Consider the following 144,179-nt stretch of genomic DNA (forward strand, 5'->3'; position numbering starts at 1 on the left):
AGAGTAAATAAATGGAGCTACAGATTTTTTTTTATATTCTTGAATAAATACATATTTTGTGTTATAAGTTTTTTTTTACTTCAAAACAAACATTATTTTTCCTCTGTAACTGATTCGTTATCAGTAATTGAGAAAACAAAATCTACGGGACCCTTGCTTGTGTTTGTGAATAAAATAACAGAATGTATCCCAATGAGCAGGCAATGTCTATTAACCTCCTGCTTCTATTGTGGAGCCTTAATGTGGCTATAAGTAGAACAGAGGATCAAATTCCTACTTAAGCCTGCACAAAACAACAAATCACTTCTGCAATGGAACCTTTAGTGGCAGAAAAGTGATAAATATATCTTTTATACAGTTCCGTTAAAAAGTCTATAATTAGAGTCTTTATGCAGTTCTAACGCGTACATCAGCGGCAATATAAACTTTTTAGCAGCTTTAACCTTTAACATAATTGTTTGAACTCTCTTTTAAAGATGTAGGCTGCAAATGGGTTGTAGAATGATCTCTTGTAAAACCTAGAGTGACATTTGGTTCAGTTTCTGCTGCCTTAAGTGATATTTTCAGCTATGAGCAGCTACGGAAGCAATAGTAGAACTTAAAGTTACTTTCGGAACCCCTAAAGCACTACTGTACAGCTAACAGTTGCAAAATAGGCTGCTATTTCCACCAGTGTGCTAGTTGGGAGGTCTTTGGGTGCTTAAAAATAACAACTTCAGGTAGGAAAATAAATAGAAACAAAGCACATTAGAACACATAATGTTTATTTACACTAAGTAATATTCACATAGTTATCGAAGCACTGATTGTGCCTAATGTAAAAACGTTACATTAAGTAGCTGTAAGTTATAGTAGTAGGAACGAGAAAAAACTATCAGACCAATTCCATAGACTTCTAGAAAGTAATCCACCATTTTGAAAATCAAATAGTGATACTGATGTCGCCTAACACAATCACGACACTAGTCGATTAATTTGAAATCGATTAAAGATCGCATAAAAATGTTTTTCGATTTGTAGAATTGATCTCAATAGTTTTAATAAACTAACGATTAAAGAGAATTGTTCCAAAGATAAACAAGGATTGTAATATATAGAAGATAATTACAAAAGAGTGTCGTCAGTTATTCAATACAAAATTATTCAAGTTTACAATGATGACATGAAAATATTAATCTGGCAAGAATACTTTATTAATTTTAGGTAAGTACTAAAAGAGTATACAGACTGATTTCTATTTAATTTGACTCCAAGTTCCAGTCAAACGATAAGACTTATTTTGTAATATTTTTCTATTATTTATTGAAAAGTTACAAATGTTGCCAATTCATTCAATTAGTGATTTAACATACTAATAATGAGTTATTTACACAATGCGTATAAAATTGTAAAACTTTAAAATAATTAGCTACATCGCTTGCGTTTTAAAATCATAATAATTTTTACGAGCGCCGTCATTATTTTGCACGTAATGATGTTAAAATCATATGAAATTACTTAGTCATTACCATTAATATTCTTTCACTATTGCCGGTAGTTAATTAGTAGAAATCCACAATTTAAACTAATTTAAAATTAGTAATTACACTTACTAATTAAAAATTAGATAAGATAGGTAGGTACTATACACTTCATTAACTCCGCACTTTCATTAAGATAAAACTACCGTTTAAGTTTTAATTACTAAACAAACTACCTTTACATTAATATGTACAATAGTAACGTAGGCTAGACGTTATAACTGGCTCATAGATGATGTAATTTTATTATAATTATTGCACATTTAATGGAAAGTTCACATTTCAGTATCGACATGCTCGAAAAACTATTCACTGGATCGCTACTCTACACAATAAAATTGTTGTTCTACAAGCCAGTTAATAGTCCAACAAAAATAAATAATTTAGCAATATCTCTATAAAATATTAAGTACTTAAATAATAAAATCAACTATCACATTTATTTCGAACGAAGCTTCATAAGTTTGTACAACAATACACTACGGTCGACTAATACTATTTACAGACGTATTAAATAGTGATGTACTTTACGAAATACTATTAATAGTGGAGATAAAAACATTTAAAAGTCATTTGAAAAGTTCGTGTTGAATTCGATTTTAACACAGAGTCACTTTAGTCGATTCGACTATTCGATTCAATAGTCGATCACGCGCCGATCGTAAGTGACATCACTTTGGATCGCGCGCGAGGCCTCGTTTCATTTAGACGCGTTCACTACAAGGTTGGTCGCCGCCTCCTCGCTGGCTCCTATGCTCATAGCCTTCTTCTTCAGAATGCCCAGATCAGTCACGTTTTCCAGAAAACTTTTGTGAGCTGATAACACTTTAGCACTTTCCACATCTTTTTTTAGTTCCTCCATATCTCGTTTGAGCTTTGCTCGTCTGTTTTGGAACCAAGTGATCACTTGTGCGTTGGAGAGTCCTAGAGAGCTGGCGATCTCATCTCTGTCTGCGGGCGAGAGGTACTTCTGATAGAGAAACCGTTTCTCCAGCTCGAAAATCTGGTGGTTGGTGAAAGCTGTTCGGGATTTTCGTTTCTTCTTGGGCTGCGGCCGTGAGTTGAACAGATTGAGGTGATTCGACTGACCATCTATAACAAAAAATCAACGAATTAGTTACGGTTATTAAGTTATTAACTATGTGTAAAAAAGAATTTAGTAAGTGGCCAATTGACAAGGTATTAAAAGGAAAAAAAGTTGCGTTCGTCGAAATATTCAAACTCGTTTGTTGATTAGTTAAATTTCCATACGTTTTTTAACGAAGTGCCCTTCTCTGGCCGGTGTTATTCGACTAAATGCAGTCTAGAAGTTATAAAATGGCTGCCACATAAACAGTTTCAAGAAATGCTTATTGTAACGCTAATCCTTATTAGAATTGCATATCTATCCAATTGAGAGGTTGAATATCGCTTCTACGTTAATGTTTTATTCAGATTTATTTGCCATTACTATTCATACGATTTAATTCTAATAATTTTTCCCTTATGCACTTTACATAAAGCCTTCATTCTTTATCTGCGGAATAAAATAATCGATCGTTGTTTTTCGATTAGAGATTCAAAGACAAAAGTATATGAAAATAATGTCAAAATTTAATCTCCAATCGCAAAACCAAGGATCGATCGGTTATTGCAATCCGTGGTAAGTGTGACAGGAATCAGGTTCTAAAAAAGCTTAGAAGTAAAAGTTGTGTCGTTCACAGATAACCCTCGACTCGTTATCAGGCACTAAAACTCTAGAGTCTATGACAGAGCCATAAAAGGCCCGCAGCGCTAAAATGTTAGTGGGCCGTCGTAAAAACACTATAAAACACACCCAGGTATCGTTACAATTTAACGAGCAGACAATCATATACGGGCCCAGTAATACCGCTTTATAATGATGAAAAAACAATCAAATGGAACTATTCTGCAAATGTATATTAGTATCATAATACAACATGGTTATACTATTAGTCTTAGATGTCTCAGTATTAATGCATTGGTAATCGGTGCAGGATATAATGGTCGAATGAATTGATATTGCTGTATCAATAATAGGTGGATTTAACAAATGAAGACCGCCACAGACTACATTCAATTATTTTATGTTCGTTGTGTGAGATGGACTTATTTATTTGATTTCTTTGGAACCCTATAATGTGTAAGAAGGTTAAGTACATCTTTTCCTGACAAACTGATCATAAAAGTTTTTCCAATTCATAATGCCAAATTTTTGAAAATTGCTTACCGTAATTAAAAAGGTAAATTAACGGGAAAACTAATTTCCGAGGGCAACATTTTGTGTCAATATGTACCTATATGAGAACCCATTGCTAAGTTCAATCAGTCATAGTGTTGTAAACATATTCCACGGCTGTTACAATACAATTTTCTATTTATTGCTCTGGCAATAACCGTAAAGGAAATGAAGACACAACAATCGCGCTATCTTTACATCCGGCACATTTTGTAGTATCTGTGCTCAAATTGCACACTGCGTAATTAGTTTTTTGAAATTGACTTGTTAATGTTTTTAGTTTTGCTCCGGTTTATGATTATGTGTTCTATTTTAGAAACAATAGGTACTATGTGTGAAATGCCAAAATAATAGGAACCTTCGCTCCAAAGTTAAAACCATGCCGGTTCTTATTGTATGAAAATCTACTCTAGCGATACCTATGCCACCATCAAGAGAAATCAATCAGTGATACTAAACGCGCGACAAAACGAATTAGATTGTTTATGGTCATTAAAAAGTATGAATGCCAAACGCGACCTCCTCGGAGTTTTGCGCGGGCTTTTACGCGGTTTACCACAGATATTAATAAAAATCGCCAATAACCTTTACATAATATGTGCGTCGTTAAGTAAAACTGCCTATGCATTGTCGGATTTATTGAGATCCCCTACATTCAAGTTAATGCCCAATTATATTGACCACATGCTAAAAGAAAATTTTATGAATATTTTTAACGTTAAGTAAAGTTGGTTTGGCGGTAAAGCTTGAGGTATTCGTCATTTTTACTCAATTTGATGACTAATCTTTCAGTGTTGAAGGATGTGGAAATGAGTCATGTAACATTGCTAAAATATTTAAATTATGTCCGTCTTAAACTGGCAAATTACGCTTTTTTTATAAAACAGCTACTTGTTTTTTCCACGAAGTTTCTTTTGATAACATCTTTATAATTTTCTCTTTGTGTGTCTTGTCAATTTGAATTAAAATCTCACATTAATTAGCAACTCCAAGATTGCATTCAATTTAGCAAAAATCTCTTTTAATTTACCGAAGTATCAATACTCGGGTCATTTAACAAGTTTTTATGAAATGTTTAATTAAAATAAGCTCAAAACAAGTTGTCAAATACCTACCACCAGGAAATTAATTATATGCGATTTATAACTTATGTTTAATAAGACCTTTTTTATCTACGTACAAAACATGATCAGTGTTCTTTTATGCCATAAATATTTATTCAGAAAAAAAAAAGAGTTCGGCAAGACTTTTTGAAAATAGAACGCGATACATCAAAGGAATCAATTAGTATGGAGAGAACAGGACTTGAGATGCATGGAGTCGCAGATAACTAAATAATTAAATGAATCCCTCGCATTTATCAAACGTCAGTTGCATTCAGTCACCGTCACGTGTCATTAGCCAATATTACAAAGAGCTTTATTTTTATGACGCAAAACTTGCGGTTGTCATTTGTTTTGTGGATGATTTGTTGCAAACTGTTAATAGACTTAAATAGAAAAAAAACCTTGTATAGGTGAGGCGAGTACCTACCTAATCCCTGACTATACTAAGCTGGCTTTATTTTTTTGCAAATCTAAACGCATCCGAATGTTTACAATGTCAGTAATTTGCGCACCCACTCCTAATGAACTAATAAAATCATCAAATTTTGTACCCTTGCTAATGAGTAAATGCACCATCAAGGTTCCATACTACCATATTCCTACAGGAACACTAAATACTTCTCAAAAACGTAAAATCCGCCAGTTTAACATCCGTGGTTACCTCACTAAAGATCGCCGGCTATATTAATCATCGCCTAATCGTATCCTTAGCGAATTCGGACCCCAATTACATGAGAATCAAACGGACAAAGTGCGAAAAAACAGCCGACCCCGAGACATCGTTAAAGAGTGCACAAAAAACTGAAAATCAGTCACGGGAGAAACACCTGACTGTTGTGTCACTCGGTCTAATGGATTATAAGATTTACGAAATTCTGGCTTTTTGAAGATTTATTCAGATATTCATAAAAAGGACACATTTCAGAATTATATGCATCTATTGGAGTTTTTCATCGCTTAGTAGGTACTGTTTTATTAGAAGCTTCGTAGGTACTTAATTATTTCATAGTAAAAGCCCCATGAATTGAAATATGTATGTATTAAACAACCTAAAGCGATAGTGAATAAGGAAAGAAATGAGAGATGGCAGGCATGTGACCTACTGCTGTGCATCAAAACATAGTAAGTAAGCAAAAATAGTATGTGTTCTAAAGGAGTGATACATCAATTTTGTTATTAAAATTAACATAGTTATATGATTTATTATGACAAGCTTATCAAACGATAAACGGATCAAACAAGAACCAATTAAGACGAATTCGTTTAAAAATATCGCAACAAAAACTGCAATAAAAATAATTAGTTGCAGGTCTTTTAATTCTAAAACTGTTCATAAAAACATGAAAAGGAATAAAGCTCTTGAAATCGCAAGGTCGAAAGACAATCCGACCGCATCATTTATCAGAATTAAGTTGAATCTTAATTCCGACGCAGCATCAAAAGCTGGAGAGAATCGAGACTTCCTCCATCGTTTTATTTTGTCATGGATGTTGCTTTACGTACTTAATTAATTCCTCAATAACATCACGTAGGGTCTTGTGTGTGAGGGGCAACAATCTGACCCTTTTCTCTTTATAAAACACTTCAACAGTTTTAAAATAACTGACACAAACATTCACGTAACATCCATTGCTTCTTATAAAAAGGGTATTCCACAAAAAAGTTGAATGAGCGTTCAATGTATAGCATAGCTTCTGAAGAATCTATATCTTATAGTATCGTAATAGTCAATGGAGTTGCGAGTTCTGAGCGGATCAATACGCACGTAATACCGTATTTAAAGGTATCTTTTGTTTTGCAGAGAGCTAGGGTTAAGTAGCAACGGTTTGGGTGCAACTAGCCGGAGAATGGCGTAGTTATCGACTCGTTACGATAGATCAATGGTTTTTACGCCAATTAATTGGCTACCGTCATATTACGTCAGTAAGAATCGTCACACTTGGTACGTTGAACTTAAATGAGCTGTGAGTTTTCTTGGTATTCGATTTCCTTAAGAAATATTCTGGACCTTGCTTGGTGAGTCCACTTGAAAGACAAGACTAACTATAAGTTTTTTTTGTTCGATAATTTTTCAATCAGTGCTCGTGGCACTTGCTCGGCGTAAACAATGTCAGTCTTCAACGCGTACAAATCGTGATATTTGAACAATAGCATTGGACAGCTCCTTAACGATCACAAATTGAATGTCCTGTTTAGTTTTTTCCGTCGTACACCTTGTTATTCGGCATCTGAGACACAAAAGAGGCTCTTTTTCTTAGATCGCACGCTCATTCCGAGTTACATGCGAAAAAAGCGTAGCGAAATAAGGTTCTATGTGTGCTGCATCGATTTTTTCTATCGATTGATTAAAGGATCGTCCTTTTTATCGATTTATTTTTAAAACGATTGTTAAAATTATTGAAAACAATTACCGATTAGGTAACAGTTTAGTATTATGTTAATAATATAAATGGATATTTATTAATTGAATTTGCTTATTATGATGAAATCTCTGCGAAATGAGCCACTTATGATTTAATTAAATAATTTCTATGTCAGGGGATTAAATTTGTGGTTTTTACAAGTAACGTTTGGAAAAGGTCAAGACAGTAATAAGATTTTCAATGTCTATTTTACACAATTGCCAATAATGTAGTTCCTACGTGCTATTTTATTTTGCTTTTTGACAACCACAGGTTGCGCACTGAGAAAAGTGATTTTGCAAAACCTGTTACCAGCAAGAGTTATAATACATTGTTAAAACAAACATGTCGGAGTAGTAAATTATTAACGTTTTAATTATTTTCTAGAACTTTTCATTAGTTCGTTGGTTTATATTTTGAACTGAGGAATAGAAAACAATCATCTCTTGCACTCTTTACAATCATGGTGCCTACTGAGGGAAATAGAAATATAGGTACGTCTGGGAAATATAATTATTTATAATCGATAATAACTTTTACAAATCAAGATAATTTCCCCAAAATAACATAAAAGATAGATTACCCGATAATATCCTTTTACCCGATTAATATGCAAAATGCATTCGAAAATGTAATTACGGGAACTATGCATAATCACCGGGTATCAAGCTACCAAAAAATAGAAATAAAGAAAAATTATGAAGTTGTTTGATTGCATGAATACGAATGAACGTGCTCGCTTTAATGACTGTTATTTTATATTGTTTTATAAAAACATTTTTTTCGGTTACCATGTTTTTGTTTTGAACAATCATGTTAATTTGAAAATGCTGTGACTTCAACGTGATTAGAGTTGGCTAACAAATTGTTATATGATAATAATGTTATGTGTTGCTAATATGCGTGAACAAAAAGTTTAAATCACTACCGTATTTAGAAGTTTCAAAACAATTACGTATGTTATCAAATGTCTTGTCGCGTGTAGCTTAAAGTTTTTGTCATCACTTATAAATAATTGTTATTTAATTAAGTGCCATTCGATTCCTTCAATTATTATTTAATTGCTGTGATATAATCATTGTTTTCTATTAACCAATTAAATGCGTATATTGAGCGATTCACTCTGTAAAATTATTGTGAATTTTGAAGTTATGACTAACAGGTATACAGATGTTGTTATGAACTGCTAAGCGCTGTCAACATGACTAACAACGTCTTTCAAAATTCTAACTATAGTTCCAACATGTGTCACTTAGTTTCAGTCTTAAAAAACGTCAGAACACGGTCATTATCAAAACATGGCACAAAGGGGATCCAGCTTAACGGGTGAGTTCTTACCACGGCCTATTTCAGCTGACTGCTGAAACTTGTAACGTAAACTACTTTAGTGTTGCCGCCACAAAATGGCGCGTGACATATAAACGATGTTTTTGTTTCTTAATTAGGGATAAGTATCCGGTTAAGACGATTTTTTTGGATTCAAAATTAGTTGTGTTTGAATGAGTAAAGCGGTGATACGTAGTGGTAATAGCTTCATATTAATCTTAATGATGAGAGTGAAGATCAAAGAAGATGGTTGAAGTTTTTGAAGATCTTGCAAATCATGTGAATTAGCAGTGTCAAAAAGTTTTCTTTCATATCAGACAAAATTGTGAGGCAAAAATAAAAAAGCGGCAACTGCCAATTTGACAAACGAGTGAGCTGCGGTCGAATCGAATCGAAACGATCACAGACGATTCGGTTTGTTGCGGTTGCTTCTCGGAATCCATGTCAAAATAATATTCGAATTCTTTCCATGATTGAGTTTTTTGCGTATTTGGCGACCAGAATTGAATGTAAAAATAAGAAAAATAACATTTTTCGGATGATTTCATTCGTTTTAATTGAACAGTCTTCGTGGTCGTGGGATGATGCGTAAATGTAAATCTGGCACGACTTCAATGCGCATGCATTATGATATCGATACGCGAATCGATGTAATAAATAGCCATTAGAAACCAGGGTTGCATCATAGTTATAACTTCAATGAGATTCTGTATTGCCTTTATGTGTTTATACAATTTATTTTAACTATACATTCTGGTAGTTTAAAAGGCAGATAAATCTAAATGAAAGGATTGGAAATAAACCACTTCTTTTTTTAACCAAAATATTGGTAGTCAACATTGTTGGAGGAAATTGGTAAATATTGAAGGATTGAAGATGGGGCTTAATCTAATAAAACAATTGGACTTCGACCACATTCTCACGGGTGCTTTTCACACGGCCTGAACATTTGGGTGCTGGCCGCGGCACGAAACACCTGGTTTCACGGCCCGTTGGTCACCAGATTACTATGAAAAAATCAAATCGGTTTTTACAATAAAAATCGTGTTCAAATTACAACTCTGTTTGCAGTCATAGTTTATTTTGTAAGATATCGGTAAGCTTCGGTAAACCGCTGGGAAATGGTCAACAGAAGTCACTCACTTTGAGTCCGCATGATTTTTTGTTGCAACGGGATTTCTAAATTTAGAAATCGTTTTGCCAATTTCATTTCGAATTGAACATAACTGCAGTAGCTGGAACTGCATGAAAGCCCAAAAGCAGAAATTATATTAACAAAGTATTTTGTTACGAATAATATTCTTTTTCACAAAAAATAAAAACGTCAGTAAAATAAAATTGCCAGTTACTTACTTCGTTCTGCTTTACAACAAACAAAACGAGTCATAAAGACGTGCACATTTGCACAGAGTAATCGAGCCGATATATCTACTCGATCATTACCGACCATTAAATTATCTACTTTAATTAATTAATGGTTAATATCGTCGTGTGACAAACGCTCCGGACTTAAAGGTTGTCTGGCCCACGCCACAATGCCACAATGTCTCATTAGTAGCAATTAGTATGGCATAAATTACAAGACATTGTCTTTGGCGCGTTGGCGGTGTTCACAGCTATTACTGTCTATGATACTTAGGAATTTACAGAAATTAATCTATGGATCATAGGTAATAACCTCTTTGCTTTATTAACATGCTTATTGTCTTACTCTTAACTGTAATTGATTGGTATGTTTTCAATAAAATATTCTAGAAACAGCTATCCTTTTTCCATTTTCCTAAGCGTCAAATTAAATGGCCATAAAATTCAAAATATTTTCATAAACTCTTGCAAATTATTGCAATTATCAGATTCATTTCACGGCAATTTTATATAGAAAACAAATATTGATAAAAGAATAAAAAATAAACAGACTGAAAACCGTTAGCGGTCTATCAAAGATGGCGCCAAAATGCCAACGCAAAGACAAAATCAATTATCGAATGTTTTCAGTCACATATATCATAGGCGCTTATTAATTGTCCGTGTTACGCATACCAGCACGGATTCTAATTTCGAATTTGAAAGAAAGCCCTGTGGTACAAAAAGGCGGCGTTGTGGACAAAAACGTTGCACGCGTGGTGTATTCCGGCAGTTAGTGCATACTCCGTGACTGCGTAACGACCGATGTTTATCGGATCGGCGTCTTTAGCCAAGAAGCGGCTTGCCAGCAACATTACTAAAATGAATCTATGTGCTTTATATAAATACTCTCTCGTTATTCATGCTTCCGTCTACATAATAGAGATGTGCTTAGTAATTAAGTTGTCTGTGCTAAACAAAAAATACAAGACGCATTTTTTCGGACAGTCGGCAACGTTTGAAAACTTATGACTTGACTGCAAAAAACATTAATAAATACGTAATTACGGATTGAATCGTGATGTGTGCTGCACTTATGTTCGCCCTTGTCACATTAATTTGTTACTCAGATTGGCAGTACGGAGCAGTCGTTTAGCATTTAACGCGAGCGACGGGTTTCGAGGCCACGTTGCGTACCTAATCAAAAATAAATAAATACATGCGTGGTTAAATGTACATTGCAGTTTATGTACCATTAAGATTCCTATCTTCACGCTGTTGTGTTGCATTTACAATACTTTGAATCTTCGTACAATAGACGATAATATGTGTACTTAAATGATTATTTAAATTGAAGCTGTTGACTATATTTTGCATGGAAATTGTGGCAAAACCCTGGGACCTGCGATATACTGTATGGTATTATGTTCTGTGACTCACAGACAGTTATATTCCTTAGGGTTAAACGACTATTAAAGAGGCATAACTTAAATAAAATTACTGGTTAAACTTGATAGATTTGTGGATTATTAATAATGAATTCTTAGACATTAATTTTAAGCTACACAATATAAAATGCCATTCACTAGGAATCCTAACAGCGGTATTTTAATTGATTTTGCAAGTATTAAATACTTATCGATATTTTATTACAAAACGAAATGTTATCATAAATAGAAATCAATTGAACAAATCTGAAATCGTCTCTAATATACTTGAGTGACTCGGTCGCAGGACTTTGAAGTTTCAGTAGACTGATAACATTTTTTAATACCTCTTCAGAGTAGTCAAAACAAACCGTTTGAATCCCATTGAGAAGCCACTTGAGTTTATTGCCGTCCTTTATTTTATATTTACTGTTTTTATTTTTTGTCCGAAAGATGGTTGTGTCTAACCACTGTGCATCAAGTATTTTGAAGTGTTTTGGTGCACGTGACAGTACTAATTGAATTTGTTTTTGTAAAATGTAAATATTAAGTTTCGGTTAATTTTCAGCACACACTGTGGAGTTTGATAACCGATACATGCGTTGTTTCTTGTAAAGAGATTGTGTTTTGACATTATCATCATTTAAATTATGTAACTTCACAAAAAGGAACCAGGTAATTTCCTTCATAAATCACTTCAATAATTAAATGATTGACAACAACAAGAATACAAAGCAAAAATAAATACTACAATTTTATTTAGGCATCGACTTTTATAGCCTAAAATTAACAGGTCAATAATACACAATGCATTTAATTATGCATAATTAACAGCTAGTCTTTGTTTTATTTCAACTAACTAACAGTTTATATTAATTGTCAAATCAATTAGCTAAAATATTTGCTATTAAGTCTGTGTAAATATTGTTAATTAGTCTTTGTCTTTAACTTAGCAGTTAGATAATAACTTATGTTTTAATTATGATTAATATCTATGTCATAAAATATTCAAAACTCGTGTTGTATTTAGAATTTATTTGCACTAAATTATTTTTTAAATCTTTCGAGAAGTCTCTAACATTTTTCGTGTTCTGTCTACAACTTCAGTGCTTAAACTAGGATGTTGCTTATCTACAAGACATTAACTAAAAATTTGCTAAACGCCATCTTACTTCTAACAAAGGAGATACGCTTTCATCTCTTCACTAGAAATTTTAACGCCATTATAATATCAAAGTGCTACTATTTTGTACGCAACAAACGTTCGCATTAGGTTCACTGGATACAATCTTAGACATTTGTCTTTCCCACAGCGCATAGTGGGCGCGCCGCGGTCGCAGTCGGACATAAATCGAGTTTAACAACAATTTGTAAGTTGCGCGACACCGCTTTGTTCGGGGCACACTTTAAGACTTGCGATCCGGAAAAATAATCGCAATCACCTAAAGCTGTAATCTGTTACGTAAGATGTACTATTGGGTTTTCTATTTGTTTGTCCCAATGGGTAATCGGATTGCGTTTGAATTTATTTTGTTTTATTGCGTGGCTATGCAATGGCGATTATGGGAAAAAGTGTCATAATTGTATCTGCTTAAACATGCTGGATAAAAAAATCAAGTTTGACAAAGTACTTTTTTAAACATAATTGATTTTATAACAATACATAACATAACTGTTACCGTTAATGATATCTTCCAACATGACCATAATACTGTAATCAGCAGAATTCAATTACCGGCCATACAAACGCGCGAATTCACTTCATAAAAAGAAAGAAAAAAAAGAGGTTACCAAAAACCGGTAGCGTATTGCGTATAAATCACGGCGAGGCAATAATGCGGTGCCCCCCGGGAACTTCGCCCTCCGAGAGAAATGCCTTCGACGAAAACACTTCCTTTTGTCACATAATTGCCTAAATTGTTATTAGACGGAATAAAGACATATTGCTGTGGGAGCTCCAACAACACGATATTTATAGACTGTAAGAGATGATCTTTTAATAGTGCGATACGGATGAATCGTTGTGTGCTGGTAATCATTTTTGGGGCGTTGCAAGGGAGATCTAGTTTGATAAATGATGTGATTTGGAGCTATTAAGACCGTTATTTGTCAGGTTTTTTTCTTGTTCTGTAGACACTGAAGACTTTGTATCTGTTGCAATTAATTTGTTTGACATAGAGCGCCTTCGGTGCCACTCTTCATAATTTTCAGTGGATATTTTACGACGATATTTAATATGGAATAATAAAGTAAATCAAATTATACTAGTGCCATCTATCATTTTAATGAGCCCTAACATCAATCGTTTAAAACAACATTGAGTACATTTCCTGGCAGCTCTCGCCACAGTGCAATTCATAACGACCGGAATGTTGACAATGAAATCTCCTCCTAATAGTTTTACGAGTTTCAAATGAAGTGACACTTTAAAAATGTATTACAAACATTTCGGCGGCCAATAACAATAATAAAACAGAATATTTGTGTGCGGTCCAAACAAATCACTGCCATGTGTTCGACACTAAAACCTACAACAAAACACCCCACTGACAGATATATTAGCGGCATTGCATTCACACAAAACCACGGAAGAGCTACACGTCACAACTAACTGCCACACGAATTTCAACTTTACACCCTTGGCTTACGGACACAAATAAATTCCGACGACCGCAAAGCTCATACATCTTAATTCACGACACTAAATCCAGCAGAGGGTAGACAGAATCTGGATATTTCATCAGTTAAAACTCGAAATATCCACTGTAATACGTCTGTTTGACGTATTTATGGAAATGCCATTTCTTTTCGTAAAAATCGAGCCATTTTTGTACTTGACGTTGTCTAAAAATAGAAAAAAGATGCGATTTCACATATTCTGTGTGGCATCTTGTGGCGTCAATGATCGATGTTCAAGTGGTTAATGCGATCTTGGCATTTGACATTTGGTTGACATTTTTCCTAACGTCTGACGACACCAACAAAAAACAAATATAAAACTTCATTTACTATTTATTTAGTATTTTGGCACAATTTTCATAATTGACCTAAACCAATTTGAGCGTGGTTCATTAACCTTTAAAACATACAGTATGAGGTATAAGCAAGATTTTTTTGATGGCATCAATTTTGTCCCCCCGCGAGCACATTTGTCGCAGTGTGCGTCACTAATTGAGACATATTGCGACGTGTGCAGTGCATCGCCACATTAAACATAGCTGAAGTCACGTTTGTTCAAGTAATGGGGAAACAAATAACTTCTGTTTTACTAATAACGTCAAGAAACGGAATACAGCTATTAATTTTTCATGTTGAAAAATGTAGTAGACATTCTGACTAGGTATGGTTATTAAATTACCTACTTAAATACAATTTGTTGAGTATTGTCGCTCAAGCGAAATCAGACTGGAAATATGAAACATATTTTAATGTATTCGCAAAAAGCTTGGGCCTGTTATTTCTGAAAAGCTTTCAGGCTATAACTGATATTTCATAAGCTAATGAATCAGCCAGTAGACTTCAGTAGAGTCAGTTAGTTCGCACGTAGAAGGTTACGTAGGTACTTACTTTCACACACTAACTTTTCTTATAAACCAGTATACATAAATCGTAACTACCTGAATCCTTAATTTAAATTTGTCCAAATTCCACCGCAAATAAATAATCCCTCAAATAACGCTTTGGCGAATGAAATAAACGGCGCCTATTGGTTTCCGCACCGACACGGGAACAACGGGAAACCGGGAACAATTGTTGGCCGACAATTTAAACGTCGACGCCGAATTAGATTTATTTCCTCCCGGGATTTATTGCCGAGTCCCGGATGGCGCAACACTAGGGAGTACCGATATAAGTCAGATTTTCTTTAGAGTCGAATTGTTTTTGTGGCTGGTCCCTTACTGTTTTGACTTTGAATGAATGTCATGTAAACTTATGTATGAATTCTGAATATCTCCGCAAATTACTCTTCAGCTTTCAGAATAAAAGCACTCGTAAAACGACAAGGCATATTACAACATCTTTAAGTTTCTATAGCCGCAATGAAATGAAATTGAATCTGAATAACAATATTAATCCCAAATTACATAATTTAGAAGAAATAACTTCGAAGTTTGTTGACCAAAACCTCATTTACGATCAATTCCGAAACGTCAAGTCTTGAAAACTCAATGGGACTCCACACAATATGTAGTTATAAAGTCCATACATTATCTCGTTCTAAAACAAGCATTTAAAGCGACAACACGCGACCCTTTACAATCATTTGTCAAGCTAGCGATTCCGAGTCCAGTTACTGGGCTGTTCCAATCGGGTTGCAATCGATTTGTGTCAGGCTATTGACAAATTGATCGATTGTCACTAAGCAACGACGGATCAATGCAAAATAGGTGAGTGTGTTTTGTTTTCGAATGAGTTCGAACTAGACTTCACGTGTCACTGAGTTCGGAATGTCAAGAATAAATTGGCTCTGTACTTGTTTTAGATATTGTAGCGTCAAGATGTAAAGCTAGCGTGTATAAGCTTTTAATCAAACTGTAAAAATCGGCTACAAACATACAAATATCTCGTGTGAAACCGTTTGAAAGATAACTCCATTTATTTGAGCGTCCGTGGCCACGTGATTACATGTAAGTCACGTTCCGTCCGCGCTGCCCGGGATCCCTTTAGCAAACAAATAGTGCGAATCCCGGGATTAGGGTGACAATTTGAGCGGATAACACGGGATCGAGTTGAGAGCCGCGGCCCACGCTGGTAATTTGTTACAATTACTTGCCAGCCCCGTGAAGAGAATTGTTGTAAATTGCGTTTGTTTTATCCGTGTTTTTTCAACATTAGCTGCTGTTTATGTTTTCTTTGCATTTGATTTGTTTCCTTGCTGTAATAGATATTTATGTGGCTTTGTCCATAAGAACCTAAGTATAGTCAGTAAGTCCCATAGTTTATAATATCTTTTACTTAAAATTTTTGTTTAGATTTTTTTTACTTAAGATGACTTAAGAATTTGTAATCTTGTAATACGTAGTTTACAATAACAAAAGTTCAATTCTACTATCTACCTACTAAATGAAGACTACAGATAGGCAACAAAATCTAGTTTTAATTAGATGTTCATATAAGTTTCTAGATATAACAGCGTAAGGTAACGATCGACTCCCCCAGACCGCCATTACTCGACTCTATTTGCTGAAACTAAAACTAAAGTAATCAACAGTTAACTTTGGCTCGCCTATTTGAACATATCAAGCGCATAGTGGATCGACCGACGGGTTTAAGCGGACAAAATTCACGCCAAAGTGAAAATTCGTTAGCGCGCGTTAAGGGCAATAGAGGGGGTAGCAAGGGGGTGGGTTGTCACTACAGGGGCGTTTTCCATTTCACGCTCCGTTCGCCGTTGATGACACCGCATTCCGGTGAGCAAATGGCTCGACAAATGAAGAGAGGGCGCAGTCGCGGACACGCCCTGCCACGTCATAATTGTCACTTCGGCTAAAGGGAGACTTTGCTCCCATTTGTACTGCAGCCTTTGTACTGAGTTACTGACAAATTGATTCGATTTAGACCCTGTTGCCCTTGTCTCATAGACGGTGTCGAGCACCCCTTTAATTAATGTCGATACAGTTTAGTGTGTGTTCACTCTACACACTACGAATTACGTCCCGCGGATGTTTGCTTTCATAACCGATTGTGGTCATAAACAATGGAAAGTCAAGTCAAGGAGCGCTGTCATTGTTGAACATCAAAATGACGTAGAATTATTCCTCCGAGTCAATTATTCTTTTCGCTCTTAATTGCTGGCCGTAAGTTTTTGTAACGCAAAAAGCCGACTATCTAATAATGGGTAATTACAAGAAAGAAAGGAAATATAATTTTATTTACAAATCGTGCATTCGTAGTATTAATGTGGCTGTTATTTGAGTTAAGCGTCGTTCATTATATTCATTTGTTTAATCGACAACCACTACATAAGTATAGAACCTGGAAAAGTACCTGAAAAATTCGATACGGTTTTCCGTAACCGATAATTAAACTTCACCGATAATTGGTTTCCTATAACTTTCATAAAGTCGTCTATAAAAAAACCATTAGAACCAAGTAGTGGACGCGTCGTTATAACAAGAATGTCTAATAAAACATCCATTAGCCGTCGGTATTTGTTACAATTGTTCCGTAACTGAGTATCGTAGGTATTTTCTTGTTCCACGATTGTTAAGCGTCGCTCGTGACAACTGTCGACACCTTGCAACCGGTTGGGATAAAAACTATTCTTTTTGTCCACCTGACGGCGATGTGTTACACTGTGCGCGTGTTCGAAGTACACGTAGATACTAACAGACTGTAGTGCATCCTTATTGTTGTACCCAATAATACGATGAGTAATGTTTTGTTAGCTAACTAAAGAGATAATCGATGTGCGTTTCCCGATTAACTTGAACAGTCCATTCTTTGAAGTATGTAGGTAATTATTGATAGGTTGTTAAACTTTAAAACACAATATGGTAATAAATAAATGTAGTCATAGACACGTTATTTTAATTAAACGAATAAATATCTACTTGATGTAACGTAAAATTCTGGAAACTATTCGTATTTGAATTTAGAATTGCCCCTAAATCATAGGAACTCACTTTCATCAAACTATGAAACAGTTGAAAGCGACAGTCGAATCCAGAAACATCATTTTGAATTTCGAACTGTCATTGAGTCTTCACACAATACATAGGTAAATGTCATTGATCAGCCAATAGGTAAGTTTTTCCGTTCGTGGAACAGGTGCTGCGATTGCTCTCGTTCCGTTTACTTCACAGTATTATGTAAAACCGCATTCCAGTAGTTGGTTGACTTGTATTTTATTATGTGCGTCATTGACAAGCGTCGTTCTATCTGGTACACTGCGGGGAGTATGGCCGCTCCTTCTACAGGTGCTTTGAAACAGGCGGCATCTGAGCTCGTGGAACGTAGAGATATCATCTGTCATTTTACGTGATTAGTAACGCCGGTGTTTTATACTCTGTGCTCTGGATTCCGCGCTTATTTTATGTACTGTGGCTTTATATAGATCGGTTCGGGGAACTGGGGGTATATAGTTTGTCTTTTTGCTTTGAACAGTTTTTGGATGTGTCGCTACTGGTTATGTAGTTCGTGGTCTGACACCAGGATTCAAAGAAATAGATAATTCAATTTTAATAAACGTCACTTTCATTTTAAATTAAGAACTTCATACTTCGGTCACTTTCATTTAAATATCTAAAACAATTAACTCCTTGTCACAATCGTTACCGTATTTTTCAAAAATGCATAAACACCTTTTTATTTTCCTTAACAGCCAATAAACAAGCACCCACTATTTATACCAGCAAACATAAAGAAACAAAGAAACGAAAACAGTCTAAAATGTAATTACACTTGAGTCGCGACTTGCTGAAAAATGTCCCTTCACTGACATTAGTGACATTTGTTATTGCTGAACCAAGTGACAGCTCGTAAGTGGCGGGAATAACGCTCCGTTTGCTTGATTGGTGGACTTTTGGACAAAAAACGTTATTTCTTTGAAAGAAGCTTTAGGTTATTAGGGTTATGCAGAGTTAATTTTGATCATTTATTATGAATCCTGAAAGAGAAACGTAGGCACAGTTTACCAATTATAGCCGTTTTCCTCGCGTCCCGGGGGAAATTCTTTTCCCTTTAAAATATAGCTTAAGTATCTTACTTAGCTTTAGAACAGTAGAAAAATTCTCCGTTACATGGATTTGACATTTGATAGCCCTGTAACTAGGGGTTGTAAGGTGATCAAAACTTCTGCACAAAGATTAGAAATAATTACAAATAAACAATCTCTACTTTGAACATGAGTAATGAACGAGAATAACGTTATATCGCGAAAATCTCATCGTTCACAGTGATGCGTTTGGATGTTATTTAAATATAGATTGACGCTAATTAAATGGGCTCTTTGGAGACGCAGCAATGTGCCAGAGATCGGAGATCAGCAGGGCTGTATACACGCTGAATATTATGTACAAAATATTATCTTACATAATAAGTAACGGTAGCGGATCGTGTCTATAAAACCACTATTTTATAAGGAAACGGATACATGATCTAACTAATTTTTCTTTTGACCTGAGAATTAAAAAATGTAGAAACAATTTCTCATACAGAGAAGAAATGAGCTCTTATCACCACGCTTGCTCATGGTAGATGGGCGATTTAAACATGAAAGTCCAGATTTCCTCAAGATGTTCTCCTTCACCTTTAGTTAGTCATTGGTGTCCAAGATATACTTACTTAGAAATCATTTAAGAAAAGTTTTTGCCAGACCTAGACCCGAACTTGTACTCTTTAAACTATGTAGTGCTTTAACCACTAGACCACAACGACTGAGAGGAAATGAATGTGTCTAACTTCGCCTTACTTCGTAATTGACGAGTCAACCCTATAGTTAGCTAAAGATCGTTTCAGTGAGATAGAACTGATCCAAGATTTAGATCACAGATACGTTTCCGAACAATCTGTTAACGTGCTATATTTTGAGATCAACCGTTTTGAATGCACGAATAAATTACTTGAGCAAAACGATTAACGACTGTGGGTAGAGAGAAAATAATTGGACATTAAACTGACTGTATAAATAAATATATAGAAAGTGACATTATGGTTATCTGTGTAAATATAATATGTATTTTTCATTCAGCTTTATGAATTTTGTTTTGAAGTCACTAGATGTCTACGTTTTGAGTAGATAAAAGATTAACTGTACCTAATATTTTATAATTATTAAATAATTAGATAAAAAAATTAGATATAATATCAAACTAACATTAGATCTTAAGCACAATGAAGTAAGTACTAACAACATTTGAAATGTAAAATAAGGGTTATGAAATAAACGGCTTTTTATTATTTATTTTATAATATTTTATAATGTACGTGTAATGTATGTATGTAGTGAGTACTTAAACATATGGGTAAGTTTAAGCTCTATTTTCCTCCATATATAACTTTAATAATAACATTATACTAAGTTAGGTACCATCATCAGAATGACCGCCATATTTGAAAAAATAAAACCTTTTTTTTATGGCAAGCATACAATAAAATAATCGAGTATCATTGTTGGCTGTATAAACTGTCCCCTTTGCCATGTGGGCGAAACAAATATTATTTTTTACAGAACATTGACTCCAAGTGCTATATTACACAGTTGAAGAGCAAATCAGAAAGTGATTTTTATTGCTGGTCATCGACACTTGATGGAATTTAATGAGGATATATTGAGGGTATCCTTAGCATTACTAATTGTTTGTGACAACTCAACTGTATGAAAAAGAGGACAGAGTTATCGACCAATGGCCGTTCCCATTATTCTATCTGTGGACAGCGATAGGAATTTGACATTATAGCCTCACACAAGTCATGTCAACATCAACGATCGCTTCTTGTTTTACATAAATGGTGCAAGGAAAGGCATGCTCTAATTATATAAATAAGTAGGTAAGTACATGTTTCGCCTCACTTTATCCATCAATATCCTTATGATTTCACTTGAAACGATTCTAATAAATTCAATACGAGACCAAATGACCGCATAACGCGAACGCTAAAACTAACCGAACATCAAAAAGTCCCACCCACACATTTTATAGGCTCAATAAATTTCCCATTCACGGAGTTTTCGCAATGAATTCCCGCGGGATCATAAAGCGGGGCGCACACTGAACGCGACATTGGTACACAATGCCCCGTCATTTTCCAAACCACTACGTTGTAGGAAGGTATTGTACGCACTTTTGTTAAGAATGGCGCGGTATTCGGCCTTTGTTGTGGGTAATAGTTTTATGTTTGTTTTAGTAGCTTTGTGGTTCTTTTTTTTGGGGTAAATTGTATTTTTTTTGGGGTCGAATAAAATGTTTAGTGGAGCGAAAGGATTGGTAAAATTAGATTAGTTTTTTTTATTACAATTTAGTAACGGAGATTTATTCATTGTGTAGACGCGACAATGCGTGATGATGTCAGATGAGATTTTTGAATAGAAAAAAGTTTAGTAACACCCTTCATCCAATTAAAATCTTCTACAATTATTATTGGTCACCAATATTGGTTCCAACCTTGGCTATGCGTCCACATGCATGCCAGATAAGATCTGTCACAACATTGTGACTTGCCACACGCAACAGATGTCATATCTGATATCACTATAACTGAGCATGTACGCCATCATAATTGAATGAGCATGTTTCGAATCCATTTTGTTTTATCTGTTTAGACATAATTATTGCTTATATAATGTACAGCGATTGAAATTAATGCCTATGTAGTATTGAAATATCACGGTTTGCATGATGTCCGACTATTTGCGATGGCGAATGGTAACACAGTATGTAGTAGGTATATGGTATGCCTATTGTTTATGCAACTTTGATATCTAATTGAGCACTACTGTCATACCTACACGTGACTGTGTAAACATGTTTATAGCTCTATGCCTAACATATTATGAGCAATGATGACGGAAATAAAAGATCAAACTCTGAAAACACGTTCAACCCCTATTTGAACCGAACCATCAAAGCACAGTTTATAAACATTAATTACAATAAAAAATATGCCAGTTAAATCAACCAAAAAACAGCAAAAAATCACATTACAACTGGTCCCCGGGCTCAAATTTAACAAAATGCGCAATCGAGTCGAAGCGTAGCAAATCACCCTTCCCTTACATTAGCAGAGATTAGGGGCTCCTACCAATGTTGTCTTTAGCTTAATGAGTTCTTTCTTAACACCCCACACATTGCGTGGTACCCTTTACATCTTTGCATGTTTGTTCAAGCATTAGCAGCATTGAAAAGCTTCGCAATCGTAAAGCTCGCTAAGTGTGAATGATATTGTGAAATAATTCGATGCTTTGTTCAGAGGTGCATAAAATTGAATTCTGTTCAATAAAAGTAGTGACGCAAGTGTTAGGGCTTGCTGTTAATTAATTCTCACACTGTTTGTGTTTATTATTGAAGCTGCTGTGAACGTTTTAAGATTACTGCACATCGTATGTCACTGAGGACGGTAAGTTACATTTTCTGAGTTAGAAACTCTAATATTTGCAACTACCTAGCGTAGATAACGACCAAAGAAAATACAGTAAAAAAAACACTTAAAATGCACGCTTAGAATATAACAACCATAATTGAATTCGATCTACAACTTACACAGAAACGTTCAAGAAACTTGCTGCTTTCCTTATCAGCACTTTCCGACGTCGGTAACTTATTCTTAGCGAAAATCAAATAAGAATTAGTTCCATGCGCAATCAGAGCTGGGGGTACAATTAGGGTAGTTACGTCGCGTTTCGCCGTCGACGGTCGCGTGCCGCGGTATCGCGCGTCCGATCGCGCGTCAATCCGCAGTGCCGCACGACACCGCGACAAATCACTGGAATTACGAACTAGCCCTCATTAGCAGCTATATTTCAGAGAGAAACAACGAAACGAGGACAAACTGCTGCCCTGTCGTGCGTTCCTTTCATCAAAATTTATATTGGTGGGTTGGTTATAAATAATGTGACTAGTGACTACTCATGAGAAATGGGCTAGTTAATTGAAAAAATGTAGTTCTACAAGCTTAGAGTATTAGCGACTCCCACTTTATTTTTGCTATTCTTTGAGTTCAGTTGCAATAATAATGGTTAGCTGAGTGAAATAAACACTAAAACATTATGGGTCTTGTACTCCTATGAAGATGCCGACCAACCAATGCGTATGGTGTCTGATTAACGCGGCAGCGGCATGCGGCATAGCGGCAATAAACGGAACAACAACACATTGTGCACCTCCCACTGTACACAAAACGACTTTTTCAACGTCCTACTCAAATATTAGGCCGGACACACACCGCCCGAAAGAAAAAACAGATAACGAGTTGCACTGCTACCGGTCAAAGCAGCCGCCCGTGCCGCCGACCAAGTAGGGGCGGGGCGCGTCACGCATAAAACAAACTGAAGCGACGCGCGCGACCGGGACAGCGCGATGCCGCATCCGCGCGCCGCACGAGACGACAACAGCCCGGTGCTACACACACCTAATTTAAAACTCGAAAATAAATTGATGGTGAGTTCAAAACAAACAGATATGGCTGACAAAAAAGGACGGCCGCATACGAAATCTTCATTAGCGAGTGAGCTAGAACAAGGGCGCCGGCGAACGTTCCTAATTTAAAAATATCGAAGGCAATCGCGACCGTGATTCGACAAAAGATTCGACATTAATACGGGTTTTGTAAAATTCTCATTTCTTATTCATTCACCGGTGATGATTTTTCATAAAAGGGAAACAAAACAGTATGACGCTGCTGAATTGCGATCGTAATGAATGAGCTCTGGTTATTAGCAAATTGAGGCCGTTAAAATGAAATTATCTCTTAGTAGCTTCGTTTCAAACGTAATTAATGACGCAATAAATCTGTGGAAATCTAGTGGAGGATTAAATTAGCCTGTATTGTAGAGCTTACTAATTATTTTTTACTCCTGTTTTAATTTTCATAAAACACTGTTCTGACAGGCATGTAACTGTGCGAATGCCAAACAGAAAATTTTAATTTTATTTCATTTTATTTTATTTTATTTTATTTCATTTTATTTCATTTTATTTTAATTTTGTAATTGTGATGTATAATTGATTTATTAATATTGTTTGATTGTATGTATAATTTAATTATTAATATTGTTTTCTTTTGATTTTTCTTAATGAATAATAGTAATTTGTTTGTGTGAATTTCTGATATGGGTGAATTTGCCTGAAATAAATGACATTTTATTTATTTATTTATTTTATTTAATTACTCGGTCGGATTAAGATTACCGTTATGCAGATATCGCTTGAATGAAACTGTGTAAGAACCCACTATGTACTTATTTATAACTTAGAATATTTTACGCTGGTGAAGTTGTACATAAGAGGAAAACTTGAAGCTTAAATTCTATTGAAACTCAAAAAATCCTAATCGCACATAATTTTGACTAATTTTTAAAAGTTAAAGCCCATCAAAATATTGTCGTCTCCATCATCACCAAAAAAATCCCAAGAAGAAACTTCATAAAACTTTTTGCATTGCACTTCAACCGTAAAAAGTTGCAGATAACTTTTTCCCGCTCTTTTTTGCCGTGGGTTGGCGCCAATATTTTGACAGACGCGCAACGAGGCAACACTAAACAGACGCCGGTGTTGCCATCATGTTATGAAATATTACTAAGTGGTAGTTTTGATAAGCGGCCTTTTTGCTGCACCGCCTGTGTGTACTCCCTTGATCTTTATGTAATGGCCTTATTTGATTTATTGAAGTCTTATTGTGTAATGTAAGTTGATTTATGTGGAGCAAAGTGGGGATTGTATGTAACTAAATATACCTATGTACAAAAAAGATGTATACCTACATGACTGTGTATTTAAACCTAACTACGTCTTGGGATAACAGAGAAAATTGGCAATCAATAATTGAATTTAAAATATTTTACCAATGCATACTTGATCCTAAAAGCTGGTCAAATTAAAAGTACCTAATTGGTGTTGGTATAACCCAAATTTACGGTTTAAAAAAAATACTGGGAATGTCACACTAGTTTCCTAAAACAGCTAACAGAATTAATGTGCTTACAAACATACCACCCACAGCAGCTGGCAAAAAGTGCGGAAACAATATCTCAGGATGCTTCACAATAGACGTTATTGCACAAGTGTGTTGACTTTCAATAAAAACAAAGGCTTCGGGTCACGACCACACGTATGAGTTACTGAGAACTTTGGCTAAATAGGACGTTTTTGTTGGTACTAGCTTGGATTGTGTTTTATTTAGTGTGATTTATTCCTTTTTTGTGGATAGAGAAAGTTTGAGGGGCCATTAAACCATTTTATACAAGCGAGATAAAAATTCTAGAACACATTAAAAACACAGCATTAAAAAGAAATTACAAAAAAATAAACACGACTTTAAAATTACTCCTCCAATCTTCTTCTAAATCTGACAAACACTATGCTGAAAGTCGCCTCAAAATCGGTTTTACTAAATGTAAGAAAATCGCTCACAAACATACATACAATACAGATCAAACTAAGAACATCCTTTTCATGTCGGTTTTAAAAACCAACCGTATTAAATTAATATTACAATAATATAAAATACAGACCAAGCCGCGGCCTTAACCAAAGCACTTCAATAATAAAGAGCTATTTGTTGCGTTTAATGACGAAACATCTTGTTCTACCGGCAAATTGGTAACCCGACCCCGTGACCCCGTGTGTGGCCGACCGCGGGGGGTGCAGATCTTAGTGTGCCCACTGCCTTATGTTATGCTATCATTGTGAATAGGGAGCTTTCGATTTTTGAATTCCGAATATGGTTCTATTTTTTTTTGTGTTTTAAGACTGGACGTTAAAATAAAATGTAAATAGGTTTGCTGAGTTATTAAAAATCTGGTGAACACACGAGTTTAAAGGAAATAACTAAGTAACCCTTCTTTGTAATTGGAAAAAAATACACAGACCCTGTACCCAATATGTAAATTGGAGTTTATATTGTCTATTTAGAATTGATTGCTCCATATTTAAGACATTGTTTTGCCATATTCTACTCTTTATTTTTCTTAGATTTTCTTTTCTACGGGTAGAAGGAGTCTTGCTCTTTAAATATTAACAACAACGTCGATTAATTTCAAGCCCATCCTCACAAAAATATCCATAGCCAAAACAAAAATTAACAACAAATTGCGCCAACAATTATTCGTCTTCACAAAACAAAACAACGGGGCCACATTACTCGTACAAAACACGAGGATTATGAGGCAAGGTAAGAAAACTCGGAGTATCAATTAGAGCATGTGTAATGAAGCAACTGTTCGTAATGAGATATAACTTGATACTGTATGAGTATCAACCCTTGTGTGTGTTGCCAGTTGTGAGAGTAAGCGATTTGTAGAGCGAGGTGGAGCAAGGAGGTTTTGTTAACAGATTTTATAAATGTCTGTACAATATTCAGATATTTACTTGATAAACATAGTTGTAAGACGTGCGATAGTTTGGAATAGAGCTTTTTAAATAGTGCAAGACAGTAAAAGCGGAAATATTCTACAAAGTAATTGCAAAAATTTAAATCGTTTGTATGTGATTAATCAGTCATAAAAAAATGCAGGTTTAATTATCAATACTGTATTCTAAACTTCATTCGAGATTATTAATTTAGTTTACGAATTGAAAAAAAAAAATGATTATTTCAGTCTATAAAAGTAAAAGCTTATTGAAGTTTTCATTCACTAACCGCTATATGCCTATAAACTATGCTCTTTACTGCTGGTATCTCAAGCACATGTAATTTATGCAAAACTAGGTAACCTTTACAAACGGGGTGCATCGTTAACTCACATCTTTGCTAACGATTATTACATCTACTATTGCCAGTAATTGGGATTAAGAGGGTTACCATAGTTACAGGCCCATAAATAATTTCAAATTGAAAATGGAATAACCTTATTCCAAGAACAAAATGAATAGATTGTTACGTTCGTTTTTCAAAAACAAAAGAACGATTAAAAAATATGTGTTTATTTTTTTATGACATAAAGTTTAAAACTCATAAGGTTGAATGTAAATAAGCTGTCATTACCGTCACAGTTAACAAGTTGCAATAAAAACAACAATAATAAACACTGTGAAAATAAACTTTGTACATTGTTTTTGTTGAAAATGGAGGGAATAAAAAAATCTAGTTCACGACAGTCCTTATTATCGGAGCTTGCGTGACAAAGTCAGCCATCTTTACGACCGACTTATGTGACGTTGCCACGCGAAGTAAACCACATTAGTACTCATGGGTGCCTAACATACATTGCTCCTTCACTTCTACACAAAACTTGTCACTTAACAAAAACCCTTCAATGTATTAAATAATAAAATTCTATTGATTACCACAGCCTATATTTTAGCTTTTATTCCGACAAGACTTGGGTAGCTACATAATTATACTTTTAAAAGTCTCCTTTCAGATATTAAAATTACCGTAAAAGTGGTATAGAGCACCTTTTCATCATTGTAAAATGACTACATTATGCATAGATATGTATCGAAGCTTTATGCCTTTAATATGTTGTAATTAAATGAATAATGGAGCAATTATCGATTGGACGTTAATTTTGGATAATTTTGTAACATGCGTTTTAATGATCGATGCGTGTCTTTGGAATGGTGTTATTCATGAAAACCTGGTAGATATTACTTTTTAGTTGGATGCGGATTGCTGAAGATCGAGCAAAGTGGCGAACCTTGGGGGAGGCCATTGTCCAGCAGTGGACGTCTTTCGACTGACAAGACTACGATGACTTTTTGGTAAGTACAGTCAACTTCAGGTCAGTGGTAACAGTTTTATAGGAAAATCGGTTTATTACTATTGAGTTAAGGTGCATGACAGTTACCACCGATGTGCGGTCTACTGTACCTATGCGTTCAAATTATTGTTTTCAAAAGATAGTCGAACTAAATAAAATTATTCTCGAATAAAATAATCCGTTAAAAAATAGATATCGTCATAGATATTTTAAATTTTACCCATAGCGTGGGTGGGCTCTAAAGAATTATAAAAAAAATAAGTTGTTATAAAATAACATGGTTATTGCTGACTCAAACAAACCGTCGCGTCGACAATTATCGAGACAGTATAAATTGCATTTATTTATAAAAAACAAAACACGGGTGTGCTAAATGCTAAATATGAGCAGTTTTTGTGTCATTTAAGGATATTACGTCATGTTGTTACTGTTGTATGTAAGAAATGAGTAAGTAGCAATAAGTCATTGTACCTACTTAAAATAATACTGTGTTTTTTTTTGTAATTTTGTGTTAAGACTACCTAGTTAAAAGATTTTATTTTGGGGAACTATTTGAACGGATATATTTTTGAAAAGAAAAATAACTCCTTTGCCGTTTATGTTTTCATGTATCTAAGTGTGGGTATAGATTGAAGAAAGAGAGCTAAAGATTTTAGTTGGAAGATACCTTTTTTTTTTTTTTTTTTTGTTGTCGCTGGGCTAAAAATGCTATTACGCATCCCCTTCCCGTCGGGGGACGGGAGAGGGGTATGTGGGACTCCCCGGTAAAAACGTTCCCGGTATACCCACTAAAAAGGCCCAGCGGCACTCCGACCTCGCCTGAGTGGAGGGGGTCTGGGAATCTATGGCATCCAGTCCCCCACCGGCGATTGCCCGCCTTACGGCAGGCCCCTCATTCCTCCCCCTAGTGGGGATGGATCCTTATAATGGCCGGAGCGCAGGGGTTGATCCTTGTGATGCAGGCGGTGGCGCCCCCGCGCCTGTCGCCCGCTGATCACCCCCTAGTTAGAAGATACCTAGCTTGTTATGGGAGAGATCTGTAGGTACCCAGTAGTGTAGTGACATAAATAAAAGCTTATAAAATAAGAGCAAGTTCCTAATTACGCTCATTTTATTCCTTTCATACACACTAAGTAGGCATTCTATCCTCATAATATCGCTAAGTGACCACCGCTTAACCTTCAACTATATGCGACGCTAATAACATAGTGATCATGGGAGCTTAACATTTAAGTATAAGTTATTTAAGTATACTACAGGCTCTTAACTTAACTATACATTAAATAGTACTATATGGCTACTTGTAGCGACAATATAAGTCTATAATTGAACTCGTCTAGACTTTTTATTACCTAGGTTGTAAAATGGTCAATTAGAAATATTGAGGGTGATTTTTTTTGTTTTATCCATTAATGTTCTTTTTCTTGGTTTTCTAATACTAATTCTACTCAATTTTATACGTTACAATTGCTTTTGAGTATATATTTTTATTCATTATTATTTCTAACTGTAATAATTGTGAAAAAAGGTATAAAGCAAGACATCTACTAGGTAGAACCGACGATAAAAAAATTATTACTCTATGCTACTTAGAGATTAGAAATTCTACTTCGAGCATTTTTTAATTTCCTGCTTAAGTCGCAAAATTAAAACCTTTTAATACTTATAAAAGTATTTTACAGGTGAAATTCTTTAGTTTACCGGCAACTAGCTGGAAGTTCTTAAGGCCATATTACATGCGACAAGTAAATTATCTTCATTACACGCTCCACAAGCCGTAATTGGATAAAGAGAAGGTATTTTTTTATTGAGCCTCGGCGTAAGCAGGCAATTAATATGACCTCTTTGGTAAAATATTATATTTTAAAACTTATTACGTTAATGTGCCGTGTTATTTTTTTTTTAATTATGAGGGGGTTTTGGTTCCTTATATATAAAAATAATTTGATTTAATATAGTTATTTATGCATTTTACTAGATATTTGAAGAAAATTTTAGTACCTATTGTTGAAAATCAAAACGTGGTAACCCAAAGTAATTGACAGATATATAACTACTTACATGTTTATGTTTGTTTTGTATTGACGTCGTTATGACGAAACAAATTCAATGAATACATGCTTTAATTTGTTTACCTTTGTCTTAACATGCGTAAGCAATTTACCCTTTGTTATTTACTGCAGTACAACGCACTACCAATCTAGTTTCTGCACTTTTAACCTCATAAAGTGCATCCACTTAGCAATATTGTGTTATGTTAATATATTTGACTTCTGACTCCGTTCAAGCTAACATATTAACTGTATATACTGACACTAGTATTAGGTAGACTTAACGATACAAAATTACCGTTTAAATAACATACTGGCATGTCCTAACAAATCAAATTATGCATTTGTATTGAACGTTTAGGTTAAGTATTGTTTGTGAGGTTAAATATACGCAAATAGCACGTTTTAGTGCTCAAAGTTTAGTTAAAATTGAACCTTAGTAAAACAAGACCAATTCTTAATGATAAGTAATCTTTTCCCGTAAGTGGTTATAATAGTATGGCAGCCATTTTAATTTCAATGTCGCGGGCAAACACTAAATTGCGGAATCTTAGAAAAATTCTAAAGTTAATGCGTAGGTAAGCTTGCAAAAGGCTAATGATGATGCACTCAAACACTAAATTAGGGTACCTAAGTAGATTTCAGATTAAGAAAACCACATAATCGACGCACGGTGGGGCATTTATTCAAATTAGGTGGCCAAAATTGTTTATTTTGCTTTATGTATTCTAAATAGTTTATTATTATTTTATATCAATTATAAAAGCTTTTGGTGAACACATATTCAAGTAAAACACAATTGTTGATGAGAAAATTACGGTTTATTGAAATAAAAAAAAAATACAACTTTTTATTTTTCAATTAAGAGTCTCGCGTCTCTTCCAGATTTTTCATCTATTCGCATTTTAATCTATTTCATTATCAGTCTCTTCTGCGGCCGTTTCCTCATCCGAGGAATTCTCTTCAACCGTGTGGGCCTCAGCAGGCATAAGCATTTGTATTGCTTCTTCACTATGTGGCGTAGACCTCTTTTTAGGTTTTGGTCTGATGCTAGATATCAAGGGATCTGAGCTGAGCAATAATCTGTTCATTACATCTAAATTGCATTGCTGTCTAGAAAATTTTCTAGCGTAATTTTGTCGGTACAGTCGAATATGCTTGTTACGCGCCTCTGCTGCTTCTTCTGACAGTAAACCAATAGGCAAAAGTGCATTTTCCATGACAGTTGCGCCATGTATTAGTATTTTATGCATTGTGGGAGTCACCGGATGCCAGGGATATAAATCAATGTACATCTTCGCAGTCTCATACCCATATAGAGCAAACTTTTTTAAATCAACTTTATGGGAGCTGGATATGACTTCCAAAATCACTTTCAGGCGTTTTATTAGATTTAAATCCACACCGGTGATTCCAGCAGCAATTTCTGGATTGGCAAAAAATCTTCTACTAGTATTTCCATCATTGGTATTGCCAAAACCAGCTTTCGGCACATCAACTAGTAGACCCATTTGCTCTCTAAATTTTGTTTGTATTTCTACCTTTTTCTGTTTAACAATACCTTTGTCATTTTCAGATCTTAACTGCCATTTTTGTACAGGAATCTTGTATGCCAAGTGAAGGATGGTTTCGAAAAACCGAATCCTAGCATGCAACACAGATAGGCCAAATTGTATTGCGTCAATATCGACAGTTTTCTTGATGTTGAGGTCATTAAATTCTTTTGATGTCGCACCACAGATGTAGCATCTCATGGTTGAAATCGTCGAAGTTGCAGCGTTACACACTTTTGCATCAACCATAGTCAGAGTCATAACGTGTTTTATACTTAAGAAAATTTCGCTCATTGCGAATTCACTGGGTTTCAAAGCATTTATAGCCTCTTCGACATTTGCGATTTCAAGCTTAGTGATATCCACTGTTTCTTTGATAAATTGGATCCTTATTGGTCGACAGAATCGTGGTGAAGAAGGAGTTGGATTTTGCCAAACCACTTTTTTGTTTGACCTGCATACTAACTGTAGCGGAACAAAGCAGCTTTGGAAAATGTTACTGTCACTTGCGTCCAAATCTTGCATTTTTTGTTTGAATTGTGATTGTTGAGACCCGTCACATCCCCATTTTGAAATAAGGGTCAACGATTGACGCTCTTCTGGACTTAAGTGTTTTAAAACGTCCTCTAAATATGTTGCCAAGCGTTTAGCTGTATGGTCCATTAGATCCTGCAGGTTAATTTCAGCACATGTTTCAGTTATCCGATAGGCATCTTTCGCCGGATAACAAGTCTGTTTAGCTTGCTGTAACAATTTGTAGCTCGGATAAAACTTCTTGTTGCTATTTCTTATTATTTCATATTGTCGCCGTGAAAGATCAGCTTCCACAAACATTGAAAGGACGGTTGTTGGATCTTGTTGTGATGGTTTTTCACACTGCTTGGTTATTTTGTATGCTTTTTGATATGCTTGAGCTGTTTGTGGAGAGTTGGTAATGTCTTTTAGAATATTGGATGCAATTCTCTCTCCCGAACTTTGAAGGCATGTCTGAGCAGCATGTATTAACAATTCTTTATCAACAGCACTGCGTACTTCCTGTGTTTTTCTGCGTTTACTCCTTTCACTTGATTCCAAAAATGACTTTGTTGGTCGACCAGAAGAACGCCCTTTAACTCTCTGTATTTCGAATGTTCCTTGTAACCACTTATCATTCTTTTGAAGGAAAAGCTGTGATTTTTTATGAGCTTCCATCCACTTTTTCTTAAATTGAGACTTCAAATAGGATAATTTATGCTTTACTTCCTTCTTTTCTTCCTCACAATACTCATCTTGTGATAAAACAAATCTCTCGAGATAATTCAACTTTTCGTCAAAACTATGCAAGTTTTGTTCCTGCATTTTGTTAAAAAGGTATCTACGCGTTACTACTCGCATCCCTGAAGTACCCCCAGCTTCTGGAACAAAAGGAGAACTCACTTAAACAAAAATTATAATAAATTGCAAATTCGATGAATTTGTACTATATCATTCATTGATGTTGCACCCTTTGTTTTCACGGGAGATCACGGCTAAAGTTATCGTTTTCAATTAGCTTAAATACCCTTTTTTATACTACAATTGACAAAACCGATGGGACAGACCCTGAAGTACAACAAAAACGTTTTAACTACAAAAAATAGGAATTTAATACAACAAACACTAGCATGTTTTTGTAATCTGCCTGTGCGCAATATTTTCTTTTACCCTTGGCTTAAAACCTATTAATATGTATGAACTCTTACCCGTTATACTTGAATCCATCACAATTTTCTTCACAACACACTCCAAAATAAAAATATTCACTTTTAAAATAACAGTTTTGCACGAAATGTCTAAAAGCAATACGAACACTTAGAGCGACGATCAAGTTTAGACTGGCACACCTTGGCGCGCGCTCCGAGTGGGGAAGCGGGTTGGGTCGCCCATTGTTCTACGGTTATTTATCAGTCGCAGGTAGTCGTTTTTTTTTACCTGAGACAAATTTTATGAATTGTATTTTTGGCCGCCTAATTGGTTGAATTGCCCGTCCGTGCGACGTATAATTCGTTCTGAAAGATCAAAGCTTAAAAATAATGTTCCGATGCAAAAGAATTTCCACTAATCCGTGAGAGCGGAAACTTTTGAACTTGCATGACCAACTAAAATCCTCTTTAAGCAATTTACAATAAGAACTAGAATTATCTTCAACTGCTAATATTCTTTGTTACCACTTTATTACCTCAGCTGTGGTACGCAAAAAGCGGCTGCATGACGTTGATATAAGGTTGTTTTGGAATGCATAATGTTAAGTGTGTGTTGTTAAGTGATCTAGTACAGAGGAGATCATGATCGGGCGCCCGAGGCCGCCTCATTAAAGTGAACTAACGATGTAATTGGCACACAGTTGGAGTAACTGCTAAACTAAGAAATTGGATGATTGTGAAAGGTTCAAGTACCGACAGTGCCTAGAGAGAGCTTGAACATGTCTAACAATAAAATTGAAAAAAAAACTTACAACATCTTACAAAATGTTATGTGAAAAATATTGTCATTTATTTAATTATTATACTTAATAAACAATTCACAAATGAATGGAAAAAATAAATTAAAAGAAAAAAAATAAAAGCAGTTACTTTAGTTCTTTCCTTATTTCACACTTGCTCGGCAACGGCGACTAAGTAAGCTACTCTAAGCAAATTAATGGCAGCCTTAGGTACTAGATAATGTGCCTATGTCGCCAGGAGCTCGTTTCATATAATATCACTTAAATACATAGTTGTAGGCAGGAACGGCTATATTAACTACCCTAGGTATTTTCCAAGCACATAATTTCTTAATATTTTATGATCACTTATATTTTCCAAGTACATAATTTCTTATATTTTATGATCATCATACTTACAAAAGTGTTATTTTAAATCAACTCTTATCTGTCAAATAGAAAAAAACCCTTACATATTTATTTTTTAAACCCAGTGATTTTACCATCATACCAATTTTATCCTTCCCCCGTAACAGTAACAACTGGCAGTCACGCTAAACGGCCCCGACTGTGCACACTGTCGTGTTGCCAGTGGCGCGCCCTGTTGGCTGGTAACTTGTCCGTTATACCAAATTGCGTATATGTCATGTCACATAGCCAATGTGAACTGATTATGGCCTAATTTTTGAGCAATTGCGTTAAGAGTGAGAAATTCCAGTTAACTTCAGTTTAAAGGGAGGACTAAAAGCGATTCCATCAATAAATTCGATGAATTTACTCTCTGAAGAGATGTATTCAAACAAAATCGATAACTGACTGACTGTTGTGGCTATGATGTTAAGTTAGTTAAAAAAGTGAAGTTAAAAAAAGCAAACTATGTATGTATTACCACAGACACTACAAATGATACAGAGAAAGTTAAAAAAATGTAACAAACTTCCCCATCTATTAATACATAGACACTACAAATAATACAGAACGTCTGTAGCTTCACATATGTAAAATATGCTCTCATCTTCAACCACCCGCCAAAAAACCCACACACAGCAAAAATATGAAGGCATTAATTACATTTAACACTACACCCGCAAATTGGCAATAACTTATCAATTAGCTGAGCGCCAAACGAACACTCTATCACCATAATTAACATATTAGTCTACAAGCATAGCATGTCCACTATCCAACTATCTGATGTTCAGAGCACACTGCAAACTTTTAGTCGGCCGATAGTTTGTTGGAGGTCATAAATCAGTATGAAGATGGACCTTCATACTCGCGCAATACAAGGGTATTTAGCCGGTGTCAGACAGACTGAAAACTTTGATTGGAATCAAGATTTTCTTTAAACAGTTAGTTACAATCACAAGGGAAGCTAATACAAGAGTGTTAAAAATATTTTTTGCTAACCATCGGGGCAACTATCGGCCCACTGTTTTGTCTGCGGTGTACTCTAGAACAATGCAATTATTGATAAAAACTGCGAACAACTCGTTAAGTTAAACTATAGCGAGATTTATCCGAGTTAACGAAGATGGCGTGCTAAATTGTGAAAGGTAAGTAACGATATAATAAAGGTTTATTAACTTTCTTTCTTTTTAAGACAAGCGATCTGATGGCTAATTTGTAAAACGTAAGTGTAGTAATAGAAAGGATTTATGATGATAACTAAAGTATTTATTACTAACGCAATTTCAACATTAGTACTGGACAAAATTAAATCAGATTTTTATGATATCACAATGCTTCTTCTCTCTAAATACCGGCTTAAAAAAAATGTTATGTCATGTAGCAAAAATGCAGTCCAAAACTAAAAAGTGTACCTAGGTTTTATTTTCAACTATAAAATAAAAAGACTTCAATTACAAATCCGCTATAAAAGTTAATCAAACTCGTTAAATGAAGTTTAACCAATTAAAAAATGTATGGAACCCAACTAGTTGATTGGATTTAGAAAGTCTAGACGTTAGATGTTTTTACAGGAAAATACTAAATTAAAATTGATATATTCAAACTACTTACATATTTTTGCAGTTTACAATTGAATGCATGTTTAAAATGATACAGAGTTGCATTAGATTGATCAACAGTAAAAAATGGTGATTTAGTTTTATCGTTAGAAATTTTGATATAAACCTGATTTTCTAATTTCCTTGCGACATTTTGATTAACTTCACCTTTTAGGAAAAATCGGTGCTTGCAATTTTTCACTAGGTAAGATTAATACATATAATACTAATGTTTCTATCTTGCAATGTATCCTCAAGAATTCTTCAACGACTTTTAAACCATATTGGAAGAAGTAGAAAAAGTTTTTTAGAAATAAACATTAAATATATTTAATTCGGCCTCCTATAAAAGTTTCTGAACCCTCTGTAGCAGGCCCTAACAGGCACATTATCGTTTTTAAACTAGCCCAATCATGAGATAATAGCATTTTAATATGACGGACTTAACACCGCGGTTGCTTTGATTTAGTAGAGCTCACATAGTTTGAATATTTCTTTAATTTTGATAGCTAACTTTATGAAAGGAAAAAACCCGCTAAAATTAAGGCACTATTCTTGGTTATTTATCTCATTTACATACATAAAAAATATGAAAAGAGTTGTTTATAAATTTTTTACAAAAAAAATAAAATAATAAAAGTTGTATTTTCTCTTAAACTAAAAATTATTCTTGGTATTTTTACTTCCGACGGACTTTTAGGAATTCCAAATAATTGCAAACTTGATTGATCAGTTCTACCTCATGCTCGAAAATAACAGCTATTTCTAATCAACCAATTAACAAGTCTAACTAATCAGTAATTAATTTATTCATCAGTCGTATCGATACGTTATTTATAATATTTTCGAAATTAAGAAACATCTCGTTTGGAATTCACAATTAATTTGCTTATTAGAAAAGGTCGTCAATCAAAGATCATTATGGGTTTATTATAAAAACCAATAGTGAAGTATAATTAGAAGTTGGACTCTTATTTATCAACCAAAAGGGAGACCAAATTAGAAAAGTTTTATAGAAAAACAAATAAGTTAAAATGAAAATGCAGTCAAAAGGTAAGCTTTTGCCGAAACCGTAATGTTATTATTTATTAAAATTTAAGGTCTCCAAGAGAAAACTACGAACGTCTAGTAATTACACATCATAACTGAACATAAAACCAAAGGCTTAAACTCAAAATTAAAACAACTAAAAAAAACTCCAACTTTTTATCATGACCGCAGCACTAATAAGTTTTTTCAACAAAAAACCAATTTTGATGTCGGTTCTAGTTAATATAATCTTAGTAAGTAGCCACTATATGCTACAAAATGACGTCATAAATAGTCGTATTAAACTTAAAGTTAATGAGACTGGCGGCACTTTGAAGTTACTTGCAAAAGCGTCGAGATTCATATAAGTATGCTAATTTCATTAAATTAATGCCTGCGATCCGATTTGACAGGCAAGATTATTGACAGCACGTTTTATATCATAATATGTAGATATAATACTACATTAATGTGATTATCGTAAATATTATATCGTTTAGACTTCGGAGCTTGTTCGTTTGATTTGATTGTTGTTTTCGATATAAATGGAGCCTTCGCGTTTAATTCTTCCTTAGCGACTCAGTACAACATATTTTAGAAAAGAGAGGTTTGTAAAAATACACAGCGAAAATTTTGCGATAAATAAATTGCAAAAATAAATGTAATCAAAGTAAAAATATCAATCAAAGTAGCAAAAAACAAAGCTGTTTTGTTTTACCACTGTTAATTAATTAATGACATAATCATAGATTAACCTGCCGTGTCGATAAACACTGGCAATTCATCGAAATCACCAGGTCATTAGTTACACTAATATTATATGATAAATGCATTACCACGGTAACTAATATTTCGAAGAATCTTTCAGAGAGAAACCAATTTCGGAGAACTCTTAATGCACCGATATCTACGTCACTTACGCTAAATGCTAAGAGAAACTTTGTTTTCTGGTTATTTGACAAATAAATTACATAAATCAAGATACAAAATGACTACTTACAAATAAAAAAATATTTTACATCAGAAAACAACTTCTGCATTCGAGATTAAAAGATTAATCCATAACCAGAAATCGATTAACAAGATAAAACGATATTCATACAAAGTCATCTTTGCGACTAACAGGACGAGATTGCGGGCACGCAATTTAAACCTCCGAAAATCAGTCCTCTGTCTTTATTATCGCGTTAAGAGTATCCCGACACTTTAATACAAGGCGTATTCATTTCCGTGTCAACGTTGATTACGGCACAATCAGGTGGGGTTCGATTTTAGACAGTTGTAAAATCGAAAGTGGGAGCCAGATAGTCTCGGCGCGCCCGACGGCCGGGCTTAATCGTTCTTTAATAGCCGCGGCGTTTCACAAAGACTCGGGCGCTTGGCCACTGCCTTACGGAAGGAGCAGGAATGCGTTTTGAAATATTCTAATTGCTTAATACCGCCCTTGTGCTGCTCATGTTTTAGGTGTTAGTCATAATCAAGAGGTGGTCCAGTTTATTAATCTTGTCGTTGTTTAATTGACATGATTTTTAAGGATAGCCTTGGCTTTTCTTACGTATCAGACACTTCATCATCCTTCCCCATTATTTGAGTAAATGCAATGTGGGCTATTTGTACAGCAAATAATGCTAGACTGACAAAAAAAACCTGTGTCGACTCTACATATTTAACGTAATATTAAGTTTTTTTTTCTTGTAATTTCTATCAATCCTTAGATTCACAAAATATGTACGCGCAAGTGTTACTTACATAAGGAAGATTTACAAAATAGACGACCAACATCATGTGTTCCATTATCCTCGACACAGAACTCTGTGTCGGCATCAATGGAAAACCGCATGTGAGTGGGTGTCATGAATGGGTCGACACAATGGTGCTATGGAAGCCGCCGGCTCCGACGCCTGGCCGATGTCTCAACTCAGATCACGACAACCTTTAATGGATAGACTCCACTTTATAGGGATGATAAACCTGATGAGTTTTTGACAAGCGATTGTAGGAACTATTTCAGTATATTAATTAAGATTCGATTCGATGACAAATCTTTACAACATGTCATCAAAACCAAAACCATTATATTCTATTACTAAATACATTTGAACAATATTGGTACGAGACAAAATACAATATTGTCGCCTTTGACATGTATTAATTGCGTCGTATAACATTAATTGCATTATATTGCTGTAATTGCGTATAATTTGTGTCGATGACAATGGACAACTGGTATATGAATCAGTACTGTGAATGGTCCCGCATTGTAAGCCCCGACGAGTATGACCTGCGTGTCAGGCTTAACGCGTATTAGTAAAATCGAAAGTTCAATGTATTAAAATCGATTCACAATTACCAACAGTCTTACCACAAAAACCAGGGATATATGGAAATATTTCAACCGGTTTTCCAATGTTGTAAATTAGACTTACTTTAATAAAATCGAGACTGCATCTTTATTAGAAAAATTATGTTCAATCTCCGCCAGCCAATTCCAGTAGCCGTGAGTTGTGAGACATTTATTACGTTGCTTATAAATTTTTATTGTTAATAGGTTAATGGGACACGCAACTAATACTCGTAAATTACTTAACGCAATAAGGATTAATGTACAGTTCAAAACTACCGCAGACGGACTAAGATTAGCGAATTCGTTCTACTTTTTTATAGAATTGAAATCTCGTAAATCTATTCGATTTCATTCGGATTTTAATCGAGCAGTTTTTTTTTAATTTCTCGCCAGGCAGAGGCAAGTAACACCCGCTGTTCGTCATAACGCTCTACGTGACCGCGGCTCTGCTTTGATATACATCCTTTTTTCTCTTAACATTTACAGGTTTTTTTACTTTTTATTTTTGTTATTGGTTACAATATTATCTGGCGGCTACTGGGCGAAGCAAAGGGCTGTTATAATTTAGTTTTATTTATGCAAAATAAAAGTGATACTGGTATGATTTATAGAGGCGCGGGTGGGCCCTTTAGCTGCCAGTTTTCATATTATGTCCGTTTGTCATTTGTTTTTAGCATTTAACTTTTATTATTTTATTTACAAGCATCTATGCCGGTTATGGAGAATAGATTAAGGATTTTAGATTTTGTATTTCTTTGAAATTCATTGTCACTTTATTTTAAAATCGCTGTAGAAAGAAATACAGTTTGCCGACGGCATACAAAGCGTAATTGTAACTTAATTTCTCAACAGGTCAAAGGTTTTAGAATACAAGTAACTGTAGCATAATAAACACCTAAGTATATAGGTATATTTACCAAGTTTTACCGAACTAATAATTGGAAGTAAGATAATTATACTAAGCATAAGAGCATTTCCCCAGTGGACTGATTTAGGCGAAGGCATGGAAAAAAGTTTTGTCTATTTATTTCCTAAAAATACATATCTCTAAAATAGCATATTCATTTATTGTTCCGTGTAGCAAATGAGTTTTGTACAACATTTGCAAGTATACAGGCTGGTTTAGAAATCTTGAGTTTTTGAGCAATACAGGTGTCTTAATATCCCTATTTGCCGTAAAATTATACAGTAAAAATTATTCTTACGAACGCGAGTGTGCTAACTAATAACCTAACCTACCTACATCGATCATAAACTAAACATCAAAACGACTTTTAAAACGTTTTCTAAATCTCAAAGCGATTTCGTTCAGGTACGGTATTAGAAGGTCCCGTCACTAATCGCCACACACGTATGTGATTCGTCGTGGTGCGGTAAAACAAGACGATTGCATCGCACGGGAATCGAACCTGCGGCCCGCAGACCCGTCGCCGAAGGCCCATTCATAAAACTGAGTATTAGTTTTCCGTTATTACCTTTTATGAGTTTGTAATCGAAGAAATTGTTCGTTTCCGGGGTTGGAGGTGTATTTTTTCGTAATTTTAAAGATATATAAAATAGAGATAATGAGGCTAAAGATTCAGATGGTAGAAAAGTCGAAGAGGTTAACTTAAATTAATGTGACAACTCAGTAAAAAAATTAATTAAATTACTTTAGTAGGTTTTTAATTTGCTCCAAAGTTATTTATGTACGGACGATTTCGCAAATAACATAACTGGAATGGGCATAAACAGCGGAGTTGAAACGCATCTCGCTAACTCACAGTAATCCTCGGTCACCTCAAAACCTTACACCTCGAACCCGAGGGCTTTTAAAACAAGTAAAACGAAATGGCAGCGGCTGACGGGTGGGGCGAGCGAGCGAGAGCGGCGAGAGCGAGACGCGAGAGCGGCGAGAGCGAGACGCGCGAGCGCGGCCGGCTCAAAGCAGGCGGCGAACGCCAAAGGCGGCGGTGAACGCTAATTGGAGAGCGCGCGACTTCAAAGTGAGCCGCCCGCGAAGTTTATATTAGGCAGGTACACAGCGAGCTACGATTGATTAATTTCACCGCGAGATCGCGAGGCAATTAGTAAGCCTTTGTTAGGGTCACTCGATACGGTGTTTGGCTCTGCTGGAATCTTATTGGACCTGTGTGGGCGGGGGACAGGTCACACAAGATATAGGACCACATATGAAGGACAAAAAGGCTAGTGCAACTATAGAAGACCTCCATTACTTACTAGGAACATGACAATACTGGAAGATGTAAGGAAAAGGAGTTGATGTTGATACTTAATGTCAAAGCCAATATATCTACCATAGATTTAACTAGTTAATACCTAGAAACAACTCAAAAGCAGACATCGACAGATTTGTGACAGTCTGTAACAAGACTTCAAACGCAAACAAAGCGACAGCGAGAGCAACAACAAACAATATCAAGGATGACACCGAAGCTACGCGAACAACTCTTACCGTGAACGCCCCGGTCAATTCTTTAGCGTTTACTAGAAAATGCGTGTAACTCCACTGTGAAGAACAAAGACTTTACTTCCATTGTACCACCCTGGCTAGAACCATTTACCAGGATCCCCGTTAACTGTTGACACTAAGCCCGATTTCCTACCAATTCGACACAGCTTCTCTCATCTACTCCACCAACTCATCATTACATCCCGTCAAATCTTATTGCCCAAAGAATAAAGTTTCAATTCGCTTGATTCGGGGTTTTCGCGCGTTGGTGCGGGTTTCCTTTCGGATCTTTTTGATAAGGCTTAAAGGGCTCAGATTGGTAACAGACAGACGATTGAAGGTATAAATCATGACGATAGGTGTATGTAGGTTAATCAGATGGGATTGCGTTGGCTTTTGTTGCTGCGAAAATGACGGGCTTAATGTATCTGTTTCTTTTTGCCGCTCGTGTTTCTAAAGAGACGACTTTAAGTCCCGATTGAAAGGATTGATCTTAGGGTTCAAGGTTAGCCTGTAAACAAGATTATAGCCTGTTAAATGTTCTTTAGCTTCAATTGATTCATCAGAGCTTGGTACTTTAGGAGTTCTATGTTGCACCGCACTCTACTAGAAGGGTTATTTTATCTGGCTTTTTTTTACTGCAGTATGCTAATCCAAAACGAATTTTGACCCCTACATGAACTATTAATATATTATAAATAAAACTAGATAACCTACCTAATACTCCAAAGTACGAGTCACCTCAAAAATCCCACAATTACGAAAGAATGTGCTCAAACGCGGGGCAGCTCTAATCCATAATGAAAGGCTGTATCAAAATAAGTGAACAACAGGATGCTACAGATAGCATCGGACCTCGGGCGTCGATGAAATGGCTCAATCTAACGCTCGCAGTGGACTGAGGCACGTGATTTACTAACACAACTGATACTCTTTGCTTTTCTTAAGTAACCTTTTTTAACGCGCAAGGGGGTATATTTTTGTTTCAGTTGACTGTATGAAATCTTTACTATAGTGACATCTATTTCTGAAGGAGTCATAGCTGATACTTTCAGATTAAATTATTCCTTTCCTCTTTAGTAGAGTCTTTAAAGTGGTATAGGATTTGTAGAAGTGATGTGTTGACTTTCTAACTATGTATAAATCTGACTTTAGATCATCTACATAGAATGAATGTGATGGAGTGATTAATTTAAATAAAGCAAAAATAAGGAAGGAAAATGTCTTACTGGACCACAAAAAATTGATGATCTTAATTTGCAGAATCACAAAATATCTTCAACAATAACTAATGTTGGCTGATATAAATGAAACGGTTACCAAAAATAAAAATATATTCTAGAGCGTCGAGATTATTCGAGATCCCAGATTTGAGATTCTTGCCCGTGGCCAAATGGTAATTATAATCGATTCGGCAGAAACACGCGTTTCTATTACGATGTATCGGACATCGGGCTTCTGTGTTACGGCACTTCAGGTGATATTGATTAGAATATTACGATTTTGTGTCTGCATCGATTTATAGAAATATATCTAAAGGTTAATGTTTTGTTTATTTATGCAAGAAATAGTAAGCAGTTTAAGCACTAAAGCTGTAATAATTTTAAATAGGTTCACATTGTACAGCAAATAAACTTCGTCGGTCTATATCTAGCCAACGACAAAATTAGTAAAGGATTCCACGAACCTATTAACACTGTCTAACGTTTTATTTGTTGGAACAGTGAAATTGAACTCACCTGTACTAATCCGCAATTTTCCAGCCATAACTGCGTCTAGGCAAGACATTTCAGTAACAGAGTTGTAACCTTTACAACTAAATACCTATTTATGACGTCATTAAGTCCTAAGCGACGGCTTTTGACAACAAATATTTATAAAGGTTTTCAAACCATTTCAGAACCCATGAATTTGAAAGACCATGTGTTTTAAACGTTAAAACAATGTGTACCGAACAGCCCGTGCTAGCTAGGGTCTTAGTTAATCAATTATTCATTATGGAAGTGTATAACGTCTCTATTTCTGTATTTAATGTTCAAGTGTACATTTCAACGGGTGTACGTCAATGGTGCTTTATAAATATCTGTATGGCCTGCCTCCATATACCTGTTGTATTTTCAACACATTGGTTAACTATGGAGCTTTGTTCCTAACGATGTGGATTGTGCCGTAGGAACTTGCAGTTTCTGGGCTAATTGGGCGTTATGACCGTTTTGTGGTCGTCCAAATCACATCATATTTACTTTATGGTTACTAACTTGGTCTAGTTTTAGGTTAAGTACTCTTTACGAAGCTTTTAAGATCTAACATTCCAAAGTTGTTCTTTATATTGGCATTTGTTTCAGCATTTTCCAACTCAGAATTTTATGGAACTTGTTCAGTGATAGATAAACGCGCTCTTTACTTAAGGCGCTTATGCTGTTTTTTATGAATGCAATGGTTTTACCTAAATTATTTGTTGGCTTATCAGCAGCTAACTACATTTTAGTCTTCTCTCTAGTGACTAATTCGGTTCCTAATTTTTTTTTAACATTCCTCAGCAGCATTAATTACTTAAAGATCTACCTATTTCCTCTAAATTCATACCAGAGTCGCCATTTACAAAATCGCTCACATTTCACAAAGGCCTATCCTTAAACCGGTCTGCACGCGTGGCGCCGCCGGTGGCCGATATCCGAACTAATAGTCAGGTATTACCATCATTACATCGGTTCTTCCAAACGATAAGTATTTAAATTGTAACTCAGAACACATCAATAAAATTAGCTATCATTACTTTGTTTTGCGAGCCAAATGGTGCTTAAATTGAGCCCGTATTGGCTCTAAATAAGGTGTCTTGAATAGATCTTTTTGTAATTTTGAGTTGGTGGTCAAAAAGGTTAATGGTAGGCGGTAATGCAATTGGAAATATAGGTATTCCTGATGTAGGTAATTATATGCATCCTTTGAGGCAGGGAAAAAATGGCTTCATCGAAATTTCTGCAAGATGTGCCAATGCAGTTAAGTAGAGGTACCTCTGTCATTTTGGGACTCATTTTGTGATGGCATTAAATCTACTCCAAATACTTGGTAGATTGAGGTAGTACCTCATATATCTCACATTCTTCAACTGGTCTTAACACAAATTCGCAGAATCACTAACTATTTCTTACCTATAACAACTGGTTATAACTAACCGGCATTAAAGCCGAACTCAAACTCAAACTCAAACTCAAAATCGTTTATTCAAATTAGGCTGATAAATCAGCACTTTTCGAACGTCAAAAACAAAAGACAGCCCCCAAAAACGCCCGCCCTTCACCACTTCCTATGTGTTTTTGCTGGGAAGAAGAAGTGGCGCAACAAACTCCCCAGCAACACATGTCTGTCTGTAAGGTTTGAAGAACCAGAATGTATACAAAACAAGTCAAAAAGTCATAAAAATATCATTATCACATGATAACTATTATATAAAATTAAAAAAGGAAAAAAAAAAAAACAAACTGAACACAAGTAGGCTAGCACACAGATTTACACCTATAAAGACTAAGTACTCAAGCATTTCTTATAGTCCATTAAGTGTATCTAAAGCCTCCTGTTAATAAAATAAAAATGTATTTTAATATAAGCATAGAATCAGCGTGCCCACCTACATGCGCATAGATGTTTACGTTGTAGCTGTACAACACAAACAAGGTGTACCTGCTAGGACTACAGTATTATTATTTTCTTCAAAAAAAAAAAAAGCTAATAGAAAATCATACTAAAATTGATAAAGTGTCAATAGCCATCAACACGACCTGGTACCGCCAGCAGCACCCGTTCACGAGTATAACGCGAGGATCAGCCATCGCCCCCTTCGCACATTTTTGAGGGAAGGGGACAACCCGACCCCCAACGCTACCGCTGGCCATACCGTCTAAGGGAGCATGACGTGCTTGCTGCTATTCAACAAAAGTAGAACATGTAAGAAATGCTGCAGTCACTAGCAAGCCATAAAGAAACAATGGTAAGCAAAGTTTAACAAAACTTCCCTAAGTAAATAAAAATAAACTCAATTATAATTCAGAATTAATGTCCGAAGTAATGTCAATTAATGTAAACAATAATAATAAGTTAATAATTTAGTTAAAGTGATAACAAGAATGAGCTGCCTCGCGTTCAACTTAGCGACCAACTATTCTTATCATTTAAATAGTCATTAATGCTATAGTAAGCCTTCTTTGAAAGAATTGACTTTACTTGTAATTTAAATGCGTTAAACGGTAATTGTAGTAAAGTTAGAGGTAGTTTATTATAAAAGCGAATACCGAGCCCCAAAAATGATCCATGAACCTTATGAAGTCTGTGAGTGGGTACACACAGTTTGTGCTTGTTTCTAGTGTTAATACTGTGAACATCGCTTTTTTTGGTGTACAAATGAATATTTTGCCTAATGTAAAGTATATTGGCAAAGATAAATTGTGATGCCACAGTAAGAATGCCTATTTCTTTAAAGAGCTCTCTTAGCGAGTGTCTACTACCTAACCGGTATATCGCACGAACAGCTCGTTTTTGTAATACAAATATGTTTTGAATATCAGCAGCTTTGCCCCACAGAAGAATACCGTAGGACATAACGCTGTGAAAGTAGCTAAAATAGACTACTCGAGCTGTTTCTACGTCAGTGAATTGTCTTACTTTTCTGACGGCGTACGCAGCTGAGCTAAGCCTTCCCGCGAGGCCAGCTATATGCGAGCCCCACTGAAGTCTGCTATCGACTGATATACCAAGAAATACTGTGGATTTGACAGTTTCTAGAACCTCGTTACTTAATATAATATTCGGGCCTAGGTTTTTCACGTTCGGTAGAGTAAATTTAAGGCATTTTGTTTTCTTCGCATTTAAGACCAAGTTATTAGTACTAAACCAGTGTGTAACCAACGAAAGTGCACTGTTTACGTCGTTAAAGTGATCCCTATTTCTGTCGACTTTAAAAATAAGTGAAGTGTCATCTGCAAACAGTACAACGTCACAGATATTCTTCAGATGGTATGGTAGATCATTAATATATACCAGGAATAAGAACGGACCTAATATTGAGCCCTGTGGCACACCTAATTGGACTGATAAACCTGATGATTTGACGCCATTGACATCTACGCATTGCACTCTGTTATTTAAATAGGATTCTATTACGCTAAGAGCTTCATTTTGGACTCCGTAGTAACGTAATTTACGTAGAAGCGTATCGTGGTGCACACAATCGAATGCTTTGGAGAGATCACAGAATACTCCAATGGCATTCTGAGAGTTTTCCCACGCATTAAAAATGTGTTTTAAAAGAGCTACACCAGCATCTGTTGTCGAACGACCTTTTGTAAAGCCATATTGTTCACTATGAAGGAGGCTATTAACATTGAAATATCTTTGTAACTGCTTGAGTACTAATTTTTCGAATATTTTACTAAAAGCGGGTAAGATGGATATGGGTCTAAAATTATTTACATCCTTCTTATCGCCTGATTTAAATAAAGGAATGACTTTACTTAGTTTCATTAGGTCGGGAAAAACTCCGGTTTCAATACATTTATTAAATGTGATAGCAAGATAGGGGGCAACAATGTCGATAATATTCTTTAATAGTTTAATGGAAATACCCCAATAGTCACCACTGTATTTTAAGCTCAGCGAATTAAAAACATTAATAACATCAATTGGCGTTATTTGCTCAAAACTAAAAATAGCGTCACACTTAGGGACACTATTATGCAGGAGATTCTCAGCGTCCGTAGCAGAAGAACTCAAGGAGCGAGTCGTAGTTAAAGGTATGCTAGCAAAGAACTCATTAAATGCCATGGCTACGTCAGCCGCATTACTAATACGTTTATTATCAGCGAATATTTCTAATTTATTCTCAATATTTGTCGATTTTCCAGTTTCCTGATTAATAATTTTCCAAGTAGTCTTTACTTTATTGGAAGAATTTTTTATTGTATTACTTATATATTTTGCTTTAGCAACATTACAAATTTGTTTAAATAATTTTGAATATTTTCTAACATAATCTAAGAATGGAGTATCAAACCTGTACATTTTCATACCGTATAACTCGTAAAGCCTCGCTCGACTTTTGTAAATACCTTCAGTAGCCCATTTATTAAAGTTGGCAGAGGTAGCATTGACAGTCATGGTTTTAGTCTTAAACGTGGAATTGAATTCCTTTTCTACAACATCAAAGAGTGATCCATACATGACATTAGGATCTTCATTTGCAAGAATAGAAGGTTTAAGTTTTTTGTTTATATTACTTTTAAATCTACTACATCGACTAGCTGTAACAGGCCTGCATTCAATTTTCAATGGCTTTTTGTGGATTACCATGGGAAAACAAGCACTTTGTCCGCAATGGTCAGACGTCAGGTTATTAAGAAGCATACAACTTGAGGCTGCACAATCACAAAAAATATTATCAAGGCAAGTTGAAGAAGTGGCCGTGATTCTTGTAGGTTCAAAAAACAAATTGACTAAGTTATAAGATTTAAATAGGTTTACGAGTCTAATACTTAATGGAGAATCTACCTCTAATATATTTACGTTAAAATCTCCGCATATTATTTTACGTTTATTATTAGATTTCAATTTATTAAACAAGTCTTCTATAACTGACTCGAATATGTTGAAATCACCTGTGGGGGGGCGGTATACGCAAATTATAACATATCGCTCAAGTTCTACACAAGACAACTCGATAGTGCGCTCGACAGAAAGTTTAACCAGATCCTGTCGTTGTTTACATTTTAACTCGTTAGAAACTAATATTAAAGATCCACCTCGTATGGCATTCTTCCTTACAAACGCACTTTGTACAGTATATTTGCTATCGTTTAAAAACAATATTTCGGGTTCTTTTAACCAATGTTCAGTCAAACATAAGACATGAACATTAAAACCTTCCAAAAACAAACTTAACTCTAACTCCTTGCCAGATAAGCCCTGCATGTTTTGATGTACAAGATTCAAAACATTTGACTCACCTGTTGTCGTGCCTAATAGTTTAAACTAGTAGGCGTATCAATAGTAATGTTAGTAGTATTACTAACAATATTCGAAGATACATGACAAGTACCTGTGTCTATATGTATATTATATGCTAAAAGATTAGCAATGTGTCGTCTACAGCTAGGTGGCAAATACATAGAATATTCAGTTAATTGAAATCTATTATCAAACTGATTAACATCAAAAATTGAAATAGAGTCAAGACGGTTAGTCCTATTGTACATTAACATATTAAGATTGAAAATGTGCCTATTCTGTTCCTCAGTCAAACTGTAAGAGTAAGGTAAGGCACCTATTATGAATTTACATTTATTTATTTCACTTAAATGTAGAACAAGACTAATGCAATCTATAATATCTTTTTTTGTAACATTAAAGCTATCTCCATAAAGCAATATTATAGTAGAGTATGGGATTAGCTTTGTCAATTTAATAGTGTTTATTAAGTGGCTAAAACTGGCACCAGGTAAACAATTATTAATGACATATTGTTGCGAACACTGATTAAATATACTACCTAATCCTTGACCAAATTTGTCAGAAAAAATGTATGTAACACTTTTATTTATAACTGTAATAGAATCAGAATCATGGGTGACAGCCACTTGAGTCACCTGTGGTGCCGGGGTAACAGACTGGGGCTCAGGTGTCGGGGAGCAAGTACAACTACAGGAAAGGTTATTTGTCAATGACTCATACCTCTCTGCATTGCACCTCACTATGTCTGCCAGCTCACAGGCCTCTTGCATGCGCTTACTCAAATCCTGTTGTGAAGCTTCATATTTGTGGAAAATATCCCTAAGACAAATTTCTTTAATATGAAGTTCCTCCTGTAAGCGCTGAATTTCTGTGTCATGAAACGACCTACATACGTCTAATTCTGATTGACAAAGTTCTAAATCACTTATTAAACTAATGTTCTTTTTCCTAAGGAAATTGTTTGATTTTTGATACACTTTTTGTTTTTTTAATGATTTTCTAATTTTACCTATTATTCTATTTAATTTTAAATACTTTTTAATTTTATTGTGTGATGTAAATGTTTTACTTTCCTGCGCTAAAGTATCATTGGTCAAGTCAATTGTTATCATTGGCTGATTACTACAAGAATCGGATGCACTACCAACAAGCTCATCGTACAGGCTGCAGGTGTTCGCAGACCGTTCACTGGACTTTGCAGACTCCAACTGTGTGATGGTGTTGTGGGCTCTGCTTAGCTCATGTTCCAGCTCAGAGATCCTAGTTAAAGCCAGTTCATGTGTGTCGCTGCACTCTTGCATGTTTGACACTAGTCGATTAAGATGTTGATTTTGGTCGAGTATATCCATATGTTCTATATGCAATTCAGCTAACTGGTTCTTAAGTTCAGTGTTCTTGTCAACAATGACCTTAACTTCTACCTCGCTGTCATCCCGTTCTTGTAACAGCTGTTTGCACAGATCTTTGCTGGTTTCCAAGTCTTTCAGTGTAGCCCTCAACTTTTCCTCAAAGAATGCAGCTCTACGGGTTAACATGATGAAAAGTTAACCCTGAGGCACCCTGGAATGTGAGAAGAGATAGCTAAGTGAAAGAAGGAAGAGAGGTTAAAAGTAAAGTTAAGTTTAGAAACAAAAGACTGGAGGATTATTGTTTAATGAATTAATTCTTAATACAGAGTTAAAGATGCTGAAGCTAATTATAAGGAAAAGAGTACTCTGTATTGCTGGATTGTGAGCAAGTTAATTATGTTTTATGAAAAGAGAAAATAAAAATTAAAAAGTTGTTGAGGGTATTTTTTTTTTCTAAATATCAGTTGAAAATGAATGTGTTTGTTAGTTGTTCAATAAATTCTATTTGAAATAAATTTCTGAAAATAAACTTTCACTGGATATGAAATATAGTCTTACAATGACCACAAGAAAACAGCTGATCTTGTTTAGTATCGGCAGTTAAACTTATAGGGCATATTTAGATAGCAGCTTGTATAAGATTTGGTCATTTAACGATGTGCAGGGTATACAAAATTGATAAATGAGGGGCCTGGGTATCTAATACATAATAAATAAGCAAATACTCCCCGGGTTTTATGTTTGTCTCGAACACTTTCAAAATCCGTTCGTTGGGATGACAGCCAGTTTCTTTCAGATTGATTTCTATCGCTATTTTGCACCGAAATCACTCACAAACATTTATCCTTATATCTTATCACTAAATCTACTGAATCTAAGGTCAATTACAATAATTAAAGCACTAAAACTATTTAATTTTAAATAAAATCTAAGACATATGTTTTTGACAACCGGCCACCAGTGTTGCCCTCATCCACTCACTCAATGCAAACATACCACCAAGATTAAGTCTAGCTGAACTAAATCTGGCAACACAATGCCTTCACTAGTTAGTGCAATTCGCTCGACTATTAATAGTCTAAAGTCTTAGAGTCTATACGCACGGGCACTGCCACCATGTTTAATTAAAACACTCGCTATTATTACCGCTGATTACCAGTAAGCCTGCTTTAATGGCAGGCATTCGATTAGTCAACGCAGGATTAGAACAACAATAGCGTATTTATAGCCAGAGTTTGTACTGAGCGGTTATTGTATCGAGCAAATCGACTGGTTATTGTGATTTGTGTGACTGTACCTAGGTAGATATGAAACCTCTATGGAGTTTCTTTTCAGTGCATTCGATTTTCATTTGTTATTTTTCTATTTGTATTTATAAGTAACTAGCTATCGCCCGCGGTTTCACATGGGTACCAAAATCGAATGGTGACAATGTCCATGTCCTTACATAGGTATGTCTTTCTCCCGGGTATAAGCTACCTCCCCTCTCTTTGTCAGCTTTATGGATCCAGCTCTGCACGTGGGATGGCGTGACCAAGGCATAAAGGGATTCGTTTTTATATATGTAATATATGTAGATTCAAAAAATTGATAGAACTTGGACGGCACATAGTGTCACCAATCTAATAGTCAGGTATATTATTTTACTTTGGCATAAGCGGCAAGAGCGGGTTGGTATCAGAATGACTATTTGACGTGATAACCATTTTAAATGGTGTGAGAAACGTGTTAAGTCCCTGAGCTATCTAAAGCCTGCACCATAAAATCAGTTGAAGGCACTAAAACCTAATGAATCACTATTTAAATGACAGTTTCCTCTCAACATTGCAGACTATAAATCATGAAATACCTGCACAGAAAAGCAGACTTATCCTTAAGTGATTTAGCTAAATTAAATTGTACTCTAAACGAAATTACTAATGAGATCTTAGGCAAGTTGAATGTTCAACTAATTCACAAACTAATGGGCTGTCAAATATTTAAATTGCAAAGCGGCTTCCTCCTCTAAGATTGCATGCGGTTTCTGTTATGAAACGCAATAGCCCTACAGCTCTGTGTTCCAACTACGAACATTACTAACAATTTCTTAACACTGTGCTTCAAATTCTTCGTACTCCGAACACAATGCGACACAGTGTGCTAAAGTGTCGGATTTAGAAACGGGTTACGACTGAGCTTTGATTTCGCAAAACATTTTTGTTGTTATTTGAAAGTAGCACATTCATCTGAGTTTCAAATGGACCATTAAGGCATGGGTCGAGTAACATTAATGTATTTTCAATAGTATCTAATATGATTTGATAAAATCTTCTACCTAATTTGATTACTGACAGATATGATTTTGAACAAAGAGGTTGGCATTTACAAAAGTCTACTAAAGCTTAGGGATTTTGATATCTGATGTGAACGTTTTAAATAATTAAACTCCATCAACGATAAAAAATAGTAAACCTCATTTTAATTAAAAATACAAACAAGAAAATCCTTATCAATCCTCGTGTTCTCATTAACAACTTTGTTATGTTAAACCGTACCGCTAATAATCGTTGCATGTCCGCCATTGTTCTAATTCGAACTGACCAATGGCAGGCGAGAACCGTAGTGACGTCACACGGCACATGTAAACATAATTCAATTAAGTGGATTGCGAACGTTCGCTTATCGATATTATCGTGTGTGAAAAATTGGCGCTAATAGATTGCTTTATCAGTAACATGAACGTTGGAAATAGTGTAAACTTACACCGCTTTGGATGTAAATTAAATTGTTATGGGCGTTGATTTTTCTGTTGCAATTCATTTCCATAGAAGGAAACTGGCCCTTTGGGGCTTTTTAATGTTGAGTGAGAAATAAAAAACAACGAGCAGAGATACGTTTCGTTTTATATGTTTTCGGGAAGCGGCAAAAATAAAACATGTCGGTTCTGAAAATAAACAACATACTTTCAGCTTTTGCCATTATAATAAATAGCCAATGATTAAAAAAATCGAGCCACAACCAAAACACAATAGACTTCAATAAACGGATTGTGCCTACACAACCTCGCACGCACGGAGTCAAATTATTCTATTGCGAAATAATAATTTTGACTTTCACACGATACATTTTCCGAAAAAATCCATACACTGAAGATATCAATAAACGAATAAACTAATTAAATAAGATCGTGACTCTGATATTAAATAATTAAAAGAGCAAAAATCACGCAAAAGAATTAAAAAAAGAACTAATAAGTGTCGATATTCACACAATCGATTCACCTTTTGTTCGATAAAGCCTTTTATCGTCCATTTTTAAATGCTGTCAATAAAGTCTGAGACGATATACCAATGAAGGCATTTAATTTGCTCGTTTTTTTGAATAAAATGGCTTGCGTGTTATAATAATGATGACGGCAAGTCGTGACTGTCTCGTGCATACAAAAGTTTTGGAAAGTCAAGTCTTCGATTATAATGGTCTTTTGATCAGCTCCAGGGTTCTGAAAGTCCTTGCAATATTAATAATGGGAGCACACTTACCTACTGTATAGAGCTGTGGCTCAATTATTCAATGAAAAGCAATTTTATACAATTTTTGAATTAAAAGAGGTGGACGCTTTTGTGTTTCGTTTTAATTGGTATTGTGTTTTTAATAATTGTTTCGCAATTCGGGAAGCATATGACTGTAGTATTATGCAAAATGTAATATTTATAGCGTAATACATAATATCAACCTCTTGATTCGAATTAGGGGTAAATAATTGCCTAGAAAATTATAGTCGATAAGTTAAGCAAGTTTATTGCAGTGTGGTTTATTTACCAGGAGTATCAACCTACATAATGTATTAACGGTACTAGACAATTTGTAATTTACTTGACTTATTTCATCTGATAAAAGGACTATTAAATACTTCATAACACAAGCGAGGATGTGTCACAAATACAATTTATAGTCTCAATAAAATTACCATATTGCAAAGTAAGCAGCTTCGTAAGGAACTCACACGATTATAAAACTCAACAACTTAATTTCTCTTTCTTAACTCTATCGCAACGGTCTAGGCATTAAACCGAGATAAACTTAAGTAGCCATTCATCCTGTGAACAATAAAAAACGCGTGTTTTTTCACATACAATTAGACGTGCACATTTCATGAAAATAGGCACAATACATGCGCTTACCCACGTATATTCTACCTGTTTGTACATCTATCTCTGTTGATCTTGGAGTCAACGATTTAGAACGGAAGCCTGTGTAATAAATCTTGAGAAATGCGTACTCTTGTATATATTATGTATATATTAATTATAATTAAGTATATAAGGTATAGCCCTCGTTGTGAGTAAGTGATGATGGTATGAAATTACCCTTTATATCTGTTGCATATTATATTTTATGACGGACTCATTGTTTTAAAATTATCTATTTTATCGTAGCTGTCATAAGTGGGAAAATATTCATACACTCTTGAACTAAGATCGTTTATCTATATGAAAACCTTTTTACAGAATAGAGCCTCAAACAGAATCTCAATACAAATTACTATTTTACCGTTTATTTACAGGAGATAAGTTTTCAAAATGTAACTGACGATTTCTGAAACTGTTTTGATTTCAGTAATTTTCCCAAATGAAAACTTTTACTTTGACTTGGTATACCTATTAGATAAACTATAAATAGGTGCGATTTAATTGAAACTTGTCGCAGGTACGTTCTAAAATTCAAACTATTTTCTTTTTACATAGGTAGGTAACATGGTCATATACCCATGTGCCTAAAATAACACATACCAATTCAAAAAGGGCTCCACCCTTCGATGGGCCCACATAATGGTAAAAAACCAAACACCTTTTATATAAACATGGGCCAATTAAAAATGGCCCACCTGACTCCACGCACCCTAATAGAAAATAGATACATAATTATTTAAGTCCGTTAAAGGTAAAAAAAAAACAAATTCAATTGATTTTCAAGTCGATAAAGTTATCTAAATCAATATCTGTAAAAAAAGGTGCAACGTTTTCCATAGACTATAGAATTTGATGAATGACTCATGATGACTTTAGTCTATGGAAAGTGGCGCGAAAACATATTTTTAAGGCAGCTGCAATCCTTGCTATTTAAATGTAAATTGAGTCAAAGTTAAGCAAAATTATGTTATTGTTGTGTTATTGTTGCAATAATAAAATATGCTTTCACTTTTTCCATACAATAAAATTCTATAAGTGCGAATGTATTTTTAAAATACTCGTTCAAGTAAAAATTGCAGATACTCCGCAGAGAAGGATTATTCCATATTTAAAATGACACAGTATTTTTTTATTTAGCTAATTCTATATCCTATCCTATCCACCCTTTTATTTCCTTCCTGTATTTTTTTTCAGTACCACTTTGTAAAAGAGTTTTTCCATCCTCCTAGCAGTTTTATCACAATTTCACCGTTCCACAATTGAAGTTCTAAGCTTGCCGCCGTTTTTATGGGAGCTTAAACCGGCGTCAGTTAAAACTTTGAAGGCTGTCTAGGCGTTAGCCAAAAATAGCCTGTTAGAGGCCGACAAAGAAAATTGGCTTAAGAGTTCCCGGACACTGCAAACTTGTAGTCGGCCGATAGCTTGTTTGGGCTTGTAAATTAGTATGAAGATGAGTATTAGTAAACACATGACAACGATTCGATATTTGACCAATAACAGACCGACTAAAAACTTTTATTGAATTCACGATTTACTCAAAAACATATTTTTTAGTATCGGGCCAACTGACGGTCGACCGACTTTTCTGCAGTGTGCAAGCTTAGGCTGAAAAGATAACAAGGTTTTCCCATGCCATGGTTACCTATACAGATTTAAATAGGTACCATTCCTAAAAGCTTATTCATACGTAGTACCCAATATTGCATTTAGGTAACTGGTTAGGTATCTGAAAATGAAAATAATATGTTTTGCATATTTTCTTCATGAAAAAAATAAGTTAAAAAAATCATCTTCTGTAACCATTGAATTCTTATAGTACTTACGCATCTCTTTTTCTAATTTTATTGTTTTCAGTCCCATTCGCTAACCCTAAACTGCACTAGTCCGGTCTCGACGACCAGTTTTCTTCATAATAACCCCGCAGCCGGCGGTTTATTTACAAAAAGAGGCCTATAATTCGGCACTCGGGGTGTCCGGGACCCGTCAAATGTGGGGTTATTAAATAATGACCCGCTGCCGATCACGGGTTGAACAGACTATGCTTTTGTTATAATCGGAAATGTTTATATGATGAACTTGCGGTCTTGTAAGGGAAGACTTCATTTATTTTTATGAAAGGTTTTTGTAATATTTTAATTAACCCGTTACAGGAGTCTATAGGGAAACTCCTTTGTTGAAATGAATTAAAGAGAAACTACTTTTAAGAGCTACCATTTATTCCCACTGAAATGTATGATTGTAACCAAATAATTCATGACCCGTCAACTTGAAAGCGCAAATGAAAATTTCTTACTAACACAAATACATAATTGACAAGACAATAACACACACACACACACACACATATACATACAAAGTCCTTTCAGAGATGGCGCTCATATAGTATAATTAAATTAACTGACTGATCTCACCTGTCCCCCTTTATTCTTATAAGTGTGAAAGAGATGAAGGTATGCACCTTGCCGTCAGAATTAGAGGGTTAATTTAAAGGATCTTATACTGAAGTGGTACATTAATGTTTTAGCGTAATTGTATGAACATTTGTGAAAATTGGTTGAGCGGGTGGGCTCGCAGGCCTTCATTTTCAAAAAATGTGGCAAAATTATGACGTTTTATTTGTCATACTTTAAGAAAATAATTGGAACAGGACTACATTTGAAACTTTCAGTATTTTCTGACAAGGTTAGACTTTACATAATTAAAATTGACAAGCGAGGTCCAATATGAGTCTAAGCACCATTTCAGTGTTCACAATTTCAAAAAAAGGAATTATTCATTTGTTTCCCCCCTTCTGTTAGAAGATATACCTAATGAATTTCCCAACCTAGCGAATTTATCGAATTATTGACACCCCATTGGTTTCCAATTTAATAAAGCGCTTTACAATCAATTAGTCAGCGATTTTGTATTGAAACTGCCATTATTCGTGTAAAAGCTTACTGTGCGCGCCCTTCGGCGTCGGGTGCCTTTTGAGCTTATTTTTTTACCCATTTTTTTCATAATAGGGGTAATATAAACGTGACGGGCCCAACACCTTTGGACCCCACAGGCCGCGGGATAATTTGTGGGATAATAAAATATGATAATTCTTTTCGGTGAGTGTCGACGGAGTTTCGATGACGTTTTTTGTGTTGTCTATGCTATCTAATGATTCGAGTTTGTATTTATGTTTTAATTTGAAGTGTGTTGTGACCATAGATATAATATTACTAAACAAGATTGCGCACGCTCAAAATATATATTTACGAAAATGAACTCTATTCTAACGCAATAAGGTACTAAATTGGTTGCATAATACACAGAGGCAAATCCGAGCCGAGAGGGATAGTTCGAACGGAGGCTGTTTGTCTCTTTCTAACACCTTGCCAGCATAAAAAAATGTTGTGATCAAAAGTTTTGTCTTCCCAAAAACAATTGAATCACTTATATTTTTATCTTATTTTAACAATTGTAAGTCAACAAATTAATAACAATCGCATTAATTTATTCGTATTTATTATTAAAACATAAACAACATAAATTTTTATTTTGCTTTTTTTATTTTCTAGCGGTAACCCTGAACATTCTTGGCGCGTAATCAGCATTTAAAATTTTGTTTATTTTTTTTTTGTATTAAATCAATTTAAACTATTAAAATGGTGAAAAAGTGTTGCGTTTCTACTTGCAAAAGTGAATCCTATGGTGGTTGCAATATATCGTTCCACAGGTTAGCTAATAATAACATTTTCGTAAACCAAACAACTAGGGTGCCCATGAATTCTTGTAACGAGTCAAAATATGGGTGATGGATTTTAAAACTGTTGTACTATTGTTATAGCTTCCCAAAAAATGAAGAAAGGCGACATAAATGGCTCAGCAGTCTATATATGAAGTAGAAATACAAAAAAAAACAGTCTTCACTTCGAATCTTCCTGCTTTTATACTGCTAATTTCCGCTAATTATTAAAAGCCTATATTAGTATCTTAAGGTCACAAACTGCGTAAGTTAAAACTTCAATACTAATCTGTGTTTAATAATCTTAGCAAATTCGGATTTGTCTCACATAGCTTAATCTCATAGTCACCCTATTAGAAAGGGACAGACAGCCTCCGTACTAACTGTTTCACTCGGCTCGTTTTTTGGGTTTATATGCGCAGTCCTGTTTACTAATATTATGTCTATGGTTGTGACGGAAATGAGGAGCGGTGAGATTTGAATTAAGAATGTGAAGGGTTGAAGAGCTTTTTTTCTTTTCAATTACTGGTACGTAATAATTCAGAAAGAAGTTTTTATAGCACCTTTGGTTGCAGTTTTATCCAAGCTCTCTTTATTGTAAATAGGGTGAATTTAATTACTAGGCGTCGCTAAAGGGGGCTTCGATTAAGTATAATTTTTATACAGGCTGATTTCAATTTTCATTTGTTTTTTCCCACTTTTACATAACTGAAAGGTCTCTAAATTCAAACGATGATAAGTAGACATAATACGACCATGGTCCACACTAACCTCGAAGCCACGCTTGAGTTCATCCCATCACGGTCTAAAAGCTATATCTATTCAGTACATAATTACAAGTACATACATATCATTATAGTTCGGCCATTCAGAGAATGCGTTCCTGACACGTCGCGATTGAACTGACGACGTAATTTTGCAATGGCGTTGCAGTTACGATAAAAATATTTTTGCTGGTTGTTTACCGTTTTAACAATTGAGGAGCATTAAAACAACATTATTATATCAATAATCAATGAATGTAGTTACGTCGTCAGTTCAATCGCGACGTGTCAGGAACGTATTCTCTGAATGGCCGAACTATAGTAGGTACAATCGTAAATATAGCAATCAGTAGCAGTTTAGATTGCATCGGAGTAATAACTTTAATGTTACAAATATATAAGTATGGCCACATTTATGTTTGTATGAACCTGGGTATTATCACGGTAAATCTGCGCATTATCATTAGTATGACCTTGTGGGGATGGTCCATTTTAAGAACAATAGGTCTAATCATCGTTCTAGCCTATTGTCATATTTTACGCTATTTAAAATATAGAAATTCAACATAAAATATGTTTATGGAGTTAGTATAGAGAGAATGTTATTAATTTTCTATTCCATTGCCATTTTTCTTTTAGTTAGTTTAGAAGGTAAAAAGCCAGTTACATTCTAAAGGAAACTAGATAGAATAAAAGTGGAATCCCTACTTAATAAAAACTCTTTATTCCATCCTCAGCAATCGACACTTACACATCCTCATAATTATGGAGTATCTCGTACGCCACGCATTTATATAACTCTCTAATAATCATACAGGCATTACCCAAGTCTTCTAATGTCGTACCAACCAGGGGATGTATAAAAAATATTATTTCCGTTCATTCACAAGAAATGGCTTCCTCAATCAAGCGCTGAGCTGCCAATGACAAATGACCATTTGTTACATGTTAATCTCGTAACATATGGAGCATAGACAATTCCCGCCTTTTCTACTTTAACTTTTTTTTCCTATGTTAATAGTGATGTCTTCTTTTGTGCCAGCACAATAGATTTTTTGCAAGTCCGTGTAAATTAGTCTATGGTGGAGTTTTTCAAAAAGGTTGCGCTCAGTTGAATGGTGTTTGATACTTTGGGGGTCTTTAAGAGCTCATTGATTTGTTCTGTTGCTGCATTAAGTGGTTAATTCGAATAAATGGCTTCGTTATTAGTGAATGGGCGGTAATTTCTAATACATTTGGGGTAAATTAGATTATGAGGGGCTGTGCTGGAAGTGTGAACGTCTTTCTGATTTTTTTCCTTGTTATGTTGCGTTTGCATCTGTGCCTTAAAATCTTTGCAAAGATTTACTTTCTAATGTTTGCCAGTTTATATTGGCATTACACGATTGTTGTGTCGCATATTAATGCTTCTCATTAATTAAATCATCACACAATGACACAAATGTCAGCCCACACAAATTGACAGAGCTTTCTCTACACATTGTTACTGTTTAAAATAAAAACAATAACAATTACTTCTACACTTAAACCATTACAAAACCCAAATCCATTGTAACACCAAACCATAGACACATTTCGTAACAACCATCCTTCGCAGATTTACCAAAGACAAATTAAAAAACAAAAGCTCACTTGTCTAATGACAGAGCGGGCGCGTTCGGTTCAGAGATCGTTCAATTACAAACGCCGCTCTGTAATCATAATATAATCATCTATTTCGGCATAACACTTGTGTTTGTCGATGGCGGACGTCTCCATCGATAACGATCGACCAATTGATATTCAATTGTTTTTTTTTGTAATGTAGGTAAAGGCTTAAGTTAAGGTTTTGCAAGATGCAGTGTTGTGGGAAAAAAGCGTTTTGTTTCTCTGCGGAAATTTAAAATACACATTTAGTAAGTTTCTTTTCTGCTTTTGAAGGAACTAAATGTAAGATTAGGTATATTGACTTTATTTTCAAATTCAATTAGTGTTACCTACGTAACTTCTACTTTAATAGATTACTTATAATATTGAAAAAAAAAATCGAAACGACCATGTTATTCTTTTTCAGGCTAAGTTACAGAATTATACACAGTATTTTACACAATAAAAAATATTGGTACTTCTTGAGTTATCGGTTTAGGTAAAGCTTTAGGTAATTAATTATTAAGACTGTGATCATAAAAATCATTTAAAGATGATTATTGAAACAATACCTTAAACTGGCATTTACCTTGTTAGAATATTAAAAATATATTTTTCTATGCTACATTTGCATATGAAAGAATTAAATAATTAAATCTTAATTATCTTTTATTTCTGAACGAACAATTAAGTTATTATCGCCATAACTAAATACATTTAAAAGCGTTGAAACAATAGTGTCACAATAACAGATATTTTGAATAATAAATATCCAATCTTGATATTGTATAAAACTGTATTTTAATTAATATCTAGCGTTTTTGAAAAAAATATTTGACTAACTGACATAGTTTCGTACAATACATATTTTTTTAATTAATTTATTATTGTTTAACTGAAGTGTAGGAACAAATACTGCCAAAAGTTTCGGATACTTAGTTACTGAAAATATTGCTTTTTAGTCATTATTTTTATTACATTAATATAATCCTAGCGTCAAAGATAATATCATATTATTTAACCGATACTTATCCAATAGATATAAAAATGTTGTAGGTACATCAATGTACACTGTACATAAGTAGGTATAACACAAATGGCAAGGTTTTCTATTTAACTTAAACTGCGTAGTGAAGAAAGTCAAAATAAGAAACAACAAATTACAATAAAATAATGAAACATAGGTACAACACAAATATAAAATAATGATCTTCAAATGTCAATAACTATATACAATTCCCCGCAGTTGTCAATTGTAAATAACATGACATTTGACATGTACTGCCAACATAATAACTACATATAAGGTACACACAGACGAACATACATTTATATGTATGTAGATGTTTCACTGTTTACCCCAATGGCGTTCGAGTATTTTACAATCATCAAATACGTATTAACTGCAATAGGATTTGCTCATAGCTAATGACATTTCAATCAAAAACGAATAAATAAAACATTATTTAACCAGAGGCTATGGTTGGTATTGTTTATGGTTAGGTATGAATTCATAATCTATGGTCCTACCTACGTACTTGGAAATTACAAATAGGAACAGTTAAATCATTTTAATAACATTTTTGTCAAGCAAACTAAAAATATTTCAGTTTTATGCTTAAGGGATTAATTTTTGGGCCCACTGTGCATTTTCGCGATCTGCAATACCAATTACATATTACATAGAATAGATCGAAAAGTAAAAAAGTCTAGGAGTATTTGACATCTAAGTAGGAGTAGCTAAGCTGCAAAATAATTTAAAAAATGTATCCAGGAATCTATCAAATAGGAACGTTTTGGCCAACTTCCAGGCTAAACAATTGAATAATATGTTACAGCTTTCTTATACATATAACTACGCAACTGAAGTATATTACTACTATTTTTTCAGCTAAATATTGTAAAAACGCTGTAGTTTCTTTTGCATATGTTTTCTTTCAGTTTTCCCAGGGGTTTCCCGAGTGGTAACAGTGCCTAGGTATGTAAAGTTTGCAATAAATAGAATTTACTTATATTTCTGATTGGAGGTTGGTAATGGCTTATGGTTACAGTTGAATATTATTAAGTGCATCATAAATCATCTATTTTGAAAGAGATTTCGCAAGGATCTCAAGTGGCTCCCTATTCGTCTTCGCAGGAACACTCGCATTTTGTGTCTTCTATTTAATATCCTCTTCAATCCTAAATCTCCTTCGTACCTGCGGGAACGTTTCTCCTTTCTCCGCTCACCTGATGCGTCCTGCAGGACTCATCTCAAATCCCTACTTAAAATCCCTTCCCACTCCGCTGATTTCTACTCCTACTCCTTCACCGTGCACGCTGTACGGCTGTGGAATAAGTTGCCGCCTGAGCTGCCAGACTGTTGCATTATTTAAACGTAAGTTGAAGGAACACTATCTTTCCTTGTCATCATAGATGCTTATAGTATTTAGTGTATTTATATATTTGTATACATATATTATATATTGATATATATTTTATATATACATATTTAGGTTAAGTTCGTGATTATGTTATTTTAGTTATAGCTTCTTTTCTTTCTACGCACTCTATCTGCAACTCTTTCTATTCTAACTCTCTCATAACGGGCCAGCTGGAAGAGATTTCTAATGAAATAAGCTGTGCCTTTGTACTATCTGTTCTATTTTTCTTCTTCTCTGTATTCTGTGTGTGTACATAAACTGTTAAATAAATAAATAAATAAACATTTCACGGGTTCTTTTATCCAATTATCTTTCTTGAGGGTTTCTTTCAACTCCAACAGAAATTACGATCTAGATTCCCATGTGTTAAAACTTGGCTCTTAGAAACATCCTCGGCCAATTGGTCTCCAATGGCTCCTAATTAGAGTCATTAATTGTTGGACAATACATCATTGCAACGGACCGGCTATTCGAGTCAAAGAGGTGTTTTAATAGATACAGACTAAAATAGATGGAGGAAGATTCAGTTAATACAAGGTGATACAAAATAAAGCTGCCCTAAAATGTACGAGTTAGCTGTGTCAGTAAAAAAAAGTCGTGGTGGTCTAGTGGGTGAAGAACCAACCTCTCAAGTTTGAGTGCGGGGGTTCGATTCCAGGTCAGCCAAGTACCAATGCCACTTTTCTAACTTTTTATGTACTTTCTAAGTATATCTTAGACATCAATGACTGTGTTTCGGAGGGCACGTTAAACTGTAGGGCCCGGCTGTCATTAGACATCCTTGGCAGCCGTTACGGGTACAGAAGCCAGTAAGTCTGACAACCAGTCTAACCAAGAGATATTAGGTTGCCTGGGTAACTCGACTGAGGTGGTCAGATATGCAGTCGCTCCTTGTAAAACACTGGTACTCAGCCGCATCCGGTTAGAGTGGTAAGTAGGCGACCCCAACATAGTTGGGAAAAGGCTCGGAAGATGGGAATTGTTGGACAATACATCAGCATTCATTGCAAAAGACCGACTATTCGAGTCCCTGTGGTGCTTTAATAGATAGGTACAAAACCAAAACAAATGGAGGAAGATTCTGTTTATACAAGGTGCTACAAAATAAAACTGCCCTAAATTGTATGAGCGAGGCAGTGTTTGATTCTGATTGGTGTTCCGGGGAAATTGGCGAAAATGTATGAACTTGCTACGATGTTAACATTTTCCGTTAACTGAAATAGGTTTTGCACATTTTTGTTTTTTAGTGTTTGCGATTGATACTTAATATATGTAGTTTATAGGTTTTTATTTAACTGTTGTTAGTAAGTAGGTATATGTAAATGTATTTTTTTTATTGAGGAACTAATTAAGTGCCTAACTGTCTTAAGAGGATTTATGTAGTATATTCAAAAGATTTATGTCCATTAGGATAAATATAAATTGTATGTATTAGGTAGAGTTTGTTTGATTACCTTGTTTTATGAATAAAATCGGCAAATCTTGAAATAATCGGCCGATGGATAATTTTTAAATTAGTAATTATTTAAGTAAGTAGGTACTATGAGCGAAATGGTCCTCATCGCATTTTTTTCTGCATAGTAAGTATATAATTACTTACCAACCTCTAAATATTATAGGTATCAAGCAACAATTTATAAATAATAACGAGGGCTCCAGATGTTTCTTTTTTTTACCAAAACATAAGCTGAAAAAAAACAAAACATTGACCACTGTGCATTGATAAAAAACTGAATGTTTCTTACTGTGCCCTACTGCGTCTGAATTTTCAGTTTAGCATCGCTTTTGTTACGAAAAGCAGCACTTTTTAGATTTGTCTGCGAAACTGACACTAAGGAACCTTGCACTCTTATGCTTAGATTTTTCTTATTGGACGAAAAGTTAAACATAACCGAACGAGAAGATACTCCACTTCAATGAGCTTACTAACCCATTATTCCTACAGACAGAGTATACAGTTTTGTTAGTCCACTTCTAATACCTCATCAAAATTGGCCAATTGATACTATTCAAAGTAGGTATACAGTACTTACCTCCGTTGTCAGGATTATTGGCCTCGAAGGTCTTGCTGGTCATGTGGAACAGCGCGTCGAGCGGCGTGTGCGGCGCCGCAGTCGCGTGCTGCGCGCGGCGCGGCTCCGAGCAGCAGTCCGACGCCGACGACGAGCGCTCCGACGCAGAGTCGCACTCGGGCGCCAGCTCCCGCGGCCTCAGCAGCCCCAGCGCCGCCAGCCGCCAGCGCTCCCCGTCCAGCAACGCCGCCCCCGCCAACCGCTGCAACCGCTGCAGCCGCTCCAGCCCCGAAGCATCCCAGGGACGCACTATACGCGGCGGAGTACGAGGACTGTGCGACAAAATGTCCAAAATCGAAAAACTCTTCACCCCATCACCCCTACGCTCCTCAGCCGGCTCCGAAGCCATCTTCAACCTCTTCAACGGCCTAAAATAATCGTGCGGCGAAGGAGATCGCGACGGTGCCGGCGACGGCCGGCCGACACTAATATCGTCCTCAGAACAGCTGTGGCCCGACATCGACTCCTCCTCCATTTTGTTCAGTTCACAGATCCATCACACAACAGTCACCAAAATATTTCGAAACGTTCAGTTGATTGTGTTTATCTCACAAAACATCAAGCTAACACGAGATACGGCTGACGGCTCGACGCGCCTCGGTCAACTGACGTGGCGGGTGACAGCCCTGGTCCGGGCGGTGAACAGGGGCGGGGCCCATTAGGCGTCCGCCAATGGGAGCGGGACATTCTATTGCGGGGCGGCTGCGATTGGTCGACGTCGGGCGGTGAGGCGCGCCGGAGTGTCACACTTACCTCTCCAATAAAACTTTTTAATCCGGACCTGGATTGGGGGGCGAGATTCGTGGTGTGATTAATTTAGGTGAGCGCGGGTGGACGGCGCCCGGCGGGGTGAGGCGGGGTGCGGTGCGGTGTGTGCGGGGTGTGAGGGGGGGGAGCGCCAGTTAATTACCAGGATGAAGACGCGCGTCTAACTACTCGCTCCATTATTTAGCGTCGATACGGCCGACGTTTGTCACTGCAGAAATTGCCACTTTCCTTCATTTATAGTTCATCGGTTAATTGTCTAAACTCGTCGTCGACAACGTAGCCGACACTCGTTGGACCTACAAACTGCTTATTGGAGGGAATTTTACAGGTGTTCTATTAAATTGCTATTTGTTTTTCTTGATATTTCTACTGGCCTACCATTAAGTTGGACTTGACACTGTAATTGACTTGACAATTAAAACCGTGATTATGACGGGAATTATTCTTTTTTTCTTTTTTTTTATAGCTACGTCTTAACTTGAGGTTAATTATTTGATGAGGTTATAATTTACGGCTATATTATAAAACCTTTTTGAATTTCATTTTTGAAATGTTTGCTGTTACTGTAGCAACCTAACTGTACCTACCTATAATATCATCAATATAACCTGATTTTTATTTATAAACTTAGTTAGGTACTCCTAATTTATTATTTTAGAAATGTGTATTAGTGACACCAAAATTTAGAAGGCCCACCAGAGCTAGTAATCTTAGTTAGGAGTTTCTTAGATATTCAGTAGATATGGTCATATCCCTGCGCTTTTAGAAATATCGAAAGGTTTGTTTATAACATTTTTTGTTCATTAAGTATGTCGCACTTCAAAAAGCCACGACCATCTCAAACAGGCTTATCCTATTAAAAGAAACCTTGACATTTGATTGATCATATTACGCAATAGGCAAAAAAAATCGTCATCTTTTCCAAAACTCATCAATCACGTCCAAAGAAGCCAAAATATCTTCAAAAATTCAAACTAACACCGTTAGCGGCAGCCATTTTGTATGTTTACTTTCGACGTCACGCACCGTGGCCACCGGGCCGACTGGTGTGGAAAAATTAATCTAATTCGACACCGAGTTTAGGGTAATGGGGGCACTGACTGGTCCCTGGCTTGTTTTGATGGGGTGCGGTTAGGGGATTTGAGAATTATGTATTTTTATCAAGGTATTTGGTTGAATCTTTTTATTTTTATGTAGATGACCTACGCTCAGGAGGCTGGTGAGAAGTTGAGAGGTGAATCCTGTCTCCCCAAACTGGATGGTGATATTGAGTCCGTGAAAGGTAAACTTATTGATTGAATCTAGCAATGATATCTAAAGAGATACGTGGCTGCACAGTGTGTAAGAAATTATCTATTTTCATTGATTCGGAACCTGTTGACTAAGATGAGCCCAGTACTAAGGCAACTAGAGACACTGCAAGAACTACGTAGGTTTCTGTTATGCCTTACTAAGTCCAGTAACCATTGAGGCTGCACATCCATTATCCAGGTAACACCATATTCCTATGGAAAAGCATAAGGTTTTTGGCCTCCATTCTGGCCATAACGATTATCAAAAATCTAGAAATGTCACTGTATCAACTGCCTCTTCAATAACAAGACAGACTTTCATATTGTTTGATTCTTGGAAACATCCTATCGTGATGGTCATGCAAGGACCTATTTTAAGTACCTACTTTATTAGGTACTCATCCGGTGACTTAATTTTATTTTATTTTTTAAACTGAGGTGAAGGTTAATTCAAAGGCATTTTCACAGTGAAATGTCAGTTAAGAATTTTCTATTTCCTTTGGTAGATATTCCAGTTAAGATATGACTCCACTATAAATGAGTATTTGTCGGCCTTTAAGTAGCTAGCAAAAGTTTATCTCACACTGTACTTATTTAATTGAGACCCAAATTGTGTTAGTATAATATCTCACCATAGCCACAATGCAAGCATTCAATATAATTTCACCCCACTATAATAAAACACCACAAAATATAAACAATTATTTTAATATCTCCATAAAACATAACAAACGAACAAAAACAATCAATAAAACAAACATATAAACAATTTAACTACGTTATTAGATCCGATATTATTTCCTATAAAACGCACGACCGGAACCGACGCCATATTGTGCGCTTTCCCGCGCAACGATCGACCAATCAGCGTCGATTTCCGCCGATCCGCCATAGATATTATTAACCGAGCAATTATTGATAATATTTTTCTATTATTCCATTTTGTACCGTGACATTATTATTTTATCCATTATTTATACTTATTTTCGTTTTTGATTGAATTATGTTTCCGTAGATATTAAGTAGATAGTCAAACTATCTGCCTATTACGGGATAGAGACATTATGGAAAATGCCGTTTATTTTGTTATCCATATATACCTAGAGGTATTATGTAATTATCTTTAAATGGCTTTTCCATTAGGTGATCTAATTTTAACTGAGTAATATCTATTTGTTGAGTCTATAGCTATCCAATAACGGTGAAGTGAATGTAGATACTTATTTACTTTGCTCTTGCTTGTAATCTGGGCTAATAGGTACCTGCCTACCTACTTTGATTGAAGAATAAAGTTACTTCATCCATGTATAGGGCTGCCATCCGTCCGGGTTTCCCCGGATTTGTCCTCGTTTGGAGGCCGTCCGGGGGCCGTCCGGGTGGGGTTTCAAGAAGCGTCCGGGGAAAACCCGGACACTTTTCATGTAAGGAAGCACCTCATTGAATTTAAGTATATGTTAATAGTAAATGGATTACAAATTAGGTATTATTTTGTTTAAAAAAATCATACTCGTTCAGGGAAAAAATGCGATGTACGCCAAATGTCCGGGTTTTTTTAATGTTTGTCCGGGTTTGGCGAAATTCGGGATGGCAGCCCTATCCATGTACCATACATTCAACCAGGCTTTATAAAAGAAAACAATTAATAAATTCTTCTAAGTAAAAAGGTTTTAAAACCACACTAGGCACTACAAAAAGTACCTACACACATATGAGTCAGCAAACACCTAACTATCACAAACAACAGGACGTCCTGCCACGTTATATGAACTACACCATTCCTCCGCACTTTCCCGCTCATTTCCTCGTAATGGCGCGAACTATCTGTCAGTGGTGTTAATGTACATTTGCGTCCGCTACTGGCTGGTTTTTACTTCCATCTCCTGGATGGATGCCATTAGAAACTCTTTGGATGTTATCTATAGGCACCTACTATAATATTATAAAGAGGAAAACATTGTTTGTTCTTTTGTTTGTAATGGATCAGCACAAAAATTACTGGACCGACCGATTTTAAAAATTCTTTCACCATTAGAAAGCTGCATTATTTGCGAGTAACATAAGCTATATTTTATTCCGGTACGGGCAGTAGTTCCCAACGGGACATGGAGACCGATGGTATCAAATACCTAAGTAAGTATATGGTTTGGTTTCTGATAAATGGGTGCTTCTGATAAAAGTTTGGCGAGAATTAGGGACTTACCTATCCAATAGAGACCTATAGGTACCTACTTGGTAAGTAGGTAGGTACACCAATTACAAATTTTACCTATCCTCTATCCTACCTGTAATATTCAAAGATTCTACAGAGTAATAAAAACCCTATCCAAACAAAATTCATAAGACTGTCTGAAAATATTTATTACTTCATCAAAAGGTTTTAAAAACGCCTGAAAATTATCAATAAAAATAATTGTGTATTTCTCCAATCGTATTATTTAATCGCATTCGTGTCGCATTACATAAGTATGCACATTCTTTTAAATGCATGCTCATTCACCATTCACAGATAACTTTACTAAGCACGAACTGTATTTATCATTTAAGTAAAAAAAAAACAAATCAACAGCCTTTCTCATTTCCCAAAACTCAGACACGGAAGCGACTGCATAAAAACTTAATTCGATAGCGCCAAAAGCCATCTGCGGTTGCCATTTGTATTTCAAATATCAAACCTACAATTACAAAAACCACCCCAATTTTAATGAATGACATCTCCATTGGGAACCTGTAGTTAGAGGTGAACACAGAGTAGGAAAAGATGAGAGATACCACAATGCAGGTAGGTCAGGCGCTTTCTTCTAGGTCAAATTAAAAAGATTATAGGTAATTGTATTCTCTCGATTGTTAGTAATTTTATTGAATTGTTTAAAATTACGCTTCTACATGTCCTGATTTACCTGTGCTATGTCAATGTAGTATGTATAAGAGTCTACTAAAAATTTGCATACCTACCGCTTGAGCAGTGAGATATGCATGTCCTGATGTAACTTTACCAAAACACCTGTACTTACTTAATACCGTGTCTCTGCAAATAAAGATTCTTTTTCTTCTTCTTCTTCTACGGTGAGCATGACTAAACTATCACTTACGAGTGAACTAACTAGGCGTTCGGGTTCTTTGAGAGATCTGTCAACGATTTTAGGTATTACCAAAAATGGTCGGGTCCAAAGAAGACTTGTAAGCTAGTAACGATCCTCGTCCCCTGAACACCCGCATTTTGGCGCTACAGTATTAGTAGACTTTCCGTTATGGCATCTCTACTAATCATTTGGTTTTCCTTGCCCAACATACAAATTATAAAAGCACAATTTTAATAAATGATATCTCCATTGGGAACCCTGTAGTTAGATGTGGCGAGGTGGCGAACTATTTGGGTTTTTGGTTCAAATTGATAACGGAAGCTAACCCCCGGCCGCGGTATGTGTCATTAGGGGTCTAGCACCCGTAGGCACGGAATGGGTGTCGCGGTTATGTCAGTTGGTTAGACGCGGATTGGTTTTAAGATGATGTCTTGGAGTCTGGGAGTTAGTTTTTCTGTGATGTTGAATTTGGGTTAAGATAGATAGCGACAAAAATGATAAGTAGGTACATAGTTTATTTTATAAAATAGCTTGTCACATAGATACCTACTTAGGTACCTTCCTGTATAATGTTGTATGTTTGTTCCATGTAGTAGGAGACATTGACCTACACAAGAATTTTCAATTTCAGTCCAAAGACTCTTTCAAAGGGTTGTTTGTATCTTTTTAATATCGCTCTTATATTTTTATAGGTACATTCCTAACTCCAACTCACCCATGTATAAAACCACCAAAAACACAGCTGCTCCATTTATTTGATACCGGTAGTCCGAAGCCCGAATCCACTTACCTCAACGGGAGTCCACAATAATATCCAGTAATTTTGGGTGCGGTCATTATGACACATCTTAATTTAGTTTCAACACATAAATTGTAATAAGTAGACACGGGTCGAATGCGGGTGGCCTTAAGACGAATGACCATTAATACACAATAGGTACATACAAATTGACTTGGCTCAGTAATTTCTGAGATCAATTGAGAGAAACTGACTAACGATATTAGAAGTTTTGTGTACTAATGAGATGCGTTAATAAATAAGATTTTTTTGGAAAATTTAAATAATGTTTTGTCACCATTTTATGTTGATGGTCGAAAATTATGATAATGAGTTTTAAATTTCTAATTAAGTTATTATAGTTTTGCATTGTTGATTGATATTGCGTTTCGAATTGTATCAAAGTGGACTTGATAAGATAGATTTGTTATGCAAAGAAAATCGTAAATTATCTTCGAAACTGTGTAGGTGGGGATTAGAAATAGATTTGTGAACTTTAGTATTAATGGTTTATTTTTTAATTTCACAAGTGATGGTGGTCTATGGTGATTTAATAATGCCATTTGTTAATACAAGATTGGATACATGCACAGCCATCGCAAACACATTGACGTTTCGAAATCCTGAAATATGTAAAACTTTAAATAGAAATACGGAAGACTTGTTTTTCTACAAAAAAGAAATCTTTATAAGAACTCTCTGTCCATGGTTTTACGGAAAACTGAAAAAGTGACCAATATGGTATTCTGAAGTGTAAGCTAGCTACCGCTAAGTATTGTCAAATGACTTTCAGTAGTTTTTTTCCTGAAAGAATAACAAATGTTCACACATCGGAACTGTTTGTAATTTGTGATTAAGTGTACCTTATATTATCTAGTTTTATATACCGAAAAAATCTGACTTCTACCACATTTATTTCCAAGTGGATGAAAATGTCACCTTCCCAAAAATAAACTGTCAAAAGAAACACCCATAGGGGTGTATTACGTTGATCGTTTTATCCCCAAATTGGTCCAATTTCGTCATTACACCTCTATAATATTTGTACGAGGTACAACACTATGTGTGGCCAGTAATCGATTATGATAAGTGCTGGCTAGTGAGACAGGAAATAAATTTTATGTCTTTTTTTTGTGCATTTAAAAATGGAAGGAAGTTTTATTTTTGTGTGAAAATGTCATATTTGGCGGGAGGGTGAATTAATGTCACTTCGATGATTAAAAAAAATTGCAGAGTAATTATAATTACTTCGTAAATAAGAGAATTATCTCTGAGAAAACGATATAGAGTGAAGGAGAGCTTAGATAAATAGGCACCTACTATTTTCAGTCACCTAAATGATTTCACCAATTTTTTGTTCCGCACATTGCTGGCATGGTTAGAAAAACATAATTTCTTCTACCGTACGACATTTGGACGACTGAAAATAGTCTCCAAGCTAAAGATTCACTATTTACAGTCAAAATCACCAAACTAATCTTTCCAAATCTACTCGTAAATTGCTCTATTTACCTTTACATTTACATAATAAATTCCATCCAGAATAACATGCAACTCCATAGATTACGGTCCAAGTAATCGAAGCAAACAGCATGAAATACATTGATATTAAATCAGACAGTAGCTGAGAGTAAAGGGTGCATTACACTGAATTGCATTCGATAGTCATCATACTGATGCAGCTGTGTTTGTAATGGACACGAAGTAAGGAAAGATGAGTGGAGATGTCATAAGGCAGATAGGTCACACGCGTTCTTATAGGTCAAATACACACAATGGGCGACACAAAAACGATCAGTTATGAGTGAGTAGGTATAGCCTACGTTTCTTGGGAAGAGATTAGTATTTCAAAAGCAAAATAATTTTTCAAATTGGTTCGTTAGGTTTTGAGCGCTTAAGGTACAAACAAAAAAATGTTTTGTTTGTCATATTGCTATTAAGTATAGTAAGACAGGTTGCAAAGACAATGTATAGGTAAGGGCAAAGACAGTAACTTTCCTTGTCCCCCGAATACCCACATTTTGGCGACTCTACTTTCTTTTTGGAGAGTTTCCGTTATGATATCTCCGCTAGTCATTTGGTTCTCTTTGGTTCTGAACCTGATTGCATTTACTGTTGTGATTGACTCGAGGTAAGTAGCAAGGAGTAGAATTGTATTTACTTGTATGAACGATAAAAATGACTAAGGAATTAGGTTTGTAAAAGTGACTTTCGTTAAATGAATTACAAAATTACTGTTATAGTCCTTGCCTTACCTATTACTGGCATAGGTATACTGTCTTACGCGAAAGTGTATGTTTTATATGGATGGATGACGGATGTAGTTTACTTCCTCTTTCCTCAAAATCTAGGAACCCTTCGATGAATTTTGATGAAACTTAAAGAAGAAGCGGGTGAAACCTCTAGTGGAAACTCGTATAGTGTAGTAGGTTTTGAATAGATACAGTGATTAAAGAAGGTACGTTTTAATATCTTGTTTATGCCCCTGCGAAGCCGAGGGTGGTCAAATTAAATGCCCAATTCTGGAAATAAAACCCAATACTTAGTAATAAATAAGCTTTCGTTCAGTTTTCATTTCATTTTTCTTCCATGTTCTTATGTTTGAAATAACTTTCATTCCGGTTCTATAATTATGTACCTCTATTGTGTTTGCTTTCCATTTATACCTTCTTATTCTTTAACTAGCTTCTGCCCGCGACTTCGTACGCGGATCCTGTCCCTTATGCCAGCGACTACGGGGTCAGCAAAATCAAAGATCTGAATTGTCTGATATTGAATTTTAAGGGCCCGTTGACTTGAAAACAACGGAATACGCATAACCATTAGAAACGTTCCATATATTTCATTTTTGTACTTTAACGGCAAAAGCACAGCAGACTAAACAAAACGCTGAGAACTGAACCGCAATAGACGTGACCATAGGGATAAAAGTAGTGATTCTAATTAGTCCACATTTAAGTTGAGTGTGGCAAAAATATTACACGTATTATTACGTAAAAAAACATTAAATGTTACTGAGATGACAAAGTCGTGATGAGTTATATAGTGGAAGTCGTGGTGGTTTAGTGGGTAGAGAACCAATCTCTCAAGTATGAGCGTGCGTCTTTGATTCCAGGTCTGGCAAGTACCTGCCAATGCAAATTTTCTAAGTTCGTTTGTACTTTCTACGTATATTTTGAATACCAATGACGGTTATTTGGAGAGGATGTTAAACTGTAGGTTCCGGCTGTCCTTGAACATTCTTGGCAGTCGTTATGGGTAGTCAGAAGCCAGTAAGTCTGACCAGTTTTACCAAGGGGTGTTGGGTTGAGCGGTTAACCGGGTTGTGGAGGTCAGAAAGGCAGTCGCTCCTTGTAAAACACTGGTACTCAGTTGCATCGTGATTTGAAGTCGACCCTAACATAATTGGAACAAAGGCTCTTGAGATAATAACTACAATAATAATGAGATATAAGCACCGCAGGACATCTGAGGCTGATGACGGGGAGTAGCGACCCCGCGGGGCATATATACTGAGTTCTCCAGGGAGAGTATACTGCCCCCATCTCCGGCCGGTCGGAGTGAACCATGACGGGGGTAGGTCTCACGCCTCTGGTTTGGCTTGGCCGTCCAGAGTGGAGTCGCTAGAGCACTATTAGTAGCCCTGCTCGGAGGGTGGGTGCCTCATGGTAAGCACAGGGAGCGCGTAATCTGCGTTTAAAGTCCGCCGAGGTATCCTCACCCTTCAGCCGCTCATGTCCCTGTTGCCCTCTTGTTGCTATTCAGTGACTGGTTCCCGGGGGCCCAGTAAGTGAGGTGGCGAGTCTCCACCTGCCATTTTTACATGTACCTAATACATTGTCATCCACTAACATCCCATCACAATAGCCCAAGTAGTTTCCTCCATAGTTAGCAATAGTTTAGCACAGAACCGGGGATTGTCTTTTTTTTAACGACGTCCACCGGGGATTGTCCTTGGGTTCATTTCTATAGTGTATAAAGGGATAATCGTCGGTTTTGTGTCACCATTTAATAAAAGTTGTCTCAAAAGGGCTTCAGCGTGTTGGCTTCGGCCCCACGTTTGCCTACCAAAAATTCGGAACTCTGTAGTCCCGAGGTACGGAAGAGACATACAAAATAATAATGAGATATAACGCAACAAAGTCGGAGAGTGGGGAATCGGGACGCCACGTCTAGATATGTAAAATTTGTACTAAGCAGTGACTTAACACAAAATTCAAGCGTTGTTGCATCTTCGTTATTATTTGTTTGTGAGAGAGAGAAAAGAAAAATACGTGTCCATTATTTTAGGGTTATTTAAAAGACGGACTAATTACTTTTTTTGATTCACCATACCTATTTCATAACATTCATTTCTATACATTTCAAGTTTGCTCTTGAAGTTCCACATCAAGTGTTCCAGATCTTCGATGTTTATACGTCAATAGAGAGTGCTTATCAGATTGAACCGCTTTTGCTAAAACGTCATGTCTTCATATGCTATAGTCTAGCTGGGCTCCTGGAGTTCCACATCAGGTGTTTTAGAGAGTGCTTATCAGATTGAATAACTTTTGCTAAAACGTCATAGTTCTATATGCTATAGTCTAGCTGGGCCCCTGGAGTTCCACATCAGGTGTTTTAGATCTTCAATTTGTATAAGTCAATAGAAAGTGCTTATCAAATTGAACAACTTTTGCTAAAACGCCATACCTGTATATGGTACAGAGAAGCTGGGCTCTTGGGGTTCCACATCAGGTGTTCCAGATCTTAAAATTTATTATCTCAGCTGAAAATGCTCATCACATGAAACAATTTTTGCCATGGCATCATTTTTGTATCTCTTATAGTTTTGTTGGTCTGTTGGTGTTCTGCATCAGGTCTTCAAGTTTCGAAGATACATTATAGCCTATATGTTGACCAGGCTTAATACTGATACAACAAAGAAAAAATCATTGAAATCCGTCCAGTAGTTCCGAAGATTAGCGTGTACAAACAAACAGACATACAGACATACAGACAGAATTTTTTTTTTGGATTTGTGCTCCATTACTGTTTCTAAACCCCACCCAATTATTATTTTTTTAATATATTCAATGTACAGACACAGTTTTTTTACAGATTTATTATATGTATACCTATAGATATAGATGGTAGATTAATACGTAGCTTCAAAATTATCTGAAAAGTAGGCAGGTACTTTCCTAAACCATGAAATTGTCTGTGAAAATCTATATTACTTCAACGCTGGCTTCGATCTTGGGACATCAACTACTACTTGGCACATACTTACATACCATAACCTACTTAATAAGGCAAACTCATAATCCATTTTGAGTTTTGAATTGTCAGTCATTTAGATTCTTGTTGTAACATTTTGTCTGTTTACTGCATTAAATAGGTATGTAAACTAACTTAGCTAGCTAATTTGGCTACAGGCCAATGCCTTCTTTACTCAAAATAAAAGTACCTAGGTTATAGCATATTTAAGTGAATTGTGGTTATAGTTCACAAAAGTACCGACTAAGTAACAATATTGAACTGTAAACTATTGGATCTATTAAGATAATTTATTACCAAACAGTTAGTTTTCTAAAATATTTGAATAAAGCTATTAGCCAGCTTACAATATTATAGAAAAAGCGTATCATTCTAAAAACATTTGACCAGTCAATTGGGAAATATTTCACGCAATTACTGAGAGATCGAGCGGAACGTTCACTTTTTTATGGTTTTCTGCGCTTTTTTTCCTTATTTTCTGCGCAAAATTAAGTGACGATCAAATTCTAAGTGCTCCAGTTTTTTGTCTTTGTCTACATTTTAGCTAGAGTTGATAATTCCACGAAAATTCACATTTAGCGTTTTAACATAACGATTTCTCCATCCACATTTGGCCATATCGTAGAAACATTATGTATACCTAATATAAATAAATGAAAGTTCAAATATGTTATAAAAACTTCAGTGAGATTTGAATACCTATTCAGGTATTTTATATACAGGTACCTATATAGGTCTATTCGTCTTATCCTTTTATGGCTAGCTCTTCTTGATCAAGTTATGTCATCAAGTGATACCATTTTAATGGACACATATAGGTACCTACTACAACATAAAAGAGTAAGTACCTATCCCATTTAGGAACACATTCATACCTAAAAAGGTACCAAAACAACCATTATTTACTACCCATCAACGCCTTAAGCCTTAAATAATTCAAAAGCTATTGGTATCTAACATGAAACCCGTCATCGGAGCTTTATAACACAATAATCAGATCAATCGTCAATCCTCGTCAATGTTCGGGTGACATCGTGAGACATCGGTTGACATCGGGTGACATCGTGTCGACGCGAGAGCAGCCGACAAAGAGACGGAATCGTCGGCGACGTGGCTAATCATTTGTATTGTTGAGCTGCAGATGTTTGAAAATGTAGGGTGACAATCAGTGTTGGGGAATAGGGACAAGTCCCCTTGGTCAATTTGGAAGAACTAAATCTGGTACTTATCAGGGAGGTTGGAAGGTTGTTATTGGAACTTGGCAAAATATCGTGAACAGGTTGTTTGGTCATCTGTAACAAAAAAAAAACTTGTGGAAATAAATTGCCAATATACATCACAGCAGCAGGTTTTATTACATTACAGCTTCGACTGAGGACACGATGGACCGAGCTTCTCAAAATCACGATTAGAAACAATCAGGCCTTTTCCTGGGCCAGTTTTTCCATTGGCCCTTTAACCTGCAACAGTCCTGTAAAATCCTTCCCCACCCAAACTCATGGTGCCCCTACAATAACAATATATGCCCGTTTAATTACGCATGACCGATGTACGTTCAGTAATCGAGTGTCACCATTATACGCCGTTGATAGATAGACTTGTTCAGTATGAATGCCTAATTGCGTATTATGATGTAGTTCATAAAGATGTTAGCCTATTGTGAGGAAACACCCTTGTGAAATTGGGTTAGTAAATGAGGTTTGAGAGGGATAATTATGATTAATTGGATTTTATTTAGCTCTTATTGCTGAGCTTAAGAGGTTAGAAAACCTTAAAACAGACAAAAATGACATGGCCATTAATAGCCAATCGTTCGAAGACCTTGTCATATATTTTTTCTATATTTTCAATATTTCATCATCTGCCAAGTCTTTTTCTAAAAATGTTCTGTTGGTTTAGTCTACCTACCTGGATGCAGCAGTATTTTACATGGAGCGACCTTCTCGGCCCAGTTTTCCGGACCGACCCGATACCCCCTAGGGAGATTAGTTGTCGGACTTTCTGGCATCTGACTACCCAGTCAACTACGAAAGATTTTCAAATTTAAGACTCCCGACCCACCAATTTAAGGTGCCTTCCAAAACACGGAATTAATTTCAATATTTTCCCTCCGCAAATTCGAGTCACACGGCCTTCACGAACGGTAGTGACATAAAATTCAAAATCTACGACACTTGACCTGACTATTAAATTCTCAGACCATGCTTAGACACAGAGGACCTCCTACAACGCTTATTATGCGTTATAATGTGTATAATTATTGTCTTTTGATTAGCAACAAAACGGTCGTCAGAATAGCGGTTAAAATAAGGAACAATAGGATGGGAATCAAAATGTAAAGCTTTGAATATGTGAAGCTCGTTAGATGTTTAAATGTATTCAGGTATATCTAATGGTACCTAATGTCTTCTGACTACCAAATCCTTGGCTTTTGAAAGGCTCGAGGGCTTCACCTGGAGATCAATCTTAATCTTCTTCTTTCTTGTTTCTAGAGCTTGGATTATTTCATAGGGTCTCTGGAAATCTCTTGGTGAATATTAAACCTGATTATGGCTATGTTTCTGCCATGGTGTAGGCTGATCGCTTTTGTGGTTCTTTTTCTGAAACAGAAAAGAATGAGTTAAAGTTCAAGTGGAAAGATGTCAAGGAGTCCTGTTATAATACGATATCAAGCCTTCAAAAATGTGCGGTGTTGAAACTGTCCAAATTCTTAGCAAATCTTCACTATTTTTATTTGAAATAGAAACCTTTGTCACAAATCGCCACTACTGACCACACGGCTGTTCCAAGGATTATGAATTGCTAATTTTATAGCAAGAAGACGTTACTGCCTGATTATATTCACAGACAGTCTTCAGTAGTTATAATATCGATTCAAATTAAAATATTAAGGATGTCTGGTTGTAACGGTAGTCGGGTTGTAACACTGGTAAACTGTTCTATGCCCTATAAATATTTTACTATGCCCGTTAAGTATTGTACAGGCTTTTGTACGCATTATACATTTTTATGGTAAAAAGATCATTAACAGAAGCTCCTTTTCTTGTTAGAACTCCTATTCCATATTCTAAAGTCTTGTGGCTTTTCCTCCCAAGCTTTGTTTCTGTTTTTGTAATCACAAATTTTAATAGACTCTCGGTACGACTTTCATCAAGTTGACATCGAGACACATTGCAAATATCAGATACATATACAGAATACAACCATTTTAAAATTGGATTTGCATGACGTGTCCGAAAAAATGCTACGTATTTTTACGATGCATCCACTAGCAGTGAGTTTTATAAGGTGCTTGCTAATTTTCACAGTGAAACATGAAAACGAGGTGGAGACGCCTGCAAACATATTTATCTTAAAGTCAACAACTGCATTTTGTACACAAGAATCGAAGACCACCTTTTAGCGCCTCTGTATTTGGTTACAAAAACCTCTTTACTGAAATACAAACTTTTTGGGGAGACAACCATAATGCTGAACATTTTGGCCCATCTTGGGCGATTTTCGATATACATTGACGCTTTGCTACCGATTATGCCAGTTCTTTTATGCACAAGTGCAGCTTTGGATGCTGAAATAAGCCTGAATTTAGAGTCAAAAGTCTTGTAAATAAGGTCCAAATTTGAATGAACGGAAAAGCAAGCAAAGTTGGTTGGTTTGGTCATCTGTCATCAACGGATGTCACATTATAGCTCGTTTTTGGAGCACAAAAGATTCGGGTTCCTTTCTAATCAGTTGTATTATATTATACAACTCTTTCCTGAGCTTCTTTTTTATGCCTTTTCTATACATTGCTGGGTTTTGCCTTATATTTGAATTAGCTCTTTGATGAATGCCAGCAATGGAATGGTTGATAAATAAGTTGTCATAGTGAAGTTCAAAATAGATGATCAATAACGCTTTATCTCCGGTTGAAGGTGTAAATTGACATTAAAATGCAGTTTAATCGATGTTCGGTCTATGAGAATGAGTTTTTTGTTGGATTTCGGTTCATTTTGGTAGCATATTGTCAGAGCGCTCTTGTTGGCTCCGGTATTTATATTATTGGAAATTGTTCGGTCTTCCGCATCGTTACTTTATTTATCCGTCAACATCTAGAAAACTAGTTAAAATGCAGCTAAATCCTGTTATTGACAATTTTTTTCCCCAAAAAGATCTCTAACAGGTCTTTCGAAGAACGTCCCTTCTTTTCGAGTCTTTTCTATTAGATTTTACAAACAATTTCTAAGCTTTGATTATCAACACAAATGACAAATATCATAGCTATCTAAGTAAATAGCTATATTTCAGCCTAATTTAGCAAGTAATAAAATATAGGCAAAGGTTAGCGGAAAAAATGGTTAGGGAAAAAATATTTGGTATCCTAATTCCTGGTTTTAAATAGGGATCCATTTCACACTGGGATCCTAATTACTTAAGAGCAATAAACCTAAATAGCTTTTTGCATATAGTGTTGTTTTGATTTTTGCCCAATGGAATCCCATTTGACTATCTAACCTAAGCTCCTTCTCCGTCGATGGCAAGGTTCCGTAAGCATTAATAAATTAGGAAGGTTTTTGCTCGACCTATTTAACAACATGAGGCTATTCTTACAGAATGACTGAGGAGCCTATCTTATAGACCACTTTGTTATGCTTACTTCATCCAAAAATACACTATGAACGACCATCAAAATTGCCTACACATCAAAATAAAATCTATAAGGCTAATCAAGAGCAATAAACTGATCCGCTTCTGATTCATACAGCCGAAGGTGGTGTCTTAAGACCGACGATTAGTGGCCTCTGTCGCTTCTCTCATTACCGCGAGCCCTAATTGCGCCGCCGAGGAGCTTCAAACGCGCCGACCGCTTTCATCTCGCCGACGCAGTGTGGGCTGATTTGGAAGAGAGAGCGGGTTGGCATGAGCGGTAGCGATTTGTGGGATTGTGGATGGTTTAATTAGGTATTAATACGGATAGATATTAGATAGATAGATAGATATTAGGACAAGTGATTTAAAGCCTTTTATAAATTACTAGCTTCTGCCCGCGACTTCGTACGCGGATCCTGTCCCTTATGCCAGCGACTACGGGGTCAACAAAATCAAAGATCTCTGATATTGAATTTTAAGGGCCCGTTGACTTGAAAACACCGGAATACGCATAACCATTAGAAACGTTCCATATATTTAATTTTTGTACTTTAACGGCAAAAGCACAGCAGACTAAACAAAATGCTGAGAACTGAACCGCAATAGACGTGACCATAGGGATAAAAGTAGTAATTCTAATTAGTCGGCATTTAAGTTGTGTGTGGCAAAAATATTACACGTATTATTACGTAAAAAACCATTAAATAGATGACAAAGTCGTGGTGACTTAGTGGAAGTCGTGGTGGTTTAGTGGGTAGAGAACCAATCTCTCAAGTATGAGCGTGGGTCTTTGATTCCAGGTCTGGCAAGTACCTGCCAATGCAACTTTTTTAAGTTCGTATGTACTTTCTACGTATTTTTTGGATACCAATGACCGTTATTTGGAGGGGATGTTAAACTGTAGGTTCCGGCTGTCATTGAACATTCTTGGCAGTCGTTATGGGTAGTCAGAAGCCAGTAAGTCTTACCAAGGGGTGTTGGGTTGAGCGGGTAACCGGGTTGTGGAGGTCAGATAAGCAGTCGCTCCTTGTAAAACTTGCACTGGTACTCAGTTGCATCGTGACTGGAAGTCGACCCTAACATAATTGGGACAAAGGCTCTTGAGATAATAACGACAATAATAATGAGATATAGGCACCGCAGGACATCTAAGGCTGATGACGGGGAGTAGCGACCCCGCGGGGCTATATATACTGAGTTCTCCAGGGAGAGTATACTGTCCCCCATCTCCGGCCGGTCAGAGTGAACCATGACGGGGGTAGGTCTCACGCCTCTGGCTTGGCTTGGCCGTCCAGAGTGGAGTGGAGTGCTAGAGCAGGATTAGTAGCCCTGCTCGGAGGGTAAGTACAGGGAGCGCGTAATCTGCATTTAAAGTCCGCCGAGGGATCCTCACCCTTCAGCCGCTCATGTCCCTGTTGCCCTCTTGTTGCTATTCAGTGACTGGTTCCCGGGGGCCCAGTAAGTGAGGTGGCGAGTCTCCACCTGCCGTTTTTACATGTACCAAATACATTGTCATCCACTAACATCCCATCACAATAGCCCAAGTAGTTTTCCTCCATAGTTAGCAATAGTTTAGCACCCAAACAAACAGATTACCTACAGTTCAGTCGAAGGTAATTAACTGGCGGAGAATCTTAACACCGCGATTCAGAAATGAGACGAAAATGCACAGCGTTCATCATCCCTTATTTTATCACCCGTGGGGGTTGAATGGGGGTTGAATTAATCAAAATCGTATTTAAGCGAACGTCATCATAAAATTCTGATTCGTCATCAGGACTTCTTCATAAAATCTAAGAAGATGTATACAAACTTTCATCCCCTATTTTATCCCCTTAGGGATGGAATTTATCAAAATCCTTTCTTAAGGGTTGCCTACGCCATAGTAGCTTTATGCATGCAAAGTCTCAGTCCGATCGGTTTAAAACTGACAAAGTTTCATACAAACTTTCATCCCCTATTTTATCCCCTTGGGGGTAGAATTGATCAAAATCCTTTCTTAGCGGATGCCTACGTCATAACATCTACCTGCATGCCAAATTTCAGCCCGATCCGTCCAGTGGTTTCAGCTGTGCGTTGATAGATCACTATGTCAGTCAGTCAGTCAGTCAGTCACCTTTGAGTTTTATATATTTAGATTTGATTATGTTTTATAGATTAAATTTTATTTATTTACTAGCTTCTGCCAGCGGTTTCACCCGCATCCCGTGGGAACTACTTCCCGTACCGGGATAAAAAGTAGGCTATAGCCTTCCTCGATAAATGGGCTATCTAACACTGAAAGAAATTTTCAAATCGGACCCGTAGTTCCTGAGATTAGCGCATTCAAACAAACAAACAAACTCTTCAGCTTTATAATATTAGTATAGATTTATTTATTAAAGGGTTTACCAACAGCTTCTGTGTAGATAAAGCTTAGAGTACCATTTTTGTTATTACTAGGACTTACACAGTCGCCAATTCTAGGTTAACCAACATACGCTAAATAATGATAGAATTTAAACTAGAAAATTATACAAAACAAAAAACACTTTTATATTTTGTATCTCTGCTGGATGATTTTAGATTTTTTGCTATTACAGGATATCTTTACGTTTATATTTTTGAAACAAGGTATAGTTTCTCAGACTTTTAGGTACATTTAAACACGGACATGATATTTACTTTCAAACATAATGTTAGTGCAATATATTACGTAATTTATAAATTAAAGTCATAAAAATATAAAGAAAGGATTCTTTTCATAAAAATATATTTCAAAAGTTGTTTTATAGTTTCAACTCTCTTATGTGAAATTAACCATAAATGTATGTGTAACTGGGAAGTCATTATAAAAAATAAATTACATATTCTGCGGTTTTTTCATCTAATCGTCTAATATTCCTTTACAAACCGACTACTGAACAGATTAACCTAAATAAGTAAACACTTAAACACCCGGAACCGTCTTTCACGAATCGATTAAAATTAATAAATCGATCAAAATATATCAATAAACAATTACCTTTAACCTACCGATTGATTTGCAAAAACCTGACTTATTCAATATCCTAGGTGTTTTAATTAAAAGTTGATAGCTATTCTAATTTTTAAACCTAATTGATATTTTACAGCAATTATTAAAACCTAACTGACACTAATAACTTTGCAAAAACTGTACAATCATTTGAAATTATTAAATCAATATTAATAATGGGAAAAATATTGCAATAAAATCATATCGCTTCCGCTTTTGAAGTGTTACCACTCTTTTCACACAACGCACTCCGCCCAAAATCATCTTGCAGTTGGTAAAATGAAACAATTAAAATTACATTGTAAATTGATCCTTACGTCTTCGATATAAGATCTGTGTGAAGTGCATTGTTGTGAGAGTGAAGGTTTTATTATGTTGGTATTGCTGTAATTGTTTTTATTCATTTATTGCCCCATAGAGTATCTGTAAGGTGGGCTTTATTGCCTGTCTATTAGCAACCAAGGAGTTATCATCGCCTTATAGTGGATTTGTACTAATTTTATTATATTCTTAACTTTATTGGCGTCGACAATGTTTTCAATAAAAACGGATGCAACTCGAAATTAATTAAAGTTTAAAAAGCTTTGGTATAAACTAGCTATTAAATGTCTAGTAAGTTAGCAATCAAGATAGTGTTGCCATGATAAAAAATGACAGCAAATTGATAGGTTGATTGATTGATTAGCGATTGACCGTTTTGAATAAAATATTGGCTTTTAAAAGCAGTAGCTGCTAATGTCGTTTAGATTCCATATGCCTATGGTATTTAGTTTTACGTCGTTTGTATAAGTTTTTTTATGATTGAATACTTACTCATTTTCGGCAGAAGCTCTTAATAAGAACTCTGCTTAATTGATTTGAGTATTAGTTGCTTATTGAGCCTGCTAACTGGTTCTAAATAAGTATAAGTAAGTAGGTACATTATTTCACTGTTTTAGGTTTTCAATTTGATGTGTGGGCATTAATTATAATGCTTCAATCAAATCCAAATTCAAACCATCAACTAAGTACATTTAAATATCGAACTGCAAAAAAGCCGCGTTCACAGCCTCATCTAAATAGGCTAAAATTAATTGATACACTTTTTTCAAATTTCGATCGCACCGAAGTAATGGTTTTTTGATTCCAATCTTCTTGGAGACCACCTCGGTGCTTTTATATGGTTTTATATTAGGAAATCGTGATATGATGGCTACATTACGGCAAATGGCCGACACGGGCCGAACATTTTACCCTCTGTGTAGGCGTGATAGAGAAAGCTTGGTATTGTGGCCCCGTGTTTGTTTGTTTGCATCAATTTAACGAATTATTGAATGGGATAGTGTTTGGGTTTTTGATTTGGGTGAATTAAGCGCTTGGTTGGTTTATGATTGTGCAATGTTGGCTTTTTATTTAGGTAATCTACAGAAATTGAAAAATTAAGTTTCATACACTGAATTTCAATGCAAGAGCAACAATTAAGTGCATTTTGCATTTAATATCAGATCGATTTCATACACCATACTTACTCGTTTTCTCATTCTGGTCAATTAGAAAAAACACATCATGGAACAAAAGGTTTTTCTCAAAAAGTCAATATTTTACTTGATTCGTTTTGCTCTATTGCCCATTATGTTTCACAATTTTCACACAAAATAACAGAATCTATTAGGTATATATGTTTCTTTATTTATTCTATTTAGTTACATAGACATTACTTATCTATCTTCTTTTAAATGACGATACTTTTAAAAGCAAAGGTATTTTTAAAACTGACACATGAAACCTTATTCCTTTCAAACTGTAAAGCACTCTCAACTTCAAATCCTAATTGAAACATCTCAATCCTTCACTGAAACAAAACAAAATCGAATCCCAAATCAAAATCTCAATAAATCACAATGAAAGCCAAGAATTAGAGGTGGCATTACATAGAGCTTTCCCAAGGCATGAGGCACGAGGCAAGGGTTGCCAGGTACAGGTATTTCAGTTCCGGGACAGTTCGAGGATTACGAAAAAAAAAACGAAAAATTACTTTATTCAGAATTCGCATGTTTGAAGACTGAATTTGCAGAGGTTCCAAAAGACTTGCGAAAGGGCTCACTTCTTTAGAACGAGCAATTGTTATGATTTTTTTTTAATCTAACAATTTTTGAGCTTCGACGGGGTAATAAGTAAAGGGAAGGAAGCGGCTAGTAACATAATGAAAAAAGCTAGTGCATGTCTGTATTAGAAATCCGGGACTATCAGGTGTAATTCCTGGACACGGGATACGTCATTTCGGGACAATCACGGATTTCCCGGCTATCTTTCAACCCTAGGCACGAGGCACAAGGCACAAAGGCACTCTCATACTGGCGGGACCACACACCGGTGGATGATGGATGTGGTATTAACACGTAGGTTTATGGGAATCTTATTAATGAGTAGGTAAGTAGGTAGCTACCTACTTTTGTGTATGTTGTTGATATATTGTATTCGATTTTATTACGATTGTTATAGTTATTGAGTTGTTTGAAGAAATGTGAAGAAAGTTGTATGGCTGAAACTTCCGATGTTATTTTTTCGACCTATAAATTTCCGATTTCTTTTGAATAAGTATTTGGTAATATTTGAAAGTTCCAGAAGTAGGTGATGATTTCAATTGAAAACTCACTCCCAAAGTTCATTTAATAAAATACATTAGGTACTCAAATGCACAGTGTCTAATAATCATTTCAGTAAAGAAATAAGTACCTACCGCTGAAAAGTTTAATTTAAAGAAACGATTTCTAGTAGTAGGTACCTACGCTCATTCTAATTAACAAATCGCAAGTCCCTAAGTACAAAATTTTAATAAAAAATTATTTTTTTTGATGGTATTCATTAAGAACAAATCATTTAAACTAAGAAATAGAGGAAAAAACCAACCTCTTACAATAACGTTACACTAAATTAAATGGCGTTCAAAAAAAAAAACAAATATAAGCGTAACATGATACCAAAGAATTGATTTCAAAACGATCTAATAGTTAATAGCGAAATTGCTGGCGTATGGCTAAATAACTTAATGTGCTTCGAGACCACAATTCGTACAAACTTCTATATGTATTAAAACTCCCCTTACACACCTTTACAACTTTAACTCTTCACTGCGCCACGCAAAAATAACCCCTATGTCTAAGAAATTAAGGTTGAATTAAAACGCACGTGTTAACCTTGTAAGTGTAGCCATTGGGGGGTATGGTAGGTCTATGGTGAGCGGTATGTACGACCAAAGCGTTCCCATTAAGGTTGTCTATTACGGCAATGATATTATCCACAATTTCGTATGATATCAGTAATAATACATTTATGCGTTAGACTGCTATTATATGATGAGCATTTTACTGTTTAGATAGGTACGTACATACATAGGATAGTCTGGTGTTTGTTTGTGTGAAGATGGATTTTTTCAAAGGGTTCCGTAGCTAGCTACGTAAGCAAGAAGTTATTTAAACACGTGAAACAATGTGTCACAACAAAAAAGACAGACAAACTGATAATAATTTGCCTGTTTTCTACTCGTCCGTTTTCTTAGTTTTTAAGTGACGGACCGTATACCTAGTTCATCCAACGTTGGTCAGAGGGAACTATTTTGCGCATCCAGATAAAAAGTTCACATCTACCAATGGGCTATCAAACACTGAAAGATTTTTCAAAATTGGATAAGTCAGTTTATTCACGCAAACTAACTCTTCAGCTTTATAATTTTCATTAGAGTTATTTAAAACTTCGTACGAAAATAGCCCAAAAAAATACCAAACCTCATACCCTACAGAACCCTAACCCTACAGGTTACGAATATAATGTTTTATAGCCATGTGCACTTAAGTGGTCAAAGATGCCTAATTTAATTAGATATGTATTAACGTTCCTCACTGGGTGGTAAGCATTGTACGGCGAGATATAAAAGAAAAAGAGATAACTTTTATATTTATATTGCTTCCTAGTTGCGCAATTTATAGTTCAGAATAAGATGAGGTTAGTGGGCTTCTAGTATAAATCAAAAATATGATGTATAGCCAAATGGAATAAATATTGCAAGAGGTCAGATAGACAGTCGCTCTATGTAAAACATTGGTGCTCACTTCTCGGCTGTATCTGATCGGCTGGTGGAAGCCGATCTCAACATAGTTGGGAAAATGACAGGCGGATGATGATGGAAAAAATATTGCCAACTTCATAAGTAGGTATTTCAAATCGTAAGACTTTAGTCTGCCCTTATGTTCACTTCAATCGGATTTTCAGAAGTTACGTTTTTCACTGAAGATACTGAAAACTGAGTGGCCAATTGGTCAGTGACAGAAACCACCATTACAGTTCTTATGTAACCTGTCCAATATTGTAAATAGAACACTGGGTCCGCTTTTAAAAGTGTCAGTATAATAAATCATTTCGTTTGTAGGTATTTCGCGCTTCCACGCCATCTCCAGAACTACTGAACCGATTTCGTTTTCTCAGAACGCTGCTAGTGGAATTGCATAGAACGCAGCTAGCCAGTACATAAAAAGCACTAAACATAAAATCACCTCCTAACTCCTTAAACATTAACAATCGTGACGTCACACCGGAACCTTATTTACATGATTAACGCAACTCTGTAATTTTTCACCATTTATCGTAACCAAGCCTAGGTACAAGTATTAATTTCAATAATCAATGTTCTTGTTTACACCAGCCAGTCATTAGCTCTGTAGCTCGGAGTAAGGAAAGATGGACAGAGATTTCATAATGCAGGTAGGTCAGGGGATTTCTAGGTCAAATACTGCAGTGGGCATGACCAAAACGATTAAGTGGTTACGTGTGAACTTGCGAAGTTCTTTGAGACATCTGTCATTACAAAAAAAAACGGGTCCAAAGAAGGTGTACAAGGGCTAAGACAGTAACGTTCCTCGTCCCCTGAACACCCCCATTTTGTCGTGCTACTTTCTTAGGAGATTTTCGGTTATGGCAACTCCGCTAATCATTTGTTCTCCGTGCTCTGTAGGTTAAACGACATGTGGAGGGGGAAGAGGGGAGGAAGGGGTAGTTAATTGCTCCTCAGTACACACTAACTGGAAACGATGTAGATAACGATGAAGAATTGCCTGTCTGTCTGTCTGTGTGCTTCTGTGTTGAATGATGTATGGAGAAAATGTTGGTCAGTATGTGTACCTAATACCTAACAAGTACTATGTGATTACGTGACTTTGTTCACGGTATGACCATTTGTATTTGTAGGTGACTTGAATATGGGCAAAATTCTGTGAGTAAAAGATATTGTAAGAAGCTTAAACTTCGTTCTAGCTCAAGTCAATTGTTTGAAAAAGAAGAACAAGTAAACGTCTACTAACAGTCTATACCTGATTGAAAGACGTCCACCTCGACAAGAAATAGCTTATTGCTACCCTATGTAAATGAGCTATTTAACATTTCAGCTATTTATTTCAAATCGGTTAAACATTACTATAGATTCTTACTGACACAGCTGTTTGCTAGCATCAAAATCTTATTTAATCCACCTGCACCACACCGTACTTTCAGATGCATCTCTAATGCTCGTCGAAGCACAACAAAGTCATTGGATTAATATCCATCCAGACGAGATGGTCGCTGGTCATTGCGATTATCCTATCGATAATCGCATGTATGACTAATCGCAGTGGCTATAATTTAACTAAGTTTAGACTTAACTGCAAAACAAGTGCTTAGGCACACTTGATCCTAACAGAGTTGCAAGATGATTTCGAAGTGTTATCGCGGCCCTGGTAGGTACATAAAGAAGAAGGAACGAAGTTTCACTTTAGGCAGAAAAAGTCTGACACTTCTTCGCGCTGCACCCACAGCGGGAGGGGTCTCTATGGTGATTTCCCACCTCAAAACAGACACTAAATATAGGGACACAGTAAATGAGCATATAGAGATAATAATGAGAGAACTACTAAATAGAGTAGGTACTCTCGAGTGATGTCATGACTGCCCTTTATCCAGCAGAGGTCATAAATGCAATTTGTGTTCGTTCCTGTCGACAGATACATATGTCAAAGCGACATACCGTCAGAAATGACAATCAAGTAAATGATGTACCTACTGTAGCTAACATACTGTCCTTGCTAGGCTTTATATACCCACTGTATTTAAGGAGAAACTGTGCCAATCCCCTTTGAATGCATCTCAGGGCAATAATTACTAACTACAATGTTGTTACTACTTAAAGCCAGCTTTATACAGTTAAGGGGATAGTGAAATGATGATGGGGATTGATTAGATCGTTGTAGATTCCGTCTTTGAGCTCGTTTCAAGTACTTGGATAGTACATTAATATGCTAATGTAGCGACTGAGCTTGTAAAGAGTCCGGTTCGTAGATGCTTACAAAGTTAACTCGGTAAACAGGGCCGAGCTGCCCATGTGTGCGGCGGCGGCGCACACATCATCATCATCCTCCTGCACACAGCTGCCAAGAAAACCAATGGCTTGCAAAATCAGCATAAGTTATAGAAATTATAGGATCACTATCAACTCATACAAAAATAAAAGAAATTAATGTAGGTAATGCTCCTACGCACTTTTAAAAGTGTTCAGCATAATGCATACAGAAGAGACACTGGCGTTAAATGCGCACATATAATATAAGTACTCAGATAATTACATAATTTTCTTTTTTCTCACACCTTAGAACTTTAAGTAACGTGACATGTAAAAGGGGACGACCAAACAAACGATGGTTGGAATGTCACTTGTGACAGAACGGCATACAGAAGAGTATTCAAGATTAAAGGTCTCTGCACACAGCGGGCGAGGCGCGGCCGGACGGGATGGCGACGCGACACTGAGCAGGGCCCCGATTCTCCTAATTTTACTTAAGCAACATTCGATTGACGTTCGACTCGATTCGACTGAGATCCGATCCCGACTCGATTACGATTGAAGCGTATGTGGCATTCCGCTATGTTTTCTTTGAAATAAACGTTTTTATCCTTTTCTGTCATTCAATAATGAATCATTTTGTCTGCAAATGATTTACGATTGCAAAATGATTGTACAGCAAACTACCGTATAGACCAAAATTACCAAAATAGCAGACCAATCGTACGCCAATCAAATGTCAATCGAATACGATTGGTCTTTTATTAGTAGCAGAATGCCCGATATGGTTAAAACTGCTATTGCGATTAGATTTCTATTCGATTTTGACATTATTAACTTAGGAGAATCGGGCCCCAGTTGTAATGTGCTAGATATTACGGACGACGCCGCGCCGGCGCCGCGTCGCCGTCCCGCCACGCCGCGCCCCGCCACGCCACGCCGGCTGTGTGCAGAGACCTTAAAACATGCTGCGCCGACCCCAAATCGAAATTGGGATAAGGGCAGTAGAATGATGATGTAAAAGTGATGTAATGTCCAAAATGAAAATAAACGATTCCATTTGATTAACGATCTACGAGCAAAAATCTAGGATAGTTAGTAATTAGGTGTGCAGTTAGAATGAGGAAGCTGACAGGAGCAATTACTAACCTAGTAGCCGAGAGCACTTTACATATCTGATGGGCTCAATTGAAACGCGTTTGTGCTCACTAATGACTAATTAGAGAAATAAGACGCATCGCCTGCGCTGGCGACGATTGACATACAAATGCTAGTATTTCAGGCATAGATTATTACTTACTAATGCAAGGGTAATTGGGATATCTGAAGACATCCTTCTCTGAATGAGACCAGGCCTTAGTTTTGCCAAATTAAATAAGATAGGTCAAATACCATTTATTTGCTGATTTATAATTAATTTACCTTTTATTTAGTGATTAACTTCCAATTTAGTTTTTGGTTGTGTGATTATGGGCCAGTTATGTATGGAAATCTAACTTTAGTTACTTACCTACTCAGGTACGTTTAAAAGCAATTGTCTTTTTCACGATGGTCCGGCTATGAAAAATTGCCTTAAAGTTTCTTAAACACTGATCCTTATTTTCGAAACTAGAAACGCTTACGAACGAGTGAGTAGTGACCAACTAATTTGAGGACCATTCGACAGGCATGGCTGAAATGATACAAAAAGTCCAGTAAAACGTTTCTAAGCAATGAAGTAATTAATACCGAGTAATGTTCTCGTAAGCTGGTCCCGCGGATCTCATTAGCTGAAAATTGCACGATTAATTACTGCGGGTGTGGAGACGGCGACGCGGGCGCACCGTGACGCCGCTCCTAATTACTACGGAGACCAAATTGTTGGTGTTTTTAAAGGACATTTTCTTCTATTACATACTCTGCATCATTGGAATTGTGTAACTCTTTATGTAGAAAATAAAATATTGCTGCATGTTTAACAACTAATTTTGATGATGTTTTCAGAAATATGAACCTTGTGCGGTCCATAAAAACAAACACAGGCAATTAAAAGCATTATTAAACTAAATTATGTGAGGTCATGCTATGATAAGCATATCACTGAATCACACCATGATTAAAGTGGAAGTTTGGATGATAGTCTTACCTAAGTATTATTTGCGCAAAAAATGATTTTCGATTTTTAGGAAACTACAGCAGTAGGTACCTAATACATATACCTACACGTACCTCATATTAATTACCAGCATCAGAGTAAAAAATAGGTAAGTTACATTTTATCTTGACACCGGGCGTCTAGTTCCTTCGAGATGCTGATAAATCTTAGTAGGTACGAAAGTTTCACAGTACATCAGGGTGTTATCCCAATCCACGATTTAATTTGGCTCCCCTACTAATAATGGCCGCTCGTTTGTTATTTTAATTTAGCTCTAAATACACGCATGTGTTACTGTCATTCATAAATAGATATAAATTAGGTGGGGACCGGACTTCTTTTCGTTAGTATTTTGCTTAATTAATCTATTAGTGGTGCTTTGTTTTCAAGCAAGATCGTCCTGATACTTAGTTTGTGTTCGGAATACATTGTGGTGACTTAATTTTTGCTGGGGAGGTGGTTGTGTCATTCTTCTTCACACAGGAAGTGATAGCGGGCTTTTAGGAAGCATGTTCTTATGTAGGTCTTTTAAACGTAGATGGCAAAAAATGCCGTTTTGGAGCGAAAATTGGAGTTTTGAGTTTGAGATAGGTTTTAGATACCTCCTTCAGAATTTTAAATAGGTTAGGTACCTACATAAAACATACTTAGGTGCCTACGCAAGATTTAAAAATAACGAACTACGAAAGTATGTACCCATTTCCCATGTAGCCCATTTATTTATCAAGTACCCAGCTCCATTTACCAAGAAGTCATTAACAATCCCTGATGCAACTGGTTACATCTGAATGAAGATCACGCATGATGACTCAACCATCCCGTTTGACAGCAATCAATGTTGACAACAAGCACTGTGCCACTGGCCTGCCGCCAAACGTCAATTAGTTTGAACTGCCTCTGCCTACCACGTCATTAAACTTGTCAAGCGAAACCGACTGAAACTAACAATGTTCCTTTTATAGACTCGCCGAGCAATCTGTTCATCAGCGCTGGTTGTTTTGATTTGCCAAAAAATACGGAAGTGAAAAATTAGGGGACTGCCTTCAAATGAATCTTCAATACCAAATCTTAATAGCTACTTACCTCCTCCTCAAATTATAAAATAAGTGGTATGTAGTCCGGTCCTAAAATCTACTACCGATGTAATGTTTGTGGCCCAACAAGCTAACTTTCGGTGAAGTAGAAAATTCATTTCACCACGTGCTGTAAATATTTGCGCCACTTGAAGGGAGGTCCACAACATTTTTTATTTTTAGTGATAAAGCGTCATCTTATAGGCAGTAGCAGAACCAATAAAGATCGATGAACCTGCCATCTAGTGTATCATACCAGAACTTTTTACAGAGCCAGTGTACAAAAATTAATCCAATTTTGACAGCCAGTATTATACTACTAAATTAAGGCGGTAATATAATCATGAAGTAAATGCTGCGCACGCAACAACGCAACGCATTCTCATTGTATACTTTTCGCATTAGACGGATTATACTTGAGTCGATTGTCAAGTTTTACGACTAACGACGTCAATTTCATTGAAAGTTGAAGTTGAAACTGGTTCTAGTAGCGCGAAAGGAATGAGGACATATCTCTGAAAACAAGTGATTGTAAAATATAAAACCGTATCACAATGCCGCCAAGCAGCTTACGGGTAGTGTACGCGTTCGCAAGAGAAATGCATCCAAAAACGACTGATGTTTTCATACAATACGGGACGGCCGGATTCCGCACAAAGTAAGTTGAATTTCGTTAATATCTTGCTTAAATCATAATACCTTTTCTGTATCGAACTAAAATGTAATTTAATAACAAAATAAACATATTTGGCGATACCTTTCTCTCATGCGCTGAGTTTGTCACGTAAGCAAATTGTATACATAGTAAATAGTCAATATGCAGGTCGAAGTAACAATTTGTGAGTCATCTGCAGTATTAAACGAATTCATAACGGGAAGTCTGTACCACTGCTCCCAGTGATTATGGTCAATGACTTGTGGTAATTTATAGGCAGGCAAAACAATGGGGCAAGACATATTTACTTGTCTTTTGCCTTATTTGTCTGACTGAGTAGGTAATATGCAATTGCGTAAATAAATAATTTATTCCATGAATGTGGAGACCTTGTAATTAAAATGTCAACAATAATAAATGCTGTACAGATAGGTAGGTACATATTTGTACATTCTTGTACCGTGATGTCTCAGTGGGGGGTCAAAACCATATTGCTTATTTCTAACAGTGGAGACAAAATGTCTGCTCAAGTTAAATACTATCAAACATTATCTAATTAGAGTTCAGAGATCATATCCGTAATCACACATTCTGTTGTGTGATATAATTGATGTTTTCCGTGAAATTCAAATCTTAGTAATTCGGAATAATTATAAACTGTCAAGTTAAGTATACTGTGGAATATTATTTTTTACTACAAATAGTTCTATATGTGTATATGATAGATAAGATTTCTATCAGTTTATTGCACTCTATAATAATCTCTAATTTACTGAAACATTGATTGTAGGTATTATATTTTTGTAGCATTGGAAAAGTTATTCAAACTCTTTGCTCACTATTTAATAACAGTAATAACTTATTTGAGAGTTTCAAGGCTGACTAATAGTTGTGTTAAAACTGCAGTAAATATTTCATTACTTTGCCCATTCTTTATTACTTTTTAATTTTATAAGTTAATGCTTCACTTACAGAGAAAAAATATTTGTACTTAATAGGATAGTCTTCAAAGATGTGAAAACGAACCAATTTCATTCTATGATATTAATACTTCCACTACAATGAATAATTCAATTTGTTTATTGTTAAAATCAATGAAAGCTGAAAGGAAAATGCAAAACACATATGAATTGGATAAAACAAATGTTGTTACCGAGTCATACATGCACAGACAGAAGAATCTCGATGAATCAGTGGCTTCGGCTTGGCTCGATGAATCTAGCATAGATATAAAGCCCTCTCTGTTCTCGAAATTCTCAAGAAAATGTATTTAATGTCATTCATATCAAATGGAGTTTACCATTACTAACATAGCTTACATATTGTAACTAATATTGAGTAAACTATGGTTGACATGACATTTTAGTTAGGCAAGGTCATGGCTAAAATAGATGCTATTAATTAAACAGGCCAAAGTTCACACAGCCAAATTGTATGGAATGCATCTGTAAATTAGGTCATTTATTAAAAAAAAATATATGTGAAATATTTATAATATTATTCACAGATAACGTAGCTTTCTAATTTCTTTCTTACTTTAGGGCACATGAATTTTTAAAATAGGTCCAGTAATTTTTGAGTTTATCCATTACAATAAACAAACATTTTTTTTTTATAATATTATTATAGATAAAATTAGTATTCAATTTCCTGCACATTCAAATTTCAAAGAAAGTAAACCCGTTTTTAGGACAGGAAACACTAAATTTAACAGAGATACGTAAAACTAGACTAGAATAATTTGCATACATGTGCGAAATAGAATTGTATTTATATCCAGGTTAACATACACCAGATTGCACAAACAAATTCTGGGATGCAAATGCCTAAAATAATAAAAATTCCACTTTGATCCTCCACCTTTTTCAATATATGACTTGGCTGAGGGCCAAGATTTTATGTGATGGATTGACTTTATTATTTGTTATCTGTACACTCCCAGTTTATTATAAGTGAATATATTGTTTGAGAGTAAAACATGTGTTTTGAAAAAATAATACGTTAAAAAATGTGTTAAATTTTTATTTGCTACAAAAACACACAGTACAGTATTCGCTATAAAAAATATGTAGTAACATACTATTGCTAATGAGCAATTACTTAACGGGCGGATTATGAAATCCTAGTTATGTAATTTTAATTAGAGGAAAGAACTACTAAGCATTTGATTTATTTCTTAGGCATTCTATGTAGAAAAAATAAGACCTATCATTTACGAAATTGACGATTGTATGCAAAACAGCGACTGTTTGTCATTTGACTAAATCATGCTCGTGGTTTATGTGGACAGTGGGCCAACAATCCTGCCAGCCATTAAACATTTATGACTTATCATAAATCCTCCATAAACCGCCATATTTTACTGTTATCGCTAATGGGTACTACAAACTACAATATAATCGCTTTTATAAGCAGATTCATTAAACAGATGTTATCTTTGCTATCTTACTAATGTATATCTTTGAATCTTTTTGGGCTAGTAGCCACAAACTCTACTATACATCGCGATCGATTCTTAGGTCAGAAACAGTCGAATAGCGTAGTTGGGGTTTCCCAGAAACAGCTTAGGAGTTTTGAGTTCGATTTATGAAACGAAACACTGGCACAATGTTTCATTTTTTTTTTAATAGGTTCAATAGGTCTCAATATTTACGTCATGTACGTGTAATACGTGTATGTAGCCCCTTTTTTTTGTCAAAGGAATACCGTTTTCGAATATGGAACACCCTTTGAGCACTCACGAGAGTTCGAGCATTATGGTTAAGCAAGACAAATGCTCGCTGAAGCATGAACATTCTTATGTGACGTAATTTTATGGAGTAACGCTCACGTGCATATTTTTTATTAACCCAGAAATAGTTTATGCAAAATTTCAGCAATATTACAAGCAGGCATTATTACAGTACTTTTTTCTATTAAAATATAAAATTAAAATATTAAAATATTTTCAGTATGTATGTAATGTTTGTGATGTAAGCTATATGCAGACTTAGGTATATCTTGGATTTTTGTGGATCCTCGTTATCAAAACTTTTTACATTATTGCCCTACCCGAAGTTATAATTAAATGGGTCACCTGGCCCACATAATTCTGATGCAACATAAAATATTCCGACATGCAATAGTCCACAAAAAAAACAACAAATATTCATCAAAAATATCTCAAAAAGAATAACAAGAGGACTTTCAAACACCAGATATAGATGGATGCCGTCCATCTTCATGACATGCCATCTTTTAACCGGCGTCTCGTACTTCAGTAACGGGATGCGCTGGAGTCTATTCTTAGCAAGAATCACACGGCACTGTCCGTAATCTACATACCGATGCTCGCTATTTGTTCTACCTGCTTGTTATTTATTTATTTACGCGTGCACATGACTAACGTATTTATCAATGAATGTTGTTTAGACATCGTTAAAGTTGGACGATTAGTCAGCGTTGATTCACGCAAAGAAACCGGACGCGATTTAATTTGTCTAAGGAGGTTTAAAAAAAATAATTGTATAGTGGAAGCTCATCTTCATTCATAAACCAAAACTTGAGGACACTATTTTGCTATTGGTCTCATTGGTTAAGTATGTATTTCTTAGTTAAGCCTATACGATTATGACAAGCATCATATTAATCCCTAACCAGAACTTGAACCAACATTCATTCATTTTCTTTCCCTCCATCAACATTCGGCCGCGAGTCCCGTACTTCTCAATAAGCTTTCAATTTCACCAGACACCAGATCAATATTTACGTCTATAACATCTTCAGCCGTGACCTTGACTATCGCGTTACTGTCTGGTTTTGCAGACAGACTCTTATCTATCTAGTTGTTAGACTAGATTCTTTGGCTTCTGTCTGTCTATACGGTATCAAAGATATTTTGACTTTAGGCGCGTATAGACGTTTACAGGTAGGTACGAATTCAATTTCGCCGAAAGGTCCCATAGATATACCTTGATAGTTTTCTAGTCTAAAATCTTACAAGGCTCGTGAAACAGGATTTCAAATTGCACCTCTATTTGCCAAAATGTTAATCTATTTTAGCAATATGTCTGATAAAACAAAGCCTAGATTTTCCGCAATAGGTACCACTCGAAGCGTAACCAATAAAGAGATTGTATTAATTGATCTAGATAAAAAGGACTTGAAAACACGGTGACACAAAAAAATCAATACTGAACACAATGTTTTATCAATACTGTCATAGTTGATTACTTAGACAAACAGACGGACAATGGTGTCATGAGTTTATGTAGCTAATTGCTTTCGCAATCTACCGGGAATCGCTGAAGTTAGTTTCTACTTTTCTAGGTCTCTAGAAGTTGTTATTACTGGCTAATCAATTATTCATGTAGTTTTGATGCAAGGCTATGGTAAAGAAATCTGTTTTTAAACTCTGATTATCCTAAAGGTGCGTTTAGTTCAAACAAATAAAGAGCTAGAACAAGAGATTTTTTCGCAGCATTTTAATTCTTTCCCTTTTATTTAAGTACAAATAGATGGTACGCGTTGGTCACAATCTCACCTGATGGTGAATGTGTACAAGGTGTGTGGGCCATGCTAGCGTGGTAATCTGTTTACTATTGACTGAAAGTCTCCCTGATAATGGCTATCAGGAACCGCCCAGCCAGCACAAACCTTTTGAGTAAGTTTTGTTTAACAGCAGACATAGAAGCTAATTGCAGAAAAAAACTACTGTAAATAGCTGATATGGCGCTTACTCAGACGTTATTCAAGCAATTTGGGCACAAAAGATACTGCTATTAGCTGTGTAATAGCTACGTAAAAGATGAATAAGTTTTGAATAATTGTACGACAAGCTGAATATCTTCTGCATAAAAAGATTTTGTTCTTTAACACAAGTACTACAGCTCTTTTAGCCAGATGATGAGTGAATGATGAATGAACATGGTATTGACTGGTTAAGTCCTTCAAAGCTCAGATATTCAGATCATACACAGCGTTTAGCTTATTTCAGGTATATTTTAGCAAGAAGTTGATCAAATTAATATTGACAAATCCGAACAGCGTTATAAGACGGCGACATATTCGTATTATAAATTTTACCCTTATTTAGGCTTGATGAAAGAAATTGTAGGTGCGCATGCAACTTTACCGTGTATATATATATATATTTCGTGTAAATTTTTCACGCGCTACCAGATAAGCCGGGTTTTGAAGAAATAAACAACATTTCTTCTAGTTGTATGTTTTTACGTGTAATTTTTTTTTACTTTATTTCAATGTAAAGGTTCAAAAATGACTCTGTAAAACTTTTTTAAGAATATTATAATTATTTCGTTATTAAACTTGAGTATTTGAGTATATAATTCCACATCATTATAATTAGGTTATGTTGTTCGATAATGGCGACGAACATTCTGAATAAAATCTGATTGCACAGCGGCTTATCGTCTAATGTATGCATAACAGACCATAAGTGTCCACTTATTAAGTTGTGCTCTGGTTAAAAGTGGACTGCACTAAACATTTTTCGACAACTGTTCTATAATAACACACATTTGTACTGTAAATCAAACAATTAGGATTCAGTCATATAATAATAAAAACCCACATTATAGGAAAGCTATATAATTTATTAATTTTAGTTCTTATCAAATTCAGATAATTATAGAAGATTCCGATGAATTGAGAAGCTCATTCTTTTAGAAGTCGGTTAAAAAATATTACGATACGAAAAATTACATACCTACTTAATTATAACTAATCATTGTAGTACAGAATTCATAATAGTACGATACAAATAAATACGTATGTACTATACGTATTTATTTGTATCGTACTATATAGGTAGTATATAGGTAGGTACTATATACCTACTACAAACGTACGACGCATTTTCACGTAGAACCACTACAAAAATTAGCACAGTCAACCGGTTAAATGCTGACTAACGTTCCAGAACAGCTCTTCTAGCTTAAAAATGTCTACTTCTCATGAATACTCAGCAAACTTCTGCATCAGAATCTGTTGTTAGCTGCACATGACGGTAATTTCGTACTCAAAGCGTCATAAAGTAGTTACAACAGCTATCTTTATTTCTGTTAAGTTACTATATGCTTCATAACAGAAACAACGCCTATTTTATACAGTAGCTGAATAACTGTCAAGGTGTAGTGTGTAGTACAACTAAAAGAAAACAGAATATAGCTTATCCAGTATCATGCTTGATAATGGAATTTTATACCAATGTTATACAAAAGATTACACGAACTCTTGAGTAACAGGTCTTTTTATGATGATTATTCAGTTTGAAGAAATAAAATCCGCAAATTACTTAACTAATTCAGCTGATAGCATTATTATAGCAAAAAATAACTTTAATACATAATTTCGTAATACACTCAGCTTATATTCATGTATAATAAAGCTTAACCCTGCATAGAGTTAAATTCTTGGCCAGTTATCTGACTTGTGTGCTGCCTGGGCGTATACTGGCATAATGATAATGTAAACAAACGCCCTTTTTTCATTGTTTTTTTTTTACTAATAGCCCGGTCAAAATAGACATAAAAGTAGTGGTCAAATAACAAAAATTCCCACAGAGCTGATTTTTGGTGGAGAGCTAGATTTGATCATTATAAATAAAATACTAAAAGTCCCCATCGATCCCATGTGTGCGTCAAAAGTTATTCGAGGTCAAATGTCAAAATTTTTGGTTTTTTGTGTTTTTTTCGAAAACGGTAAGTTTTATCAAAAAAGTACATCAGACTAAAATTGTAGATTATACAATTTTATACAAAAATGGCATTAGCAGTTTTGTCCTAAATGTTACCATTCCTGAGATATCGCGCTTCAAAGTATATTCCATACATGACATGCACACATTTCCACGCCACCTGTGAGGTAGTATACTCGGCGCGTTTTTTTTATCGTGGTTTCCCCTGTAGACCTACTCCACTAACTGTCATGACAATTTTAGGATAGTTTAAGGGAATAATTGCCGTCAAGTTCTAATATGATGTCATTATTGATATTAACTATTGGGTTAACTATTATTGTGATTGTTTTAGATTTATCAGATTCATACAAAAACTCGTGGTGGCCTAGTGGGTAAAGAACCAACCTCTCAAGTATGAGTGGGTTCGATTCCAGGTCAGACAAGTACCAATGAAACTTTTCTAAGTTTGTATGTACTTCCTAAGCATATCTTGGACACCAATGACTGTGTTTCTGATGGCACGTTAAACTGTAGATTCTGGCTGTCATTGAACATTCTTGGCAGTCGTTATGGGTAGTCAGAAGCCAGTAAGTCTGACACCAGTCTAACCAAGGGGTATTGGGTTGCCCGGGTAACTGGGTTAAGGGGGTCAGATAGGGCAGTCGCTCCTTGTAAAGGACTACTTAGCTACATCCGGTTAAACTGGAAGCCGACCTCAAAATAGTTGGGAAAAGGGCTTGGAGGATGATTTGATACTACAATCATTTTTGCAATTGCAAAAAATAATGTCAGGAGTTTTTCTGGAGCAGGTGGGAGTAAAGTTTTAATAGGGTCCAGATATTATGTATCAATTTCCAACCCCAGTCTTCTGGATAAAAATGGAAATGTCGAAGGAAAATTAGCATGCGATAATTTTCTACACTTTAAAAGCGGATTGTGCGCGACTTCAGCGGTTGAAAAAATTTTGTTCTGTGTTTAGTAATGCAGAACCATGCCTTAGGACTGCAGTACGCTGATATTTAGGATTTAAAAGTGGGCAATCTAGCCTTAGCGACAAGCCACGTGAAGGTAATTCAAAACCCCATATGACCCAAGATAATATCGAGGCTATGCGGCAGTTAATTATTGTCGCAGACCAACATGTAACATACCGTGACATGGATCCGTGGGCATTACGATTGTTTTACATTCCCCAAAATTAAGTAAAGTCTTCGTGGTAAACGTTTCAGCACACCTGAAAAAGCTGTTGACTCATACAAATCGGCCAATTTGACTACCCCCACTTCAGAATGGAATAAATATTTCAAGAACTGGGTTTAATGCATGCAAAAGTGCATTAAATATTGCGGAGAATTCTCTGAAAAACAATAAATGGTATTAACCTATTAGATTGTCTATACTTATTTCAAACGACAAAACTTAAAGGCAGCCGTCGTACATACGTGGCTTGTATGTGCATATCATGTGTAGTGTGACTTTTTGAATCGCGATATCTCAGGAATGGTAAGATTTATGAGAAAACTGTTAATGCCATTCTTGTAGAAAATTTAAAGATCTACAACTTTGGTCTGGTGTCTTTTTTTGATAAAACTTACCGTTTTCGAAAAAAACACAAAAAACCAAAAATTTTGACATTTGACCTCGAATAACTTTTGACGCACACATGGGATCGATGGGGACTTTTAGTATTTTATTTATAATGATCAAATCTAGCTCTCCACCAAAAACCAGCTTTGTGGGAATTTTTGTTATTTCAAATGTCTATTTTGACCGGGCTATAAGTAGTAGTGATAGAATGAGTATTTGCTCATTTGGTTCAAACGCACCCTAACGATTTTCATAAACATGGCCTTCTTTGTGCAAGAAAACTATTGTTCTTATGCTGACTAAAGGAATGTTTTTATTGTAGTCATTTGTTACAGGGCCAATCTATTGGAACATGTGGTCTACCGCATGGGTTTGCTGGCCGTCATCAGATCCAGGGTGAAGAATGGTAAGATTTCCATGTAACTCCGTTCTAGATTATAGCAGATATCCCATATTTTACTGGTATTCGGCAACTCTCTAATCTAGTAAGCTCTTTTCGGGAAAATAAATTTCAAACCTTTTAGTCGAATTTCATAAAAGTTATAGCCGCTTTGCCTCTGGGCTGATTTAAGCGCTAGACCACCTCGTCGACCTTGACTGAGAAAACGGAATAATTCACCTTGACCGGGGAAAATTTTGCGAGCTAGGCCTTTCTCGAGCCGTCTCCTAGTCTCGAAAATGTTATATCCAAATGAACGAATGGGAAATGAAAGGATATTTGTGGTCTACCTATTTAGCCTTTAGAGGTCTAAAATCATAGCATATGTTTAGTTATCAGTAAGTACTAAAAAGTGTATTGAATGATCACCCAAATAAAATAGAGGATGACGAGATTGACTAACCTAAGAGTCAATTACAAGATCTTTATCGCTATCTTCAAACACTGTGTTGCCCTCTATACTAACAAACTACCACGTAATAACAATAGACCATACAATTTGTCAGTATTTAAGCTAATTAGCAGTCCACACTCGTCGGAATGCATTTGCATTGCAAGCATTCGCGAGCAAATTAAATACTGTTCCACATAATGCACCTTGGAAGGCATTAGTAACTGTCGCACCTCATTGTAATGTCAACTGCATAATGAATCACAAAGTGTACCTTAGATGCTCAGTTGAATGGTAATTTGGACTGAAATATCATCCTTGCAATTCCTCCTGAACTATAATGAACATACATATTGTAGAGGATAGACGGATATTTGTTACTGTTTGTGTTACTCAGCACGTTAATGTCGGTCCTGCTCCTGATCTCTCTCCGGTGGTGTCGGATTCGTCCCATCGGGCTATGAGAGTGAAGGAATAGTGAGTGCACCTGTGCCTGCGCAAATGCTTGTGCACAATAACATAAGAACAGTCGCCGTAGCCGATAATCGGCTAGGAGGACATCATTTGTTACTTATCTAGGACAAAGCACTTAAACAGAACTTAGCGAAACATACATTTTTACCTCAAAAATGTGTGTGTTGCGAAGGAGAGACAGGTGAAATAGCGTGGGTACGCTAGTATCTAAAAATGCCGTTACAGGTTTTAAAATAAAACTACTATCGAATCCTTATTCAAATTGCCACGCATACCGCTCAAAATAGACCTTTGACATTTATACAAGGCCGCTACTTATATCAAATGATCGCATCTATCTAACAGTCGACTGAGTTCATAAGTATTGTCGATAAAATGTCACGTCTTGATTTGTATGGCAGCCGGGACAGGCCCCGCCCATTTCCTTCCGCTATGTCACTATTGTTTCACAAAAAACGTGATCATCGATCCTAGATAGTGATGAGTTTAGATGTTATCCATGCATGCATATTAGAGGAATATCATATTGTTTTTTGTACCAACCCCAAAGGCTCCGAAACTAATACTTTCGCTGCTGGGTCGCTACATTATCCCCAGGTGACTCGCCATAGGTATTTTGTCCGATCACGGGAAGTAGTATTCACGGGACGCAGGTTAAACCGCTGGCGGTAACTAATTTTGGATATCTATACTAATATTATAAAGCTGAAGAGTTTGTTTGTTTGTTTGAACGCGCTAATCTCAGGAACTACTGGTCCGATTTGAACAATTCTTTCGGTGTTAGATAGCCCATTTATTGAGAAAGGCTATAGGCTACTTTTTATAGGGTTCGTGCAGAGGTTCCCACGGGATGCGGGTGAAACCGCTGGCAGAAGCTAGTTTTTCATAGTTTTTTTGAGAAAAATATTTAAATACCTCTAACATTATTTGCTTCAGTTGAAACAAGAATTCCACACGATAAATTGACGAATACATTGCAAAAAGCAGGTACGCTAAAGTATTTATTTTTGTTTCATTGAAATGTTAGTGAAATAACGTCTCAGAAAGGTCAAGGTATTCCGTATAATGCCAGCGAGGAAGAGGATTAACGATTGTAGAAAGCGCTTTGGTATCTATGAAAGAATCCATTTTCTTAATTTGTTGGTCAGTATTTTTATCTTTGTGCCGTAAATAAATCATGGTCCAATTCACTGAGTCATATGTCAACGATCTACGAACTAGAGCATATTTGAAAATAGGGCAACTATACCACTAAAATTAATAATATCTCCAGCGATTTCATTACTTCACACGATGGGATAGAAGCTTTATCTCTTTAACTATTGTTTTACGATTATGCAGGTTTAGATTTACCTTATAATACCTATTAACATGACAGAAATTAGATGTGTCGAGCTGAAAACTCGACAATATAATATAGTACACAGTAGATTGCCCGCCTACGTCAAACTTTTTATAAGATAGAAATGGGGACGATTTTTTGTAGGACTTTCCAACTAGGATTTTCTAACCTAACTTTTGTAGGACGTGTGCGTTTCAGTGTTTTATTTTTTACCTATAAAAAATCGGTCACCGATATTATTGGATGTGGGTGGGCAGCCTTAGGGGAGATATGTCCAACTATGAACTAATTTAAAGTATTTTGTAAAGAGAAGTGACATCACATACCATGTTTTACAGGTCGCACAATAGGAATGATGATAACTGCCTCCCACAACCTGGAGCCTGACAACGGAGTGAAACTGGTCGACCCTGATGGTGAGATGTTGGAGGAAAGCTGGGAGGAGATCGCTACTAGACTAGCTAATGTTAGGTAAGACCATCACCACTATAAATAAATTCATTGGGTTACATAAAGGATAAACATAATTAAAATATTTCATTTAAAATTATTCATAATTCAAATAAAAAAAAACTTGAAAGTTTAAACTACTTTGTCAAAAAAAGCGCGTCATAAAATTGGTTCTCATTGCTGATTATAATGGTCAATAACAAAATAATAGCATCGTCTCTATAGCATCAATATTTTATTTGTTCATGTTTGTCCACAAAGCCGTATTAGCATTTCACCCTTCCATCTTCTGGATTTGGTACATAAATGAACCTTCACAAGTGGGCATCAAAGTAACCCGTACAGTTAAACACCAAACAAATTGCTAATTCACACAACTGATGGTCCATTCTATTCACCCGGATCTATTTCGAATTTGAATTCAACGAATCGATACACAAACAGTTATAAATAGGTTTGATACGTGCGATTAGCTCTTGATCAACGAAATCTTAGATGCCGGATACAAATTGTTTGATTTCCACACCTAATTACTGTTTGGGAGAAACGCGACTAAGTAACAGCCGCGTGGATCGATTGATCATAAGGTATTAGGGTAAAGCAATGTTTGGTGTGGTCAATGTATGGATGGATGGCCATCTTGTCATGTCATGACCAGTTCCTTCGAGCGTGGAAAGGCACGTTAACTTGGTGGGTCTCGGCTGTCATTTGAACATCTTTCGTAGTCACTACGGATTGTCCGTAATCTGTTTAACCAAGGGTATCGGTAAGGTGTCCCAGGTAACTGGATGGAGGAAGTCAGATAGGCAATCGCTCCATGTAAAACACAGCTGCATACAGTGAGTCTGAAAGCTGACCGACCCCAACATAGTTAGGATAAGTCTAGGCCGATGATGAGTGACTCTATTATATTAATTTCATAGTTTTTGCAGAATTTGCTAGGAATGTTTACAGTCGTAAAAAAGGATGGCTAGATTCCTCAATAGATAGCGAATTAAGAACGCATTGTAGGCAATTCAAGCCCACTTCTAACACCCACGGATCTTGTTACCGTGCAATTCCTTATTTTCTTATAAACTAGTTAATTACCTGTAGGTAATGGTTTTATTACCTTACTCACTTGAATAGACTGATGACCTCACTGGACTGTGCTTACTAAATCACTGCTGAGTTTTTTAGGGTTCCGTATATACAAAGGGTCAAACAGGACCTTATTTCAAGGCTGTATCTCATGTATGTGATAGTTGGACTGTAGGAATTTTCACAATAGATGTATTTCTGTTGCTGATATTATAATAAAGTAAATATTATAGGTGGCTGCTGACTTTGGTACTGAATTCTCCGTGCGTGAATCCGACTTGCACTTTGGCAGTCCTTTTTTACCTTAAACTTTTTACTAGATATCAGTTAAATCTGCAAATAATAATTTACCGAATTACTACCGATTTTTTGTCAGTTACATCTGCAAATAATAATTCGGTAAATGAAATCATGACTTTTTGTCTTGCGATATTTATGTAAACACAATAATTACTTACGTAAATATTGTCGAATTCTTTCATACAAATAATGTTCGTTTTGCAGTGACAATGACTTGGAGGCAACGACTGTGGAGATTATCAAAGAAGTGAATGCTGATATGGCGCTCAAAGCAAGTGTTTTCATCGGAATGGATACCAGGTCAGTAAGAGTTCAAATTCAGCACTAAAGGTGTTTTATTATTTAATTACTATTTGTTAGGAATTGATGAATCTTATTTAATACAAACATAGCCATAAACACATACCTACATATGACGTAGAAGGCTGCGAAACATGAATGAATTATAAGTTTTATAGCTGACTTCCCCTACGCGTTGTGGTAATTAATTAATTATAATAAATTATCAATCATAGGAAAAGTTTTGTTTATATTAAATAGCTTATCAACCACAGCTGATATAAACAATATACTAATTGTAAATAAACAATATAATTTATGTGCAATATAAAATCGATCGATCGTAAACGAGTGAGCGAATTATAGTTTCACGGCAGTTAATCTACTTCTTTTTATTCGAAATCAAAACGTTTTGATGAAAACCTGCAGCAAACACACCTATCAACAAAATTACAAACACTAGCTCCTTATTTGTTTCACAATCACAGTTTTAAAATGTTTGAATAATTGAGATAACATTAAAAAAACCCTTTAATAATACAATTTTGTTTATTTTCAGATACACAAGTCCCCGCCTAGCTGCCGCGGCGGCTAACGGCGTGATAGCTCTGAAGGGTACTCCCAAAGAGTTCGGCATCGTCACCACTCCCATGTTGCATTTCTTCGTCAAGTGCAGGAACGATAATACTTACGGCACTCCTAATGAAGAAGGTTGGTATATGATAGGTATACAGCTTTTATTATTAAAAGCACCAGCTGTTTCCCCGAGATTTCACCCGCGTCCCGGGGATCTACTTCTCGGATGAAAAGTTGCTTTGGTCTTCTTCGATAAATCGACGGTGTAACTCTAAAACAATTTTGCAAATCGGACCAGTAGTTCTTGAGTGAGATGAGTGCGTTCAAACAAATTTTTCAGCTTTATAATATGATTTAAGATTTGAGCATTCTATCGTTATAAAGTACTAGCTTCTGACGCGTCTCCGTTCGTTCACCTGAAAAAATAGTGGCATGTATGTTATTCTGCTAAACAAATATGTTATAAGCTATATTACTCAAGTTTCATCAAAATCTGTGGTTTGCGTGAATGAGGAAAATATTTTCTCGAACTTTTGCGTTTATATTATTAATAGCACTTTAATTAGATTTGAAGGCCATTGAACTGAAAGTTCAATAACCAGCAATGTTGGCTCATATTCAACTATATTCATTGAGAAACAACAGTGTTACGATGTGTCACTATCGCTATCAGATCTGCGCCAATTGACCTCAATACTCAATATATTGTTGCTAAATACATTATTGTATTATATATTTGTTTATATGTAAATAGGTGTTGAACGGAAATCGATAAGTTTTGGGTGCATTGTTATATTGTTTTGATATTTTAGGCAAGGTTTGGGCTTGTTTAATATCAAGAATCGATTCAAACATTTTGAAAGCTGGACTTACTTTGTTGTGTATTTTGTGTTTGCGATATCATGTGTTCAGGAAGTTTTGGAATGATTTGAGTGTTATTTAGATCGCCCATTCATTGAAAAAAGCAATATAAATATAGTTTTTGACGAACTTGTAAAATTTGTATATGACAAGCTTATTTATTTAGTTAACTTAGAGTTATTCTATAACTAAAGTCATCATCATCTGCCTAGCCTTTTCCCAACTATGATGAGTTGGGCTTCCAGTCTATCCGGATGCAGCTGAGACCCAGTGTTTTATATGGAACGACTGTCTATCTAACCTTATCAACCCAGTTACCCAGAAGATAACAGTCTATTAACAGTGATCTATTAAATTTTCAGGATACTACGAGAAGATAGTCGGAGCATTTAAGAACATTCGCAAAAGACTGACGGTGCATGGCAATTATTCTACCCGGTTGCACATCGACGGCGCCAATGGCGTCGGTGGGAAGAAACTCAACATTATCAACAAGAGCTTAGACGGACAACTGGACTTGCAGCTACATAATCTAGGGGGAAATGGGGGGAAACTTAATTTGGGGGTAAGTTTCCTATTTAGAAAATCAGGCTTGTATTTGTAGATCAATCTATGGGTTTAGGATAGTTTCTCGTGTGCTATGATCGAACAACTAGGTTAACAATTACATATCACAATACAATACATAATCTAGGGGGAAATGGGGGGAAACTTAATTTGGGGGTAAGCTATATATATTTCAGATCTTTTGCATATTCAAGATTGATGTGCGAATTTAGTAAGCATATTTATTTAAATATAAAAAATCCCAATTAAATTTATTTTAAAGCTAAATATGACAGTCATTTTCAAAACCATCCATAACTTATTTTTGCAAAAAATAAATAAATTTGAAACTTGTTACGCAGTCTATGTAGTTGGCTAACGCCGATTACTGAAAATACGTTAACCGATCAGGCTCAAACGACATTACCTACTGTCCATGTCATACTTCGTAAGCAGAAGAAAAACGATAATTAAGTAAGGTTTGAGTATTTCGAGGTACAAATACCAAACTTTTTAAACACATACTATCTTCAAGCTTAAAAATATTCGTCCAAAAATTACCAAAATCTCTTATATTTCAGTGCGGAGCCGACCACGTGAAAGTAACGCAGACGCCAGCGACGGGCTTCACACACACACCGTTCGAACGAGTCGCCTCGCTCGACGGAGATGGCGACAGAATCGTATATTATTATGTTAATGATGAGTTAGTATCAATTTATATTATTTTTTACTGTAATATTTGTATCTAGCTCGTGGTATATAAACTATGTGTTGTGCTCAACATAGGTCAATGGACCAGCGTAAACAACGCTTGGCGCGGTTCAACCGCGGATGGGTGACCAACAATTGTAGACTACGCAATTGAACTGGCAAACAAATCTTAAATTTTATGGATGTACCATGAAGAGTATAGGTATACGAATTTCACAAATCCATGCTGATAAAAAATGAAAAAAATCCGCAATTTATTTTTTGTTGGTTTTAGGAAAAAGTCTGCACAACACACACAAGAGTCTATTGATTCATTGATAGAAAAACAAATCTATCTCATAATGTTTATATCTTATTTTGTGAAATATCTATATAAATAAAAATGCATTGTTGTCCGTTAGTCTGATTAAAACTCGAGAACGGCTGGGCCGATTGAGCTGATTTTGGTTTTAAAATGTTTGTAGAGGTCCAGGGAAGGTCTGAACGATACGAAGTTCTCGGGATCAGCTAGTTAGCAATAAGTTAATAGGTTTTTCTTACCTATGTGTATAGTACCTATTTAACTTATTTACTTTTCTCCCACAGCCCAGAACCAAAAATGTTTCTTCTCGACGGTGACCGCATAGCGACACTACTAGCTTCCTACATAACTGAGCTGCTACAGGCCTGCGGTGCTCAGCACTTGCAGATGGGCATCGTGCAGACTGCATACGCTAACGGCGCATCCACTAACTATATCACTGATACTCTCGTACGTATACAATTTATTATGTAACCGCCTTTTTGTACAGTTACAGCCTCTTTTTATCGTCCCACTCCTGGGCTGAGGCCTCCTCTCACAAGGAGAAAGATTGAGTGTTAATCACCACGTTTGCTCAATGCGGGTTATTTATTATGTACTATATTCTACTTGTGTCGATACCTAAGTCCATCTCCCGAACATTTTCCCAACTATGTTGGGGTCGGCTTCTAGTCTAACCGTATGCAGCTAAGTACCAGTGTTTTACAAGGACTGCCTATCTGACCTCCTCAATGCAGTACCTTTGGAAATATAATATAAATGGAAATCGAACCCATAGTTAAGAGGTTGGCTTTACCCACTAGCCCACCACAACTTTATCAAATGTGAGTACTTTCATTCAATAAATATTATTTGTTCTATTACAGAAAATCCCCGTAAAATGCGTGAAGACAGGAGTGAAACACTTGCACCACGCGGCGCTGGGCTTCGACATCGGCGTGTACTTCGAGGCCAACGGTCACGGCACCGTGATTTACAGCAAAAACGCTAAGAATACTATCAGCAGAATCTCGCAGGAAGGGTCAGTATTACTTCATAATTTATATATAGCAAAGTCATCTATCGGGTCCAAATGTGTTTGAAAACCATCCAGGTTACCACTAAAATATTCATACCGAAAGTACATCCATTTCCGACCAGCTATGCTCAGCCATAAGGCTAACAAAACTATCAGCAGAATCTCCCAGGAAGGGTCAGGGTTATCTTTTAATAACTAGCAGACAGCGCCATCTACCGGATTCAAGTGAAAACTAGCCAGGACAACATTGGAAAGTATTATAAAATTTCAACCAAATCCGTCTAGCTGTGCTCGGAGATAACGCTAAGACTGTTAGTAGAATCTCGCGGGAAGGGTCAGAATTACAGCGATTTCACCCTGGCAGGTTTTGTCGCTCGGCGCAATCCCCGCTACAAAAAATTGTCGCGTGCTTTTCACACCCCATACACATATTCTTGGTGGTACTAAAATGAATATAGGATACTTTTTATTTCATAAAAAACTCACTTGGGACGCGGGTGACAGCCAGTATATTTATTTTATTTATTTATTTATTTATACTTCATGCACATTTCGTACAATGGCGGACTTAACGCCTTAGGCGTTTTCTCCCAGTCTACCTTTAGGTTGTGGAGAAATAGCAATGGTAGGTGCAAGGATTTGGTTTGGACAGTTGGATTTAGTATTATGATTTATCCTGACATCTATACTACGTCGACAAAAAATAATAATCGTGATCATATTTAGCAGGGGACTTTGTTATAGTTGTTGTCTTGAAAAATGATTTATATGTAAGTTCTATTTATGCACATGATGCGTAGGTACAATGTGTATTTATTTATTTGCGAAAATAACTTATCACATTTATGTTTTACAGAGAACCCGAGGCCCGCAAAGCAGCAGAACTTCTTCTAGACTTCATAGACATGACCAACGAGACAGTAGGAGATGCTCTATCCGACCTGTTCCTCGTAGAGACAGTGCTGTGTGCTCGAGGCGCCTCCGTACAGCAGTGGGCAGACTACTACACAGACCTGCCTTGTAGGCAGCTTAAAGTTATCGTACAGGTAAGAAATTCAAAAAATTTACCGCGGTCCTGGTACACAAAGGGCTTAAGAAGGAACATGGTGGGTTTTAGTCCGTAAGAGTCTGTCACTCCCTCACGTTGCATCCACATCGCGAGGGGTCATTTGCCGTAAAAAGGGGTTGCCTGATAGGTAACTGGGTTAAGGAGGTCGGATAAGCAGTCATTTAAAACGCCGGTACTCAGCTACTTCCAGTAACACTGTCAGCCAAACCCAATATAGTTATATATAGTTGTATATAACGCGCATATATATTAGTTGTAGGTGTATCTATGGGCCGTAGTTGCCTGATAATAAAAGTTTTAATAAAATAAATAAGGCTAGGCAGGTGATGATAAGATGTGATGAAGAATGATGATGAAAAGAAAAAAGCATAAAAGATTGGCCTCATCCATTTTGAACTTCATTTGTTAATTGAGATGGTGACAATTCATATACCACCATCGAAATGTATAATTGTCCAACAACATAAACTAATAAATATATTTCTCCCAGGACCGCAACGCAATAACAACGACAGACGCGGAACGTCAATGCATGACGCCTGAGGGGCTGCAGACGCGGATCAATGAGCTCGTGGCCAAGTACAACCACGGCCGGGCCTTCGCCAGACCCTCGGGCACTGAGGATATTGTCAGGGTTTATGCTGAGGCTGATACACAGACGGTAAGTTGTTTTTTTGGTGTTTTTAGCACGCTTTTATTAGCTTCACTTGTAACTATGTATGTAAGAAAATTTTGGAATCTTAATTTGACCCTCTTACCGGTCTTCTATTAGGATGAAATTTTGCACACGCTCTGAGCTGTGCAAGCGCATTTGCTTGGACTGCGGTGCACTCACTATTCCTTCACTGTCATGGCGCGATGGGACGGCAACCCGAGACCACCGGAGAGAGATCACAAGCAGGACCGACCGCAACGGGCTCTCTGATGAATGGGTGTATCGATCACTAATTTCCAGATCCAAGATATAAAATCCTTTATCCATCCTACCATAGTTTTAGTCCAAAAAATATAATACGTCATAAACTAAAATCTTTTCTTTTCCCTTCAGAATGCGGATTTATTAGCAGCCGAAGTTTCGCAAGCTGTATTCGACCTGGCGGGCGGAGTCGGGGCGCGGCCCGAGCTGCCCGCACAAGCATAGAGAGCTGTATATACCAAAATGAACAAATCTTCATACTTTATTTACTAATCGGATATCACAATTTATTATTTTGAAAATATTTTTGTCTAAATATCTGTTTTAATTAGTCTTGTTTTAACGTTATTTTGCTAAAATCTAAAATGGTTAAAAAATTATTTCAAAGTAATATGGAAATATCTATATTTTTAAGGGTCAGATATTTAGACAAAAACATTGACTTAGAAAAAATAAAATCATTCAAAAATCTTATCATAAATAATCGCGGAGCGATTCTATATATTATTCTTTTAAATACATATTTATAATTATAATAAATAAATAATCAACAAAAATATGTATAATAAAATAAAATTAATTTAGTTAATAGTTTTAATCTTCAGTCATTTCGGTACAACGCACTACTAGTCCATTGGTTTATTTTGGTGCAAATTATTTTGGACCAATGTTTTTTTTTTATTTTATTTTTACTTGCATGAATCTTTTTTAAATAACCTAAGTATTCACTAGACAGTTTATTTTTACATCACCTTACCATCTTATAAGTGACATTAAATTAAAAACGGAAAAAATCTAGAAGTCCTTTAATTTTTAAGCTCAAAACCGGACATACAATTGAATTCAGTTGTTGTCCAGTGAATACAAAGATTATTTATAGATAAGCTCTCTTGCTCATAAAAAAGTATCTAGGTGCTACTGACAAAAAAAAAAAAAACAATTTAAAAACACATACTTAACCCGCCCATAAAATAATACAAAAATTATTCACACACGCAATCATAAAATATTTTAAGAAATCGAAGCATTTCGAGATGTTTTTATCACAATGTGGTCTGAAGTTAGTTGCAAACCGCCATTAAGTTTGCCGAGTACTATACCAGTCCAATTTATAGTAGTTCAAATTTTATTCCACGCTTGCGTTTTATACACAGTACCATAGGAAAATAACACTGCCCTTGACTCTAAGAATATTTTTTGCCACTTTTCACATTAGAAAATATTTTAAGAAAATTGTGGCGCTATGTCTAAAAAGGTACTTGATTATAATATTAGCCTAAATTAAAATTATTAATAACGTATTCGTAAAGTTTACACTGAATTAAAAATGGATAACCATTCTAACTATATATAATGTTGTGAATGGAAATGACTTGCGTTTGTGAAATTCTAACGCAAAAATGTCTGAACCGATTTGGATGAATGATGTTGATTTAAAACTATCTTTTTGTAGACTTTCGATTGATATGGACAATTTATAAATTACACATTTGTTTAAAAAAAAGTAGGATGTTTAAAAATTAATGTATGATAAATATTTTACGTAGTTATCGACTGTAATATTAGACTGGACATAAAATTGTCTAACTATTTGAGAGATTATTAACCTCGGAGTTAATTATTATATCTATCTAAACTACTAACTGTATAAAAGTCTAGAATTTAAGAACGATAAAATCCAGTGCTTCTTGCATCTATAAAACAAATATTTTGAAATTATTAGTGTATGTAAAAAGTTTTTATAATCTATGGACCAAAATATTTAGTTTAAAATTTAAATTGCATTGCGTATGTTAGGTAAATTAATTGGTTTTCAGTGAGTGTACAGTGTTCTTTTCAATGTTGATAAATATGGCAAAGTTTCAGCCAATTTGTATGAAAAATCTGACAGCCATATAAAACACCTTAACTTGACATTGTATATTACTCATTTTTAAAAATAACTCATGAAAAACATTCAACTTAAATAATATGGGTTCCGTGTATTTCTTTCGGTATACCTAAAAGGATAATTTGTGCACCCACACGAGATTAGAGAGATTTATTTTAAATATCAAGGTATGAAAGTATAGAGTTAATAAATGCGTATGGTTGTAAGTATGAATAACCTTTTAAATTGTGATTGAAGGCAGAAAGAGAAACAATATAATATATATTTTTCGCCTCTATTTTAATGAAAATAAATCATGCGCATATAACTGCATTTAGCCTACTTTACTTTTAAATAGGTATCACAATGCACACGCATATTCATTAGATTAAGTATTTTGGTCTTTACACAAGCTTGTTACGAAAAAATAAAGTGCAGAAGTCCAATTAGACTTTTTTTTTCTTTACCTCTCTGCCACTAAAATATCTGGACCCTAGGCACTTATATTACACTAGAAAACAACTGTACATTTTATTTAAAAAAATAAGAACATAAAAGCAATTTGTAAAAATAAATTGGCTTTACAATTCCTGGCATAAGAATTGGTCTTCTGCACTTAAAACTGCAATAGTGAATTGAAACAGCTCGATAGAATTCGATAACGTATCTCGATATAATTCTTTATATTTTGCACTAAACATTTTATCGTATTTCGTAATTTGTATTCGGCTATCAATCAGCATATTTTTGTACTGTATTTTACTTATATTTTATTTTTCTTGTGTTGTGATATATAAAACATAGTCTTGGTTTTTAAAGATGGATACATCGCGAATTAAAAATGTTCATATTTAAAATTTAAACCAATTAAACGGCTGAACTGCTTTTTATTCTAACGTAAAATAGAGCTATGTCCTATATTTCGATATCTAGTTTATTTTAAACACAGGTTGACGGTCAGTTAATTTTAACCGTGAGCCGGTGCCAAAAGTACGACACAATTTTCAAATAGGCATGCCTGTTTACCTACCCAACTTTCTACGAGACTGAGTAATTGTGGGTGGGTTCCAATCCAGGATAGATTAATGAAATGTTAGGTTTTACAGTATGCAGTGCCGACTAATATATTATGGGACAGTGCCCCTTATAAAATGGACATTAAACCAAACTAGTAAAAGGCTACTTTGGCTTTATTTGGGTTACTCTAATGCTGCTGACTAATTCGCGATGCGTCCGAATATAGTTTTATTCTCCAACGATCTCGAAGGTCACAGAACGAAAATGTCCAGAGGAATGTTCGTAGATAATAACAATGAAAACATTTAAAGGGAATAATATATTTATCTACACCTTCTGATAAGCACGGATAAGAGGAATTTATATGATAAGATTGACAGTTAGATATACTTAGATAACGTTCTGATATGGGCATACGTGGTGAACGTAACGTCTGATCGTATAAATGTTGGTCAGGTGTATTGGTACTTGATTAGTCATTTTATGTTAGAAAATACATAATCTTGATCGACGTATGTTGAGTAAGGCTCTACCAGAAAAGAGTTACATATTAAAATTGGACCTTAAAAACACAAGTGTAAAGTCGAAAAGAAATGGGGTATCCCATATGTCTACAAAATACACAAATATTACTTAATTTTATGACAGAGAATAATGATTGAGCTGTCTTTAAAATTGAGTGTCGTTTGTATCAAATGAATGACTGTTATTCAATGAAGATTACAAAATATTGACTGGTAATCATTTTACACCTTAAGTAGTAGATATTTATACAATATCATACTATTGAAACTGTGTGTAAATATTGTGTCTATATGTGAATCCTTGTCCACCCGTTAGACGCATTTGTAGTAGAAGCTTTTACAAAATAGATTTAGTCAGCCATACATTCCTTGTTTCTTACTCAAGATACTGTCCCATGCTTGCAATTTAGTAACTACTAATTTATTTTGGTTCTATATGGAAGTTAGAAAGGTTAACATCAGCTTAGCTATGGAGAAAATACAGTTACTTAAATATAGTCCGCCAATTATCACTGCCATAAAAATGACATCATTAGAATCAATAGACCTATGCTTTGCGCTCAAGCTAATCATTTCATCTGTAAGCATAATAATTGGATTGATATATCATAAGAAGAATTTTACACCATAGTGTTGCAAATACAAGATGAACATTAGAAGTAAAAGTCAAAACAAGATAAAAAGATAATATAAGACGTTTATCTTCAAGAAAAACATGTTATGTACCAACTGTGTAGGGGGGCATTGTAGATATGAGATTCTCAACAATTGTATAAATAAAGAAGAATGTAAGGTGGTGCTGGAAAAAGAATGCCTTATCATAAAGTAATTAATTTAGCATTAAAACCTGCATGTTGCTCTTCAGCCAATATTTGTTCAGATCTATTAAGTGTGCTATTGTTGTGTGATTATAATTGGGAACAAATATAATGACCACCATAAAATGCTTTGATACCCTTAGTTTTGCAACCAGAAAAATCTACTGAACACCAGAAAAATAAAGTCTAAAAATGTAATAGTACCAGCTATTTTAGTCACGACTTCACTTTAAATTGTATTCGACCACCAAATTTAGTAAATGATCACCAACTCTTGACGACCAAATTAATGTATTATTTTTGCCTAAATAAGTCACTGTGATTGCCATAAAATGTAGGCTTATTATCAAATAAAGTATTATGATGCCATATTAAGTTATGTGTCCGGCTTGCAATGCATGCGTGAGTGTCAGTATGACGAGTGACAGGGGAAAATGGAAGAAAATGACATATTGCGCCGACCCCAAGTAAAATTGGGAACAGGGCAGGAGAAAGAAGAAGAAGAATGTGTTTCTCAATACACTCCCTCGAAAACACACTCTTATCGCACTGTTTAGAGGCATGCAATAGACAATTTTCCACCCTAGTGCAGGAAAAGGGTCCCCATAATGTAATTACATTTATTGTATCAGGCCGAACTTATTTTTTTGGAGTCAGTTTACTTAAACAGGATAGCAAGATGTAAAAACTTTGATTATCATTTTATATTAAAACGCTGGTATAATTTTGATGATCATTCACTACTTTTGGTGATCATTTACTACTTTTGGGATAACAATGATTTATTTGGACTCATTTTGCTTAAATAGGATAGCAGAATGTAAAAACTTTGGTTATCATTTTACTTTAAAATGGTGGTTTAATTTTGGTGATCATTTACTATTTTTGGCTTGCGCATGATTTATTTTGGAGTAATTTCACTTAAATGGGATAGCAAAGTGTTAAAACTTTGGTTATCATTTTACATTAAAATGCGAGTTTCATTTTGGTGATCATTTACTATTTTTGTCTGCTATTTGTTACTATTTCTGGTGATCAGTTAAACATAAGCCATTATAATTTAGTTTATGCTACTGTTATAACTCAATAAATCAATCAATTACTACTACTGGGTTTATTTTCTTTTCTTTTTATCTAATTGCGGAACTAGTTCTTGAATGCAAAAAATATGGAACAAGTTACTGGCAGGTCTGAAATAAAATCCAAGAAAAACAAATTAAACTTTTTATTAACAATAAAACATCAATACTACTTCTTGGGAAACGAAACTTATTTCTATAAAATGTTTCTTACATAAGTATATACAGTGCAATCATAAAGATAATTTTAGTTAAAATTTCATAAATTTTATTCTGGCATCACAAAGGCACAAGAAATCAAGTTTCGCTTTCCTACAAAAATATCTAAAATGTGCAAACTTTTAAGTAGAATTAATGACTACCTATTAGATGACATACACATAATGTTTTAGAGATCAGATAATTTAATCATAACATTTTTAAAATAAAAATTCATGATGCAAGGCAAGTGACAAAATGTTGGAATGTTCATATTTTATTTCACTTTCATCTTAAAATGATACATTCAATATAATTTTGTTTACAAATTAAACAAAAAATATTGAATAAAGGTATAATATTAAAAAACAAATTGGGGATTTCCAAACATTTTCATTCGTGGTTTGTTGACATTTGTAATATATAAAAAATTATTGATAAAATACGTATATTTTAGAGCCTCAATCTAGACAGTTTGGCTGGTAATTTCACATCAAATAATGCGATAACTTAAACATTTATAGTTGTGATGAAAGAGAAGAATAGTCTACCATGGCATAATGCAATTGTAAAATTATGTCAGTATTATTGTACAGCTTAGTCATGCAAAGACAATAGCCACTCGCTATTCTAATGTAAACAATAAAATGAAATGTGGGTACTTGTAAAAATAAACAATCAGTTTTACAAAACATTCTAGCCTTAGTTATAAGTGCAGTGAAATCTATAATATTACAGTGAATATAGAATAGTAAGAAGATTGGACCTAAGAAGCTTTATATGATCTATTTTAGCTTCAGTATTTGCTTGCAAAATTTACGATAGACATTGAAGTTAGAGAAGACAGAAATACATAGACATAGAAAAGAAAAAAAAGACTAAAGCTAGACTCATTCAAGACTTAGGCATAAAATCATAGTAACAATCAACAGTAAGACTGCTAGCTAGTTGTCAATATCTTAAAAATAATTACTACTGTCAATATGCAGCATGGGTCCATCTATGTATTGCTGTTTTAAAACGGGCAGTGCCACAAGGCAGGTTTTCCATATAGATCTATCCTATTATTAGTAAAAAATATATCAGTATCTTCTCATAAATATGGATTTGTCAATTGCTTCAAATGTACCTAAGCTAGAACTATTATTATACTTTGAAGAAATAAGAGCACAATTTTATATAACCTGAAATTTGGGTTATCAGTGCATAGCTGCATTCTCTAGACACCTGTAAAACTTAATGGTAACTTACATGGGTTTGTAGGCATAACAAGAACAATGGACACATAGTATTATAATTCAAACAAATACTGACAATTAACATTATGCAAGGCACAATAATATTTCAAATTTTATGTTAGACGTTCAAGGTTTCTATGGACACCAGAAATCTATTTTATGGCCATAACTTAACATGTTCTTAGTATTTTATTTTAAAATTTTCATAATAGCTACCTAACTATAGTAAAATTTGTACCTAACCAAGAATTGGTCCTAAATATGGTGCTTGATCACAGTAGAAGCATTTTGGCACTTCAGTTTCTTGCAACTCCACTAGATTGGTGCTTATTTGATTAGAAACAAAATAGTAGCGACATCTTCTCGGTCCAATTCCTTCGATTAGAGTGTCATAAGGAGGTGAGAGGATGTCGAAAAATGCTGCTGGCGTTTCTAGGGCTTCTATTTCATGGTAGTTTGAAATTGTTGGTGTTAATATGCAAGTGTCTGAATTATCTGTACAAATGCGGTCGCTACATATTTCGGCAAATAATTTTCGTCGTTTATGGGTGCCCCCGGCCAGTCGCGCGGCCTCTTTAAGCGCGCGCCTCTGGAACTCGCGGGGATCAATTGTCTCCTGCGCGGGATACTCAGAAAAACTCCTTATATTCACCGCACCCGATATCACTTTGAGAAGTCCGTGCATATGAGGGTGATCGTGAAGCGGCATTTTAAAACCCGGTTTTAATACAAAAATACTCATATTTATTTGACTGTTCTGAAATACTTCTATATACGTACATGGCGCTTTGTTAGGTTTCCTCCAAAACTGATGGTCTTTTAAATTGTCATCGTAGCCCAAGTCTTCAGCTTTTAGAGAATCCATGAGCAATTTCAGTTTATTCAAGTTAGTTGTAAGATCATTTTTGTACCTGTCATCGAAGGTGCGAGCAGCGTGCCGGTAAATGGATACAATTGGCGGGATATTGACGAGTTCCATGGTTGACTTCGCTTCATCTCTTTTATCCATATGAAATCTGACTGTATTGATACACAAAAATTTCTTTCTTATAAAGAATGTAGAAAATAATCTCGACGATAACAAAGCACAACTGTCAACAAACGTCATTTTCAACATTTTGTTTTTACTTTTTAAAAATTACGTTTCATTTTTCTGCAGCAATGCCTCGTTTGACTTTATAAAGAAACGTACAATTAAGTATCATGGGACTTCAGCTCTTATTAATTATATTTTTGTATAAAAGACAATATTTAAATGACGCATTTTTTAAATCTATCTAATTTTTCTGCAATAAAGGTACGATCGCTAATATAAGATAAAAATAAAAGAAACTTGTAACAGCGCCATCTGCTGTGGAGTAGCTAAAATGCAAAGCGTTCTATAAGTGCTTGAGACACGCAGAAAATGATAGAGAGCTGGTTCTGAAGTCAATTTAAATCCATTATAAACTCGTACCAATAGGTGGCCATACTATAAACATTCGTTCATATTTTGCTCAGAAAAACTTACGTGGTGGGTTGTGGGGTGGAAGAAAACTAGGATCCGCTTTGGTAAATAAAACTGTCTTGCTGAAACTAAACTTTACAAAGAATAATATGTGAACGTGTAGCTTGCTAATATATTGATATTATCTAAGTACTTGGGTAGTCTTTGCAAAGATTAGGTATACATTCTTCTAAGAGTACCTGGGTTTTGCATTTTGTTATTTGGATAATACAATTTATTTTATCAAAAACATTTACTTAATTATTTTTTTATTTTTCTGTCCGATTTTATCTGACGTCTTCCAATTTTAATGCTTTCCTTTTACATACTAACACCCTTATAACCTTTTCACATTGGCGGATTTCCCGCGCGACACTGCCCGTACGAAACCAGCCGTGTCGCGAGGAAAAACCGCCAGTGTGAAAACTTTGACAAAACTACAAAGTTACTAACCTCTTTATCATTGCTTTAGAAACTGACATTACAGCTTCACATAGTACATTCTACTTTCCTTCCTACACCTTCCTACGTCACCATCAAAATAAGGTGAAGCTCCGTCCTCAGGCAACAATATAAGCTCGTTAAACGCTCGGTTTTATGTGTGGTCTGTTCTCCCGCGGGTGGCGAACCAACAATACCACTTAAATAAATACCAGCCCATTGTAAATGTAACTGGAATTTTATTGAGTTTCCAACGTGCCTGCGTTTCATCCATTACCAATTTATTACCACGATAAAATAGGAACATAGATAAATTAATCAGTACGCGAATAGAAATTGGTATTGTGGCGGAAAAATATTAGTTTAACTTTTTTTAATGTATTTATTTCGAAATTAACGTTTTCGTCTTTCGGGTTTTATTGAGATATTTGTACTGATTTCCTAATCATTTGTTTTGCTTTGGTTTTTTTGGGTGAGTAAACTTTTCAGGTGGAAAATTCTACCTACCTACATGTAATTTTATTTCAGGGAAATGTAGGTCGTTATCTTCTATGTAGTGATACATGCCGTTTTAGAGTGAAAGATAAGCACCCTGATTGGAATCCCATCATAGAAACTATTACATGCAAATCCACTCTAAAAAATGAAAGACCTGAGGATACCGTGAGCTCGTTCTTCGTGAATCGGATTGTCAATAATCAACGAAATGTAGGGTAGTTGTTTGTAACTAAAATATCAAGTCGACCTACCTTTATCTTAGTCCGTGACCATAGATGCTGTAAAGGCTCCGAAACGTCGGGATTAAATAATATTAATATAATCGCGATAAAATCAGTAAAAATAGTTTTATTTTAGTGTAATATTCGCGTGTCAGAAATCAAAAAGCGGACTTAAGAGGACGAATTGGAATTTTTGGCGCCAAGGATCTCAATTTTTCTCAGTAAATACAAAACGGATCAAAATAAAACTTGATTACCTAAAAGTTCATGATATAAACCTTATTTTGTTAGACGTCAAAACATGATTAGGTAACTTTTATAACAGAGAAAAATATATCAAACATACCTCTTTTTAAAAAGAGATTCACATATTATGGGCAAACGGGACCGATTTAAGCCTCTTAACTTTTTTAGTAGTTGAGTATATACATATACTCTTTAAAATTGTAGAAGGAATTTTTATCAAATTATCATTTCAAAATAATAAAATTACAAAACCATTTTGTCGCTTACGACTTTTAGTTATAAGCTAGCGCGCGTATTGTTATCCTCGCCCCGCTCAGACGCTCCGACCCCTTTTGGCGCCTTAGATGCGCGTGCCGGTTATGGAATTATTGTTGACCAATTCGTCGCCTTAATGTCAACGGGCATTCTTTTCAATACTCAAGTCTTTATTAGGTACTGCTTAACCAGTCTAGTCCCTGTGGATACCTAAAATTTTAGCCTAAATTTCTATTTTTTTTTTTTAAGAATAATCTTTTAATAATTTCTTAAGCACCAAAGACAGAAACGAATAAAGAGTTCAATTGTAAAATTAAAGTAAAATGCTTCATAATTACTTAATCACCGAACACTACACATAAAGATCTACTCAAGCAGTATTTCAACAGCCATCGTCCACCTCCGTACCTTGAAGCCGGCCCAAACAGAAAGTTCGTGGAAGGCCACCCATCGAGCGACTGACAAACAAACCGACGATGCACAGAACACGGTAGCTTACACTTACTACTTGCACTTCACTGGAAAAACTATAGCAATTTCAAATGAACTTTTATAGCACCTGAGTAGGTGTAAGACTTTGTTAACTGAAAGACTGCACTTTAAAATGTACCACCTGTATAACATATGGAATACTAGGTAAATGATCCTGTTAAGCTGAACTGCGAGATGCCATATAAAAAAATGTGTCTTTTGTATACTAACGCATTAGGTCAATTAAGTATGACATGAGCATGATTTTAGACTTTATCCTTTTTTATTCGTTTTGAAAAGCTAGGTTCCTACCTAATAACGGCAACTCAACGTTGGTAGATACCTACATTTCATGGTGAATCTCACCTAGGTAACAGGTACAGTGGAAAGATTGCGAAAAGGTACCTATTTATTCACCTAATACATGTGACATGTTTCGAGATCTTATCTAGGTAAACAAATTGAGAGAATAGATAAGTAAGTATGTGTGTTGACTGTTCTATCTGAACGACAACTTAGTTACTTTTAGCTGGAAAACGAGCCATTTCCCAAACATTCCTCCTACATCTAGCCGTAAAAAAACACGGCGAATGTTTTACGAATAAAATCCATATTTTAATGGCTTACTTTTAACGTGTTGTGTGTAATGCTAATGAACCGGAAGTGCCGCCATTAACGCGGTGATGAGCGTTCACTTGTCGTAAAATGAAACGTTCACTAAAACGAGGTTATGATGTAAAAATAGTTGGAATCTAAGAAATAAGATAGGTGTACTGTTCTGTACTTGTAACAGCGATAATCCTAGTCTAGAGGATCTTATATACTTACCTACTTCAACCTACTTGCTTTAGCATACCAAAAAGCTAAGGGGCACCTACTTATCTTACAGCGTTAGCTGATGAAAGTCGGCACGATAGCGCCCACCATTAGACATGCGCCAAGGCAATGCCCGACATGGCGAAAAATTCAAACAATAAATTAACAAAAACTTTCCGTAAATGGTACTTTTACAGAGCTTTGAATTCCCTGTCTCAAAAATAAGACATTAAGATTTCGGCTCAAAAACATAGAATCCGCACTTTATTTACATATTTACAAAACATATAAAAAACTATCCTAGTAAAACTAAAAAAAAAAACACTAAGTACTTATAACTAAAACGCGTCAAAAAATTCGTCAATATCGCCGTCGACTGAGAGCGTGCCCAAGAAGCTGGCAGCATTACCTCGTTGGATCACCATAGCTCAAAATGAAGTCAACGCTAAAAATTGGTACAAGTAAACACACTATACTTAAAGTCACATACTCGCCTACATATTTATTTTCTAGGTGAATAGTACAGTAAACTGCACATTAGTGGTAACTGTCATGCACCTTAACTCAATAGTAATAAGTACGATTTTCCTATAAAACTATTACCACTGACCTGAAGTTGACTGTACATACGAAATGAGGAAAATTCTCGTGACTTTGTTTGTAGTCAGTAAATTCGTGTCTAGAACTAATTACTAATGAATCAGGGACTAAATAAATCTGCGTAGTGTTATATCGGTGACGTCCAACGTTCGTAATAAAAGCTATCATTGCGCCAATCGCTCGTATTTACATTTAAAATAATTTATTTTAGTACGAGCACAGCTGTAATTAGATGTATGGGGGCTCCGGTTTCTGGTAACACTGTTAATAAAAAAGGAACCAAGAACTTATTATTTTTATTTGTTTCTAGCCTATAATGTCCCACTGCTGGGCAAAGGCCTCCCCATCTCGCTTTCACACTTCCCGATCTTTCGACCGAGTCCACCAATCTCGACAGTAGGCGTCCAGTTCGTCACGCCGTCTCTTCACCAAGAACTTGAAAGAATAAAAATAAATGAGTAGAATGTGCTTTTGTAGCGCTCTAGTTAAGCTTTGTCGTTATTTTTGAAAAAAATGTGGCCTAGTAGGTAAGGTACAGCCTCTTAATTACGAATGGGTGTGTTGGATTATTGGTCAGGAAAATAGCAATGTAAGTCACATTGGTTACTACGTTATAAACTGTACTTTCTAAGTGTATCTTGGCCACAATTGACGCCAATCTTGGTAAACCTGAACTTTAAGTATGAAATCGTCTATCCGCTTTGAAAGCTCATTCCTTCTCTATATGAGCCCTGTAGTGGGACGATGAAAATATCATCACATCACGTTTCAGTTTGCCACAGTCCGATGCTGAAAATAGACCTTCGAACTTCATCATCATCATCATCTTAGCCATAGGACGTCCACTGCTGAACATAGGCCTCCCCCTTAGATCTCCACAGATACTTGTTGGAGGCGACCTGCATCCAGCCTCGAACTTAAGTGACTAGCTTCCGCCCGCGGCTTCGCCCGCGTATAGTTCGGTTATATCGCGTTTCCCAAAGTCCAAAAGTCCCTGATAAAAACTATTCTATGTTCTTTGTCAAGGTCAACTCTATCTCTGTACCAAATTTTATTAAAATCAGTTCAGTGGTTTAAACGGTTTAAACGCATAACAGACAGACAGAGTTACTTTCGCATTTTTAATATTAGTAGGTATTATTGTTCTTGCTTCACTTGTTATTAACACTGTCCGGCGTTAAACCCGGGACGTGAACATTTAACGGGAGTGTGTACCTTTTAGTGACGACATAGTCACGAGGTCTCGTCTTATGTAATCAATAGTATGCCTAATAATTTGGTATGAGGTTGTCATGGCCAAATCACGGCTCCCGAACTGTTCGTTCACGGGCCCCAAGTAAAATTCCCGGATTGAGCCGAAATCGCTTCATGGGGTTCAAAAACATTTAAGTACCTACTAAGCAACCCGGAGCCTGGAATTTAGCGTCCCCGAATGCTACATGAGAACTCTGCTAGATTTGAGAAATCTCAGGGCCGTCTTAGGGTATAGGGTGTGCGAATACTCGGGCGCCGCGGTTTCAGGGGCGCCACTGAACGGCTTTAGACCAAGAAAGGACAATGGGCAAGTTGTCCTATGGGATTTGGTCCCCGGTCCAACAGTAACGTATGATATATCGTTAGAAAGGTATTTTTACGTGAAGAATAATAAAAAACGATGGACAGGCTTTATCTGTCAAAGTACATAACGACGCCTTAGAGTGAAAACCTCGTAAGTGCAAGAGATAACTTTTCAGGATAAGGATTGGTATTCGATATTTTTACGATTATCTTCCAAGAAATGCAATAAAAAAATATTGAGAAAAAATGCATTTTTCAGGATAAGGATTAGTATTCCATTTTTTTACGATTATCTTCCAAGAAATGCAATAAAAAAATATTGAGAAAAAATGCATTTCCGAGGTTTTCATTCTAAGACGACGATAAGGGAGTATATGAGGACAGTACATCAGGGAGTATATGAGGACAGAACATCAGGAAGTATATGAAGACCGTACCTAAGGCAGCTTGTGGAGTAAGTACATATGGGAGTCAATGGGGAGAGTACATAAGGGAGTCTAGGGAGTAAGTACATAAGGAAGCATATGGGGTAAGTGCATAAGGGAATAAATGGGGTAAGTATACAAGGGAGTATATGAAGACCGTACATAAGGGAGTATATGAAGACCGTACATAAGGGAGTATAATACTCCCTGATGTCCTTTCCCCGGACACTTTTAACGTTAGGAAACACTTATTTTTCGCATTATTGTATACAATAACGGATGTTTAAACAACCTTTTCACTCTACTTTTTCTTTATAAACGTATCTTCTCCACAAAAATAACAAGATAATCATAGCAGACAGTAGCAACAGCCATTTGTTTTGCAACTACAAAGCCAACAATTTAATAGACATGAAACTTCAAGAGTTATTAACAGACAGTTTTCAATAATTTGGTACTCCTTTGAGAATTTCGTGAAAGCGTGCCAATTTTTTTTTTTTGGTCGCCATTTTAAAATGAGTATGGAGTTTACATTATGTTGTTTATGGTTATTACAATAGCATTGTTGATGGATACAGGTGTTTAATGAGATGAAAGGGACGTAGTTTTAGTGTAAAGCGGTGAATTAATTGTGAATCTCTAGGTAGAACAGGATAGAATATAATAGGTCTTTATTTGCCTAGAATACAGGTAAATACAAACTAGGATGGTAAACAACATAATACGATCCGTGTAAATTCTGCCTTGTTGGCATGCAAATACAATAATTTTTATAGAAAATTAATCTATCTTTATACTTACCTAATGCGATTGGGTTTGTTAGGTTTGTTTAAAATATTGTTTTATATCATTAACAAAATTTCAGGCAGCTTACAGGCAGAAAAATTATCTACCTAACTTAATGAAAATCTCAAACCCAAAAATGGATTTTTGCAATAAAAATACAACCAATGTATATATTTTAAGTAAAATAGCAACTACCTATCGTATTTTATATCCTTGGTTTTTCATTCCCAGTATTTTTCGTTCAACATAAAAATAGCAGATATAATAAAAGTAATATATTTATATGTTAACCAAATATTTACTTCTCAACTCCGGATCCCACTGACAATCTTCAGTCCGGTAGTCGTTTTGCTCCGACAATCAAATCAACGCACGATGGCCATAGAGTAAGCGTGTGATAGAAGGTTCATATAGACTGTATTTTGAAAATAGATGAAATAAGACTAACGAACAAAATACATACAAACAAATAAAATGTGCCTATTTACCCACACAAACTGAGACATTCTTCCTTTTTTTTGGGAATTCGGTTAAACATCGTTATCGAAAGAACAGAAAATGAAACTAACATTTTATTTACTTATACTTTATTGCACATAAATACACTTTTACAAAGAGATTTCTGGCGCCTGAAAGTCTGTGATTAAATAAAATAGGTAATAATGAAGCTTTATTTATTTTGTGCTAGATGCTCATCTATAGCCAAATGAATCATTTTAATTGTAGGTCCACTTGTATGGCCTTTATAGTTTCTATAACCGAGCAATATAGAACTACATCTATTAGAACTATATCTACATTTTTAACCATTTATTAACTAAATCTTCTGTCCCCCACTTCTCAAAGACTCGGGGTAGGCACAGAACTTGTATCAGCGCGCGTCTCCGCCTGTTTGCGTTCCACAACACATTAACCACCTCGGCGCGTCTTACGCGTGTTACTAAGAACACTAAATTACGCCTTTGTGCATACAGAGTAGATTTGTGCAGAGATTTCATTAACATTTAGAAATGTTTTGAGTTATTCAGTTGAGCTCTCGTAGTAATTTATGTGAAAATTATGAAGTTATAAAAATCTGTAACCAAAGTACTTATTTTAAAAAAAGTTGTAAAAAAAGTATTTTAAATAAAAAGAAAAGTGTTAACAACTTTTCTTGAGAACTAGGTGGATCCGTATTTCATTATAATCACATAAGATCATCTATATTTCGAATTAGCAGTAATTTTTTCTTCTGCAATTCCATCTGCGTCCCGAGGGAACCTCTTCCCCAATATATTACTGCCAAGTTTCATCAAAATCCATCCAGTATTAGCAGGAAAAGTCGCAATTAGAGCGTTTTCATGTAACCAAATTGCACAAAAAATAGCAAGGAAAAGATTTTGTGCGACTTTATTAACCAACTTTTCAGCTCTCTCTGACCATACACACTACTCTGTACCACCAAAGAATCAAAGCTGGCGTGCGTCCAGTACAGCCACGAACAGCCATAGACAACTAAATCTGTCTTTTGATCAATTGTCCACTACTGGGTACACAATACCACACTTTGAAGTCCGTTTGGAAACAGTTGTTGATCAAAAATCTTTCCATTGATCATATCTTCTGACTGACGTACAGTCAACTTCAGGTCAGTGGTAACAGTTTTATAGGAAAATCGAAATTATTACTATTGAGTTAAGGTGCATGACAGTTACCACTGATGTGCAGTCTACCGTACCTACCTACCTACGTACCTACGTATTCCCGTTTCCGGGAAATCAGGAAAAGTTTGAATTTGTTTACTGTTTGTTCTATTTAGAATTGGGTGAATTAGGTAATATTGGTTATTGAGTTAATTAGGGCGGTAATGTCTTCATCTTCATTTGTTTCGTAAGAGGCTAATTGATTTCAGGGGGAGTTTTCGGTTTGTGTAAGTGATCGAGAATGAGGAATTACTGATCAAGAATAGGTTCAGGAGTAGATGTTATCTGTAGTGTCATACCTTCATTTTATGAGTAGTAGTTTCTATACAAATAGAATTTCTTTATAATTTCATAAAGAATTTTATAAAAATGTACCCAAAAACTTGAGTAGGACGTAGCAGAAGCTACGTAATTTTACTTCAGTGTCCCAAATAAAAAAATATCAAGTAAATAATAGGCATGTTTCAAATAGACTGATGATTTTTAATCACAAAAAGAATTTTGTTTGGACCATATTCTCGTATTTTGGTTTTTATTCATTTATTGCTCCGTAATTTGATGTCCATAGGTCCATTTCAAATGTACCTACAAAATGTTTATGTCCTGTTAAATCGTAACCAACTAGTCAAAATAAATAAGAATTCATAAAACAATGTTTTTGTAACTTCTCACCCTAAAAGACGTGGTTCCACGACTTAATGTTAAAACATAACACCTTAAAAAAATCTTAAACACCTATTAACTAACCCGCCCTTTAAACTGAAGCATTCATTTCGAAACCCGCGAAAATATTCACAACAACCCCATTTTACAATACATTGCGTAGTTTGTACTCTTAGTATTTCTAACTTCGTTAACAAAACCAGACATGGACAGCAAAGCAATGGAAAACGACGTTCTTTTTTTGCATCGCCCATACCTGACAGCGTAACATAAACAATGTCCCAGTTCGAACGACAAAAAAGCATTTAAATTTTAAAATAAGAATTAATAGAACGTCACGTGTGCGTGTTCTAGGAAGTGACGTAATTACTGGCTGTAAAGTAATAAAACGCGATATTATGAAGAAATAATGTTTTGTAAACTAAACTAATATGGCGGAGTCGATACCTCTACCGAAAGGGTGTTTAGTTTTTCTTTTTTTTATATTTTCTTTTAGTTGGGAGAGCGTTCGTTGTATAATAAACGTTGGTTTTATCAATAAAACCGCTGAAATGGTTTACATCACAAATAAATGTGCCTTAGATGACGTTTCGATGTCACATTTTGAAAAAAGAAAAGTGCGTTTTCATTGACCTCTCAAACCAATGAAAACTTATCAAAAAGCTCCGTATTAATAAGTACGTATTAACAAACGCAATAGAAGACAAATGCAGTCCATTCACGAGTCGTTTTGTTCCACATTTACATTTCAGTAGCATAAACTTTTGATATGTTTCCCCTACCTGTTTACTGAGGTCGGAAGTGAGTGAGGCGCGTTTGAACGGACGAGTTACTTGCTAGTTCACTTGCCTGACAATGCCAGTGTGTTTTCTTAAGTAGGTGTTAATATAAATGAAATATCTGTCACGTTTGAAAAGTCAATATATCAGTTTTAAACATAATTACATACATATTTATTAATAAGAATTTATTACAAGTTATTAATAATGTAATTTTAAACAAATAAACAAAAACCCGTTTATCCTCCGAGCCTTTTTCCCAATCATGTTGGGGTCGGCTTCCAGTCTAACCGGATTCAGCTGAGTACCAGTGCTTTACAAGAAGCGACTGCCTATCTGACCTCCTCAACCCAGTTACCCGGGCAACCCGATACCCCTTGGTTAGACTGGTGTCAGACTTACTGGCTTCTGACTACCCGTAACGACTGCCAAGGATGTTCAATGACAGCCGGGACCTACAGTTTAACGTGCCATCCGAAACACAGTCAATGATGTCTAAGATATACTTAGAAAGTACATACAAACTTAGAAAAGTTGCATTGGTACTTGCCTGACCTGGGATCAAACCCGCGCCCTCATACTTGAGAGGTTGGTCCTTTACCCATTAGGCCACCACGACTACTAAACAAAAACCCGTTTATATATATATTTTTTTTCTATGCAAATCCTGCATTTCAAGCAAAGTTGAAGAATACAAAATAGTACACATTCAATCTTCATTAAATAAAATACTATAGGTACAGTAATCTAAGTAAATTAAGATGAAGTTATGTTACCTAAAGTTGCGAATTTCAATATTCAAAATACTTGTCAAACATTTTCAAGTAAATCTTCACCAAACTTCCAGTAGTAACTGCATCTAAACGCTCCTTCAAGCCTTTCAAACATTGCATCGAGTTGTCTAAGTCGGTTTTATTTTTAATCGGCGAGGCGCACGTGTAGATTGTTTTCAGCCAGCTAATTCTGTGAGCTTTGTGCTCACGCTAATTGATTCCTGAACGAGCGGCTGAGTATCTGTGCCTTTGCCTTTGAAGACGATTGAGTCGTTTAATATTTTTGAATTTTAAATTTCGAAAATGCTTAATTAAATGTTTCCGGATTTTAATGCTGACTGGACGTACTTTAGGGTTTATGGGTTACTTAGTCAAAGAGGTTTGATTAAAAAGAGTTTTGATATTGTCAATACTGATCATGAGTTACCATGTTACCAGCTTTTTTTCTTAGCCTTATCATAAAATAAATATATACTTACATAAAAATAATCCATTGGTTTCAGTGGCTAATTGGTTTAAGTTTTGTAGTGGGTAAGGAACTCGTATTATTCATGAGACATAGACACAATTATATTAATTTCGTCATGCTTCTTCGAAAGGATGATTAACAGTTGATTCCATTAAGATCAACCTACACGTGTTACCTACATCATTGAAGTTCAGCATTTATTTTCAGCGATAGCCACATACAATAAAACTTAACTTTTAAAGAACAATGTCAGGTTTCGGCCCACCCAATCAACTTTTAAAACTGAATTCTCACGTACACAAAGTTCGTTACTACAACAATTTACATATAAAATACTAACTTCCTATAAAATAGTTAATTGTTATCTAGAACTTTTTCAAAAAAAATATCATGTTAATAAGTAATTATTTTGTTTATCGAGTTCAGGTTTTTCGTTTGAATAATTTGGTTTTGAGAAGTTCAATGCAAAAGTGGAAAACATAGAAAAGCTTCTGACATTAAACTACACAAAAAAACTGTAAGAATTTTCACTGTACATGAAATACTTTTATTGAGCCTATACTATGGACGTCTGACATTGTTCTTTATTCACCTTTTGATATGTTTTAATTTGAAATTAACGCAGACAAAGACGAAAATATCAAATCTTAATAGTTTCACTGGACATTCGCAATTACCCGTCGCGTCGCTTACTCGCAAAAGACAACCAACGAGAAATAAAAATAGCGACGGCAGAGTAATAATACGAATCTATGAAACTTTGCGACCGCAAATTACCTCATTTCATAAACTTTGCTATACCTATATTTATGGGGTTTTAGATATGGTGCAGTGCGTCCTACGACTATATACTAACCTGTTAAGTACCAAGGCGCATGCTGTCTTCAAAAAACGGTATTCGACTGAAACCTTTCTCATACAAAAACTCATTAAGTTAACTAAAAAAATCTTACGGGTCTTTCCAGAGATTACTAAAAGTTTTAGATAAGGTTTGGTAATCGACTGCCCTTTTGGAAATCTTCAAGCAGTTAATTGCATAAAAGCAAATACACTGTTTATATTTTTTTAACCCTGCAACGGACCTTTGAAACATGAGTAGAGTAGCAAAGGTCATAAAGCCATTATCAACCTATTTAGTGCAAAAGGTCGAAAAAAAAACAAAAAAAAAGCTCACATTCGAATTTTAAACCTTCCAACATGTGCAATGCTTTGTTTATTATTTTACCAAGTACGAACACGGAGAATAAAATGACTAGCGGAGATGTCATAACGCAAATTCTACTAACAAGCGTAGCCGAAATGCGGTGGAGGGCACCAACATTCGGGTGATCGGGGGACGAGGAACATTACTAGCTCCGTTCTTACACGTCTTCTTTGGAACTGGTCGATTATTTTCATATTAGAATCACTAATCAATAAAGACCAATCTTTCACAGATTGGTTTTGATTTGACAATCAACCCCAACGCGTCGTTAGTTCTAGTCCCTAACTGATCACCAACCGTACGTAAGTTTGACCTACAAGAAGGCGCCTGACCTACCTTCCCTACGACATCTCCGCTATCATTATTTCCTCCGTGATTGCAAGCGTGTCACTAAACGGCCAGTATTTTGTTATTGTTTTTTACGAGGAACATTAAACCATAGAGTTTATTTAATCGTTGCGTTGCGGTGCGATTGCGAGTAATTAAAAATGTTAATAACAGACTTTGGAACGTTATTCTGGTTTATGAGACATGAGATTTGGTTGGCTAGTGGGTTATTTTTAATTCGTGAATATGTGTGAGGTGGTGTTGAGATAGAATTATCTAAAATGAAGCATTAGAATATGACTGTATAAATAACGAAAACGCTACGCATCGTCGGCGTCGTCGTGGAAATATTCTTAAATTTTCCTGAAGTAGTCAGCTACATATTTGGTTTTGTTTATTTTTTATTCATATAGGCTTATTTTTTAGGTAAGATAAATCATAAATCTTAAAGACACCTTACATACCTATATACAGAATTACTTGTAAGTAGTGCCCATCCTTTCATGAGGTGATAGTATAGATCAATACATAAACATTTACCATGGGATACACTGGGCAAAAGACCCTTTTCAAGATAATCGAACTTCAAGATTTTTAGGACGTCTAGGTACACGTTTAAATTTTTATTATTAGTTATAATTCTCGTTTTTGCGGATTTTTGTTTGTTTTTGGATAGAAGATGAAGATGAACTTTTGCCCAGTGTATCCCATGGTCAAATTTCTCCTGCGCTCTACTTGCAAGTAAACCTGTATATCAACTTATACTTTACTTCTTGGTCCACCCAAATGTAATGTCAGATTCTGTTTACTTAGTTTTTCCGAGGGCTAGAATACCAAGATAATAATACATACCTGTAAGATAATATTGCGATTTTGATTATGAGAATTTTCAATTATTCTGAAATCAAAGAAATTTTTCTTGGAAACTTTCAAATATTTAGTTGCAATAAAACTTTCATAAAACACAATTTGTCTACTCCGCAATTACACATTACGTGGCCGCAACAGAATTCAGACACAGTTCAAGGCAGAACGCTAAAATTAAAACAATATCTAATTATGAATTTAATTAGGTATCATCTCTACAATGTCCAGAAGCAGGCTATAAACTGAAACAAAACAAAAGTACGTTATTAGTGTTGTTCTGAAAGTTTTAGAGTGTAATATCTCTACTTGCTTTGAGTTTTGTGAATATAGAAGAAGAGTTGGTATGAATATGAACTCGCATGGGTGTTCGTTTGTTAAGATTTTATGAAAAATGTTGTAAGGAAAGAATAGTAAAAAAGCATTGCTTCTTCCTTAAGTTTCCGTTTATTGCAAGTAGGCTAATTAAATAAGAACTTTTTCATCAAATCTACACACACGGCAGTGTGTCCGCCAAGTTCGAGCAAAAAAAGCGACACACCGGGGCCGTGGGTTATATTACACGAACCATTTTGGGCCAAATTCGACCTATAACTCAAAATCTATTTTATTTACGCATATCAAATTTCTAGTATCTGTTGAGACCCCCTCACTTATCTAAAATACAAAATTTCATTAATATACCTATTGCAGGTCTTGAGATATTGACGTCAGAAAATCGCTATTTTTACTATACACTCACTGATTGACCGACTGACTGACTGACTCCCTCATCAAAAACCTAGACCACTTCCAATGGTCGTATTGACTTGAAATTTGGCATGGAGGTAGGTCTTTATGTCAAGGTAAAGGGAAAAATCTGAAAATGGCCAAGTGTGAGTCGGTTTCAAAATAATGAAGGTGTAAATTTATACCCGGTGTAAATTCATACCCCTAAGGAACTAAAACGAACTAAATTTATCTATATTTATATAATACATCTTCGAATGGTCGTACCAATCTAAAATTCGTTACAAAGGTTTGTATTTAGTCAAAGTAAAGTAAAAATCTGAAAACGGCCAAGTGTGAGTCAATTTCGAAAATAACGAATGTGTAACTTTGATCCACGAACATAATATATGATAACATGTCGTGTCAGTCAGTTGGTAAATCTAGTCCATTTAGTTAATCTAGTTCATTTCTTTGTAAGAAGCATAGTGCATATTAAAAATCTGAAAGATAGTATAAATGAGACATTTCCTTAACTAACTTAATAATAAGAAAAAAATAAAATAAACAACCTTACAAAAATAAATGAAATCCCACCCAAAACAAAAATGTGAAAGACTGCCAAGTTCGATAATATGGGAATGCTTCGCCTATAAAAGAAGTGAGATCTGAATAAGTACCAAGTTCCATACACATACCTCAGTTAAAAATAGTTACTTTTTAATGATGTTACTTGGCAAGTTTTCACACACCTTGTTGTAAACCTACTAAACGCAATGAATCAAGTATTTAATTTTATATTAAAACTTGCTAAGTAACATCACTAAAAAGTAACTATTTTTAACTGAGGTATGTGTATGGAACTTGGTGCTTATTCAGATCTCACTTCTTTTATAGGCGTAGCATTCCCATATTATCGAACTTGGCAGTCTTTCACATTTTTGTTTTGGGTGGGATTACATCTACATAGGACAGCAACCTCAAAAACCGCCGTTCATTCCTTTCTGCTATGGCTAGCATGAAGAAGAACGCTGAAGAACAAAACCAGCAATAGCTGTCAATTACAGTTCTATTACTTTACAATATATCGGACCTAATTTAGTCAATATGAATGGATATGAAAAAGAAGGGAGTCAATGCTAGTATGACGAACGATAGAGAGTAATTTCAGCGGAAAATATATTACGTCGACAGTATAATTTTGGGTATAGTTTTTGTCTACAGATATCCTGGCATTACTTGCGTTTACTCTAGTTACGATTTACCTTTAGAATAAGATTTTTTTTTCTAGAAACTGAGCGAATCCACATGATATAACACAGTCACATTTTCAAGAGACTTTTTGTGAGCAATTAAAAATCATTGGGTTGACGTGTTATAAACTCTCCCGACGTTGATGAACATTCAGTACGAATATTTATTCGTTTTATGGCGTGAATCATGACTGAAATATCTTAGTATCTAGCAATATAGGATATATAGATGTTAGTGTGTTTGTTCTTTACACTTTCAATGTATTTCTGAAATTAATTTCTTAAACTAATTTTGAAGAACTTTCGAACCATACCTACCGAAATCTATGCAGGCCCCTTCTTGTCCACCTTTCTTGTATACTAAATTCATAACGTAACCATTATTTTAATAGATGTCTTAGATTAGCATCATTATTGCATCTCACTTAGTTGGTATATCGGTTTTATTAGATCAGGGTGAGTAACACGGCTGAGACCGTGGAAAATAGCTTGTGTCTTGATAAAATATTCAGTTTCAGCCAGGTTTATTTGTAGGCCGCCAATAATTATTCTAAGAATCTAACGAGGTTTTTGCCAGACCTAGTTAAAGCTTGGTTCTCATTTTCGTTAAAAGATTCTTAGCAAATATACGCGAATATTACGCTAATGAGTTTGTAATAATAATTAATAATTTATTTCATTTATTGCATAGTAAAAAGGTAAACAGGTGCAAAATTTTGTGTCGGCTCTCCTATTTTACATGTAAGCAATTTGTTAAATTAAAAACTGTTAGTACCTACTTTAGTGGGTAAATGGCTTATTTAATAAGAACATGTCATCCCGTTTTATAATCGTAAACATTATGTAATATACCAAAAACGAGCCATTCCTAACCGATTCTCACCATAAAACGAACATATTCATTCCTAGTTTCATTATAAACACAGATTTAACGATGCCCAGTAAAATAACCACAGATCCTAAATCAACATTACATTCATTCATTAACTTACCGTTACATACAAATATTCGAAATTTAAACTAATGTCAGTTCTTGTCAAAATGGCCGTGGTTACTCGGCGAATGGTCAAAATATTTGTTTTCATTCGAAGGGATCATTTCGTTTAGTGCATTAGTGGTGTTATCATTCATTAGAACGAATGAACGATTGAATGATTGATTGATTGACGTGATTGTTTCTTTAGATAGTTCATTGTTCTGTTAAGAAAATAGAGGGCTGTTAGTGGGTGGTGGTAATTGAATGATGTGGTTTACCTTTTTTGTATTTTGGAGAAATAATGCACTTAATTAGAGTTAAATAACTATATAGTCAACCGTAAATAGTATAGGAAAAAATAGCTGAATCCAGAAACTATGGATTCGTAATATTACGGAAGGTGTGTGCCAATAACTTGTAAAAAAAAGTTGTGACACCCGTTTCGTAGAAAAAAGCACCAAAAAAGAGCACTCATACTCGTGAATTATTATTAGCCACAAAAAAAAATCCTTCTGCCAATTACTTATTGGTATAATAGCATACATAAAATAAGTTCTACAGCGAGTTTTCCCCGCGTTTTCCAATAGTTTTCCGAGCGAAGGCGACCGCACAAGTGGCGCGGAGCACCGACAAATAAAAAGCTGACCTGTGCCCGCCAATGGCGTATAGCGCACAAGTCGGGTATAGGGTGATGCCGATTTCTTTGCAGTTCTATAACATAGTTTTAAGTTTGGATAATCACTAAATGACCAGTGTAATTATGTCACATGTCAAGTACCACGTCGAAAGTCAGTGAAAGAGAAAAAAAAACTTGTGATTTGCAGGGCATACATTTTTAAACATCTAAATAATTGAAATGAATGATTTGTTCAACGTAATAAATATAGTAAAACTGACATACCTACAACAAAATTGTACCCATATCTATAGATAAAAAAGCATTTCACATACGCGTCGCTTAAGCAATTCACACACCATACTCCACCCAAACAGACACCCACACGTCTTAAACGGCAACAAACGATAATCTTCCACTATAGCAAAAACTTCAACAAATCCTTTTTAACATAAAAAACATCCTGTAAAAGAAAAGTGCCATCACCAATAGCCAATGATAAACGGTCCGGTCAGGTGTGACGGCACCGGACCGGGTGGGGTGATGGGGCGACCCGAGCAGGGTGGGGCGGGGTACGACAATCGCCCCCTAATGAGTCGTGCTCTAATAATAATTATCTACCTACACTTTCTGTTCGACTTTGCGAGTTTATGTAGGGTTGGTAGAAGTTAGTATGAGGGTTGTTTTTTTTTGTGTGTTAGTGGTGTGGGTGTTATGTTTCGTTTAAAAAATTTGGTTACAGGAACTCGTTGGAGTGAAGTTCCTGTGTTTGTAGTTCGTTGAAAAGTGATAATTCAACAGCAATGGTTTTGCAGTAACTTAATGTTTTCATGTAATCATGAAGCATGTGATGGACTAAATACCTAGGTAATGGACTAAATAATACATAGAAGAATAGCTTGTTCTGGCCATCAAATAATATTAAGTTAACAATATGTACATTAAATAGTAACTTGAAATTCTTTAAATACCACTAAGAAATTCTTAGAATCAAACCTAATTATATTTTTGCGTGTTTCAAAAACACAACAAAGCATTTATTATCTCTCATTTATCATCGTCTCAGCATACATAATATAACCAATAAAAAAATCGAAAATAATCATCATCATCCTCCGAGCCTTTTTCCCAACTATGTTGGGGTCGGCTTCCAGTCTAGCCGGATTCAGCTGAGTACCAGTGCTTTACAAGAAGCGACTGCCTATCTGACCTCCTCAACCCAGTTACCCGGGCAACCCAATACCCCTTGGCTAGACTGGTGTCAGACTTACTGGCTTCTGACTACCCGTAACGACTGCCAAGGATGTTCAATGACAGCCGGGAACCTACAGTTTAACGTGCCATCCGAAACACAGTCAATGGTGTCTAAGATATACTTAGAAAGTACATACAAACTTAGAAAAGTTGCATTGGTACTTGCCTGACCTGGAATCGAACCCGCGCCCTCATACTTGAGAGGTTGGTCCTTTACCCACTAGGCCACGACGACGAAAAAAATCGAAAATAATCAAAACCACAAAAAAATTCCCAACTCCGCCAACCCTGTCCAGCAATAATGGGAAATTTGTTTTCCGGTTCGGTAGCGCGCTCCAATTACGGGATTAACGAATTATTTCCACTTTTTTTCCTCCGATCTGCTCCTCCCTCCTCGTCCTCCTCAGGTCCTCGTAATTCCTCCGTTGGTTTCCGCCTATTGAATCCCTTTTGATTAGCCTTCTTTCCGTTTGAACGTGAATTGTCCGCTTCGTCACGTCTTCGGCAATCGGTAACGTATTGAGCGCTTTCTACTTTTCTACTTTTATTCGGAGTGTTCGCCGAGTTTATTATAAAATGAGGTCGGATTTTTCTTTTTGGAGGTTTTTATTTTGGTTTGGCTGGAATTTGTTTTTGGATGTACAAGTTTGATGTATTGGCTTATTACCTATAGATTTTTTTAGTTATGTTTGCTAAATGTCATGAAATATTGTGATCAAGTTGTTCCAACAAATGAAGGCGTCTTTTGGTCTTCCTTCTGAGGTTAGAAAAAAGTTGATAGCAGAAGAATTAGCGCCAAAACTAATTTTACTAATTGACTGTCATGAAATAGGTTCACGAAAGATTTTCCTTAGCAAAGTTCTGTCTCTAATATTACACATTGATATTTTTATAAACTTAAAATAGACTTTCACTTCTTACAACCATAATATGTGTTGTACGCAGTTGTACGTGTCCCGTCTACATCACACCACGACGGTGGAGCAAATCGTGGAGTATGTCCGGTCCAAGACCAACTGGACCTTGAGGGTGGCGAAGTTGGAGTCGCGCCACAATACGAACTTCAATTCGTTCATGGTGCGAGTTCCAACTCATCACGTCGAGACATTCCTCAAGGAAGAGTTTTGGCCGATGGGTGTCGCCTTTCGGAGGTTCCGAGGCAGGCTACGCGACACCTCGCAGCGTAACACGACGCCGACGCTTCGTGTACATTAGTTTTTAAGTTATTTATATATTATGTATTAGTGTTTTATAATTTAATGTTATTATATTTAAGTATTGTATTTTCTATGGGCCTCAGATGCCTGATGCAAATAAATAAATAAATAAAAATAAATAAATAATATGAATTTAACTGCAAATACATATTAACCACCTATAAAGGATGAGCAATATAACCCGCTCTCTTGAGCCATCCATTACGGCTCCTATCTAATCCTAATCCTCACTTCTGCAATATCTATCCTCCAATGCCAGCTGGGAGTTTCAGCCTAGGTATAGTTGCGTACAACCATTACTTTTTCACTTCAACCATCTATAATATGATACAGACTGCAATATTACCTATTACATATAAACCACATAAATTGTTCTCTTGAGCTATCCATTACTGCAGATAATCCTCACTTCCAACACAATATGTAACCTCCAATGCCAACTAAGAGTTAAACATGTGTATTGAGTATTGTATTATGTTTTTATTAAGTTTACCAGCGACCCGCCCCGGGATAGGGATATAGGGACAGATGACAGGCAGGCAGACACAGGGACAGAGTGATTAGCATATGATTATTCCTTTTCTTTCAATGTATTTTTTGTTAATTTACTTTTTTGTACCTAATTGCTACCTCCCTTTAACCCGATGGTTGACTGGTAGAGAATGCCTTATGACATTAAGTCCGCCAATACATAATACCATTTTTGTACATCACTACATATTATACAATAGTATAAAACAAAGTCGCTGTCTCTGTCCCTATATCCCTTTGTATGCTTAAATCTTTAAAACTACGCAACAGACTTTGATTCGGTTTTTTTAATAGATAGAGTGGTTAAAGAGGAAAGTTTATATGTATCATAACATCTGTTAAATAGTGGGGAAATACTGTTATCGTGTGCGAAGCTGGGGCGTGTCGCTAGTGAAGTTTAAATAAATAAATAATCCTCACTTCTACAATATCTATCCTCCAATGCCAGCTAGGAGTTCCAGGCTAGGTACAGTTGCGTACAGCCATTAACCCGAATGGACGAGTGCGGCTAAATGTGGACGTAATAGACCACTTGAATTTCGCTTGCCCAATTCAACGGCACTTCTTTAATGTACTGGTGAGCACAGAAGTGCATTGATTTGGATTTGCGAATGTAATATTTTTTATTTCAATTAATACTTTTGGTAAAACTGTGATTTTTGGCTGATATGAGGCAGCATTCAGTCAAGCTAGCTGCTCTGTATTAGATAATGCATGAAATAAAGCTTTGTTTACTCCTGATTAAATATGACTTTGAAGAATTTAATGTTGTCTTAATTAGTTTAATGCTATTTAAAATAAGTAATAATATGGAATGTACTAATTATGTACTTACTGTTATTTTTCCAAAAGATTGCCGTTGTACTTAAATGCCTTAGTCCATCTTGATCATCAGTCGCTTATAAATTATTAAAATTGAAATGTAATGACTGTGTTTTATTCACATGAAATAGAGGGGCAGGTTCCTACTATTTGAATAAAAAAGAAAAAATAAAGGTATACATATAAATTATATGATACTCTCAACGTTCTTTGTGAACTAATTTATTATTTTCCATTTATTATTCGCAATTTATTAGTATTGTAGCATTTACCTCAACACTTGTCTCTCCAACTGTACGTTGCTGATTCTTTTGGCAACTGGAGTGGGCTGAAGGCGTGCTCAGAAGTTTTTCGAACGCACTTACATTGTCGTTATCGTAAATCACTGGTTCTGAATAAAACAGAACATCATTGATCAGTTATGGCCGGCTCCAGGCTATTTGGCAGCGGAGATGAATATGGTTTAAGTATTAAGTTATTTACGAATAAATGGGGGGTAATTGAAGAGCAATTTATTGTTTTGCTACGTCATTTAAGGGAAATTCTATAACGTAAAACGTTTAAGTATAAGGAACAGAATAAGACGGGCTAATATTTTCCTGTTTCCTGATTTGTTCAGTGCATTTTGTATCTGAGTTTTATAGTAGATAGTAACATACTTATATAAATTCACCATATTACTAGGTATAGTACCATATGTTTTGTACCCTATTTTCACTAGCCTACCTAACCTACAGTTCTGTACCCTCCTTTAAGTATATAGCTTAACCTAAATAGTAAAAAAACTTACAAAAGTACAAAGTTTTTTAAAACTATTAAAAATAAAAACTCTACAACATCACGTCAAACTTTAATTTTCAAGCAATTACAAGGCCAAAGTGAAGGGAAAACATAAAAAAATCAAGTGGCTTCATTATCGATGTTCTGTAGCATGTTATTTCGCCACCGACTCCTGCGCAATGTCACAGAGATAACCGAAGTCAAATATCAGGTGAAGTGCTACTCTAGCAACTCTTCCTCGGCTTCGAATACTTATTAATTGAAAAGTGATGGGAAAAGTCGATATCGATAAAGGGTATAATATTTATTGAAAGAGATTTTAAATAACTGAAAAACTATTCAGTATAGATTGTTCATAAATATTCTGTTTATGAATTTATTTCTTTTAATACTGTAATCTTGTGAGATAACTCTAAATTATTTTCATATTAATATGAAGTTCGGACTATTAATTTTGAACAATGGCTTGAAAAATGGCTGTCTTTGGCAGAAATATTCGTTCTACATGGGCGTTTTTCATAAAAGAAACAAAAATATGTATTGAAAGTATAACGACAAAAGGTAAATGTATTTGATAAATGAAATATATCGATAACCTGCCCCAATTTTACATCACAAACCACATCACTGCATCCCACTTGGTTAAGCATCGCGACTTCTTAAGTGGTACAAGTAACCCATTGGCTACTCCTGTTTGTATCTTAAGAACTTTGCTTATACAAACTTATACTTTCTTTACCGTACACTGTATTTTTTTTATTAAATAAGGGCTTTAAAAATTGTGTGGCATTTTCGAGAGCTTGACATTGTCATGTTTATGCTAAATCTATGTAAAATTGGGTCGTTTTGAAAATAAGCTATGCATTTTAAGGTTTAGAAATACGGTTCTTACAAAATATGTAGTTCTTGATATAAAATGAAGGTGCAGGTAACTACTTTTGTTTTGTTCCAGTTACATTGATAAAATAGGTAGATTATGTTCGTATGTATGTACCTATCTGTTTTGGTCGAGTGACCTTTCTGGTTCATAAAGAGGTAATAAAATTGAACGCTGAAAAGAGCTCTGACCGACATAAATACCATATCTCCATAAGATTGAATGTAAATAAAATAACAACAACATTTCGTTATAGATCTTGTATTTTGATATTAATTTAAAGCTATAGTGCTAGGTCACCGCTGATTTAAAATTGTGCTGTAGTTCATCGAATGGTATTTACTTTTTACTAGCTTCTGCCAGCGGCTGAGCCCACGTGGTGAGTTAATAAAAAGTAGCATATTTGTTAATCCAGGGTATCACCTATCTACATACCACATTTAACCAAATCGGTCCAGCCGTTTTTGCGTGTAAGAATAACAAACATACATCCATACATTCTCACAAACTTTCACAATTATAATATTATTAGTAGGATATTACTAGGATTTTTCACTCAACCAACGTGCAGTAGCTGTCAATACAATTTACTCAAGAATTTACGACCAATTTGAACCGCTACAAAAAGGTTAAAAGAATCAAGTTCATATACCTACTGATTCGCAATAGTTCTGTAGTAAAACGGTTTTATTTATACCGACAGTCAAGTGTTTTGCCCACCTCAGGGACTAGTGGTGAAGTGGTTGGTTGCACAACATTAGAGTACCCGTAGACTGACAACTTTTAGTCGGCCGATAGTTTGTTCGGATCATAGTTTGTTCGGATAGATCACTATGAAGATTTGGTTGAAGTTGTACGCACATTTTAAATATAAGATACTAGCTTCTGCCAGCGGTTTCACCCGCATCCCGTGGGAACTACTTCCCGTACCGGGATAAAAAGTAGCCTATAGCCTTCCTCGATAAATGGGCTATCTAACACTGAAAGAAATTTTCAAATCGGACCAGTAGTTCCAGAGATTAGGGCGTTCAAACAAACAAACAAACAAACTCTTCAGCTTTATAATATTA

The 144,179-nt window shown here is 35.5% G+C and overlaps 3 protein-coding genes across 3 annotated transcripts; 1 reads left to right on the forward strand and 2 right to left on the reverse strand.

Moving 5' to 3' along the window:
• Positions 1-747: 747 nt before the first annotated feature.
• LOC124641797 (transcription factor LBX1-like) lies at positions 748-65,314 on the reverse strand. The gene is made up of 2 exons (XM_047180018.1): positions 64,681-65,314; positions 748-2,612 (listed from the first exon to the last, which is right to left on the reverse strand). Exons 1-2 carry the CDS (start codon positions 65,192-65,194, stop codon positions 2,221-2,223), a joined length of 906 nt encoding a protein of 301 aa, XP_047035974.1. The 5' UTR covers positions 65,195-65,314; the 3' UTR covers positions 748-2,220.
• Positions 65,315-93,518: 28,204 nt separating this feature from the next.
• Positions 93,519-116,653, forward strand: LOC124641788 (phosphoacetylglucosamine mutase). The gene is made up of 12 exons (XM_047180008.1): positions 93,519-93,749; positions 102,348-102,418; positions 104,997-105,129; positions 106,693-106,788; positions 107,327-107,478; positions 108,567-108,769; positions 109,332-109,456; positions 110,050-110,215; positions 110,632-110,786; positions 111,640-111,829; positions 112,343-112,513; positions 112,901-116,653. Exons 1-12 carry the CDS (start codon positions 93,646-93,648, stop codon positions 112,991-112,993), a joined length of 1,659 nt encoding a protein of 552 aa, XP_047035964.1. The 5' UTR covers positions 93,519-93,645; the 3' UTR covers positions 112,994-116,653.
• A 1,554-nt stretch (positions 116,654-118,207) lies between these two features.
• On the reverse strand, positions 118,208-120,631 carry LOC124641798 (2-aminoethanethiol dioxygenase). The gene has a single exon (XM_047180020.1). The coding sequence runs from the start codon at positions 120,627-120,629 to the stop codon at positions 119,751-119,753; it is 879 nt and encodes a 292-aa protein (XP_047035976.1). The 5' UTR covers positions 120,630-120,631; the 3' UTR covers positions 118,208-119,750.
• Between the last annotated feature and the right edge of the window lie 23,548 nt (positions 120,632-144,179).

Source organism: Helicoverpa zea, chromosome 23 (genome assembly GCF_022581195.2).
Source record: "Helicoverpa zea isolate HzStark_Cry1AcR chromosome 23, ilHelZeax1.1, whole genome shotgun sequence".
In the NCBI taxonomy this organism is placed as follows: domain Eukaryota; kingdom Metazoa; phylum Arthropoda; class Insecta; order Lepidoptera; family Noctuidae; genus Helicoverpa; species Helicoverpa zea.

What these genes read in the sequence shown, in the direction of transcription:
- LOC124641797 (XM_047180018.1), bottom strand. Translation starts at nt 65,194, where the DNA reads ATGGAGGAGGAGTCGATGTCGGGCCACAGCTGTTCTGAGGACGATATT. An exon ending in CAATAATCCTGACAACGGAG is followed by an intron (nt 2,613 to 64,680) that starts GTAAGTACTGTA and finishes TTTTTGTTATAG; the next exon opens with ATGGTCAGTCGAATCACCTC.
- LOC124641788 (XM_047180008.1), top strand. Translation starts at nt 93,646, where the DNA reads ATGCCGCCAAGCAGCTTACGGGTAGTGTACGCGTTCGCAAGAGAAATG. An exon ending in AGCAGAATCTCGCAGGAAGG is followed by an intron (nt 110,787 to 111,639) that starts GTCAGTATTACT and finishes TATGTTTTACAG; the next exon opens with AGAACCCGAGGCCCGCAAAG. An exon ending in AGCTTAAAGTTATCGTACAG is followed by an intron (nt 111,830 to 112,342) that starts GTAAGAAATTCA and finishes TATTTCTCCCAG; the next exon opens with GACCGCAACGCAATAACAAC.
- LOC124641798 (XM_047180020.1), bottom strand. Translation starts at nt 120,629, where the DNA reads ATGTTGAAAATGACGTTTGTTGACAGTTGTGCTTTGTTATCGTCGAGA.